This window comes from Suncus etruscus, chromosome 11 (assembly GCF_024139225.1).
Source record: "Suncus etruscus isolate mSunEtr1 chromosome 11, mSunEtr1.pri.cur, whole genome shotgun sequence".
Classification (NCBI taxonomy): domain Eukaryota; kingdom Metazoa; phylum Chordata; class Mammalia; order Eulipotyphla; family Soricidae; genus Suncus; species Suncus etruscus.
Window position 1 is genome coordinate 52,772,402 of NC_064858.1, and position 144,179 is coordinate 52,916,580.

Consider the following 144,179-nt stretch of genomic DNA (forward strand, 5'->3'; position numbering starts at 1 on the left):
CATTCCATATGGTCCCCCAAGCCAGGAGTTAGATTAGTTGTAGTTCGTTAGAGGTTGACTGTATACCTATTCACTCCAAACTGCTGTTTCTATCATTTCTGGTTTCTTTAAATTATAACAGATTGTGGCTGCATTGTGTTGCTCCCCCTCCCTTCCACTTTATTTGAGCACTTCTCATTATATGCTGGCATCTGCGGTATTTAGAGTTTCTACCCTTCTAACCCTTGTATTTGTTCATGGTGTACTATATGTAAATGTGGTATATATTCTAAATAGCTCAAAGAAGTGCTATCATTCTGTATTTATCCTTCTTCTAGATTACTTCATTCAACATAATATTTTCTAGATTCATCCATCTTGCTACAAAATCCATGACTGAATTGTTTCTAACTGCTATGTAGTATTTTATTGTGTATTAAGTACCACATTTTCATGAACCACTCATCTGTTGTAGGGCATCGAGGTTGGTTCCAAATCTTGGCTATTGTGTTGAGTGATGCGATAAACAGTGTATTGCATACATACATTGGGATGAATGTCCTTCCGTCTTGGGGATAGATAGACAGAAATGCGATTGCTGGGTCATATGGCAGCTCAATTCTGAATTTACTAAGCACACTTCGTACTGTTTTGCATAGGAGTTAGACCAGGAAGCATTCCCACCAGTAGTAGACGGGAGTTTCTTTCTTACCACATCCTCGCCAACAGAGATTGGTCCCTTTATTTTTGATGTGTGCCATCCTCACTGCTGTGTGGTACATTATTGTTTTCTTGATTTCGATTTCCCTAATGATGAGTGATGGTGAACATGTTTTCATGTGTCTCTTGGCCATATGTCACTCTTCCTTGGAAAAGTGTCTTCATTTCTTCTTTTCATTTTTCTATAGCTTTATTAGATTTTGTAAAACTCACCTTTCTGAGTGATTTGTATATCCTAGATATTAACCCTTTATCTAATGTGTTGAGTGTGAAATTATTTTTCCATTCTGTTAGGGGTATTTTAGTTTTAAGCAGTGTTTCTTTTGCCATACAGATACTTTTTAGTTTAATATAGTCCCATTTATCAAGATTTGATTCTATTACACTTGCCTTGCCATTGGCATTCCATCATCCAAGACGTTTTTGAGGTATAAGTCTTGAAGTGTTCTGCCTTTTTTTTCTCAATAAACTCATAGTTATAGGACTGGTTTCAAGTTCCTTAATTCATTTTGAGTTAACTTTTTTGTCGGGTGTGAGGTATGGATCAATCTTTAGTTTCTTTCAGGTGCCTATCCAGTTGTTCTAATACCATTTGTTGAAGAAACTGTCTTTGTTCTATTTCAGGTTTTTGGATGCTTTGTCAAGTATTATTTGACCGTATATTTGGGTTATATCTCTGGATATTTTGTTCTAACCCACTGGTCTGATACTCTGTCCTTGTTCCACTACCATGCTGTTTTGATGACTGTGGCTTTATAATAAAGCTGCAGGTTAGGTAAAGATGCCAAACAGTTTCAGTGTGGATTTGGCTAACCTAGGTCTTTTGTGGTTCCAGATGAACTTTATAATTGATTTATAATATAATATAATATAATATAATATAATATAATATAATATAATATAATATAATATAATATAATATAATATAATATAATATAATATAATATAATATAATATAATATAATAAATATAATATAATAATATAAATAAATGAATAATATAATAAATATAATGTAATTGATTTATAATATATTATAATTATATAATTTATAATTGATTGTTTTAATTCCTGTAAAGTGACTTCTGAATTTAGATAGGTAGAATAGTCTTTTTGATTATGTTGATTCTTTCTACCCATGAGCAGGGGGTGTTCTTCCATTTCCTTAGGTCCTCTTCAATTTCTTTCTGAAGCGTTTTGAAGTTTTAATGGTATATGTCTTTCACTTCTCTTGTAAGGTTGATTCCTAGATACTTGATAATTTTAGATACTATTTTAAATGGGATCGACTACTTAATGTCTTTCTCCTCTACTTTATTATTTGTATAGAGAAATGCTATTTACTTCTGTGTATTGATTTTGTAGCAAGCCACTTTGCTGTATTGGCTTATTCTTTCTACAAGTTTTACTATGGACTCTTTAGGCTTTTCTATGCATATCATCTGCAAAAAGAGATAGTTTGATTTCCTCTTTCCCTATTTAGATTCCTTGGACTCCCTTCTTTTGTCTGATTGCTATTTCTAGGACTAATAAAACTATGTTAAATAAGCATGGAGAAAATGGGCAGCTTTTCCTAGTTCCTGACCTTAGTTGAAATGATTTTAGTTTCTCACCATTAAGGATAACGTGGGCTGTAGGCTTTTTATAGATAACTGTAACTATCTTGAGGAGGTTCCTTAAGCCCTATTTTTCTGTGTGTTTTCAGCATGAATGGGTGTTGGATTTTGTCAAATGTCTTTTCTGTACTGATTGATATGATCATGTGGTTTTTGTCTTTCTTCTTGTTGATGTGATGTTTGATGTTGATTGATTTGCATACATTGAACCATCCTTGCATTCCTGGAATGAAATCCACTTAGTCCCACAGATTTTGACTATTTGTCTCTTCATTATCATTCATCTCAAGGAACCCTTTTATTTATTCCTCGATTTCCTCTTTGATCAAGTTGTTGTTAAGTAACATGTTGTTTATTCTCCTGGTGTTGAATTTTCTCCACAGTTTCTTTTTACAATCAATCTTGATCTCTGTTGCATAATGTTCTGATAGGGTGCTTCTAATAATCCTTATATATGTGATTTTGTGCAAGTTAGATTTATATCCTAAGGCATGGTCTATTCTAGAGAAGGTTCCATGTGCACTTGAGAAAAATGTGTATTCTGTTTTCTTGGGGTGGAGAGCCCTGTATAAGTCCATTAGTCCTATTTCCTCTAATCATTCATTTAGGGCTCTTATGTCTTTGCTAGTTTTCTGCCTGGTTGATCTGTCTAGTAGTTATAGTGGAGTATTGAAATCTCCTACTACTATCATATTTCCTTCCATATGTTTCTCTAGATTTGTGAGCAGATGCCTTTCATATTTTGCTGGCTCTACAGTAGTGCATAAATATTGATCAGAATTAGAACTTCTTGGTCTAATGTTCCCCTGATCAGTAAGTAGTGAGCCTCTTGGTTTCTGAGCACTTTCTTGAATTTGAATGCAATTTGGTCTGATATAAGAATGGCTATCCTGGCTTTTTTCCCCATTGACTTGAATAATTGATTTCCATCCTTTTATTCTAAGCCTGTATCTATCCTGTTCTTTTAGGTGTGTTTCTTGCAGGCAGGCAGCAGATATCTGGTTTTGCTTTTCTGATCCAACCCTCTACCCCAGTGTTTTTCAACCTTTTTTGTGCAAAGGCACACTTTTTTCATGAAAAAAAGTCACGAGTCACACCACCATTAGAAAATGTTAAAAATATTTAACTCTGTACCTTTTTGATTATATATAAAGTAATTCTCTTGCATTGGAATCAAATAAACACAAATAAATTATTTTATAATTATTATTATATTAAATTATATTATGAATTTAAATTATATGAAATTTATATAAAATTTTTGAAATATTATTTCATAATAAAGTATATAATTGTTCATATTTCTGTTCACTTACTCAGGTGAAAACTGGGTCTGTTTGGCTGAACACAAAACTAATATTCTGGCAGGAGTCGAAGAAAGTCACATATCTTTTAGTCAACAGCTCTCAGTCTCTCTTTAGTTTTTATAGCAAAAAGACTTGCAAAGCTCATCTCACACAGATAAGTAGTGAATAATGAGAGCAATATCAAAACAGCTTTGTTTGCCAGAATGGGGAACTCATTCGCAATATCCAACCAAAAACTGTACAAAGGTGGATCAGCAAATTTAGCTAGAAACCACGATTTTGTCTCAGTTCAGTTAGTTCCTCCTACTCCTGTAGGAGTAGTCATGTCCTTTCCACCAATTGATGCTGAGCTATAAGAGTGCCTAACCCAGTCAAGACATTCAGTGGTGGCTGAAGAGAAATAAAATGACAACTTCTCCTCGAGAGTTTTTAAATGCTTAACTATTATCTCACTCTGTGTGGCAGTGTGAACACCTTGACATTGCTTGGTGAGTCTGAACATTTCAAGATTGTCACTTTCCAAATGTTGATGCCAGAGATGCACCTTTGAACAGAATCCATTTATTTTATCTGTACCTGTAAGCATGTTTTTATTTCTGCCTTGCATTTGTATGTTCATTTCATTTAGATGATGAAAATATCTGCATGTATGCCAGCCTTGCATACCACTCATTTGCAAGCAGCTTTGTGTAATCTGACCTCTCATTTGTCAGAAACAATTTTTCCTCCTGCACCTCATACACTCGAATCAAGACCTTGCCACTTGACAACCACCAGACCTCCATATGAAACAGAAAGGTTTTATGCTTCACTCCCTCTCCTCAAACAAAACTGCAAACATGCAACTTTTTATGGGTCTTGACTTCACAAAATTTACCATGTACACAATGTCATGTAACACAGGAACTAGATGTGCTGTTAAAGTCTTGGCTATGAAGGCTTCACAGAGTGAAAAACAATGTGTAACAATCATATCTGGATTTCTTTCCTTCACTCTGCTTACAAAGCCTTTGGTGTGCCCAACCATGGCTCCAGCTCCATCAGTGCAGACACTTGTGCAGTTTTTCCACTTAAGTCCTCCTTGTTCAAGGTATTCTGATGTGACCGAAAAATTTTATTCTGTTGTGATTTCTGGCAATGCCTTGCAAAAAAAGAAGTTTTCTCTAATTGCATCACCATCCACAAAACACGCATTGGCCAAGAATTGAGCATGTCCACTGATATCAGTAGACTCTCAAGCTGCAATGCAAATTTCTCACTGATACGGATCTTTTCCAAAACCACACTTTTGATGTCTGCAGGCATATCATTACTAAGTCTGGAAATTGTGTTGTCTGAGAGAGAAACTTTGGCTATTTCCTTAGCTGCTTCATGGCCTAGCATCTCCTCTACAATAGCTTTTCAGGCGGGAAGTATTAATGTCTCTGCCACAGTGTGCGACTTGTTTGACTTGGTTGTAAGTTCAGCAACTTGATAGCTAGCTGTAAGAGTTCTTTCATTTACTTTTGTGGTATTTCCTCATGAAAGTTGCCTGTTTCTCCGTGTTTTCACACAGGTGAACAAAAAAGTACACATTTTTGTTTTGAAGCAAAGGGTGTTTATTTGGAGATGATGTTTAAGTTACTTGGGACCATAGCACTGTTAGATAGCTTTTCACCACACACCACACAGTGAAGTTGATTTCTTTGCATCTCCAGTAAAAGTAAATTCAAATGAAATATAGCTTTCGCTACATTGCCTTGTGCCAGAGAATTTGCTTGAGCTAACCATCTTTGCTTTCTTTTGATCCCCACTCATACTTCGGCTCTCATATGGCTCCAAATTTTGTTCAGAGTTCAGTTCTTTCCTTTTTAAAAACTTGTTTATCACTGTAATATCTGCTCCTGTCTCACAGTCACGCAGTACTTACTGCAACTGCACTTGTCTCTTCAGATAGCCGCTGTCTGTCACACTCAGCACTCTTCTGCACATGTCTCCATCCAGATCCATCACTCAGCACTCATTTGCTCATGTCTCCTCCAGATCCATCACTCAGCACTCTTCCGTGCTGCGTTCAAGATAATTCTGCAGAGTTCAGCTCCATTGGCACTCCTCTGCACATCGGCAATCTACTGTGATGTCTCTTCCTGTCAGTGTAACAGTGATACTGGAGCCATTTATAGTCTGTAACATTCTGAAGCCCCATGTTACAGATGAAATTGGAATTTTTCTGATGGCACACCAGACAATGTCTCATGGCACACTAGTGTGCCTTGGCACAATGGTTGAAAATTGCTGCTCTACTCTGTGACTTTTAATGGGGAAATTTAGCCCATTGACACTTAATATTATCAACAGAGAGGGTTGCTATGCTATTGTATTAAGTAGAGTGTTTGTTGTTACAATCGGGATTTGGATTGTGTAATATATCTTTGAGTAGCTCATTTAGAGATGGTTTAATTAGTGTGAGTTCTTTTTGGTCTAAGAATGTATTTAGTTCTCCTCCCATATAAATGAGAGTTTTGCCAATAGTGGACTCTAGTTTGAAAGCTTCTTTAATTCAGCAGTTTAAATATGTCATTCCACTGTCTTCTTGCTTGAATTGTTTCAAATGGGAGGTCTGGTTTGATTCTTATGTCCCTTCCTTTGTACTAGAGGGTTTTTCTCTCTCTTTTGCTTTAAAGAATTAATCTATCTCTCTCTCACATGCCAGATGGATTACTATATGTCTCGGTTCTAAAATCAACTTATACTGGAGTGCAAAAAGAAAGAGAAAGATAAGATAAAATAAAATAATATTGGAGACACCAACTTCAATCTCTAAACTAATATAAAGACGTCAAAAAATCGATCAATTGATAAATAAATTTGTGGAAAAATGATTGTTGGTGCTTTTTTTTTCCTCCCCCCCTGCATAGGCACAGTAACTATTGGGGATATTATAGAGGGAATTCCCTTGGCCTAGGAGATACAGGGTTTCTCCCCCCCCCTGAAGTGTACTGTCGTGAGATTAACTATAGGCTCCTTGCATGATCATTTACTCTCCCCTCGGTGTTTTCGTGGTGTATGGAAGACTTCTGCTTTGTCATGGATGGTAAAATCAGACCTCTGTATCTATAGATCTTGGTGACTGTGCAGCTCAAGGAGTGGAGCTTATGTGTAATTTTTACACATAAATAAAGCCTTTCTTTGTGGTTCTAGCAGTTCTGCTTCTTCAGTGTCATTTTAATCCATCTTCTGTAGTTGGTGGTCTTGGTCATTATGTTGCTCCTAGGATGGAGCCTGGGATAAAGTCTTTCATTATGTTTCCGGAAGACGTGTTCAATTGCGGTTGTCTCAGTCAGACCTCTGGAATTGGAACTCTTGTTTTTTGAGCAGATGGTAGACCAAAAGCTAGGCTAGAGCTTTTTGATGCTGTTGGTGATGGTGGTGGTCCCTGGATGTGTACTGTCCCATCCTGGTTGTAACATCCAGTCATCTGTATATAGCAATCTTGGATTTTGCACATATCAAAGAGTGACATGTTATCTGATTTTGTCTTATCGTTGGCTGATGAGGAAGGACAACTTGCTCTTAGATCTAGTTGTTCTCATTTCCTCATTGTCAGGTTATCAATTTAGCACTGGCACATGTTGATGTCAGAGCAGCATTATGCATGCCCTCGAGGGGATTGGGCTCCTGGAGCTGTTGTGGAGAACTCTGTCGTTTCTATATCTAGGGTCAGGAGTCAAGGCTGGATGGTCACTTTCTAGTTCCCTGGAGTCTAAGTTGTTTCCACATGACATACATTCAGGGTGGGAGATGTCCCTGTGTTGTAAACAAGTATGAGTTCTTATCCCTATTAGATAAGAGCTAGTTTTTACACATAAAATTTCCCCTTTGTTTAATATGTCTTTGCAGGAAGAAGTGGTGCTACATTATATTGCTGGTAGTTTTGGGGGTGGAGAGAGAAGAAAACAGACACCCGACAAAAACTAGGAATATATATGCTCACACATATCTAAAGATAAAAAGCGTTTCTTTAAAAAAATAAAATAAAAGACGTAATTAAAGGAGTAAATTGGGGCCAGGAGAGATAGCATGGAGACAAGGCATCTGTCCTTCCTGCAGAAAGATGGTGACTCAAATCCCAGCATCCCACATGGTCCCCATGCTAACAGGGTCGATCTCCGAGCATAGAGCCAGGAGCACCCTCCGAGTGCCTCCAGGAGTGACCCAAAAGAAACAAAAACAAATCAAATCAAATAACAAAAACTAAAACAAAACAAAACAAAACATTGTTATATCAGACTAAATACCATTCAACCTCAAGAAAGTGATCAGAGACAAAGAGGGTCACTACTTACTAATCAGTGGAACACTAGATCAAGAGGTACTAACCCTGATAAATATTTATGCACCTAATATAGAGTCAGCAAAATTTGTGAGGCACTTGCTCACTAACCTGGAGAAACACATGAAGGGAAATGTGATAATAGCAGGAGATCTCAATACTCTGATATCACCACTGGATAGATCCAGCAGACAGAACAATAGCAAAGAAATAAGAGCCCTAAATGAAAAATTAGAAGACCTAGGGCTAATAGACTTATATAGGGCCCTCCATCCCCAGAAAACAGAATACACATTCTTCTCAAATGCGCATGGAACCTTCTCCAGAATAGACCATGTCTTAGGATTCAAATCTAACCTATATAAGACCACAGATGTAAGGATCATTAGAAGCACCCTATCAGATCACTATGCAACAGAGGTCAAAATTGACTGTAAGAAGAAGCAATGGAGAAAAACTAATACCTGGAGATTAAACAACATGCTGCTCAACAACAGCTGGATCAAAGAGCAACTCAAGGAAGAAATAAGATTCCTTGAGACAAATGATAATGAAGAAACGACTTGTCAAAATTTGTGGGACACAGCAAAAGCAGTAATTAAGGGAAACTCATAGCAATACAGGCCTATGACAAGAAAGAGGAAAATGACAAAATCAATGGTTGAAAGGATCATCTCAAGGAATTGGAACAACAACAGCAGCAAAGAAATCCAACCACAACCAGAGGGCAAGAAATAGTAAAAACCAGAGCAGAGATAAACAACATAAAAACTCAGAAAACAGACACGTGGACGACCCGCAGCCGCCAGCCACCCTGCGCGCGACCTCCCCCTCATAGACTGCAGAGGCCAGCCGCGCCAACGGGGAGTAGGGAACCCCAGCGTCCATGGTGAGTGCACTGTTTTAGGGCGCTCACACGTGGACTACCCGCAGCCGCCAGCCACCCTGCGCGCGACCCCCCCCCATAGACTGCAGAGGCCAGCCGCGCCAACGGGGAATAGCGAACCCCGGCGTCCATGGTGAGTGCACTGTTTTAGGGCGCTCACACGCGGACGACCCGCGGCCGCCAGCCACCCTGCACGCGACCCCCCCCCTCATAGACTGCAGAGGCCAGCCGCGCCAACGGGGAGTAGGGAACCCCGGCGTCCATGGTGAGTGCACTGTTTTAGGGCGCTCACACGTGGACGACCCGCAGCCGCCAGCCACCCTGCGCGCGACCCCCCCCCCATAGACTGCAGAGGCCAGCTTGTTGGCACAGAGACCACACCACCCGTTGCCTCAACTTCCAGGCCCCAGAGTTCATCCCACCTGACCCGAGCGTAGACTGGGGAGGACATTCCCTAGTACCTAGTGGGCCGGAGTCACCTGCCCAGCTGGGACAGGTGGGACGAATAGACTAGGTGAGCTTGGGCCTGCCCCCTGGACCTTTAGGTAACCTAGAGCAACCTAGCCCCGAGCCCCAGAGTGGACCTGAGACCCCCCCCTAGGGCTGAGAGCAGCTACCGGGAGGGCTTGACTGGGGGAATTTCTTCCGCGGAAACTCGGAGGAGCAGAGCTTCATTGACCCCCAGATAAGGGAGGGAACAGAGAGTCAGGCTCAACAGCGCCAGCAACCAGTGTGGCCAGAAGCGGAACTACACCTGCTGACAGGAATAAAGAGGAAGACTGACTTCCAACTAGTAGAGGAGAGGAGAAAAAGGAGAGGAGAAACAGTGCCCCCCACCACTGTGGTCAGGAAAGGGCCAGTACTAGCTGCCAACAAAAGAGGAAAACAACTAACCAGGCCACATAAAGAGTACAGGAGGATCAAAACCTCAGCGAGTTCACCCAAAAGTCCCTCTAGAACCACCCTCAGGGAGGGAACCAACTCCCACACCACAGGGGATCAAAACAGGTGAAAATTAGAAGCACAGCACTCTAAAACACACCATTAAATACAAAGAAATATGCGTAAATCAAGGAAATCACTAATATCTGGAGATATGGTGACAAACTCTTGCAAGCTTCCAAGTCCACCAAAATACACAGATACACGCGATGAAGACCTAAAAGCAGCCATGAGGAAGGAAATGCAAGAATTAATAAAAGGAATTAGAGAAACCCTAGCTATCGAGTATAAGAAATCTATGGATGAACAAATCAGCCAAATTAAAGAAGAAATGTTAAAGAACATGAGAGATTCCATACAAAAAGAAGTGAAGGAATTAACAGACAAAGTAACAAGCCTTACAAGCAGAAACACAGAATTGGAGAAACACATTGAAGAACTCGAAGGAAAACTGCAAACAAAAAATGATCAAGAAACCAACAAAGAAATAAAAGGCAAAGCACTGGAAGGAAAGGTCCAGTATCTAATGAAAAAGGACAAAAGAAACAACCTAAGAATTGTGGGTATACCAGAAGGGGAGGAAGTAGGGAAAGGGGAAGAACAAGTAGTCAGAGAGATAATAGCGGAGAACTTCCCCACCCTCTGGAAGGATACTGCAATGCCAATACAGGAAATAAAAAGAGTTCCCAATAAGATAGACCCCAATAAACAAACACCAAGACACATGGTAATCCAATTGGCAAAAAACAAAGAGAAAGAAGAACTCCTTAAAGCAATAAGGAAGAAAAGAAACCTCAAGTACCAAGGTAGGGACATAAGAATCAAACCAGATCTCCCATTTGAAATAATTCAAGCAAGAAGACAATGGAATGACATATTTAAACGACTGAATGAAAGAAATTTCCAACCTAGGGTCCAATACCCAGCAAAACTTACATTCATATGGGAGGATAGACTAAAAACATTCTCAAACAAGAACGAATTTGAACTATTTGTGCAAACAAAACCGATCCTAAACGACTTACTCAAAGACGAATTACACAATCCAAACCCCCGATTGTAACAAAAACCACCCTACACAACACAACTACACAACAATCCTCTCTCTCAATAATCTCCCTAAATGTTAACGGACTAAACTCTCCAATTAAAAGACACATAGTAGAGAACTGGATTAGGAAAAATAAACCGGACTTCTGCTGTCTGCAAGAAACACACCTACAGATGCAGGATAAGCACAGGCTTAGAATAAAAGGATGGAAAGTGATTATTCAGGCCAATGGAAAACAAAAAAGAGCAGGGACAGCAATTCTTATATCAGACCAAATTGCATTCAACCTCAAGAAAGTGATCAGAGACAAAGAGGGTCACTACTTACTGATCAGGGGAACATTAGATCAAGAAACACTAACCCTGGTCAATATCTATGCACCTAATGTAGAGCCAGCAAAATATGTGAGGCAACTACTGGCAAACCTGGAGAAACACATGAAGGGAAATGTGATAATAGCAGGGGACCTCAATACTCCACTATCACCACTGGACAGATCCACCAAACAGAAAAATAGCAAAGAAATAAGAGCTCTGAATGAAAAATTAGAAGATTTAGGGCTAATAAACTTATATAGAGCCCTCCACCCCCAGAAAGCAGAATACACATTCTTCTCAAGCCCACATGGAACCTTCTCCAGAATAGACCATATATTAGGATACAAAGCCAACCTATATAAGACCACAAAGGTAAGGATCATTAGAAGTACCCTCTCAGATCACTATGCCACAGAGCTCAAAATTGAGGTCAAGAAGAAGCAATGGAGAAAAACTAATACCTGGAGATTAAACAACATGCTGCTCAACAACAGCTGGATCAAAGAACAACTCAAGGAAGAAATAAAAAGATTCCTTGAGACAAATGACAATGAAGAGACAACATGTCAAAATTTATGGGACACAGCAAAAGCAGTAATTAGGGGGAAACTCATAGCAATTCAGGCCTATGTCAAGAATCAGGAAAATAACAAAACCAACAGTTTAAAAGATCACCTCAAAGAATTGGAACATCAGCAACAGAGAAGTCCAACCACATCCAGAAGGCAAGAAATAATAAAAACCAGAGCAGAAATAAACAACATAGAAACCAAGAAAACAATACAAAAAATCAATGAGACCAGGAGTTGGTTTTTCGAAAAAATAAACAAGATAGACAAACCACTGGCAAAACTCACCAAAAAAAAAGAGAGAAAACACCCAAATCAATAGGATCACAAATGAAAGGGGAGAGATTACAACAGAACCCCAAGAAATACAACATATCATGAGATCATATTATGAACAACTATACTCAACTAGGCTAGAGAACCCAGTAGAAATCGATAGATTCTTGGAAAAACACCCTCTGCCAAGACTGGAAAAGGAAGATCTAGAAATCCTAAACAGACCAATCACCTCAGAGGAAATTGAAGATGTAATTAAAAAACTCCCTAAGAACAAAAGCCCAGGCCCAGATGGATTTACAGGTGAATTCTATCAAACATTTCAAGAAGAGTTACTACCACTTTTCCATAGGCTCTTCCAAACCATAGAAAAAACAGGAATCCTCCCCAACTCCTTTTATGAGGCTAATATCACACTCATTCCCAAAGAAGGCAAAGACACTACCAAAAAAGAAAACTACAGACCAATCTCACTAATGAACATAGATGCAAAGATACTCAATAAAATATTAGCAAACCGAATCCAGCACTTCATCAAAAAGATCATACATCACGATCAAGTGGGATTCATCCCAGGAATGCAAGGTTGGTTCAACATACGCAAATCAATCAACATTATACACCACATCAACAACATGAAAGACAAAAACCACATGATCATATCAATCGATGCAGAGAAGGCATTTGACAAAATCCAACATCCTTTCATGTTAAAGACACTCAGCAAAATAGGGTTAGAAGGAACCTTCCTCAAGATAGTTACAGCTATCTATGAAAAGCCTACAGCCAACATTATACTCAATGGTGAGAAACTAGAAGCATTCCCACTAAGATCAGGAACTAGGCAAGGCTGTCCACTCTCTCCACTCTTATTCAATATAACCTTAGAAGTCCTAGCAATAGCAATCCGACAAGAGAAGGAAATCAAAGGAATTCAAATTGGGAAAGAGGAACACAAGCTATCTCTCTTTGCCGACGATATGATGATATACATCGAAAAACCTAAAGAGTCCACAGTAAAACTCCTAGAAACAATTAACCAATACAGCAAAGTGGCTGGTTACAAAGTCAATACACAAAAGACAGTAGCGTTTCTATATACAAACAATGAAGTTGAGGAGAGAGAGATTAAAAATACAATTCCATTTAAGATAGTATCAAAAAATATCAAGTATCTAGGAATCAACCTTACAAGAGAAGTGAAAGACCTATACCAGGGAAACTTCAAAACACTCCAGAAAGAAATTGAAGATGATCTAAAGAAATGGAAGAACATCCCATGCTCATGGATAGGTAGAATTAACATAATCAAAATGACTATCCTACCCAAACTCCTATATAGATTTAATGCAATCCCTATCCAAATCCAGACACAATTCTTTAAAGAATTAGAACAAGCATTCACAAAATTCATCTGGAACCACAAAAGACCCAGGATAGCCAAACAAATACTGAAAAACAAGAAGTTGGGAGGCATCTCCTTACCTAACTTGAAACTATACTATAAAGACATAGTAATCAAAACAGCATGGTACTGGAACAGAGACAGGACATCAGACCAGTGGGTCAGAACAGAATTCCCAGACATAAACCCCCAGGTATATAGCCAACTAATATTTGATAAAAGAGGCAAGAATCTGAAATGGAACAAAGAAAGCCTATTCAACAAATGGTGTTGGTACAACTGGAAAACCACATGTACGAAAGTGAAAATCAACCCATACCTTACTCCTTATACAAAAATCAACTCAAAGTGGATCAAAGACCTTGAAATCAGACCCGAATCCATAAAGTTTATTGAGAATAAAATAGGCAGAACACTCAAAGACCTATATATCAAAAAGGTCTTTGAGAATGGAGCACTAATGGCAAGAACGTTAGCATCAAATATAAACAAATGGGACTACATCAAACTAAAAAGCTTCTGCATGGCAAAAGAAACCCTGCTTAACGCAAGAAGACAGCTAACAGAATGGGAAAAAATCTTTTCACTCGACATATCAGATAAAGGGCTGATATCTAGAACATACAAAGCACTCAGAAAGCTGAGCCCCCCAAAAGCAAACAAAGCTATAAAAAAATGGGGAGATGAAATGAATAGACACTTCTCTGAGGAAGACAGAAGGATGGCCAACAAACACATGAAAACATGCTCACCTTCACTCATCATCAGGGAGATCCAAATCAAGACAACAATGAGATACCACCTTACACCAGTGAGGATGGCCCACATCAAAAATAATGGAAACAACCTTTGTTGGCGGGGATGCGGTATGAAAGGAACTCTCATCCACTGCTGGTGGGAATGTCCCCTAGTCCAACACCTATGGAGGAAAGTCTGGAGAGTGCTCAAAGAACTCAGAATTGAGCTGCCATTTGACCCAGCAATTGCCCTCCTAGGCATATACCCACAAGATGGAAGGACATTCATTCCAAAATACGTATGCACCCCACTATTTATCGCAGCACTCAGTATAATAGCCAAATCTTGGAACCAACCTAGGTGTCCAACAACGGATGAATGGATCATTAAGATGTGGTACATATACACAATGGAATATTACATGGCAGTTAGAAATGATACAATCACAGACTTTGCAGCAACGTGGATGGACCTAGATCATGTTATGTTAAACGAAGTAAGCCAGAAGACAAAAGATAAACACAGAATGGTAGCACTATTCTGAAACACCTAGAACATATATTTTATACACAACTAATACCTAACAATCATATAACAGGGTTTAACAGGGTAGAAACTCCGATCACTGTAATAGTCAACATATACGTGGGAGCAGTGTCCAAAATACATGAAAAAGGAACAATGCAAACTCTTGACTGCACATTATACCACAAAGAAAACAGCAACAACAGAAACAGCAACATGGAGAGAACAGGTATGTAACCAGACTCCTACAACAAAGGCCCACAATAATCCCTTAGAGATCGTAAACAGGAACACAAGTATAGAACACCGCGGGAAATCACGTAATGCAATGGCAACATACCATAACACTACGTTTTAATCCCTTTACCTTACTATATTTTAAAAATAACCTCTCAGCTTTTCTTTCCACAGGCGCCCTTAGATACAAAGGGCGGACAAACTAAGATGGCAACTCGGGATACCACACGAGATACCATACCTTGCTTGCACTATGAGACGGCCACGAGAAAACTCTTTAACATTCACTTTATCTCTAGGTTAAACCTTCTTTTAGGAATCGAAGCACGTGACCAGTCAGACCACCAAAGCAGTACCTGCGATGTACAGACCTAAACTACAGGCTCTAGTCATCGAACACATTCAACCAAACCAGCATTCCCTTGCTATTCTCTCCTTTCTTCTATTTTTTTTTCTCTTTTCTTTTTCTCTTCTACTCTTCTCTTTACTTTTTTCCCTTTCTCTTCTCCCTTTCTACGGTATTTTGTCTTTTCTCTTCCTTCATACCCCTCCCATATATCTTCCCCTTTCTCCCCCCCGGAAATCCAACTATCCCTTCACCCCTCAATCCCATCCAGATCTCCCACCATATTAAAACTCTCCACCCTCAGTCCTTAATCTTTTAGGCATCAAGATCGACCTCCTACCCAATGAACCAGTACCCAGCACCCAGGCGAGGGGACACCCAACCGAACCCACACATCGTCTCCTGCAAGAAAAGACAGCCAACTCCCCTGTGGACACATGCTGCGAGACCCTCCCTACCAACTCCCCCTAACATGGACTGTTTCTTGAAACCGGACTTAGGTCCAATAGTATCCCCAATGCAAGAACTCTTCCAAGACCTCCCAGCTGCAAATTTTTACCAATCTGAAGGGGGGCAGGGGGTGTGATTGGAAGATGCCTGGGAACCCACACACCACAAGAAAAATCCAAAAGACAATGGGAAAACTGTACTTCCAACATAGGCATAAGACCTGTAATACACCAACTCTTTACCTGTTCTCTCCCAAATGCAAAGTAGTCTTTTGCACCACATTGGTCCTTTAAAAACTTCGCTAACTCATTTTAATTTTTTTATATTTTTTTAATTAACTTATTTATTTAAATGTTTGCCTTACATATACATTTGTGGGCACATACACTTTTATTTCCTTTTTTTTTTTTTTAATCGTCTTTGGGTATGTGACCTATCTCTGTTACTCACTCTGTCCACCCCAAATACTCCGACATATAATGGAGCACCACTTCCCCCTGCAAAGGCACACTAAATAAAGGGGAAATCTTACATAGTAAAAAAAAAAAAAAAAAAAAAAAAAAAAAAGAGCTCTTATCTACTAGAGATAGGAACTCATAGTTGTTTACAATACAGGGTTATCTCCTACCTTGAAAATATGTCATGTGGAATCAACTTAGACCTCAGGTGATTAGATACCATTCAACCAGCCTTGAACCCTGGATCCCAGACATAGAAACGGCACAGCTCCTCACAACAGCTGTAAGAAACAATCTCCATCTGGGACAGCCTTATTACTGCAGGGTCAACAACAAGGGCCAGCTCTAACATGATATCTCGACAATGAGGAAAATGTGAACAACTTGACCTTAGAGCAGTTTAGCCTACCTCACCAGCTAACGACAAGACAAAACCAGAAGACGTGGCACCCTTTGGTAGGTCCAAAAACCAAGATCGTGATTTACAGATGACTGGATACTAGAACCACGACCAGACTGTATACATATTGGGACCAATAAAAAAGCCCTAGTCTAGGGTTTGAACTAAGACCTGCACAATAAGCATGATCCCCAGTCCCAAAGGTCCGGCAGAGACAATTGTAACGGAAAGGGGCTTCTGGAAGAACAAAGAAAGACGCTATCCTAGATGCCTTCCTAGGTTCAGCGCAAAGACCAAGATCACCAACCACAGAAGATGGATTAAAATGGCACTGAGGTAACAGAACCTCCAGATTCACAAAGACTGACTTCACCATAAGTCCCACCTCAGGATATGTACAGATACTGGGACTGCTAAACACAGAGCTCTGACGGTATCACACTGGACAGAGCAGAAGCTTTCCACACACCAAAAAAAAAAAAAAAAAAAAAAACCACAACCTGGAGAGTAATGATCCTGAGCAAAGACTAGAGCTGATTCCATGACAGTATACTCCAAGGACGGAGAAACCCCATATCTTATAGGGCAAGTGAATTCCTTTTCGAATGACCCCAATATTTACTGTGCCAGGGCAGGAGGGAAAAAAAAATACAAAAAACACAAAACCTTGGTTATGTATATATATATATATATATATCTTACCTTCATTTATTATTGTTATTATTATTTTTATTTACCTAGCTATTTTGGTCGATTCCTCAGTTTGGATGTGATTATTGAAATTGTTGGCCCCAATTATTCTTTTTTTTTTTTCTTTCTTTTCTTTCTCTTCCTTTCTTTTCTTTCGTTATGTGCTACGCCATGTTTCTTATTTCAAGACCACGGCGTGTTTTTTGTTTGTTTGTGTTTGTTTTTAGTTTGTTTTGGTTTATTTTTTATCTGTTTTTTTGTGGTGCTTATCGTTATAGCTGGAGTCCTCACTGGATATTTGACACTTCTTTTGGTACTGGTGGAGTGTTTCAACTTCTTTTTCTCCTTCATTTCCCAAATCGATGATGAGAACCTCTAGAAGGATTCTGCCCATTTTCGGGGTATTAAACTCTTACCCCGGTTTATTTATTTTCTCTTTTTCAGGCAAAACCACGCAACTTGAACTAGCTACCCCTGCCCCTACTTAGAGGGGGAAATAAGGGAGGCATCAAGACCAAACTGATGCAAGACTACTAAGTAGTTGGTTAGAGACAGAGGGGACCACATATTCTAGCCGCCCTGGGGGTGAGGGAAGAGGAAATGGGAGGTAAGACAGAAACGGGGGAGTAGGGAGGACAATTTGGGGATGGGAATCCCCCCTGATTTTATGTAAATATGTACCTAAAATATTATTGTCAACAATATGTAAGCCACTATGATCAAAATAAAAATTATATTAAAAAAAAAAAAACAAAAAACTCAGAAAACAATACAAAAAATCAATGAGACCAGGAGTTGGTTTTTCAAAAAAAATAAACAAGATAGACAAACCACTGGCAAAACTCACCAAAAAAAGAGGGAAAACACCCAAATCAGTAGGATCACAAATGAAAGGGGAGAAATTACAACAGAACCCCAAGTAATACAACATATCATGAGATCATATTATAAACAACTATACTCAGTTAGGCTAGAGAACCTAGTAGAAATTGACAGATTCCTGAAAAACTGCCATCTTCCGAGACTAGAAAAGGTAGATCTATAAAGCCTAAACAGATCAATCACTTCAGAGGAAATTGAAGATGTAATTAAGAAACTTCCTAAGAACAAAAGCCCAGGCCCAGATAGATTTAAAGGTGAATTCTATCAAATATTTCGAAAAGACTTACTACCACTTTTCCACAGGCTCTTTCAAACCATCAAAAAACAAAACAAACAAACAAACAAAAAAAAAAACAGGAATCCTCCCCAACTCCTTTTATGAGGTTAATATTACACTCATTCCCAAAGATGGCAAAGACATCATCAAGAAAGAAAACTACAAACCAGTCTCACTAATAAACATAGATGCAAAGATACTCAACAAAATTTTAGCAAACCGAATCCAGCACTTCATCAAAAAGATCATACACCATGACCAAGTGGGTTCAACATACACAAATCAATCAACATCATACATCACATCAACAACAAGAAAGACAAAAACCACATGATCATATCAATTGATGCAGGGAAGGCATTTGACAAAATCCAACACCCTTTCATGTTGAAGACACTCAGCAAAATAGGGTTAGAAGGAACCTTCTTCAAGTTACAGCTATCTATAAAAAGCCCACAGCCAACATTATCCTTAATGGTGAAAAACTAGAAGCATTTCCACTAAGATCAGGAACTAGGCAAGGCTGTCCACTCTCTCCACTTCTATTCAATATAACCTTAGAAGTCCTTGCAATAGCAATCCGACAAGAGAAGGGAATCAAAGGAATCCAAATTGGGAAAGAGGAACTCAAACTATCTCTTTTTGCAAACAATATGATGATATACATCAAAAACCCTAAAGAGTCCACAGTAAAACTCCTAGTAACAATTAACCATTACTGAAAAGTGGCTGGATACAAGGTCAATACACGATACAAGGTCAATACACAAAAGACATAGTGTTTATCTATACAAATAATGAAGCTGAGGAGAGAGAGATTAAAAATATAATTCCATTTAAAATAGAATCAAAAAATATGAAGTACCTATGAATCAACCTTACAAGGGAAGTGAAGGACCTATGCCAGGGAAGTTTCAAAACAGTTCAGAAGAAAATTGAAGAGGATCTAAGGAAATGGAAAGACATCCCATGCTCATGGGTAGGTAGATTCAACATAATCAAAATGACTATCTTACCCAAACTTCTATATAGATTCAATGCAATCCCCATCCAAATCCAGGCATCATTCTTTCAAGACTTAGAACAATCAATCATAAAATTTATCTGGAACCACAAAAGACCCAGGATAGCCAAACAGATACTAAAAAACAAGAAGCTGGGTGGCATCTCTTTACCTAACCTGAAGCTATACTATAAAGCCATAGTGATCAAGACAGCATGGTACTGGAACAAAAACAGAGCCTCAGACCAGTGGGTTAGAACAGAATTTCCAGACATAAATCCCTAGATATACAGTCAACTAATATTTGACAATAGAGCCAAAAACTTGAAATGGAACAAAGAAAGTCTCTTTAATAAATGGTGTTGGTACAGCTGGAAAACCATCTGTAAGAAACTGAAAATTGACCCATACCTCACTCCTTATACAAAAGTCAACTCAAAATGGATTAAAGACCTTGAAATTAGATCAGAATCTATAAAGTTTATTGAGGAAAAAATAGGCAGAACACTCGAAGACCTATATAGTAAAGAATTCTTCGAGGATGGAACACCAATGGCAAGGATTTTAGCATCAAACATAAACAAATGGGATTACTCAAACTAAGAAGCTTCTGCATGGTGAAGGAAACCCAACTTAAAACAAGAAGACAGCTAACTGAATGGGAAACATTTTCACACTCAACACATCAGATAAAGGGCTGATAACCAGAATATACAAAGCACTCAGAAAGCTGTTCTTAGATCTTTTGTGTATTAGAACAAGTCACTCTGAAAGAAAAATTTAGATTTCAATAAATTCCTTAGATTGAAGCGCTTTCACTAAAATGTTTCCATTTCAAAAACACTTTCTACTATTATTTGTATTTGAGCAAACTTGTATATTGGGCAATTTTTTCCTAAAATGGCTTAAAACTTTTGCCTCATAAAGTGCATATCCGTTGAGTAGAAACTCCAATCTATTAAAAAAATACACTTTGACAATAGCAGCTTCAAAGATGCTTTCTTGTGCTATAGCTATATAAAAGTACATTTGTCTAGTTAGTCTGCTGTTGCTGAATGAGTACAGCATATGAATGTCATTGAGAATCAGATTATTTATTATATTTTCCATCTGTTTGATTCATTGGTAATGTGGTCTCTTCTAGGTGCAAAATACTTTATATTAATACATTCAAATAATATCTGCTATCATATACAAACACAGATGTCATTTTTGAAGCTTGAACTTGTTTAAGTTCACAATAATATAAAAATAAAAACATAAATTTCCAAATGACAGAAAAATTCTAGTAAGGATGAAAAGCCCACATTCAACTTCTATATATTATTCTCTTATTCAACAATAAAATACAATATTTCCACATTTTACTTCTCCTATGTAAAGTTCTTACCTTTTATTACTGTGATGTCAACAGTAATATTGTTCTTATTTTTTGTCAACTCATAATTAAAATGATCTTATTTATTGAGGAACAGACTCATAATCATATTGAAAGTTGTTTTAGTTTTTTTTTTGATAGTCTTAAAAATGGGAAAAACTAAAATATAGTACACAGGTAGTTCATCAGCTCTTTGTTTGCCTCATGATTGTCAAACTAGTAATTCACCAAATGCCCTACCACTGCACTATCACTCCGGCCCCGACCTTCACTTTTTTTTTTGTATAAATTTTATTGAAATTAGTGTGATTTACAATTTACAATTTAATACTTGGATTTCAGACATACAATGAATCAGGGCCAATTCTACCACCAGTATCCACCTCCTTTCACCAATGGTCCCCAAGTGCTTCCCTTTCAACCATCACCCCCATCCCCCAGCCTGCCAGTATAACAGATCCATTTTGATGGCTAAAGTCTGGTTTGCTTGATTCCGTTGTTATTGACTTTGGCTTGGATATTTAGTTCCGCTTTTTTTAACACTACCAATGAACCTGAGACTGCTTGGCCCCGGGCCCTCATCCTTTCATATTTGTGTTTCTCCTTTGCCACTCAGTTTCTTTCATTCTCCTCACTATACTCTGGGGCCAAGGATTTTCTAGATATCTCTTATTTAGACAATTGCAATTTTCATGCAGTTATTTTATTTATTTATTTATTTTTATTTTTGGGCCACACCGGTGAGTAACAGAGGTTACTCCTAGCTATGCACTCAAAAATCACTCCTGGTTTGGGGTGCAAAAAATTATCTTCCAGTTATTATTCAGTTAGCTGTTTTCTAATTTTAGCCCATGTTTTTTTTTTTTGGCATACAGAAACTTTTTAGTTTGATGTAGTCCCATTTATTCAGATTTAAATTTATAGCTTTTTCTATTGGCATACTATCATGGAAGACTTCTTTGTGATATAAGTTTTGGAGTGTTCAGCCTATATTTTCCTCAATGAACTTTATGAATTAAGGTCTAATCTCAAGGTCTTTAATACACTTGAATTGACTTCTGTGTAAGATGTGAGATAATGGATCAATATTTAATTTCTTATACCTGGTTATCCAATTGTTCCAACACCATTTGTTTAAGAGAATGTATTTTTCCATTATAAGTTCTTGGCTCCTTTGTCAAAGCTTAGTTGCCCATACACTTGTTGGTTTGTCACTGGATATACTATTCTGACCGATTGGTCTGAAAGTCTGTTTTGTTCCAATACCATGATATATTTTTTTTTTTTGGTTTTTGGGCCACACCCATTTGACGCTCAGGGATTACTCCTGGCTATGCACTCAGAAATCGCCCCTGGCTTGGGGGAGCCATATGGGACACCGGGGGATCGAACCGCGGTCCGTTCTACGCTAGCGCTTGCAAGGCAGACACCTTACCTTTAGCGCCACCTTCCCGGCCCCAATACCATGATATTTTGACCACTATAGCTTGTATTAGATCTTAAAACTAGGTAATAAGATGCCTCCCAGTTTCTTGTTTTTGAATATGGATTTGGCTATCCTTTGTCTGGTTTCACATAAATTTTATGATTGATTGTTCTAAGTCCTTGAAGAACGTTGTCTGTATTTGAGTAGGGATTGCATTGAATCTATCTAGTAGTTTAGATAAGATGGTCACTTTAGTGATATTGATTCTTCTAACCATGAGCATATTATGTTTTCCCATTTTCATAGGTCTTCTTTAATTTTTCTAAGTGTTTTGAAGTTTTCATGGTATAGGTCTCTTACCTGTATTGTTAGATTGATTCCCAGATACTTAATAGTTTTTGACAATATTTTAAATGAGGTAGACTTTTTGTGTCTATCTCCTCTGAATTTATATAAAGGAAAGTAACTGTCTTTTGTGTATTGACTTTGTAACCAGCCACTTTGCTGTATTGGTTTATTGTTTCAAGGAGCTTTTGTGTGGACTCTTTCAGGTATTTGACATATATAGTCATGTGTTCTGCAAATAGAGATAATTAGGCTTCTTATTTTTCAATTTGAATTCATTTGATTTCCTTCTCTTGTCTGATTGCTATTGCTAGGACTTTTATTATTATGTTGAATAAGAATGGAGATAGTAGATATCCTTGCCTAGTGCCTGATCTTAGTTTTATCTCATTTTCAAGAGTCACATAAAGCAGCAGAAAATGGAAGCTTATTAAAAGACTGTACCTCTTTTATCACAGTGTAATTTTTGCATTTTTATGCCCACAATGTTATTGCTTTTCCCCCTGGAAAAAATTTATAATAATGATGACAACAAACTTTTCTGTTTTATTTAACATTTCTATGCCAGTCATTGAATTAATAACTTTTTGTTGTATTATCTAACTGGTAAATTGTGGTATTGTATTTTAATAATCTTTTCTAACAAATAGAGAAGCTGCAAGCTGAGTTTTCACTGAAAGACAGAAGCTACAAGCTGAATCTTCACTGAAATCATACTCATATTCATTGGAAGTTAGAACTACAACCATGATTTGGATGAGATAAGAATGTATATTCCTACCCTGTTAAATGCCTATTCAATCTGCTAAATTGTGATTTTATCTTCTTAAGAAATACTATCAAGTTCAGAAAGATAGTTCAAATATTTGGATGCTCGTTTTGTATGAAGGAAACCTGGGTCCAATTCCACTGATCCCCTGAATAATGCAGGGATTGACCTCATAACTTCAAGTCTGAAAAAATATCTGAACATCATTCTGTATAATCAAAAAACCCACAAAAAATTAATGCTGAGAAATTTATTCAACCTAACTAAGATTTAATGATTTTCTTGCTTTTATGAGTCTTATCACTTATCATTACTACTTTAATACCACTTGATAAAGTTATAACTCCTATTATTGCTCAGAAATTTGGAGCTAAGCATTTTGGTTTTTTTTTTTTTTTTAGCATTTTGTAATTTAAGAAAAGATATATTCTAATTGTCTTCTGGGTTTACTATACAACTTCATAAAGAGTCATCAATTTTTCTTACATGACATTTATCATAGTAAAAGAGATTGTTTTACTTCTGAAAAATATGATTTACCTCAAATGCATATATGAAGAAATACTAAATGTCTCCAGACTCTTTGAGCTCTTCTTCAGTTTATTTGGGCTCATATAAGGAGGCACAAAAAAATTAAAACATTGTCTTCTACCCTGGCCAGGCACTGAAATAAACAGGCATACTCTCTTAGCCACCTCCTCAGTTTTCAGGATTCAAAACTACAATTTACACATATATTCTCATCTTTCCCACACTACAACATTCCTAAAGAGTACTGTCTAAGGTGTCTTAATTAACCCTTTAATATTAGAAAAACAATTTATATTTTATTATTTTAAGCTTTATTTAATAATTTAAAATTTAACAATTTAAAATGTCAGACATGAGTGAGATTGAAAATGCTATGCCAACAATATTTTGTTACTGACAATTTATTGCTCTGTATCACCCAGTTGATGTGTCTCCTGGTGAGCAAATTCTGTGCATTATCCATTGATTCTAGATCCAATGTTCTTTGTCCTATGTCACATTGCTACCTCTTATAACATGGTATCAGTCAGTTAAATCTCCACACTCCAAAAATCATTCCTCAACATAGATAACTATGAATAACATTTTCTACTTTCTATCAATTATCTTATGCATTTTGGCAGGGTGTGCTTTTAGACACTAGAATAAGGAATACCTATAGTGACTTTATAAAGGGGCTTCATACCATAGAAATTCTGTTAGATTATTTTTAGAAAAAAATACTTATGGCTATTGTTGAAACATATTTATTAAATTTTTATTCTTGCTAGGCATGGCAAAAACTACAGAAATATCTTCAAAAGAAACAACTAATAGTAGAATGAATTATGAGAAAAATCATGATTTATGAAAAGAATACTTAAAGAATTTAAGAGTCTTTAGGAGAAGGAAGAAGAGGAAGAAAAAAGGATGAGGTAAAAGGAAGATGCTGATATTGAAGAAGAAGAAGAAGAAGAAGAAGAAGAAGAAGAAGAAGAAGAAGAAGAAGAAGAAGAAGAAGAAGAAGAGGAGGAGGAGGAGGAGGAAAAGAGAAGGAGAAGAAAAAGAAGAAAAGGAGGAGGAGGAGAAGAAGAGGAGGAGGAGAAGAGGAGGAGGAGAGGAGGAGGAGAGGAGGAGAAGAGGAGAAGAGGAGGAAGAGGAGGAGGAGAAGAGGAGAAGAGGAGGAGGAGGAGAAGAGGAAGAGGAGAAGAGGAGGAGGAGAAGAGGAGGAGGAGAAGAGGAGGAGGAGAAGAGGAGGAGGAGAAGAGGAGGAGGAGAAGAGGAGAAGAGGAGGAGGAGAAGAGGAGGAGGAGGAGAGGAGGAGGAGAAGAGGAAGAGGAGAAGAGGAGGAGGAGGAGAGGAGGAGGAGAAGAGGAAGAGGAGAAGAGGAGGAGGAGCAGAAGAAAAAGAAGAAGAAAAGAAGAAGAAAAGAAGAAGGAAAAGAAGAGAAGAAGAAAAGAAGAGAAGAAGAAGAAGAAGAAGAAGAAGAAGAAGAAGAAGAAGAAGAAGAAGAAGAAGAAGAAGAAGAAGAAGAAGAAGAAGAAGAAGAAGAAGAGATTGCATTTGCTTTATAACTGCTAAGAAATTTTAAGGATTCATCTACCACATACAAATTTCCATCGTGTGGGCAACGAATCCTCTATTGTCAAAGGGATAAAATTTCATCTCATCTTTGAAAGTTTTCAATCTTGGACCATAATATAGTTAAAACAATTCTTTGAAAACAGACTTCTAAATCAGTGTCTTTACTAGCACAATGGGATAAAATCTCTTCTTTGAATTACTCAGATTGTGCCATGAGAAGCACAAAGTCAAGTCTTCATTGCTAACAAAATCTGAAGGCAAGGTTTTCCGGGAAGAAAGGAGGTGCTTCTGAAGCCAAGATCAATCAGTGATGTCAACCTTCCAGAAGTAACTTACATGACACAGGTATCAGATGTTTCTCTTTGAAGCCGTGTTTTTCCCTTGCCTGAGAAACTGACATTCAGCCACTTGATTTTTTTTTTTTAATTCTTGTAAAAGAAATGTAGACAAGGAGAATTTATGGCTTTGAGTCAACGAAATGCCTTTTTCATTACATCATTGTTAATTTCCTGCTCACCAATCTGCCAGCATTTTCTTTTCTTGTTGATGTCTTATAATTATTCTTAGGTTAATAGTGAGGATTGCTGTAATGCATATAAACCGCCGATTTTTTGAAATGAGAAATAAGCACTTCTTTCAAGATAGGAAAAGTTTCTTTCATTAACCACATACTTAAAGTGTCTTTTTTATTCCTATTTTTATCAGCCCTTGAACATAAAAATAAAAGCTACATTTTCATTCTCTAATCCCTAACTATAGACTAGAGAGTTACACATTGATAGGAAAGCAAGCTATGTACTTCAGCAAAGCTTCTTGCATATTCAAGAACTTGAGGAAAAATGTGGCAGAGAGATAGATATTTAGACTTTGTCGGTCTTATTTTAAAGTTTTCTTACTGAAAAATCCAAAATTAGTAAATCTGACCCATGCTGAGTGAATTCTATTTTAGTGGATAATAAGACAGGAAGGATTGAGCACTTGGAGATATTTCATTTACTAGAGATAATCCTAAATACAGAGTCCTTTCTGTTCATGTTTTTTATATAAAAGGTTCCTTTCCACAGAATATCTGCCATATTTGAAAATAAGACTAATAATAAGTCTTCTTTTATTACACTCTATAAAATTTACGTGATTTGTCTGGCAGTCTATCCATTTGGACTTCCAAAACAAAATATTTCTAACAGGGTTGTTTAAGCAACAGGAATTTAGTTTTATGCAGTTTGGGAGATTGGATGTCTAAGATCAGGGTTCAATGCTATTCAGATCAGTTGAGAGGTTTTTTTTCCTGCCTTGCAGAGAGAGCCTCTTTCTGGCCCTGTGCTCACTTGACCTTTCCTCAGTGAGTACCTGTGGGGAGGGGAGGGGAGGAAAGGAAGTTCTCTAGTGATTTTTTTCAAATCAAATTACCAGTTGTCTTTCCATTGGAAAGGCAATGGACACAATAAAAGAAATAATCATGATGCATTTTGCATTATTCTTTTTTTTTTAAAAATAATATCTTTATTTAAGCACCATGATTACAAACATGTTTATAGTTGGGTTTCAGTTCTATCAAGAGCACCCCCCCTTCACCAGTGCAATATTCCCACCACCAGTGCCCTCATCTTCCTTCCTGCACCTCCCTGCCTGTATTCAAGACAAGCATTCTCCTTCTCTCATTCATTAACATTGTCATAATAGCTATTAGTGTAGTTATTTCTCTAACTGCACTCCCACTTTTTGTGCTGAACTTTATATCGTGAGCCAGTTCTTCCAGCCTTCATCTCTATTATCTCTCGGCATTATTATAATAATGTCTTTTATTTTTCTTAAAACCCATAGATGAGACTATTCTGTGTCTATCTCTCTCCCATTCTGAGGAAATATTTTTTTCTCTGTATATCTGTCTCCTGTCCTGAACATCTGTGATCTGCTGTTTACTCAATGATGAGAAGCTTAGGCCCAGAGAAGTAGTACAAGGGTTAATGCCTTTTTCTAATATATTACAACTCTGGTTCAAGCCCTAACACTGAATATGGTCTTCTGCTCTTTGCTAGGGAAGGCTACTAAGTGCAGAGCCAGATATAGATCTTAAGCAATGCCAAGTGTGACCCTAACACCCTCTTTCACAAAAAAAAAAAAAAAAAAAAAAAGAATCTGCAGTCTTTTGATTACCATAGCAGCTTAAGAAAAGAGGACCCCATGAGGGAGAGTGTGCATAAAGTGACTGATAGCTTATAATGCTTTTATATATACCAATTTGAATCATCCTCACGTTTATAAGGCCCTACCATCATTTCACAGACAAGAAAATTAGCATCACAAAGGAAAAATCTTTGCCTAAGGATGATGGTAAGTAAACAGTGAATTCAGTACCCAACCCAGTCCTCTCTACCACAGGTTAAAAGAGCTTCCACAAACCCACATTTCTCTATCTCAGATCAGCATCACTTGGGATGCAAGACCAGCCAAATGTGACTTTTATAAAAACTGTTTCTGCCACAAATTTTACAACTACACTATAAAAAGTTTTCCGTTGTTTTATACTCAGATATTTTTAAACATAAATGCTAAAGGATGTTAATAACTGAAATTACATAAGGGAATGCATGCATACATAAATATAATTTTTTTTCTTTTATCATTTGCTTCTCTCAATATTATTGTTTTTATCCAGAGGGCTTATTTTATTTTTGTGAGCTCCATAGTTTCTCAGTCCCAGTTCTACCTCTGAGGAGCATGGTGACATTGAACAAAGTATTTATTAAGGTCATGCAGTATGAATGTGAAAAAATCTTTACTCCAGAAAAAATGATTCTGTGATGCAGCCAAAAAAACCTAATTTTCCTTTGTAAGCCTCAGTTTCTCAGCCATCTAACTACACAAAAGCAACAGCTAGAATAATTGCAAGCATTAAATAACTTAATTCACAGTAAGCCCTGAGAACACTTTCTACCATGAATTAAAACTTGCCTATCATGATTATTATGGTTACCATTTATTTTTCAGAGTTAAATAGTGCCTAGTTTCTACCCCAGAAAACATATAATATAGCAAGTGAACTGAAACAGACTTAAATAATGCTGATGCAAATAGATTCCCAAAAAAGTGATGGGAGATGAAAAAAGAGAGAATGAAAGTTTTTTTCCCTCCTACTGTTTTCTTCCTAGTAATTCCCAAATGTCATAACTCAAGACTTAGCAAAATCCTGAGTGAACGTGGGTGTGGTTTATTCCTCTGGGAAATAGAAATTTCAGTGCATAAGTATATGTCTGCAGAAATGCCAAGCATATGGTGTAAAAACACAAAATGAAGAAAAAGAAAAAAAAAAGTACAACAGACAGGATTGCATATAGTGCAGTAGTGATATAGTGATATGGTGTTGATATTCACAGCCTTGTCAGTCTGTTTGATAACAACATCGCTCAAACTTGTGACAATAACCCAACCATCGAATCCTAGAGTGAAGAAATTTAACATGGGATGGGCTTGTTTACATCTTCTTTTTTGGAAGATTTTCATTTAGTTGTTCCTTTAATTTGGTTTGTTTGTTTGTTTTCTTTTTTGCTGAGACATCCCAATTACTAGTGAGAAACTAAAATTGTCAAAAATAAGTGGACAGAATTTGGTCTAAGATGATCTCCCAAGAATTTCCCACCTGCCTAATGTGCACAATCAAGCACATATCACTTACCAGACATTGGCATATATTTTCTTTATTTATAAATTTCTTATGGACCAGGGCCTGTTGCAGATAATTCACCTAAGCCATTAGCTTTCACAACAAATCTATAATATGGGTAATTTCTTAGAATATCTTGAATTTTCAAATATTGAAAGTGAGAAATTAAGCAATTTCTCAAGGTTATAGGGACAGTAACTGAAAGTATAGATTAGAATCTTAAATATAATAAACCTAGTCATGCTCTGGCACTCATATTTAAGATTCTACTATCATGTTTACATATGGAGGTATAGGATGTGCTGATAATTTTCAAAATATCTATACACTAGGTAGATACAGTGTCTGTGAAGGCAGTTGGGGTCCCCTTGGGACCACCTGGCCTGTAGATTTTGAAAAAGCTAAATATAGTTGTGCATGATGAGATCTCTTCTATTGGGACACCTATAGATTTATATGGTTAATTTTTCTAAGAAAAGGAAATGCACAAAAACTGCATGCTTTCATTTTACCAGGTTTAAGATTCATGGTTTAAATTATAGCATTATGGGATGGGCAGGAGGAAGGAGCATCAGATAGACAATATGGCTTCTTGGAACAATTTAAATTAGACTTTTACATAATTTTCACTTCTCAAATTCATTTATTTCACAGTCAAATTGTAAAGCCAAATCCAGTTTGTGACAAATGGACAAATATTATAGTTTCTACTATTTTTTACACTTTTGTTAGACAAGGAAATTCATGCAAAACCTTCCATCCTCTGCCCTATAAAAATGTATCCAAATTCAACTTAGCAAATAAGATACAAGTAAAACTATATAATATACTAAAAACCATGCTCATATCCAGCAACCAGCGCATAGTAAGTATTCAGTAAATAGCTGACAATGACAGGCCCCCGAGCTCCAAAGATGAGTATAATTCCTTCCTGATATCCAATGGTTTTATAACCTAGTAAATCAAAAGACACAGCAATAATCAAAAAGTCATATGTTGGATTTGGAGAACAATGGAAAAAATCTATGTACTATAAATTATTGCTATTAGTGAAGCAAAAGTCCTTTAAAAAGAAAGTGAATTGTTTTTCTTTTTTAAAAATTATTATGTATTTTTATTTTGAGTATTTTATTTAACTAACATTGCATGATAGTATAAGTTCTGAATAGTCATCATTATAAACTTATATATGAATTTACTAGATTTTATAGAAGTTCAGTTCTGTCTTTCACAGGAAAATTAAATTATTTTGACCAATTTACCCAAAACTATCCCAGTGACTTCTGGTATTCACTAATTTGGTCTTATAGTCTAAAGTTGGTGTTTTTTTTTATTTTACTTGGAAACTAGTTTACATTCTATAAACACTATATATGAGTGAAGACAAAATGTTTACCTTCTCTATATCACATAATTAGGATTAATAGAAATACAATATAAAAATCCCTTCCTCACACCTATATTCATTTCAGTACTATTTACAATAGTCAGACTCTGGAAACAACCAAGATGCCCTTCAACAGATAAATTTTGCTAAAGAAACTGTGGTACATATCACAATGGAATATTATGCCGCTGTCAGGAGAGATGAAGTCATAAAATTTTCCTATACATAGATGTACATGGAATCTATTATGCTGAGTGAAATAAGTCAGAAAGAGAGAGATAAATACAGAATAGTCTCACTCATCTATGGGTTTTAAGAAAAATAAAAACATTCTTTGAATAATTTTCAGAGACAAAAGAGATGAGGGCTGGAAGTTCCAGCTCACTACATGAAGCTCACCACAGAGTGATGTGTGCAGTTAGAGAAGTAACTACATTGAGAACTATCATAACAATGTAAATGAATGAGGGAAGTAGAAAGTCTGTCTAGAATACAGATGGGGGTGGGGTGGGGAGGAGAGAGATTTGGGACATTGGTGATGGGAATGTTGCATTGGTGAAAGGGGGGTATTCTTTACATGACTGAAACCCAACCACAAGCATGCTTGTAATCAAGGTGTTTAAATAAAGATATTAATTAATCAAAAATAGCCTCTAGGAAAAATATATGACTTTAAATAACAGAATTTTATTTTTTCTAGAGCTAATAAGTGTTGCATTATGTGTAAAACTAATATAGGGTTTGTGATACCAGATCACAGTGGTAGGGCATCTGCCTTGCACGCAGCTGATCTAGGAAGGACAGGAGTTTGATCCCAGGCATCCCTTTGGTCCCCCAAGCCAGGAGCAATATATGAGTGCAGATCCAGAAAAAAAAAAAAACACTTATCATGAGGGTGTGGCCTAAAGAAACAAAAGCAAAAACAAGACAAAACAATAACCTTATATAGGGATGGAGCCAATTTGAATTCAATCCATGTATATATGGCATCCTGTATAGTCCTTGAGCCTACCAGGAGTGAATCCTGAGTGCAGAGACAGAAATATGCCCTGGACCAGTGGTCCTCAAACTATGGCCCGCGGGCCACATATTGTATTTGTATCTGTTTTGTTTCTTCATTGCAAAATAAGATATATGCAGTGTGCATAGGAATTCGTTCATAAGTTTTGTTTTTACTATAGTCAGACCCTCTAATGGCCTGAGGGACAGAAACTGGCCCCCTGTTTAAAAAGTTTGAGGACCCCTGAAGCCTGGACACTGCTAGGTCTGTCCAAAAAAACAACAATATAAATAAGATAAAAGGAATATATAATTTTGTTTAAAACCCAACAATGCCCAGGCGTATTCATAAAAGCAAAGCCAATGTTTTTCCTATTGATATTGCTTATCCTAAGGCACTAAAGTTTTATTAGATGTTTACTTACTATTTATTTAATTATACATGATTTATTTTTTTCTAGTAATAAGGAGCATTTTGGAGTTCTATACAATATTTAAACTTACCTCCAGACCAGAGATGTGACTTTAACTTTAGATTACATAAAATATACCCTATCCATGATAAACTGTAGGTCAAAAACAACTTATCACTTTAATTTTTTTAATTTGGATTCTGTTTTATCTTTGCATCCATAACTTATAAGAAAATATTTAACCTTAGTACAGTATTTTGGGGGGGGGTTTGGGCCACACCCGTTTGATGTTCAGGAGTTACTCCTGGTTAAGCACTCAGAAATTGCCCCTGGCTTGGGGGGACCATATGGGACGCCGGGGGATCGAACCGCGATCCTTCCTTGGCTAGCACTTGCAAGGCAGAGACACCTTACCTCTAGCGCCACCTCGCCCTCCCCAGTGCAGTATGTTTTAACGATTATGGAGGCACGATTTCTATCTGTAAGTCCAACCTTACCGAGGAGATTCAGACTTTTCCCAAGATATCCAGAGTAGTCTTTTCCAATCATCTTGATAAATTTAACCAAACTCAGTCACTACTTTGGAAGAAACTATTACCAATGTGGTGAAATTATTAAATTATTAAAATATAGGAGAAACATAGTGTAAGCAGAAAAAACATAGAGATAAGAATTTTTTAGCTCATCATTTTTGCTTTAAGCCATTTGAACTCAAGACAAACAGTAGCAATTATAGGCATTTGTATTCTTTTTATATATGCTATTTTAATTTTTGTCTTTTGTTTTATAATTTTCTCTGGTTAATTTTTCCTGACTCAGAAGGACACTCACATGGTGAAGACTCCCTCCCATGCACAAACATAAACATATCTAATAAAATTCACCTATTTTAAGTATTAACTTGAATACATTTTAAACTATTATACATGCCAAATATATACTATCACGAAAATACCAAAATAGAAGATAACACACCACCATACAAACAAGTCCTTAGTCTAGTCTTCAGTCTTAATCTTTCATAATCCCTGACTTGCTTTTATGAGTAATAGTTTGTAAAATTTCTAAATTTCAAATAAATAAAAACAATTTGTAATTTAGTATTTGGTTTCTGTCACATAGCCTTTAGAATAAACAACTAATTGTTTTCTAAAATTGACCTTCAAATGTGGCTTACCTATTCTTATGGTTTAGTGTCATCTAAGAGTAGATGTTTCTTATTTTAAAAAATACAAGTTATTAATTACTATTTTATAGTTTGTGCCTTAGTAAATTATTGCCTAAATAAAGACCACAAACACCTTTATTTTATTTGAAAGAAAATGGTTTTGCTTTTATGTTTATACTTATAATAAATATCTAGTTAATTTTCATATATGGTTCATACATTTAAAAAATCAGGATTGAGTTTAAAAGTCAGGTTTGACTAAAGTCAATGATAATAGAATCAAGAGGTCCAACCTACAACAAGGGACCTGTTACACTAGCAGTCCAGGAGGCTAAGGGTGGAAGTATGAGATGCATGCTTGGAACTATGGCAAAGAGAGAGGTCAACACTGGTGATGGGAATGGCCCCTATTAACTGTCACTATGTACCTGAAATACAACTGTGAAATACTTGTAATTATAAATAAATTAAATATAAATATAAATAAATTATAAAATAATTTTTTAAAAGTCAGGTTTGAGTTTAATTAATATATATGTAAATAAAAATAATTGTGGAATGATATAATATATATTCAATTATCTGGTCAGTTTTGTTAAACATCAATGTATTATATATCTATTTCTAGCTTTTAAACCAGTGCTAAGGCTATCTTAATTACTGTAGCTCTGTCTGGAATTCAAGTGATATGAGTCCAACTTATTCTTCTAACAAGGCACTTTATGTACTCCAAATCCTTTGCAATCCTATACAATTTTGGAACCAATTTCTCCAACTTTATAGAAAGCCTAGCTGGGTTTGATTGGGGTCATATTAAATAAATAAATCAATTTTAAGAGAAGTGACAAGCTAATAACACTGGCTCTCCAATATATGGCACAACTCTTTTTATTTTGAGATTTATCTCCTTTTAATAAAGTTGTATCGCTCTATGCCCTTTTACTTTCTTCTTTTACTTTTTATATTAAACAGTTTCTGATGTAGAAAATTTAAATATATTTAGACATTTTCATCTTTTTTATATAATGATCATGTTATAATTTTGTAAATGTTTTTGGTAACTGGATATCTTAAGTTTTAATAATATCTTTATGTGAGAGGGACATACCTGGCAATTCCTGGCTCTGCACTCAGGAATTACTCCAGGTAGTGACTTGAGGACTGTAAGATTGAACCTGCATCAGCTGTTTCAAGGCAAGTATCCTATACTTTATACTACTTTTCAGGATTCAGTATTAACACTTTCATGTTCAAAAACTATTGTTATATTATAATTTCACCGTTGAACAGATATGAACTGTCATTAAATTTTTAAATAACTTATATTCCTGATAATTTAATATAATCATATTAGTTTCATTACTAAAAATTTGTTTCATGTAGACTCTGATATTTGTTTTTAAGAATTGATCCATTATAAAAATAATAATATAATTATACATAATGAAAATAGTAATATCCAGAGACAATCAGGATCAGGAAGACCAGTCCATGATAGGAAGCTTGCCACAAGAGGAATGAGTGCAGTTAGAGTAGAAAAGGATCTACTATGACAATGATAATTGGAACTGATCACTCTGGACAAGAACTGGACACTAAAAGGGGATAAAGTGACATGCATGGCTCCTCTTCATTAACAATAGTTAATTGTTGAATTAAAAATTGTTGAAAAAAGAAAAGAAAGAGAGAAAGAGAGAGAAGTAAAATGCCTGCCCAAGAGGCAGGTTGGAGAGGGTGAGTGAGAGGGAAACTGGGAACATTGGGGCCAGGAAATTTGCACTGTACTGGAAATCAAAGATTCTAGAAGAAAGAGAGACAGGAAGGAGAAAGAGCATCAAGGAGGTTGAGAGGGAAACAGCAGACATTGGTGGCACTGTGCACTGGTTAAGATTGTTGTATATTGTATGACTGAGTGTAACTCAATCATGAGCAAATTTATCTGTAAAAAAAATGAACTATCAACAACCTTGTACCATGGTATTTAAATTTAATAAAATTAAATAAAAAACTAATTGATCCCTAACATGACATGTCACAGCATATCATAATCAAAATAAATTAATTGGGGTCCAGAGAGATAGCACAGTGGTAGAAAGTTTGCTTTGCACAGGGCTGACTCAGGACAAACCTGGGTTCAATTCCAGGCATCCCACATGGTCCCCTGAACCTGCCAGGAGCAATTTCTGAGAACAAAACCAAAAACCAAACAAAAAAAAAAAGAGAGATTAATTATTTCCATCTAAGTATCAATTTATATTGTGGTCTTTCAATGATTTCTTAAGGTAATATGTTATGATAATATTAAATATTTTTACATAGCTGATTAAAATTATGCTTTCTTAAATATTTGTCTCATAGAAACCAGTCTGATGTTTTCAAAATATATTATTCACAAAATATTTATGACTTTTTGTTTATATCTTTGATCAAAACTTTATTTTAAAATTTTTTTTGAACTTCCAAAACTTAAACTTTTTAAAAAATAAATCTCATAGGCTAGTCTAGGTTTTGGCCTACGATCTGTACAACAACCAAGATCTCTAATTCCAGAGTTATGACTGAGACAATTGCAACTGAACAGGTCTTCTGGAAACATAACAAAAGACTCTATCCCAGGCTCCATCCTAGGATCAGCGCAATGACCAAGACCACCAACTACAGAAGACGGATTAAAACGACTGAAGAAACAGAACTTCTAGAACCGCAAAGAAAGACTTCATCATAAGCTCCATTCCTTGACCTGCACAGATACCAAGATCTCTAGATACAGAGGTTTGATTTTATCACCCATGACGGAGCAGAAGCCTTACATACACCACAAAAGCACCAGGGGAGAGTAAATGAACATGCAAGGAGTCTATAGTTATTCCCATGACAGTATACTTCAAGGGTGGAGAAACCCTGTATCTCTTAGACCAAGAGAATTCAGTTTCTAATGTCTCCAATATTTACTGTGCCTATGCAGGAAAAAAAAAGACAAAAAAAAAAAAACAGCACAAAGTAATCTTTTTTATTTATTTATCTACTTATTTATTATTTTTTGTTTTGGTTTGGATATTGATGTTGTTTCCATTTTTTTCTTTTTGTGCTCTGTTATGTTTTTATTTCAGGACTGGGATTATTATGTGGTGCTTGTCTTTATTGCTGTAGTGCTCACTGGATTTTTTATTTGATATTTCCTTTTGTATTGTGGTGTTTTGCTTCCTTTTTCCCTTTCTTCTCTCAAGCTGATGTTGAGAACCTTTAGAAGGACTCCACCCATTTTTGGCTTATTTGATTTTTACCCTATTTTATTGCTTTTCTTTTCTTCAAACAAAACCACATAATTTGAACTATCTAGTTCCGCCTCTCAAATTGAGGGGAAAATAATGGACCAAATAGTTGTATGATCACTAAAGTAGTAAGCTAGACACAGAGCACCACTTACACTAGCAGCCCAGGGGGTGATGATGGGGGACATGGGATGCAAGATGGGAACGAGGTGGTGGTGGTGGGGGGAGGACAACTTTCGTGATGGGAATTCCCCTGATTCAATGTTAATATGTACTTAAAATATTACTGTAAAAATATGTAATCCACTTTGGTCAAATAAAAAACATTATTAAAAAATAAATCTCAGATCTCCCTTCACATTGTTAGGATAGTTCGCAGTGTAGTTATTTCTCTAACTGCACTCATCACTCCATGTGGTGAGCTTCATGTCATCAGCTGCACCTTCCAGCCCTCATCTCTCTTGTCTCTGAGAATTATTGCAAACATGTCTTTCATTTTTCTTAAAAACCATAGATGAGTGAAACTATTCTGTGTCTATTTCTCTCTGACTTATTTCACTCAGCATAGTAGATTCCATGTACATCCATGTATAGGAAAATTTCATGACTTCATCTCTACTGACGGCTGCATAGAAATCCATTGTGTATATGTACCACAGTTTCTTTAGCCACTCATCTGTTAAAGGGCATTTTGGTTGTTTCCAGAGTCTGGTTATTGTAAATAGCACTGCAATGAATATAGATGTGAGGAAGGAATTTTTGTATTGCATTTTTGTGTTCCTCGGGTATATCCCTAGGAGTGGTATAGCTGGATCACGTGGGAGCTCAATTTTCAGTTTGTGGAGGAATCTCCATATCGCTTTCCATAAAGGTTGTACTAGGTGGCATTCCCACCAGCAGTGAAAAAGAGTTCCTTTTTCTCCACATCCCCGCCAGCACTGCTTGTTTACCTTCTTTGTGATGTGTGCCAATCTTAGTGGCATGAGGTGGTACCTCATAGTTGTTTTGATTTGCATCTCCCTGACCATTAGTGATGTGGAGCATTTTTTCATGTGCCTTTTGGCCATTTGCATTTCTTCTTTTACAAAGTGTCTGTTCATTTCTTCTCTCCATTTTTTTGATGGGGTTAGATGTTTTTTTCTTATATAGTTCTGTCAGTACCTTGTATATTTTGGATATTAGTGCTTTATCTGATGGGTATTGCCTGAATAATTTCTCCCACTCAGTGGGTGACTTCTGTATTCTGGGCACTATCTCCTTTGAGGTGCAGAAGCTCCTCAGCTTAATATAGTCCCATCTGTTTATCTCTGCTTCCACTTGTTTGGAGAGTACTGTTTCCTCCTTAAAGATGGCTTTAGTCTCAATGTCATGGAGTGTTTTACCTACATGTTGTTCTATATACCTTATAGTTTCACATCTTTTATCAAGGTCTCTAATCCATTTGGATTACCTTCTTACATGGTGTTAGCTGGGGGTCTGAGTTCACTTTTTTGCAAGTTGCTAACCAGTTGTGTCAACACCACTTGTTGAAGAGGCTTTCTTTGCTCCATTTAGGATTTCAAAATCCATTTAGGATTCAAAAACTAGGTGGTTATATGTCTAGGGAACATTCTCTGAGTACTCAAGCCTATTCCACTGATCTGAGGGTCTGTCTTTATTCCAATATCATGCTGTTTTGATAACTGTTGCTTTGTAATACAGCTTAAAATTGGGAAAAAATGCCTCTCATATTCCTTTTCCCAAGGAGTGCTTTAGCTATTCGAGGGTGTTTATTGTATCTGGGAAATTGGAGTTGGGAATCTTGCACTGGTGAAGGGGGGTGTTCTTTACATGACTGTAATCATACAACTACAATCATATTTGTAATCACTGTGTTTAAATAAAGGTAATTTAGCAATAAAAACAATGAATAAATAAATAGATAAAAATAAGAAAGTTAAAGTATAAAATAAAAAATCTCAAACTTTTCTTTAATTCTGTTTACACTATATTTTATACAAATAATATCTGTCTTACTCTTAATGTTTATTTTGACAGAATAATTAACTGTATCCACTACACATAGATCCTCTTAGCTAATTTATATATTTTAATCTTTAAAAAGATCCTCAATGTGAAATGTGGATTTTTGATATACTCTCAATGTATGTATGATAGTAGTATTTCAATTTTTAAATTGCAATTTTAGCTGAATTAATTGTAGTTTATACAGAAAATAAATTACACATTTAAATCTAAATCTGTCTACAAACTTATTGTCTGTATCATTACTAAATATAATTTTCCATAAAAGGAACTTTCAGAGTTTAAGGTTCTATTTGTTGCTATGGTAATTAAATGCTAACTACAAAAATGACTCTTCTATATCCTTTCTAAAGTTATTTCACTGTAGGGCTGAAGCAATAGCATAGTAGATAGGGTGCTTGCCTTGCACACAATGAACCTGGGTTCTATCCCTTGTATCCCATATGGTACCTTAAGCACCCCAGGAGTGGTACTTGAGCACAGAGCCAGGAGTTTCCCCTGAGGCACTGCCAAATGTGGCCCCAAAACCAATAACTAACTAAATAAGTTATTTCACGGTAACAATGGTGGACTCTATGGTCAAGGAATAATGAAATCCATAGTATTCAGAACCAAATTATATTATCCCATCATTCACTGAATATCATGCCTTATTTATTCATATATAGTATACATTTTACATGAAATAAAAATCATACTAAGCACTATAACAAATCTTTTTCTTCTCATACTAGTTCCTGTAGAAAAATTCCAAAGAATTATCTCTAAAAAGTCAAGGTCGAAGATTTTGAACTGAATTTTTTTTTTTTTTTTTGGTTTTGGGACCACATCTGGTAATGATCAGGGGTTACTCCTGGCTGTGCGCTCAGATATCGCTCCTGGCTTGGGGGACTATATGGGATGCCAGGGGATCCAACTATGGTCTGTCCTAGGTTAGCGCAGGCAAGGCAGACGCCTTACCCCTTTTACTACTGCTTCGATCCCTGAGATAATATGAATGGTTTCTTATAGTTTCAAAACTCTATGAAATACAGTCCACTCAGATTTTCGGAGAATTTTTGTCAGAGAAAGAGCAACAGGAAAGCGCTTAAACACTGAATGCATGTTGTACAGAAAACATAAAGAAATGCTACAAGGCCAATGTCTCTTCTAGACATGATAGAGAATTTAAAATAGCAACAATCACTTAGATCTGCCTCTCCCACCCTGCTGCATCATGATATCATAGACCAATAAAAGAAAGCATATTTTAGAGACTCACCCAAGATTTCACATTTTTACATTTTGGTTCCCGATATTTGGAAGCAGTGTTTTTTTTTAATTCATTAGGCATATTCCTGAAATATTTAAACTAAAAAGAAAGCAAAGCAAACAATTGAAATTTTGAATGTCTGCAGATTTGCTGCTACCTAAGAGTAAGAGAAGACGAAAGTCATCTTGTTTGCTTTCACTTATCCTTATTACGAGAATAAATTCAATAAAAATATAAAGCCAAAGGACATTCCAATAGAATAAATAGATGTTTGTAATGTTACTTTTTCTGCTTTTAAAATAAGTTTCCCTATTTTTTCCCTATTTAGAGCTTTTTTCGGTAAGTCTGCTAGAAGAAATTCATATATTTTGACCTATCATTTAAAAAACTCAAACTTATAATGTAGGACCTTTTAAATTTATGACATGACTTTTATTTAAAAAAAAAAAGCAAGACCACCGAATAAATAGAAATAGTGGAAAACTGCAAATTCATTTTTACCTTAAGCATTTTAAACTTGAGAAAAAAATTGTTTGTTATGTCGACCTTTTACAGACCTATTTGCTTTGCAGGTTGGATTTGCAATTCTTCAACATCTACAGAAAGTACTAAAGGTTATGTGTATGAAGAAGCTATTTCTTTTTCCTGGCCCTTTGAAAGAGACATTCGAATTGTATGGTTCAGCACATTAGCACCCACTAAAGAAAATATTTTCAGTTTCATCAAGTAAATGTCTACTATGTATAATAAGAAGGTACCTTTAATTGAACATCTCAGACCAAAAAAATTCTGCTGGTGAGTTGCATTTATTTTTTCTAACTTTACAAAATTCTATAATTCCAATAGTCTTATCCCACTTTACAAATAATCACATTATGGATTCAAATATCTAGAAACGTGATAAAGATCATTCAGCTTGCAAGTTATATAGACCAAAATTTAAAACTGAGTAGTGTTATTTGGGGGAGGAGAGGACCACACAACTGTGTTTAGGGCTCACTCTAAGCTCTGTTCTTAAGGATTATTACTGCAAGTACTTAGAGTATCATATGGGGTGCTAGAAATTAAACCAGGTTAGCCACTTGCAAGGTAAGCACTTTACCATCTGCATCAAGTCTCTTCATGATTTACAGGATGTTTTTCCTAATAAATCCTATGTTGACAAACTGTTTTATAATAAAATATATAGCTATAAATAAAAACTTGATTGATATAGAATCTTTCTATACATAACTAATTCTTCCTATAAGTTTTTAGTAGTTTATTTCAGTCAGCAGAGCAAAGTAAAAGTAATTTTGGCTCTGAAATCTAGTAGACCTTGATTCAAAGCAGTTCCATAACTTACTGCTACTTGGTCTTAGAAATTCACCATATATTATATATATATAACATTAATGTATTGCTTTTAGTAGTTTAAATAAAATAAATCTCATAATAATGAGCATATTACCCTTAACTGTTAAATATTTTTAAATGTTAAATAAACTGTTAAGCTGTTAAATACTTTAAATTTTATTTGTTTTTTGTTTTTGCTTTTATTTGTTTGTTTTTGTTTTTGGGCAACACCTAGTGATGCTCAGGGGTTATTCCTGGCTATGAGCTCAGAAATCGCTCTTGGGTTGGGGGACCATATGGAATCCAACCTCAGTTCATCCTAGGTAGCACGTGCAAGGCAAGCACTCTACCGCCTGCGCCTCTGCTCCAGCCCCAAATATTTTAAATTTTAAATTCAATCCATTTCAATGCAAATAAATTTTAAGCTGTACCCAAATTTAATATCCAATGGTTATTGTCTTTTAATTTACAAAATATCATAATTATTGTATTTTTTAATATTTTATTTATCAGGAATTGCATAAACCACCTTTTTAGAGACTATTTGCCAGAGTTCTAAGAGGAGCAGATTATCCTGATATGTATGTCAGAATAAGGAATTCTTTAACATCAGACAAATAAGGCCACTTTTCTTTCTCAGATGTGCATGATTTCTATTATGTGAAAGCAGACTGAATGTAGGTCCACAAGATTTGGCATGAGGTCTAATAGTAAGTAACTGGAATTCAACATAATTTATCACAGTAATTTTTATAAATACCAAAATGGATGACTTTTTTCCTTTTGAATGCAAAGTAAATTGACTGTGTTATTAAGGATGGGTCAGTACTTTTCATAGGTCATTTGAACTGAACCAAAGAGATGTTAAAAGAAGTTGAAATACTGATGTCTGTAGCTACTAAAGTCTGACCAATACCCATAGATGTAATGGGATTAGGCAGCAGTTTCTTTGAATAGTGAACATAATTGCTTTTTTTAAAAGATTGTGGGGACTGTGTTTATGGCTCCAGGAAAAAGTGACAGTTGATTTAACCCAAAAAGTTCATGAGAGGGAAGTCTTGGCATAGCTGACAGGGTATGCCGGCAGAGACCCAAGTGCATCCTGTGGGGACAGCTGTCTGAGGAAGAATCTCTGGTCTCACCCAAATGGAAAACCTGTCCAATATACAATTTTCTTTTTATCTTTTGCCCACACTACACTTTCTGGCTGACCTGCATTATTGTGTTGGATGGAGTTCTTAATCTTCACAATTCTGTTCTTTTGTCATAATTGGGTTTTCTAATGGCAACATTCTCTTGAGTAGTCGTCAACTCATAGCTGCCAACTTTAGAAATTTAATGATTTGAGGAACTGAGCTCTATCTGCATTCTACTGAGCACTGGTGCATTTATACACTGTCTATGAAATCTGTAAATACACAGTGTTGCTCAGGCCAAGTTCTCTGCCTGAATGATGATGATGTATAACTCTTCCAAATGTTCTATAGTTTGTGGAAGACTTTTGCATACAGAGAAATGAGAGATTATTTTACTCTATATTTAATCTGTGAGGATACATGTCAAGTGACTCACTCAATTCTCATCATTACCTATAGGATAATCATCATTTACAGTTTTTCAGTTGATAAAACCAAGGTCCAAAATCAAGTTTCATTCAATAATTTGCTTATCCTGCAGAGCTAATAAGTGATTAATTCTGAGCTATAACCAGATGTTATTCATGTATGTCTGGACTATTAAATAAATGTCAAATTGGAGACATGTGAGAAATAAATAGAAAGTTGAAGTCCAGCTATATGTTTTAGACTTCAGCATTTATATTGCAGGTGAAAGAAAATTACTTAAAGCTGTGATCAAAGAAATTTACTGAGTCGGGCCGGGAAGGTGGCGCTAGAGGTAAGGTGTCTGCCTTACAAGTGCTAGCGTAGGACGGACCGCGGTTCGATCCCCCGGTGTCCCATATGGTCTCCCCAAGCCAGGGGCGATTTCTGAGCTCATAGCCAGGAGTAACCCCTGAGCGTCAAACGGGTGTGGCCCAAAAACCAAAAAAAAAAAAAAAAAAAAGAAATTTACTGAGTCTTTATGTTCACTCAACTCAACTTTGGTAATTTTTCTCTTTCTTTGTTTACTTATCCCCATCTGCTGTCCTTTCACTTACTCTACCCATACTCTGACAAATATTCTCATATTTAACTCTAGTTAGGAGATCAGAAAAAAAGAGGCTCCAAAGATTAACAAAGCTTGAGTAAAGTCAAAGAGGCCTTATTAAACCTCACATTTCTCCGCATTCACTCAGCACATAGCTCCATGTATCCACATAAACAGAGATGGTAATAGTACTTAATGCATAAATTCATATGGATTTCATCTTTCTTCACTGTAAGAAACATTTTTTAAAGTTTTACATTTTCTAGTGAAAATACTCAAAAAACTGTGAGGAAAATAGCAAAAACTAAGCAGTATAAATAACTACCACAAAACCAGATTTTAGTCATAGGACGCTAAATTGTATTGAACTCTTACAAATATTTTAAATAGATATTGACAGAACATCATTTTTACTTTGCTTCTCAGTATATCATAAAATTTAGGAACAAATACAAGTACACTTCAAGGAGAAACTAGGGCCTTTTTTCTTACTTGTTTTTGCTTTATCATAGCAAATAAACTTGATGAAAATTTCCCTTTTTGTATGTTTAATTTAGTGGTTCTAAATTTAGAAAAGCATTATTGTCACCAATAATATTCCAGAAAATGACTTACCTGCTAGTGAGTCAATAGCTACATAGGTTTGTGGTATCATGAGAGATCTTGACTGTCACATCTATTTATAAAACTTGATGGTTTTTAATTGTACTTCATTCCTGTTTCTAAGATAAATATGCTGTGCTAATCACTTCACTGCATGAAAAAATTATTTGTAAGTCAAGGGGTAAAGGAATGTTGGTAACATATACTTGAGATAAAAAAAATAAGACATGCATAGAGACGCGTTGAATTTTTTTTTAGTGTTGGTGAATGTAAAACAGCACTCGGGAGGCATGTGCACTGTTGTCATAAAAGGGGTCTTTAGCTTTTCCTGGCTGAAGTGTGTCCATTCTGACTCACTCTCTACAGTCTTACACAATGGATGTCCTTGATCCTTCAATTGTTCTTAACATATAGTGCACACTCAGTAAGCATACTGGATTATTGGACACGTTCATGAGATTGTTTGCACTCTTAACCTATAATCTCCTGAAGATAAAGAATGTACTTTGCATCCTCAAAGCCTTGCTTTCTGCCTGGGCCTTCACATGTACTCAGTAAATCTTTGTTAGAAGGTGATGACAAGACTTTGGATTCAGTCATCCTGAATTCAAATCCTGGATCTTTTATTCATGAACCTTATAACCTTATATAAATTATTAATCTCTCCTTGCTGAAATTTCCTCAGATATTAAATAAAATTATAGAAAACCATAAAATACCTATAATAATTACATATTAAAGTGTTATAACAGTAATGTTTGAAATATCAAAAGTGCCAATCACGAGTTGCTACAGCAATAAAAAAAAATCCCTATCTCAAGGGTTCAACAAAAGAAGGGGGCTCTCTCCAGTATATTAATCACATTAGAAACATTAGTCATATTAGTGACTGTTACAAAAGTAAAGAGTTCAAAATATAGCTACTTTTATTTTATGTCATTATCTTTAATACATGTATCCAAGATGCCATGGAAGACAGGATCATTTTAATTGGAAGATATCCCTAAAGGCTACTCTCAGTAATGACTCAGTCTTTCCAGAAATAGTGCAAGATCCTTCCGAGACATCAAGGGACAGAAAATTATAGTCCTCATTGTGTGTCACAACATAAAGTCAACCAAATTAGTGACTACTTTCCTCTTGCTGAAAAATGTTAATAGACACTCACCATGATGTATAAAATGCAAACTCTAAAATAATAAAACTACAAATAGATGTACATGATTGAGCACTTTATTTTCAATTGATTAAGTACCACCGGGTTTTTTGTTTTCATGGTGGTAGTTTTATTCAGGCACCATAATTTGTATTGCCATAAATGATAGCATTTTATGCACGCTGTTGTAACACCACACCCCTTATTATAGATGTTGTTCTCCATACTCACACCTTCCCCAAATTAAGCTCAGTTCTGCACATCAGATTCTGTTGTCTCTAGGGCATTTGCTATTTGCTGATTATGTTTCTTTATATCTCCATATGAAAGAGATCATGTGGTAGATGCATTTTGTAGATATCTTCACGTCTCCTTTGAACTTCACTCCTTATGATATATGGTTTTAATTTTAAATTTGTTTCTTTTGCATATATTTTTGGTGTAATCTTTTGTTCCCCACTCTGTTTTACCCCATGTGATTACTCATGCAAGATCTTTAAACTGGAGGTAACAAAAGTTTACTTTGGCAAGGTACTTGGCATAAATATAAATGATCATTGCATCAGGGGGTGAACCACAGTTGTTTGGAAAGCAGCGCCTGCTCCAGAGGACTGTGATAGGAATCAATCATACCAGTATTCCAAAATTTTCCATGCTCCTTCAATGTCTCAAGCAAAATCAGGCATAGAATTTAGATGAGAAATAGTCCTAATTTAAAATATCAATAATTATTTCCAATGTTTTTAAAACATAGGATAGGCAAACCATATGCTTGAACAGTAAAAGAGCCTCATTCATTCAAATAAGTGTGGAAGTAACATGGTATTTAAATAAATATATTCACTTTTTTGCAAGTAGCTGACCAGTTGTGCCAACATCACTTGTTGAAGAGGCTTTCCTTCCTCCATTTTTCATTTATTGCCCCTTTATCAAAGATTAATTGATAGTATGTCTGGGGAACATTCTCTAAATACTCAAGTCTATACCACTGATCTGAGGATCTGTCTTTATTCCAGTACCATGCTGTTTAAAGACTATAGCTTTGTAATACAATATAAAGTTGGGGAAAGTGATGCCCCATATTTCTTTTCCCAAGGACTGCTTTAGCTATTCGTGAATGATATTGTTCCAAGTTAATTTCAGGAGTGATGTCACTGGTATCCTTAAAGGGATTGCATTAAATCTGTACAATGCTTTCGGGAGTATTTCCTTTTTAATGATATTGATCCTCCCAATCCATAAGCAGAGTATGTGCCTCCATTTCCTTGTGTCCTCTTATTTCTTGAAGCAGGGTTTTGTAGTTTTCTTTGTATAGTTCCTTCACCTCTTTAGTTGATTCCAAGATATTTGAATTTTTATGACACTAATGTGAATTGGATTGTTTTTAATGTCCATTTCTTCTCTATCATTATTAGTGTATAAGAAGGCCATTAATTTTGCATGTTAATTTTTAGCCTGCCACTTTGCTATATGAATCTGTTGTTTTTAAAATATTTTTGTTAGAGTCTTTAGGGTTTTCTGATTAAAGTATCATGTCATCTGCAAACAGTGAGAGCTTGACTTCTTTTCCTATCTGGATACACTTGATATCTTTTTCATGCCTAATCACTATGGCAAGAACTTCTAAGACTATGTTAAATAGGAGTGGTGAAAGAGGGCAACCTTGTCTTGTAACAGATTTTAGAGGAAAGGCTTTTAGTTTATCTCCATTGGAAATAACATTTGCCATTGGCTTGTGGCAGATGCCCTTGATTATATTGAGAAAAATTTCTTGCATTTCCATTTTGATGATTGTTTTTATTGGGAATAGGTGTTGGACCTTATTGAATGATTTATCCATCTAACATTATGCACAAAGGTCCAATTCAAATGAATTAAAGATCTTGATATCTGACCCAAAGCCATAAGGTATATATAATTACATGTAGGTAAAACACTCCGTGACATTGAGATCAAAGACATCTTTAAGGAGAAAACAGCACTTTTCAACAAGTGGAAGCAGATATAACAGATGTGACTATATTAAGTTGAGAAGTGTCTGTACATCAAGGGAAATAGTCCCTAGGATACAAAACTCACCCACATAAAGGGAGAAATTATTTACTCAATACCAACAGACAAGGGGCTAATATCAAATATATATAAGATATGACAGAACTTAACAAGAAAATAAAGCATCTAACCCCATCAAAATATGGGGAGAAGAAATGAACAGACACATCCTCAAACAAGAAATACAAATGGCCAAAATGTTTCACATCACTAATCATCAGGGAAATGCAAATAAAAACAACAATGAGGTACCACCTCATACTACAGAGACTGACACACATCCCAAAGAACAAGAACAATCAATGCTGGTGGGCATGTGGGGAGAAAGGAACGCTTATTCATTGCCGTCGGGAATGCCATCTAGTCCAGCCTCTATGGAAAACAATATGGAGATTCCTTAAAAAAACTGAAAATTGGTATTTGCACAGGTCATAGGATGGAGTCTTTCTTTATGGTTCTGAAGTTCTGTTCCATCACAGTTGTTTTAATCAGTCTCCCGTAAAGGTGGTCTTGGTTTTTGTACTGATCTTAGGACAAAGCCTAGGATAGTCTTTCATTATGTTTCCAGAAGATCTGCTCAGTAGCAGTTGTCACAGTCAGACCTCTGGAATTAGAGATCTTGGTTGTTCTACAGATCATAGGCCAAAGCCTAGACTAGGGTCTTTTTAATTGGTCCCAGGATAAGTTCTGCCCAGTCATGGTTGTTACAGTCAGTATTCTGCAGTTAGCGGTCTTGGCTTTTGCATAGAACAAGGCGTGTCTTTTTATTTCATTTTATAGTTAGGTGGTAAGGTAAGACAACCTGCTTTTAGATCAAGTTGTTGCCATTTCCTCATTGTCAGGATGTCATATCAAAACTGGCACATGTTGGTATCAGAGCAGTATTAAGAATGTCCCAGTGGGAGTTTGGTTCCTGGTGTTGTTGTGGAGAACTGTGTCAGTTCTATGTCTGGGATCTAGGGTTTGGGGTTGGGCAGTAGCTGTCTAATGACCTGGAGTCTAAGTTGGGTCCACATGACATATGTTCAAGGTGAAAGGTACCCCTGTATTGTAAAATGTATGAGTTTTTATCCCTAGTAGATAAGAACTTGTTTCTATATGAAAATTTTCCCCTTTTGTAGTATGCTTAATGGTACTATATTACAATATATTGCTGGTGTATTTGGGGGTAAGAGTGTCAGGCTCCATTATCTCTGTGCCTTGGTTTTGACCTGAGCTATTATCCCAGTCAAAAATTTTTCTTGTAGGTTTTTGTACCAAGCTAAACCAAAGCAGGTGAAATTAAGGAAGAGAAGAAAACAAAAATAAGACAAAAATATATATATAAAGAATATATATATTTATACTCACATATATAAAAGAAAAAGATAGATAAAAACAAGTATAAAAAAGTAATTAAGGGAACAAAGTGATGCAGGAGACTACCTTACCTGTGGGAGATAAACAGGTTAAGAGGTAGTATTATATGATCTTAGGCTTATAAAGGAATTATAGACTTCCCCATTGTCTTTGAGATATTCTTGTGGGGGGTTGGAATCCAGGGCACTTTTTTCATCACACACCCTGGTCTTTTTGAGTTTGAGAAATGATTTGTGGCAGAAAGGGCTTGGGTAAAATTCTTGCACTTGGGATCATTCCAGAGCTGGGTCCGGTATCAAGCAACAGCCCACATTTGGGGAGGGGGAGTAAGAAGAAGGGCCACAGAGCATGAATCACAAGGGGTGTTGGTTGTAGTTTCTTGCCAGGGGAAAAATATGGGGCTGAGTGGGTGTCTCTTCACTTGGAAGCTGGATGATTGCTTATTGGGGCAGAAGGTAAGGTTAACCTAATGGGTTAAGAACTGAGTGTAGAGCGAGCCAGTGAGTGAGTAAGAAATGTCTGCATGTGGGGGTTTCCAGGCAGAGTGCTGATTGCTCTACCTGCAGAGTCTCCACCCGGCTGTGCTTCTTCTGAGGAAACTGAGGACCTGAAGGGAGCCCTGTCCTACTCTTCTCTGTCTTTCCTGAACTCTGGAAGCTCTCCTCAGAGCCCTGGGAAGCGAACTCCAAAAAAACTACTTTCAGAAGCTAGCCAGCGAGCCAGAGAGTAAGAAATGGCTGGATGTGGGGGTTCCAGGCAGAGTGCTGATTGCTCTACCTGCAGAGTCTCCACCCGGCTGTGCTCCTTCTGAGGAAACTGAGGACCTGAAGGGAGCTCTGTCCTACTCTTCTCTGTCTTTCCTGAACTCTGGAAGCTCACCTCACAGCCCTGGGAAGCGAACCCCCCAAAAACTGAAGCTACCCAGCAAGTGAGTGAGTAAGAAATGGCTGGATGTGGGGGTTTCCAGGCAGAGTGCTAATTGCTCTACCTGCAGAGTCTCCACCCGGCTGTGCTCCTTCTGAGGAAACTGAGGACATGAAGGGAGCCCTGTCCTACTCTTCTCTGTCTTTCCTGAACTCTGGAAGCTCACCTCAGAGCCCTGGGAAGCAAACCCCCCAAAAACTGAAGCTACCCAGCAACTCTCCTCAGAGTCTTGGGAAGCGACCCCAAAAATACAGCATTCTGAAGCTGCCAAGCAAGCAAGTGAAAAATACACCTGTCCAGTGGGGCCCGACTGTGAAAAACTGTGAGTGCTGCCTGTCTGTGTCTCTCTACTATCCTGCTGTGTGAACCTCTTGAGAGTGGGCTGAAAAGAGGCTCCAGAAGGCACTTAGCTCCACTTCATTACGCAGCCGTGCGCTCTTTCTAAAAAAAAAACACCATCACAAGAAGAAAAAAAAAAAACACACTAAGAACTGTGTTGGATCACAGAAGCAAGAACTTCTCTCCAGACTGTCTTCTCTGCAGCATGCTCGGGCCTAAGATTTCATCCTGTGTGAGGCTTCATCCACGGAGGACTCCCCTACCTTGGAGGCAAGCAGGCCCATCCAGAAAGGGCGGAGCCAGAGAAGTGTGTTGCCTGCATCATATAACCAATGAATACCACCAAAACACGTAGAAAAATCCACAATACAAGTGTGACAATGGGGAAACAACGCAGGCCAGCATCAGACATAGAGAATGAAGATGACAATTCTGATGACCAGTTAATGACCAACCAACTAATCAACCTCTCAGATAAGGACTTTAGAGTAGCAATATGGAAGATGCTCAAAGACCTCAAAAAAACCATGGATAGAGTGGAACAGAACACTAATAATAATCAAGAAAATATGAAGACAGAAATCACAAAACTCCAAACTGAAATAACATGTCAAATAACAGGCCTGAAAAAAATCAGTAAACGAAGTGAATGAAAAAATGGATAAGCTCTGGGACAGGGTATCAGAAGCTGAGAATAGACTTGGTGCTGTGGAAGATGAGATACATAACAATTCCATACAACAGGAGAGATTGGAAAAAAAACTTAAAGCAAATGAACAGACAATGGAAAAATTAGTCAAAGAATGGGAACAGATGAAAATAGAAGTCTATGATAAGATCAACAGAAACAACTTAAGAATGATTGGAGTCCCAGAGACCCAGGAAGAAAATTTCCAGAAGAATCAACGGTCAAGAACATCATTAAAGAGAAACTTCCAGAGCTAAAGAATATATGGGATTAAATCCTGCATGCTCGAAGAGTACCAACCAAAAGAGACCCAAGAAAAACCACCCCAAGACACATCCTAGTCACAATGACAAATCCCACAGATAGAGACAGAATTCTGAAAACAGCAAGATCAAAAGGGGAAATTACATTCAAGCAAGCATCCTTGAGATTTACAGCCGACCTGTCACCAGAAACACTCAATGCCAGAAAGCAGTGGTGGGATATTGTGACAAGACTGAATGATATGAATGCTTCACCTAGAATACTGTACCCAGCAAAACTCACTTTCCGGTTTGACGGAAGAATACATGGTTTCACAGACAAAAAACAGCTCAGAAACTTTATAGACTCAAAACCAGTCTTAAGAGAAAAACTGAAAGACCTAATTTAAAACAAGACTAACCAAAAGACACACCAAATTTCGATATAAAGATGGCATTAAATCCCAGGACAATTCTTTCTCTAAACGTCAATGGACTAAATGCACCAGTTAAGAGACACAGAGTGGCTAAATGGATCAAAAAACTCAATCCAACCTTCTGCTGCCTACAAGAAACGCACCTGAATAGTCAGAACAAGCATAGACTCAAAATAAAAGGCTGGAGAAAAATTATCCAAGCAAACAACACCCATAAAAAAGCTGGAGTGGCCATACTAATATCAGATAATGCAAACTTTATACTCAGGAAGGTTGTAAGGGACAAAGATGGACATTTTATATTAATCAAGGGGTATGTAGAGCAGGAAGAAATAACTCTCCTAAACATATATGCACCAAATGAGGGGCCAGCAAAATATGTAAAACAACTGTTGACAAATCTGAAAAACAATATCAATAACAACACAATAATTGTGGGGGACCTCAACAATGTTTTGTCAACATTGGATAGGTCAACCAGACTGAAACCCAACAAGAATATACTAGACCTGAGGAGAGAAATGGAAGAAAGAGGCCTAGTGGATATATATAGGACACTCCATCCCCAGAAACCTGGATACACATTCTTCTCCAATGTACATGGGACATTCTCCAGGATAGACTACATGCTGGCACAGAAAACATACCTCCATAAGATCAAGAGGACAGAAATTTTGCAGACTACCTTCGCTGACCACAAGGCTCTGAAATTAATTTGAATTCCAAAGAGACTCAGAAGAAAACCTTTAACACCTGGAAGTTAAACAACCTCATACTCAATAACCAGTGGGTCCGAGATGAAATCAAGGAGGAAATCAAAAGGTTCCTGGAAACAAATGACAATAAAGACACAAACTTTCAGAACTTATGGGACACAGCAAAAGCAGTACTGAGAGGAAAATTTATAGCTTTGCAAGCACACATCAGGAAGGAAGAAGGAGCTTACCTGAGTAGCTTAATGACACAGCTAATAAAACTAGAAAATGCTCAACAACAGGACCCAAAAATAGGAAGACAGAAGGAAATAACAAAGCTGAGAGCAGAAATCAACGAAGTGGAAACCCAAAAAACAGTCCGAAAGATCAACGAAAGCAGAAGTTGGTTCTTTGAAAAAATAAACAAGATTGATAGACCACTGGCAAACCTAACAAAGAAAGAGAGAGAGAGAGAAACTTGATACTTTGTATTAGGAATGAAAAAGGAGAGATCACTACTGATATGACAGAGATTCAAAGGGTAATCAGAAACTACTTTGAAAAACTCTATGCCACTAAAAATGAGAACCTGGAAGAAATGGATAAATTCTTGGACTCTTATAATCTTCCATGGTTGAAAGAAGAGGATGTAGCATATCTAAACACCCCCATCACCATTGAGGAAATAAAAATGGTAATCAAAAGTCTGCCCTAAAACAAAAGCCCAGGCCCAGATGGATTCACTAATGAATTCTTTCAAACTTTCCAAGAGGAACTACTACCAATCCTGGCAAGACTCTTTCATGAAATTGAACAAGTGGAAACACTCCCAAATAGGTTTTATGAAGCCAACATCACCTTGATACATAAACCAGACAGAGATGCTACGAAGAAAGAAAATTACAGACCAATATCGCTGATGAATGCAGATGCAAGGATCCTCAACAAAATCCTGGCAAATAGGATTCAATACCTCATTAAGAATATCATCCACTATGATCAAGTAGGTTTCATCCCAGGAATGCAAGGATGGTTTAACATCCGTAAGTCTATCAACATAATACACAACATCAACAACAAGAAAAATAAAAACCATATGATCATATCAATATATGCAGAGAAAGCATTTGATAAGTTCCAACACCCATTCTTGATCAAAACTCTCAGCAAGATGGGAATGGAAGGAACCTTTCTCAATATAGTGAAGGCCATCTACCACAAGCCAGTGGCAAATATTATCCTCAATGGAGAAAAACTAAAAGCCTTCCCTCTAAATTCTGGCACAAGACAAGGCTGTCCTCTCTCACCACTCCTATTCAACATAGCACTAGAAGTACTTGCTATCGCGATTAGGCAAGAAAAAGTTATCAAGGGAATCCAGATAGGAAAGGAAGAAGTCAAGCTCTCACTGTTTGCAGAAGACATGATGCTCTACTTAGAAAACCCTAAAGACTCTACCAAAAAGCTTCTAGAAACAATAGACTCATATAGCAAGGTGGCAGGCTACAAAATCAACACACAAAAATCAATGGCCTTTCTATACACCAATAGTAATAAGGAAGAAATGGACATTAAGAAAACAACCCCATTCACAATAGTGCCACACAAACTCAAATATCTTGGAATCAACTTGACTAAAAATGTGAAGGACCTATACAAAGAAAACTATAAAACTCTGCTCTTAGAAATAAGAGAGGACACGTGGAAATGGAAACACATACCCTGCTCATGGATTGGCAGGATTAACATCATCAAAATGGCAATACTCCCCAAGGCATTATACAAATTCAACGCTATCCCTCTAAAGATACCCATCACATTCTTCAAAGAAGTGGATCAGGCACTTTTGAAATTTGTTTGGAACAATAAACACCCTAGAATAGCTAAAGCAGTCATTGGGAAAAAGAATATGGGAGGAATTACTTTCCCCAACTTTAAACTTTACTACAAAGCAATAGTTATCAAAACAGCATGGTATTGGAATAAGGACAGACCCTCAGATCAGTGGAATAGGCTTGAATACTCAGAAAATGTTCCCCAGATATACAATCACCTAATTTTTGATAAAGAAGCAGGAAATCCTAAATGGAGCAAAGAAAGCCTTTTCAACAAGTGGTGTTGGCACAACTGGCTAGCCACTTGCAAAAAATTAAACTTAGACACCCAGCTAACATCATGTACGAAGGTAAAATCCAAATGGATTAAAGACCTCGATATCAGACCCCAAACCATAAGATATATAGAACAACACATAGGCAAAACTCTCCAGGACATTGAGACTACAGGCATCTTCAAGGAGGAAACTGCACTCTCCAAGAAGTGAAAGCAGAGATTAACAATGGGAATATATTAAGTTGAGAAGCTTCTGCACCTCAAAGGAAATAGTGCCCAGGATACAAGAGCCACCCACTGAGTGGGAGACACTATTCACCCAATACCCATCAGATAAGGGGCTAATCTCTAAAATATACAAGGCACTGACAGAAATTTACAAGAAAAAAACATCTAATCCCATCAAAAAATGGGGAGAAGAAATGAACAGACACTTTGACAAAGAAGAAATACAAATGGCCAAAAAACACATGAAGAAATGCTCCACATCACTAATCATCACGGAGATGCAAATCAAAACAATAATGAGATACCACCTCACACCACAGAGAATGGCACACATCACAAAGAATGAGAACAAACAGTGCTGGCGGGGATGTGGAGAGAAAGGAACCCTTATCCACTGCTGGTGGGAATGCCGTCTAGTTCAACCTTTATGGAAAGCAATATGGAGATTCCTCCAAAAACTGGAAATCGAGCTCCCATACGATCCAGCTATACCACTCCTAGGAATATACCCTAAGAACACAAAAATACAACACAAAAATCCCTTCCTTACACCTATATTCATTGCAGCACTATTTACCATAGCAAGACTCTGGAAACAACCAAGATGCCCTTCAACAGACGAATGGCTAAAGAAACTGTGGTACATATACACAATGGAATATTATGCAGCTGTCAGGAGAGATGAAGTCATGAAATTTTCCTATACATGGATGTACACAGAATCTATTATGCTGAGTGAAATAAGTCAGAGAGAGAGAGAAAAACGCAGAATGGTCTCACTCATCTATGGGTTTTAAGAAAAATGAAAGACATTCTTGCAATAATAAATTTCAGACACAAAAGAGAAAAGAGCTGGAAGTTCCAGCTCATCTCAGGAAGCTCACCACAAAGAGTGATGAGTTTAGTTAGAGAAATAACTACATTTTGAACTGTCCTAATATTGAGAATGTATGAGGGAAATGCAGAGCCTGTTTAGAGTACAGGCAGTGGTCGGGTGGGGAGGAGGGAGTTTTGGGACATGGGTGATGTGAATGTTGCACTGGTGATGGGTGGTATTCCTTTTATGACTGAAACCCAAACACAATCATGTATGTAATCAAGGTGTTTAAATTAAAAAAAAAAAGAAAATAAATTACTCTGCGTCCTCTGGGGAAAAAAAAAAGAACTGAGTGTAAAGAGCGTTAATAAGATAGGGTATCAGATTGGGAATGAGGGATGACGGAATAGTAGGATCTCTGAAGGGTGGAGGAGGGATCGTATATAGGAGGGGCTATATACACTATAGGCATGGATTGTTTACAATTTAGGTTTGGCTCTCATAGAGGAGTCCTCTCTTTATGAACTCATGCCCAAGGATTGATTTTATTATCATGACTGAGCAGAAAGTTTGTAGCCACCACAAAAGAACCTAGAGGAGAGTAAAAGAACAAGTACGGAGCCTGTAATTATATCCATGACAGTATACTTCATGGGCAGAGAAACCTTATATCTCTTAGAACAAGGGAATTCCCTTTTTAATCTCCCAATATTTACTATGCCTATGTAAAAAAAAAAAGCACAAATTAATTATTTTTATTTTGTTATTGTTGTTTTTTTCCGTTTTTTCTTTTTTTCTTTCTTTTTTGTGCTTTATTTTGTTTTTATTTCTGGACCATGGTTATTGTGTGGTTGGTGTCTTTATTGCTGTGGTGCTTTTACGGTGTTTTGTTTGATTTAATTTTTATATTGTTGTTATGTTTTTCTTCCCTTTTCCCTTTCTTCTCTTAAATCGACATGTATAACCTCTAGAAAGACTCCTCTTATTTTTTGTTTGATTTTTACCCCATTTTATTTTTTCTTCCTTCAAACAGAACCACATAACTTGAACCATGTTGTTCTGCTTCACAAATTGAGAGGGAAATAATGGAGGGTACCAAGACCAAACAATTGTACAAACATTAAGTAGAAACAAAACATGATCAGACTTAAACACCAATGACAACAGAATAAATACCCAATCTACACCAAGCTAGACAAGAGGGGACCACTTATACTAGCAGCCTGGGGGGGGGGGTTAAAGGAAGGAGATATGGGATGCATGCTGGAAACAGAGTGGAGGGAGGACAACATTGGTGGTGATTCAATAGCACTATGTACCTAAAATATTACAGTGAAAGATTTGAAATCCACTTTGGTCAAAATAAAAATTATTATAAAAAACCCTGGAAATTGAGGTCCCATATGATGCAGCTCTACCACTCATAGGGATATATTGTAGGAACACAAAAATATGCAATACGAAATCCCTTTCTCACACCTATATTAATTGCAGTGTTATTTACAATAGCCAGACTCTGGAAACAACCAAGATGCCCTTCAACAGATGAATGGCTAAAGGAAATGTGGTACATACACACAATAGAATATTATGCAGTCATCAGGAGAGATGAAGTCATGAAATGTTCCTATACATGGATGTACATAGAAGCATTTATGCTGAGTATAATAAGCCACAGGGAAAGAGAGAGATAATAATCTCACTGATCTATGGGTTTTAAGAAAAATAAAACATTATTGTTATAATCTTCAGAGATGAGGGCCAGAAAGACCGGCTTACAATATGAAGCTTACCACAAAGAGTGGTGAGAGTAGTTAGAAAAATAACTACACTAACAACTACCTTGACTAGGAGTAGAATGCCTGTATCGAATACAGGCAGAGGGTGGAGGAGGAGGAGGAGGGAGATAAGGGGCATTGTTGGTGGGAATGTTGTACTGGGGAAGGGGGGTGTTCTTAGTATGACTAAAACCAAATTACAATCATGTTTGTAAGAAAAGTTAAAAAAGGGGACCGGAGAGATAGCACAGCGGTGTTTGCCTTCCAAGCAGCAGATCCAGGACCAAAGGTGGTTGGTTCGAATCCCGGTGTCCCATATGGTCCCCCGTGCCTGCCAGGAGCTATTTCTGAGCAGACAGCCAGGAGTAACCCCTGAGCACCGCCGGGTGTGGCCCAAAAACCAAAAACCAAAAAAAAAAAAAAAGAAAAGAAAAGTTAAAAAAGGAATCCTCTTGTCATAAACAAAGCTTGATAGGGGAATTCCTTGCTCATATGAGGCTCTTTCTCTCAACCAAGATCGCCAGATCCCAGCTTCCACAAACTGTGAACACTTATACCTTTACCTGTCAAACAGCCTGTGCATCATTTTCTCAAGTTTAAAAAAAATGGATAAAAAAAGAAAGAAATATGTTAAGGTGATATTTTGACAGAGACTATGCATGTATGAGAATATTTTCAAGAAAAGAGTGTGAATGCACAACACAAGCAAGATAAAGCAAACAGGATGAGCTTCTGTCTGTCAACCCTTCTTCTGAGTGTACCCTCCCTAATAGTAGGATGAGCCATATTAATGAAGACATGGACCATTATCAGTCTACCTAAATATGAAATGTAGCTTGGTCATTTACCAGCCATTGGCCCAATCCTCCCTTTTGTAAATTGAAGATAATAACAGTGATAATTTGAATAGTATGCTGCACAGTTTCAATGAGTAAATATATATAATCCAACTAGAATATGTGAAGCAAATGTTAAATAATTGTTAGACCTATTCTTACTCCTTTTGACGTTGGCTTATGAGCTGAAATTGACTTTCAGGCTTTGAATTGCAATTTCTACTTTAAGCCATGGCAACTGAGACTCAAATCAGAATGCATTTCCTGTTTGATCAAAACAAGTACGTAAGTCCTGCTCTCTGGAAAATGTATCCACCTTTTATTCTTTTTTGCCAACACACTCTTTGCCCCTATTCTATTCTCACCTCTTGTCTGGTTCTTAATTTTTAAGACTCTAGGTCCATTTTTAACTGTTTTGCTCTTTGTGCTGAAAGCATTTTTTCTTGGTTGAACTCCATTTCCCCTAAATGAGACTTGTCCTCTCATCTTGTATTTTCACTTTCTCTAACCACCGCTATTAATCACAAACTTTGCCAAACTAAAATTTCCAATAAAAAAACTGAGGTAAGGTTTGGATAGGTTAAGCAATTATTTCAAAATGACATATTCAATAAAATGTGGATCTGGGATTGAAATAATTTCTATGTAGGATCATAGTGAAGGACCCCACACACACAAATTTTCCACATGTAACCATCTTTATTTTATTAAAACAAAAAATTTTCTTTTAAATGATTTTGAAATTATCTAGGAGAATAAAACACTCCAGTAGGAAGTCAGTCTAACCCCAGGCAGGATACCTCAATGGTTCTTTGCTATTCCCACCTTATTATTGTGGTATGAAGAAATCTCATGAAGTGAAAAACACTTTTTCCTAAATGACAGATGTTTATATATTCAAACATGAAAATTTAATCAATGTTTAAAATGCCTATAATTATTGTGTAAGAACTTGATGAAGCTCCAAGGAATTAAGAGTATACTCGTAAATAGTTGTTTTAAAAATGTTACTTAGGGGCCGGGGAGGTGGTGCTAGAGGTAAGGTGTTTGCCTTGCAAGCGCTAGAGTAGTATGCTAGAGCATAGCCAGGAGTAACTCCTGAGTGTCAAAAGGGTGTGGCCCAAAAACCAAAAAAAAAATGTTATTTAAAAAAAGAATTGTGATTTACAAAATTATTGATTGTTAAATATATTTTTCTTTTGGGTCACACCCGGCAGTGCTCAGGAATTAGTCCAGGCTCTGTGCTCAGAAATCGCTCCTGGCAGGCATGAGGGACCATATGCGATGCTGGGATTCGAACCACCATCGGTCTTGGATAGGCTGTGTGCAAGGCAAACACCATACCGCTATGCTATCTCTCTGGCCCATGATAGTTAAATTTTCTAATTAAATATTTTTATTTAAATCATTGTGACTTACAAACTTATTCATAGTTTTAGACATACAATGTTCCAGCGCTTTCCACCATCCTTCCACCAGTATTCCCAGAGTACATTCCATTCTTCCACCATTCCTACCCCAGTCTGCCCTCATAATAATGCATTCTTTTTAAGTTTGATTGTTAAAGTTTGGATCTTATGATTTCAGTGTTGTTGACTTCATAGTTTGGATATTTATTTCTCTCCTTCCTTAACAACGCCAATGCACCTGAGTACTCTTAAACTCTGTCTCCCATTATTTCATACCTACCTTTCTCCTTCTCTGCTCAATAACTGCATGGAAAAATGCAATGGTTTAATGAAGGTGTTTTAGAATACATTTGACTCCAGAGTATAGTGAGAAGGATAGTTTAGTTTTAACTATATATCTCAACAGCATTCCCACCACCAGGTGAACTCCCTCCACCAATGTTCCCATACTCCATCATCCTGCACCTCCTATCAATTCGTAATGTTCTAGTCACAAAATTAAGGTTTATTATATAAATCTGATAACTTGGCAGAGAAGGAAACTTTGTTTAAAAATATTTAAATTCTGAGGTCCCGAAGGGAGCCCTGTCCTGTGCTTCTCTGTCTTTTCTGTATTCTTAAGCTTTCCTCAGAGCCATGGAAAGTGAACTCAAAAAAAGCTGCATTCTGAAGCTACCCAGCGAGCGAATGAGTGAGTAAGAAATGCTTGACTGTGGGGACTGTCAGGTGGAGTGCTGATTGCTCTACCCTGCTGTGCTTCTTCTGAGAAAACAGAGGACCAGAAGAGAGCCCTGTCCTGTGCTTCTCTGTCTTTTCTGAATTTTTGAAGCTCTCCTCAGAGCCCTGGGAAGCGAACCCAAAAAAAACTGCATTATGAAGCTACCCAGCGAGTGAATGAGTGAGTAAGAAATGGCTGACTTTAGAAGCCCAGAAAGGGGAAGTCACTGAATTCTGCTGGAACTCAGATGCCAGCACCCCTATCTGCCTGTCTTCTGTGCTGTGCTCCATTTTTGGCCTGATTTCATCCTGTGTGTGACTCATCTGCAGATGGCTCGCCTTCCCTGGAGCCTTCCCTGGAGGTGAGCTTACACTCCCAGAAAGGGGAAGCTGCTGAACTCTGCTGGAACTCAGATGCCAGCACCCCTATATGCCTGTCTTCTGTGCTGTCCTTCATTTTCAGCCTGATTTCATCTTGTGTGTGGCTCATCATCGGCCTGCCTTCCCATGAGTCCTCCGTGGAGATGACTCGACAAACACAGAAAGGGAGGAGCCAGAGGAACATGGCCGCCAATCTCCTTTGCAACCTTGCACATAATTTAGCCAATGAATACAACCACAACACATAGAAAAACCCACAATACAAGTGTGACAATGAGGAAACAACGCAGGCCAGTGCCAGACATAAAGAATGATGATGGCAACTCTGATGACTTGAACATGAACAACCAACTAGTCAGTCTTTCAGATAAGGAGTTTAGAGTGGCAATATGGAAGATGTTCAAAGAACTCAAAGAAAGTATAAAAGAGAAAACTAATAATATTCAAGTGAATATGAAGATAGAAATCAGAAAACTCTAAACTGAAATTTCAGGTCAAATAACAGGTCTGAAAAACTTAGTAGATGAATTGAAGAAAAACATAGTTGAGCTTTCCCAAGGGTCAACAGCAGCTGAGGATAGAATTAGTACACTGGAAGATGAGATGAATAACAACTCCATACAGCAGAAGAAATTGGAAAAAAGCCTTAAAGCAAATAATCAAACAATGGAAAAATTACTCAAAGAATGGGAACAGAGAAAAATAGAAGTCCATGATAAGCTCAACAAAAACAACTTAAGAATCATTGGAGTCCCAGAGACCCAGGAAAAATATCTCCAGGAAAAATCAACGGTCAAGAACATCATTAAAGAGAAACTACCAGAGCTAAGGAATACACGGGATCAAATCCTGCATGCCCAAAGAGTACCAACTAAAAGAGACCCCAGAAAAAACACCCCTAGACATATCTTAGTCACAATAACGAATCCCATAGAGACAGAATTCTGAAAGCAGCAAGATCAAAAAGAGAAATTACATTCAAGGGAACATCCTTGAGATTTACTGCAGACCTGTCAATGGAAACACTCAAGGCCAGAAGGCAGTGGTGGGACATAATGACAAAACTCAATGAAATAAATGCTTCACCTAGAATACTGCACCCAGCAAAACTCACTTTCAGGTTTGAAGGAACAATACATGGTTTCACAGACAAACAACAGCTCAGAAACTTTACAGACTCAAAACCATTCTTAAAAGAAAGTTGCACCTTTGATGGGTGGTGTTCTTTACATGACTGAAACCCAAACACAATCATGTATGTAATCAAGGTGTTTAAATAAAATAAAAAAAGAAAATAAATAAATTTATATGGAAGAGGACATATTTATTATTTATTAATTTGTTTATTTTTAACAAAAGACAATAAGGCAACAGCATTAAGAAACATTTTGTAAAAACTTCCAGGATGAATTTGAGGTGTGGAAATGGATTAATGCTGTTATGTCTCTTGTCCCCTATGGACCTTAGACAAAAGTCTCCCCTGATTTATGTGTCCCTTCCTTCCAGTAAACTCACTACTCTTAAAAAAAGAAAAGAAAAGAAAAACTGAATGGCCTACTTTAAGACAAGACTGACCAACAGACACACCAAACATCGATATAAAGATGGCACTAACTCCCAGGACAATTCTTTCTCTCAATGTCAATGGACTAAATGTACCAGTTAAGAGACACAAAGTGGCTAAATGGATCAAAAAACTCAATTCAACCTTCTGCTGCCTACAAGAAACACACCTGAATAGTCAGAACAAACATAGACTCAAAATAAAAGGCTGGAGGAAAATCATCCAAGCAAACAACACCCATAAAAAGCTGGAGTGGCCATACTAATATCAGATGATGCAAACTTTATACTTAGGAAAGTTTTAAGGGACAAAGATGGGCAATTTGTATTAAACAAGGAATACATACAGCATGAAGAAATCACTCTCCTAAACATAGATGCACCGAATGAGGGGCCAGCAAAATATTTAATAAAATTGTTGACAAATCTGATAATTAATATCAATAACAACACAATAATGTGGGAGACCTCAACACGGCATTGTCAACACTTGGCAGGTCAACCAGACTGAAACCCAACAAAAATATACTAGACCTGAAAAGAGAAATGGAAGAAAGAGGCCTAGTAGATTTATACGGGACAATCCACTCCCGAAGGCCTGGATAAATGTTCTTCTCTAATGTACATGGGACATTCTCCAGGATAGATTATATACTAGCATATAAAACATAACTACATAATATGGAGAGAATAGAATTTTTGCAAGCTACCTTCGCTGACCCTGAAATTATATGTGAACTACAAAGGGACAAGAGAAGAAAAACTTTAATACCTGGAATTTAAACAGCCTAATATTGAATAACCAGTGGTGTCCGAGATGAAATCAAAGAGGGAAATCAAAACCTTCCTGAAAACAAATGATAATGGAGACAAAAACTATCAGAACCTATGGGACACAGTAAAAGCGGTACTGAGAGGAAAATTTATAGCTTTGCAAGCACACATCAGGAAAGAAGAAGGGGCATACCTGAATAGCTTAATGGCACAGATCATAGAATTAGAATGTACTCAACAAAAGTACCCAAAAATAGGGAGACAGAAGGAAATAACAAAGCTGAGAGCAGAAATCAATAAAGTGGAAACTCAAAATATAATCCAAAAAATCAATGAAAGCAGAAGTTGGTTCTTTGAAAAAATAAACAAGATTGATAGACCACTGGCAAAACTAACAAAGAGAGAGAAACTTGATAACTCGTATTAGGAATGAAAAAGGAGAGATCACTATTTACATGGTAGAGATCCAAAGGGTAATCAGAAACTACTTTGAGTAACTCTATGCCACTAAAAATCAAAACCTGGAAGAAATGGATACATTTTTGGATTCTTATAATCTTCCATGGTTGAATGAAGAGGATGTAGCACACCTAAACACAGCCATCACTATTGAGGAAATTAAGACAGTAATCAAATGTCTGTCCAAAAACAAAAGTCCAGGCCCAGATGGATTTACTAATGAATTCTTTCAAACCTTTCAAGAGGAACTTCTACCAATCCTGGCAAGACTCTTTCATGAAATTGAAAAGCAGGAACACTTCCAAATAGCTTTTATAAAGCCAACATCACTTTGATACCTAAACTAGACAGGAGATGCTACCAAAAAAGAAAATTACAGACCAATATCGCTGATGAATACAGATGAAAAGATCCTCAACAAAATCCTGGCAAATAGGATTCAGTCCTTCATTAAGAAGATTATCCACTACAATCAAGTAGGTTTCATTACAGGAATGCAAGGCTGATTTAAAATCCGTAAATCTATCTACATAATACACAACATCAACAACATGAAAATTAGAAATCACATGATCATATCAATCGACATGGAGAAAGCATTTGATAAGATCCATCACCCATTCTTGATCAAAACTCTCAGCAAGATGGAAATGGAAGGAATTTTTCTCAATATAGTTAAGGCCATCTACCACAAACCCAAGGCAAATATTGTCATTAATGGAGAAAAAATGAAAGCCTTTCCTCTAAATTCTGGCACAAGACAAGCTGTCCTCTCTCACTACTCCTTTCAATATAGCACTGGAAGTACTTGCTATAGCAATGAGGCAAGAAAAAGATATCCATGGAATCCATATAGGAAAGGAAGAAGTCAAGCTCTCGTTGTTTGCAGATGATATGATACTCTACCTAGAAAACCCTAAAGTCTCTATGAAAAAGCTTCTAGAAACAATAGACTCATATAGCAAGGTGGCAGACTAAAAAATTAACATACAAAAATCAATGGCCTTTCTATACACCAATAGTAATAAGGAAGAAATGGACATTAAGAAAACAACCCCATTCACATAGTGCCACACAAACTCAAATATCTTGGAATCAACCTTGGACTAAAAATGTGAAGGACCCTATAAAAAGAAAACTATAAAACTCTGCTCCAAGAAATAAGAGAGGACACGCGGAATGGAAGCACATACCCTGCTCATGGGATTGGCAGGATTAACATCATTTAAAATGGCAATACTCCCCAAAGCATTGTACAGATTTAATGTGATCCTTCTAAAGATACAATGACATTCTTCAAAGAAGCGGATCAGGACTTTTGAAATTCATTTGGGAACAATAAACACCCTAGAATAGCTAAAGCAATCATTGGAAAAGAATATGGGAGGAATTACTTTCCCCAACTTCAAACTGTACTACAAAGCAATAGTTATCAAACAGCATGGTATTGGAATAAATACAGGCCTCTCAGATCAGTGGAATAGGCTTTGAATACTCAGAGATGTTCCCCAGACATACAATCACCTAATTTTGATAAAGAGCAGAAATCCTAAATGGAGCAAAGAAAGCCTCTTCAACAAGTGGTATTGGCACAACTGGATAGCCACTTGCAAAAAATTGAACTTAGACCCCCAGCTAACATCATGTATAAAGGTTTAATAAAAATGGATGAAAGATCTCTATATCAGACCCGAAACCATAAGATATATAGAACAACATGTAGGTAAAAACTCCAGGACATTAAGACTAATGGTATCTTCAAAGAGGAAACTGCACTCTCACGCCAAGACAAGTGAAAGCAGAGATTAACAGATGGGAATATTTTAAACTGAGAAGCTCTGCACCTCAAAAGAATAGCGCCCAGGATACAAGAGCCACCCACTGAGTGGGAGAAACTATTCACCCAATATCCATCAAACAAGGGGCTAATCTCCAAAATATACAAGGCACTGACAGAACTTTACAAGAAAAAGAAAAAAAAAAAAAAACAAACATCTAATCCCATTAAAAAATGGGGAGAAGAAATGGACAAATACTTTGACAATGAAGAAATACAAATGGCCAAAAGACACATGAAAAAGTGCTCCACATCACTAATCATCAGGGAGATGCAAATGAAAACAACTATGAGCTACCACCTCACACCCCAGAGATTGCAGACATCACAAAGAATGAGAACAAGCAGTGTTGGCGGGGATGTGAAGAGAAAGGAACTCTTATCCAGTGCTGGTCGGAATGCCATCTAATTCAACCTTCATGGAAAGCAATATGGAGATTCCTCCAAAAACTGGAAATCGAGTTCCCATACGACCCAGCTATCACACTCCTGGGAATATACCCTAGGAACACAAAAATGCAATACAAAAATCCCTTTCTTACACCTATATTCATTGCAGCACTATTTACCATAGCAAGACTCTGGAAACAGCCTAGATACCCTTCAACAGAGGAATGGCTAAAGAAACTGTGGTACATATACACAATGGAATATTATGAAGCTGTCAGGAGAGATGAAGTAATGAAATTTTCCTATACATGGATGTACATGGAATCTCTTATGCTGAGTGAAATAAGTCAGAGAGAGAGAAAGACGCAGAATGGTCTCAGGCATCTATGGGTTTTAAGAAAAATGGAAGACATTCTTGCAATAATAACTTTCAGACACAAAAGAGAAAAGAGCTGGAAGTAACAGCTCACCTCATAAAGCTCACCACAAACAGGGATGAGTTTAGTTAGAGAAATAAATATGTTTTGAACTATCCTAATAATGAGAATGTATGAGGGAAATAGAAAGCCTGTCTAGAGTACAGGTGGGGGTTGGGTGGGGAGGAGGGAGATTTGGGACATTGGTGATAGGAATGTTTCACTGGTGATGGGTGGTGTTCTTTACATAACTGAAACCCAAACACAATCATGTATGTAATTAAGTTGTTTAAATAAAAAAATAAAATTTAGGCCCGGAGAAATAGCACAGCGGTGTTTGCCTTGCAAGCAGCCGATCCAGGACCAAAGGTGGTTGGTTCGAATCCCGGTGTCCCATATGGTCCCCTGTGCCTGCCAGGAGCTATTTCTGAGCAGACAGCCAGGAGTAACCCCTGAGCAATGCCGGGTGTGGCCCAAAAACCAAAAAAAAAATAAAATAAAAAATAAAATTTAAATTTTGTTAGACAAAACATGGGCTTACCAGTATGCCTCAGCTGCCAACGTTCCTGTTTATGGAATTGTGACTCAATAAACCATTGTATACAATATGTAATCCTATTCAATTTAATCCAATATATAAAATTATTTTCTATATATAACTATTTGCTATTCTACTGCTAAATTATACATAATATACATTTAAAACATAAAATGTTTCTTTTTAGAAATATAAATTCATTTTTCAAATATATGACTCTGAGAAGAAATAGTGTGTCAGTTTACATTATATTCATACTACTTCCTAGTTTACCTAATATACCAAACAAATTGATATATTTTTGTATACTTTATGAAAATCAAAAGTGTTTTAATAATAATATATATTTTAAAGTTTGGGAGACTTTGGTTCAAAAATGATTATTCACTTGTTAAATATCTCAACCTGTCAGATTGCAGATGGTGATTTAAATTTAGCATACTTCATCAGTTCAGACTGCCTTCCTCTATGTAATTCAGTCCCTTGTAGATAATTTGCAAACAATTAAGTAGCCTAGTAAGTACTATCCATTTTGAAACAGATAAGTAGTAACTAACTAAAAATAATAATTTATAAACAGGTCTCAGAAAAGTAGCTATCTTTGAAAATCTTGAAAGTTTCTTGTTTCCTCTTTGAACTGGGCCATGCTTGTGATGGAGGAGAATATCAGATGCTTAACATATTCAATAAATACTCCTTAGATGGGGGTTCTACTATTAGCTTCCTTTGAATTCTGTTTCTTCGAGCAATTAATAATTTGCATTACAAGTTTACATCAGAGCAAGACATTAGAGTTAAAACCAAAGACACATAGACATTTTGTTTCATAGGGAAGCTTGATTTCAGAACTACATTAGTCTTGCAAAATTTCAATAACTGTCATTCTCTATTAATTATTTATCTAATCTTTTTGTAGTGTATAATGATAAGGCAGTAACACATTAAAACTCATTTGAAGCCATATATTTTAAAATTATTTAGATGCCATGATAGACAATATTGTGGACAGTAGGGTTTCAGGCATACAATGGTCTTTAACTCCATTTCACACCAGTGACCACATCATTCTACCAATAAACCAGGTTCCCTCCTACACTCCAGTATGTTCTTGAAAGACACATTATTAAGTTTAATTATTGCATTTTTATATATGTATATATATACATATATACATACATGCATATCTCCCCTATATCACAGAGGAGCCCTAGTCCCCTGACCCCTGTCCTTATGTTCTTTCAGATCTCATCTTCTTGTTTTTCCCCTCCATTTTCTTCCTTTCATGACATTTTGGTTTTTAGAATCTGGAGCAGTATGGGGTCTGAATTCTAAACAGAACATTTTTTCAAGGATACTTAGGGCCCAGAGAGATAGCACAGTGGCGTTTGCCTTGCAAGCAGCCGATCCAGGACCAAAGGTGGTTGGTTCGAATCCCAGTGTCCCATATGGTATCCCCGTGCCTGCCAGGAACTATTTCTGAGCAGACAGCCAGGAGTAACCTCTGAGTACCACCAGGTGTGGCCCAAAAAATCAAAAAGAAAAAAAAGGATACTTACTTAGGTCAAGAGTCACTGAAAATAAAAATTTTTTAATGTTTTTTTTATCCCTTAGTTCTGCTAGGCTCTCTGTGATGAACTAATAAGTAAAGGGAACAATTACAACTGTGGAATCAGAGCTAAAAGATCATGTCTTTCAGTTTATCCAAATGTGAAAACTAAAGTGTCACTAGAATGGCAGGAATACAGAGGCAAAAAAATATAAAAATATAAAGTAATGCAGGAGCATATGGCTTTAAATTCAGCCTCCTGATTGGGCATACAATTTGAATCAATAGTTAAATATATAACAACAGAGATTCTATGAACATAGAATTCCTGTCACTTCAGTAAAAATGTTACAGCTCAATCAACTTTCATGACTTACTTATATAATTAACTGTCTACTTAAAATAAGACTTGGTTCAGCAATCTAGTTTTGGGTGTTTCTCCAAAGAAAATGCAATTACTATATTGAAGAGATATCTGTATCCCATTTTTAATGCAGCATTATTAAGAATAGCCAAGATATGAGAGCAACATAAGTGCTTGATAAAAAATAGATAAGGTAAAAGATAGATAGACATATATAATTATATATAAATTCCATATATATGTTTTATATATATATGTATATATATACACACAATGAAATGTGCAAGTATACCTTCAAATATACAGGTGTGTGTATATATATACAGACACAATGGAATACTAAGATGAAATATTTAAAGATATATAAAAGTAAAATACTATTCAGTTATAAAAATAGAAGAAAAGCTGCCATTTGCCACAGCCTGGATTAGTTATGAAGTCATTATACTAAGTTAAGTCAAACAGAAAGAATAGTATAAATTTTATAAATTAAAATGTATTTTCTAAAAAGTGCTCACTCATAGAAACAAAATGTTAAAGATAATAGTTGGTACTAAAGGTATACAAGTCGAGAAGTAGGGTGCTGATCAAGTATTAGAAACTTTCAATTTAAGATGAACAAGTTAGGAAAGCCAATCATTATAAAACATTCTACTTTTGAAATTTTCTAAGATAGTAGAACTTAGTTTGTTCTCACACTACGAAAAAGAACATCATGAAATTATCTATGTATTAATTAATATTATGATGACAATATAATATATGTAAAGTTACCACATTGTGTATAATAAATTTATAGTATTATTTACTAAATTATATCAAAATAAAGCTTGAGAAGAGCAAATAGGGTTGGGCTTGAGTAACAATAGGGAAAATTACAGTGGGTTTCAAAAGTACCTTTGGATGTTATCTTTGTAAAACCAAAATTAATCAAGTCAAATATGTGCTCTCAATAAATCTTTATTGAACTTTTATTGTGTGCTCTCAATAAATCTTTATTGAACTTTTATTGTGTGCAGGGTAATACTAGCCTAGGGACGATGGTACAATTGTGAATTAAAAGAAGTTGACACTACATAGTTCTTTAGCTCACAGGCAGTTCTTGGGAAAGTTAGAAGACAGTACATTGATTGCAATATGGAGGAAGAGATAAATTCCAAGGTAGGGAAGCCTGGTTGCACTGAGGGGCAGTTAATTTTTTTTTTACAAGATTATGAAATTGACAGGGAATATTTGTTGATTGCTAGCCTTTAAATCTTGAGGCTAACTAGAGATCTTGAATCTTTTGAATCCTAAAACAAAGTCTCATCTCATGCATGCTTCTTCCTAAGATAAAACAATGTCTCATCTCATACATGCTTCTTCAAGAGGGTTACAGAGTAATGAATTGTGGCAAATGGATATTATACATGTTGACTTTTTCCAAAGAAACCCTATCTTCATAGAGTGGTAGATACATATTCACATTTTATATGGGGAATTTCAATAACTTTAGAATGATCTAAAGTAGTTTGCACCTTCATGCTTCAGCGCTTTTTTGTTATGGGTGTTCCCCAATCTGTAAAGACAGACAATGGCCCACAATACACCAAAATTTTTTTCAATCATTTTGTAAGTAATGGCAAATCACTGACATCCCATATAATCCACAAGGACAAGCTATAGTTGAATTAGCTCACAGAACTCTCAAAGCTCAACTAATAAAATATAAAAAGAGGCATGCCATCCATGAACATTTTATTCTTAATTTTAATTTCACTAGCTTTCTTAAATGTACTCCTAAAGAGAGCCCTATATAGCTCCAGAAAACACTTTGAAGAAAATTTTCAGCTACAAAAACAATTAATTCACCTATATGGGTACAATAGATAAAAGTGGTTTGATGGTAATCTCATTCAAGGAAAAAGATATGCTTGTTTCTAAAAGTGGCAACCCTACCAATAAACTTTGGTCCCACTATGCCTTGCAAGACTCTTACAAATGAAAAAACTCAAGACACAAATTTATGATAAGTGTGTAAACCTTCCCTCAGAACCAACACATATTTCTCAAAAAAAATGTGAGCAGGAAAGAAACTGTGAACTCAACAGGTAACCAGGATAATAAACTGACACCACACTATGAGGAAGAGCCTATTGGGAATAAAAATGACCAGTTCCAGAATCTCAATGCTATAAATAAGGGAACTGAACCTGCTCTCATTGGACTTCATAATACAGGAAATGCTTGTTACATGAACTCAGTGCTACAATACCTGTCTAATGTTCCTACTTTGATGATTACTTTTACCAGAACTATTGTAAGAAGGGCTTTATCAGGTCAAATTCTTTTGAACATAAAGGCAAGTTGGCAGAAAAGTGTGATAAGATTATAAAAACTTATGGGCAGATCAGCAAAGTTATATCACCCAAAAGTCTCTAAAATGACAATTGGAAATATAATCAGTTTTGAAGAGATATGCAACAGGATCCACATTAACTACTACTATTCTTTTTTCATTTTTTTCTTTTTATAAAAACAAAACACCCTTCACCAGTGCAACATTTCTGTCACCAATGTCCTAAGTGTCCCTCCTTTCACCCCACCCTTGCCTATGATCTCAACAGACTTTATACTTCCCTCATCCATTCACATTTTGTTATGATGGTTCTCAGTGTAATTATTTCTCTAACTGCACTCATCACTCTTCGTGATGAGCTTCATGTCTTGAGCTTCACTCTTTTGTCTCTGAAAATTATTGCAAACATGTCTTTTATTTTTCTTAAAACCCATAAATGAGTGAGACTATTCTGTGTATATCTCTCTCCTTATGACTTATTTCATTCAGCATAATAGATTCCATATACATCCATGTATAGAAAAAAATTCATGACTTCATTTCTTCTGATGGCTACATAATATTCCATTGTATATATGTACCACAGTTTCTTTAGCCATTCATCTATTTAGGGTAATCTAGGTAGTTTCCAGAGTCTGACTTTTGTAAACAGCCCTGCAATTAATATGGGTGTGAGGAAGGGATTTTTGTATTGTATTTTTGTGTTCCTAGGGTATATCCCTAGGAGTGGTAAAGCTAGATCGTATGGGAGCTCTATTTTCAGCTTTTGGAGGAATCTCCATATGGCTTTCCATAAAGGTTGGACTAGATGGCATTCCCACCTGCAGTGAATAAGTGTTCCTTTCTCTCCACACCCCCACCAGCACTCCTTGTTCTCATTCTTTGGGATGTGCAACAATTTTTGTGGTGAGAGATTGTACCTCATAGTTGTTTTTATTTGCATCTCCCTAATTATTAGTAATGTGCAGCATTTTTTTCATGTGCCTTTTAGCCATTTAACCTGAAAGAAATGGATAAATTCTTGGACTCTTATAATTGTCCACAGTTGAAAAAGAAGGATGTAGCATATCTAAACACCCCCATCACAATTGAGGATATTAAAACAGTAATCAAATGTCTTCCCAAAAGCAAAAGCCCAGGACCAGATGGATTCACGGATGAATTCTTTCAAACCTTTCAAGAGGAACTATTAACAATCTTGGCCAGGCTCTTTCATGAAATTGAAAAAAAGGGAACATTTCCAAACAGCTTCTATAAAGTCAATATCACCTTGATATCAAAACCAGACAGAGATGCTACCAAAAAAAAAAAAAAAGAAAATGACAGACCAATATCCCTGATGAACACGGATGCAAAGATCCTCAATAAAAAACTGGCAAATAGAATTCAATGCCTCATCAAGAAGATTGTTCACTATGATCACGTAGGTTTCATTCCAGGAATGCAAGGATGCTTTAACATCCATAAATCCATCAACATAATACACAACATCAAGAACAAAAAAATAAAAATCACGTGATCATATCAATTGACTAAGAGATAGGTCCAACACCCATTCTTGATAAAAAACCTCTCAACAAGATGGGATGAAAGTAACCTTCTCAATCTATTCAAGGTCATCTACCACAAGCCAATGGCAAATATTATCCTCAATAGAAAAAAACTAAAAGCCTTCCCTCTAAATTCTGGTACAAGATAAAGTTGTCCCCTCTCACCACTCCTCGTCAACATAGTACTGGAAGTACTTGCTATATCGATTAGGCAAGAAAAATATTTCAAAGGAATCCAGATAGGAAAGGAAGAAGTCAAGCTCTCACTGTTTGCAGATGATATAATACCCTACTTAGAAAACCGTAAAGACTCTACCAAAAAGCTTCAAGAAACAATGCGTATAGCAATGTGACAGGCTATAAAATTAACACACAGAAATCAATAGCCTTTTTACACACCAATAATGATAGGCAAGACATTAAGAAAACAACCCCATTCACATTAATGTCCCAGAAACTCAAATATCTTGGAGTCAACTTGACCAAAGACGTGAAGGACTTATAGAAAGAAAATTATAAAACCCTGCTCCAAGAAATAAGAGAAAACACACAGAATGGAAACACATACCCTGTTCTTGAATTTGCAGGATTAACATCATTAAAATGTCAATACTCCCAAAGGATAGTATAGATTTAATGCGACCCCTCTAATGATACTCAGGATATTCTTCAAAGAAGTGAATCAAACACTTCTGAAATTCATTTGGAACAATAAACACCCACGAATAGCTAAAGCAATTCTTGGAGAAAGGCATATGGAAGGCATTACTTTCCCTGACTTTAAACTGTATTACAAAGCAATAGTTATCGAAACAGCATGGTATTGGAATAAAAACAGACCCTCAGATCAGTGGAATAGGGTTCGTTACTCAGAGAATGTTCCCTAGACATACAGTATCCTAATTTTTGATAAAGGAGCAAGAAATCCTAAATGGAGAAAGGAAAACCTCTTCAATAAGTGGTGTTGGCACAAATGGCTAGCCACTTGCAAAAAATTGAACTTAGACCCCCCCCAGCTAACATCATGTATGAAGGTAAAATCCAATGGATTAAAGACCTTGATATCAGACCTGAAACCATAAGGTATATATAACATTTCATTCCAGGAATGCAAGGATGCTTTAACATCCATAAATCCATCAACATAGTGTAATACACAATAGTAGGTAATACACTCCGTGACATTAAGATTAAAGGCACCTTTAAGGAGGAAACAGCACTTTCCAAACAAGTGGAAGCAGAAATAAATAGATGGGACTATATTAGCTGAGAAGCTTCTGCACCTCAAAGGAAATAGTGCCCAGAATACAGGAGCTACCCACTGAGTGGGAGAAAATATTCACCCAAAACCAATCAGATAAGGGGCTAATATCCAAAATGTACAAGACACAGAACTATACAAGGAAAAACATCTAACCCCATCAAAAATGGGGAGAAGAAATGAACTGACACATCTACAAAAAAAATAACAGAACTACTTCTGTTCTTGATGGAGGGTCTTCATTAGGACTTGAACAAAGCTGATATGCAGAATAGACGTATAGAGGAAAGTAGAAATCATGTTGTTGACTCAGAAGCTGTAAGACAAGCTTGGTAGAGGCAAAGCAATTTAATGAGTTTATCATTGCTACACTTTTCCAAGACCAGCTTAAATCTACAATTTAATGCCTCATCTTCCACCAAGAACCCCAAATATCAGAGATCTTTGTTTATCTTTGCCTTTGACATCTACAGCTAAATACAGGTTGCAAGATTGTCTTAAAGTGGGTTTTAAAGAAGAAGAACTAAAAGACAATAATAGAGTTTATTGCAACCACTATGACCCACAGAAGGATTCCTTAAAAAGCACATACATTTGGAAACTACCACTTGTGCACTTAATACATTTGAAATGCTTCTACAATGGCAAGAAAATAAATTGCAGACCTATGTGGATTTTTCTTAAAAAAAAAAAAAAAAAAACAACCTTAAACTATCACAGTACACTATAAACTGGGACATAGGTGTGTTTCCTGAACTACCATAATCATGGGCTTGTTGCTGAGAGAGAGAGAGAGAGAGAGAGAGAGAGAGAGAGAGAGAGAGAGAGAGAGAGAGAGAGAGAGAGAGAGAGAGAGAGAGAGACAGAAAGAAAGAAAGACAGACAGAAAGAGAGAAAGAAAGAAAGAAAGAAAGAAAAGAAAGAAGAAAGAAAGAAAAAGAAAGAAAGAAAGAAAGAAAGAAAGAAAGAAAGAAAGAAAGAAAGAAAGAAAGAAAGAAAGAAAGAAGAAAAAAAGAAAGAAAGAAAAAAAGAAAGAAAGAAAGAAAAAAAGAGAGAGAGAATTGAAGTAAATGAAAAACAAAGATCCCTACCCTCATGTAACTTTTGCTTCTTAATATACCTCAATTTTAACAATCCACTGGTTGACTTTGAGCTCATGAATTAAGTTTGGAATAAATTCTAGCAGCAGTTTCAGTTAAGTAAGGTTCCAGAATCAAGCCAATTCTCCAGAATTTTATGAGCCATGTAATGAACTTTTCTGTTTAATAAGCAAGATTTTGTTTCTAGTGCTTTCAACTAAAAAATAAATCAGCACATATAAAAAGTTATCCAGGGAAAATAAATTCTAAACTGAGATTAGATAAAATAATGAGGGATGATTGGCTAGAAAAAGAAAAAATAAAAATACTTTATTTTTAAATTGAAAGGAAAATATGGTTCAGAGAAGAGGGAAACTGAGCATTATATATTTTAATACATAAAAAAAGGTCTAGGCAGAGGCAGCATAGGAGGTGAGATATAGGGCTGAGATGAGCTGACACCTGGCCATTCCAATCTCACAGACCAAGTTGAGAAAACATTTAGTTACAAGATTGACTTAGTGAATGAAGCACACTGAAGCTAGAGTTCTCATTGCCAAAATTTGAGAGTCTGGAATTGCCTTGACCATCTTGCCAATTCTCTATTCCTACTTTTCCCCTCCAGGATTATCCCAAACTTTCCAATAAAGATTGAATCTCATCATCCTTGTCTCCAAAATAAACAATAAGAAAGGGAAAACTCATAGCAGGAAGTCTATCATGCACAGCTTTCTAAAATGGATCAGAAAAATTTAACAATTTTATCCAACAAACATGTTCAGTAAATGGTCATTTAACCCAAACCAACTTTATAAGAAAAACTTAGGAGCAAGTCATGTTTTATTCATATTTACTTAATATATCCAATTCTTTTATTTTCCAAGAGCCATGCATGTTGGTTCCAGACAAAGTGACAGAACCCGAGTCAATCTTCGGGTGGTTTTAATGTTAGACTCCAGCAATACTAGCCTTAAATGAACAATAATCATTTGGCACTTAGAGACATTATAATGGTGTCTTCTCAAGATATTACAGAGATGTCAAAATTGGTGTTAATTAAGCCACATCCAAATGAGAGCTACTGATAGTATGCTCATGGTAACATGTTAATAGATACTGATTTAAGAATGGTTCTAAGAATAGATAACATTTGGAAAACTATCAAAGCAGGACATATAAGCTGCTCATACATTTTATGTGTATATGATATTGCCAATATGGATAAAAATATATAGTGTGTTCAAATCTTTTTACTACTCTATTGTCTATAACAATGTAAAAGACCCTGGAATTTATTTTTATCAATTTTTCTTTTTACTGAGACCTAAAGTCATGTAAAGTCAACTTTCAGGACAGTTTTACTATAAAGGGGTGAACAAGTAAAATATAATCTAGGACAAGTCAATTGTCTTGTTTGATGCTTATTTTTAATTAGCAAAAAATCTAATTAAAACCTATCTAATATTTTTCTTTTCTTTGGGGCACTTATTTCTTTGTTCCTTTACCTAGCTTCTTGCCTATGGCAATGGTTTCCAGCTGTTTAGGGAAGAAAGTTTCTTCATAAAATTTACCTGGAAAATATGCATTTTCAGGATCAAATAATATTTTTTTATTTTAAGCTGGGTATCATACACTTTGCAATTATAAAGTCAGGACCTTGATGGGGTCACAGAAGTTTCTTAATGAGATCATCGGCTTTAAGAAGTAGATGTTATGAATCAAAAATAGACTAGTTCAGGGGACCAAAGATAAATTATGAATCAATGTTAGGTAAAAAGTTAAGAGAGAAATCTGGGGTACTACAAATTCTGTGAATATACAGCTTCGAAAAATATTTTTTCATGATGTTGGCTGTACCATTAGAAGGAAATAGATCAGATATTTCTTGTCATCTAAGGCCATCAGACCCCCAATAATTGTAAATCTATTTCATAGTCTTTCACTTTTGCCTATACAATTGCTTCTCAGGCTTTAAATGGCATCATATTGTTCAAAACTATCAATGTTTTACAGTTAGTAACTCAAGTATTTCTGTCATGTTTCCATGAGGCGGATACAGTTTTACCTGGAGACCAAACTCTGAAGTATTACGGTGAAAGTTACCTGAGGACCACTTTCCTGTGAATAAAATATTTTATCTTTTGACTTCATTTTTTTACACATGTAGAATTCTACAAAGTGTGCATTTGGGTCATAAAGACACTGGTGGACACAAGTACAGTTAAGTCACACATTATGTAGAGCCTGAAACAATTTACTCAGAGTAAACCCAGTTGTTCTCATGCACAGAGAAGGGCAAGATTTTCTCATAGAGCTGTTGTGTAAAATAGAATCAAGCTCTCAACAGATTCTGACAGAATCAATTAATTAAAACTCTATTAATTAAAACCAATTAAATTAATTATCAAAACTCAATTAATACATATCTTAATGGGTATTGTTTCATAAATTAAAAAAACAATTTGACAATATCCTGCTGCTATGCTCCAAATAATGAATGAAGAGAATCTGCTGTTTTTAAGTAGCACTTATTAAAAAATCTAGTGGGCAAATATTATAATAATATATGTCTAGATCCCCCACCCCCAGCACACAAAGCAAGATTTAGAACCCATTTCAAAATCTTAGAGGTTATTTCTCTTTTAATTTTTACCCCTGATTCAATGTCACTATGTACCTAAAATATTACTGTGAAAGATTTTTAATCCACTGTGGTAAAAATAAAAATAAAAATTTCTCAAAAAAATTAGACTTAAACACAAAAAATTTTTTAAAAGATTCTTATTTTGAGAGGGAATATTTTTTTCCAGTGTATTTGCATTTATATGATTCCAGCAGCAATAGGAGTTAAAATTTGGAGGCCTCTGGCAACGTGTGTGGGGTGGGGTGTGTGTGTGTGTGTGTGTGTGTGTGTGTGTGTGTGTGTGTGTACCCACTGTAGATAAGTAAGCATGTCTCTATTCCTTTGGAAGTTTCTCATAATCTTTCTCCTGATTTATTTTTCCCTTCCTTACAGGACTTAATAATAACCCCTTGCTATGTGAAGACAAGGAATACCATTCTTTTTTTTTTTTTTTTTTTTTTTTTTGGTTTTTGGGCCACACCCGTTTGATGCTCAAGGGTTACTCCTGGCTATGTGCTCAGAAATCGCCCCTGGCTTGGGGGGACCATATGGGACGCCGGGGGATCGAACCGAGGTCCTTCCTTGGCTAGCGCTTGCAAGGCAGACACCTTACCTCCAGCGCCACCTACCCGGCCCGGAATACCATTCTTACTCAGCTCTTTGTGTTTGACAAATTTGCAATCATTGCATGATTATATGAAATGATTGCATGATTTCTTGATTGTATGTAATAATTCTGTTTTTCTCTTGTAAAACATGATTTTTATGGAGGATCATATCTGCTACATTCACCATGTAGACTCTGGAAAAGAAATTAGAATGTAGAAAGCCCAAAGTAAATATTTGATGAGGTTACCAAAGAAAAAAATTCTAAATTTCTAACAACTTTGAATATATGAGAAAATTAATTGAATTTTCTTGTGAATCTGCATTAAGAATATTAAGAAATATGTGTATTTGGTAAGTTAAAAATAAGCTGCAACTTATCCACCATGTTTTTGATGATCGCATCTTTGAATTTACCATAATGAGAAGAACTTTATTCATCTAGTTTAAAAGGTCAAGCCAAGAGACCTTAGTAAGGATTTTTTTTTTTATTTGAAGAAAAATAGGGCTTTGGAGTTTACACACTTTATGTCAAATAGTAATAAGATACTATGTAGGATCTTCTTTTTTTACTGAATTATTTTATTAGTGTGTTTTAATATTTTTTAATCATAGTGGCTTACATATCATTCATAGTTATATTCCAGGTACATATTAACATTGAATCAGGGGAATTCCCATCACTGAATTGTCCTCCCTCCACCTCCATTCCCACCCTGCCTCCCATATCCTCCACCCTCACCCCCGGGCAGCTAGAATGAGTGGTCCCCTCTGTGTCTAATTTATTATTTAGTGATCTTATAATTGTTTGGTCTTGGTATCTCCATTACTTCCCCTCTAATTGGGAGGCGGGACTAGATAGTTCAAGTTATGTGGTTTCGTTTGAGGAAGAGAAAAGTAATAAAACGGGGTAAAAATCAACCTTGCTGACAATGGGCAGAGTCCTTCTGAATCTAGAGGCTCTCATCCTCGGTTTGAGAGATGAAGGGGAAAAAAGAAGTTGAAACACCACAACAGTTCAAAAAGAAGTATCAAATAAGATCTCCAGTGAACACTGCAGCAATAAAGATATGCACCACATACTTGCCATGGTCTTTCTTTGTGATTTTAGAAGTTCTGTTTCCTCAGTGTCATTTTAATCTGTCTTCTGTGTTTGGTGGTCTTGGCCCTTGTGCTGAACCTCGGATGGATCCTGGGATATCGTCTTTCGTTAGATTTCCAGAAGACCCATTCAGTTGCAATTGCCTCAGTCAGGTCTCTGGAATTAGAGATCTTGCAAAAATTCATTTAGCTGAATTATTTTTTCCCTTGAAAATACTAACCTCTTGCTTACTTTGCTTGGTATATGCCTTCTAATATGTATATAAATGTAAATGTAATTCTAGGCCTTGGCTTTTCTTTTTTTTATTTAAATTGCCTCTCTACCTCTCCACAAATTGCATATTTGAAGTTCCATTTGTGGTCAAAATGCAATTGTTTAATTGTGCAATATGTAATTTGTAATATAATTATGCTGGCCAAATTATTTCCTGGGCTGCTCAATTACTATGATTACATTTGTTAAGTTTACAAGCCACATGCTGTTATTATCCTTTCCCTCTGGCTGGTAAATAGTTTTATTTTGCTTTTAGTACTTGGGTTCAGGGCTTAGAGTAAATATCAAAAGGGGTGAAATTTGATATCCAGTTTTCTATCATTATTTATATTGGTGAGGATGGGAGCTAAAGCTGAAAACCCACAAAGACTTTTACTGTTAGGTGTTTAATCCATGCTTAACAGTGACTGATGATAGTCTACGTCAAATTTACCTTCTAGAACATTCCATCCTCTCTAGGAAAAATGGCCAACATTTATAGGATGATTTCTATATGCATATTTTAAAATTTTACAGATATCTACATGTTTACTTTTTAAAAAATTTTATTTTATTGAAACAATCGTGAAGTACAAAGTCCTTCATAGTTGAATTTCAGATATACAAGGAGTCAGTGAGATCTCCCTCCATCAATGAACTCAGAGCGTATTGTATCCTACCATCCTTGGCCCTCTGGCTTGCCAGTGTAACAGGCCCCTTTAAGTTTAGATTGTTAAAGTTTAGGTCCTTTGATTCTATTATTGTTGGCTTCAACTTGGATATTTAGTTCTGTTCTTATGCAGAACCAATGCATCTGAGACCACCTGGCCCCTAGACCTTAGTCTTTCTTTATTCCCTTCCTCTTAGTTTTATAAGAAAAAAAAGTAAAAACAAAAACAAAAAAGCACAAAACCTTACCACACTAGCCCTCCTTCCCTTTTTTCTTTCCCTCTTTTTCTCTGTTGTTGTTGTTGTTTAGTAGTTGTTTATTGTGGCTGTTGTGTGTTTTGTTGTTATTTCTTTCTTTTTTACCCCTTTCTTCTTTTAAATTGATATTGATAGCTCCTAGATGAACTCCTTCCAGCTCTTTTTTCACCAACAGAACCGCAGAACTTGAATCATCTTGTTCTGCTTCATAAATTAAGGGGAGGAGAGGAGGAGTGGATGGTACCAGTAGCAAACAGTCACATGAACACTGAGCAGAAATAAATAATAATCAGGCCTAAATTCCAAACCCAAAACGACAACAGAATCAAGATTTACAAGTTATAAACAAAGGGGACCTATAACACTAGCAGTCTAGAAGGCAAAAAGGGAAGGTATGGGATGCATGCTGGGAACAGGGGCAGAATGAGGACAACACTGGTGGTGAGAATTGCTCTAATTTCCTGTTACTAAGTACCTTAAAAATAACTTTGAAAAGACTTGTAATTCACATTGGTCACAATAAAAAAAAATGTGAGAATATGTGGTAAAATAAAATAAAGTAATTTGTGTCCCAAGGTTCTAGAAAAAAGGCAGGAACCCCGATATAAAAGATTAGAGATTAAAAAATACAATAAACAATTTTAAAAAGGTGTGTGTGTGTGTGTGTGTGTGTGTGTGTGTGTGTGTGTGTCTCATAGGTTTTTTTTTTCCCTAGGCACAGCAAAATAGGGGAAAATAGAAATGAAAAACCTTTGGCCTAAAAACAGGGAGACTGTACCAGTGAAACATCCTGGAATAAGACCAACTACAGGCTCTGAATTACTTACTAAGTCATCTAAGTTATCTTAGTTATCTAACCCCAAAGTCTTTTTCTGTAGTCCCAGTAAAGGCACTTCACAATCATGGTGTTTGCAGGTCAGGTTTCTGTAGTTAGAGATCCTGGTTTTTGTAAGGATCCTTTGTTTAAGTCAGGGTGACAGAAAGCTTCTCTGTTTTTGTCTCAACATTAGGTAGGTGGCAATGAAGATAACCCTTCCCTAAAAGTTTTTAATGCATTTGTGAAAGATCTATTGGTTGTATATGCAAATATTTATGTCACTACTATGCTATTTTGGAACATATTTGTGACTATGTCAATATCATACTAATTCAAAGCTATGTTTTTTTCTTTACAATCTATGTTGAAACCAGGATGTGTGATGTCTCTAGTTTACTTCTTTCTCAACATTCCTTTAAATGTTTGTGGTCTTTTGTTGTTTTATAAAAAAAATTTAGGATAGGTTTATATCTAGTTTCATAAAAATATCTTAAGAATTTTGATACGATGGGCATTTCTTTGGATACCATGGACTTTTAGCCATATTAATTTTTCTGATCCAGGAACTTTGATTAGTAATTAAGGGATTGCCTGGGGGGAGGAGAGAGGGAGACGCAGCAAGGAGAGAGATGGGACACAGGAAGGGTGCTTGCTTGCAGGGCAGCTGATGGAGGCTGCCTAATAAAGCTTAGCTTAGAGGCCATGTGAGTACTATGAACATACCGATTAGGGCCTTGTAATAAATCTGGATTTCTCCTGAAACGTCAACTGACTGCCTGTGGATCATTTCTTCGCCGTCACCCTGCAGCTACAGACCCGCCGGCTGAAAGGGCTGCAGGCGCCCGGCTGAGTCAAGAAAGGCTTCACCATAGTCCGCAACATTAGGACTTTATTATTAATAATTAATACAACAATGTATATCCTTCTATATTTTGTTAGTTGAAAATTTATGTTTTTTCATCAGGGTGTAGAATTTTTCAAAGATTTTTCTAAAATAATAATAGAATTTTGTAACAGTTGAACTGTTAATATAATGTATCACATGTATAATTTGCATATCTTCCATCCTAGGGATAAATCCCTTATGATCACAGTGTAAGATGCTTTCAATGTGTCATTGAATTCAATTTGCATGTATATTTGTTGAGGATTTTTGTATCTGTATTTATCAGGGAACCTGGTTTGTGATAATTTTCTTCTGTTTTCTTTGACTTTGATGGGACACATCCCCCATCCCAAGGAAATGGACATGAAGAAGTTGCTGAGATCTTGTATCCAGCATAACTCATGGCTTCAGGGAACTAGAGAGATAATACAGAAGGTAAGGCAATTGCTTTTACACATATTTGAGCTAGGTTCAATTCTCAGCATTCTATATTGTCCCTTGACCTCACCAGAAATGATTACTGAGTGAATAACCTTTGAATAAAACTAGATTAGCCTGTCTGCTTGGAGTCTGTAAATAGATATTATAATGAGGTAGCTCAAAATAATAAAGAACACCCCCATTCACCAGTGCAACATTCCCATCACCAATGTCCCAAATCTCCCTCCTCCCTAACCCATCTCCCGCCGGTACTTGAGACAGGCTTTCTACTTCCCTCATTCATTTGCATTGTTATAATAGTTCTCAATGTAGTTATTTCTCTAACTGCACTCATCACTCTTTGTGTTGAGCTTCATTTTGTGAGCTGGACCTTCCAGCCCTCTTAGCTTTTGTCTCTGAAAATTATTGCAAAAATGTCTTTTATTTTTTCTTAAAACCCATAGATGAATGAGAGTATTTTAGAGTTTATATCTCTCTGACTTATTTCACTCAGCATAATAGATTCCATGTACATCCATGATTGGGAAAATTTTATGACTTCATCTCTTCTGACGGCTGCATAATATTCTATTGTGTATATGTACCACAGCTTCTTTAGCATTCATCTGTTGAAGGGCATCTTGGTTGTTTCCAGAGTCTGGCTATTGTAAATAGTGCCGCATGAAAATAGGTGTGAGGAAGGAATTTTTGTATTGTATTTTTGTGTTCCTAGGACCTAGGGTATATCCCTAGGAGTGGTATAGCTGGATCATATGGGAGTTCAATTTCCAGTTTTTGGAGGAATCTCCGTATCGCTTTTCATAAAGGTTGGACTAGACGGCATTCCCACCAGCAGTGAATGAGTTCCTTTCTCTCCACATCCCCACCAGCACTGCTTGTTATCATTCTTTGTGATATGCAGCAATCTCTGTGTCATGAGATGGTACCTCATAGTTGCTTTGATTTGCATCTCTCTGATGATTAATGATGTGGAGCAGTTTTTCATGTGCCTTTTGGCCATTTGTATTTCTTCTTTGACAAAGTGTATGTTCATTTCTTTTCCCCATTTTTTGATGGGATTTGATGTTTGTTTTTCTTGTAAAGTTCTGTTATTGTCTTCTATATTTTGTATATTCGCCCCTATCTGATGGGTATTGGGTGAATAGTTTCTCCTTCTCAGTGGGTGGCTCTTGTATCCTGGGCACTATTTCTTTTGAGGTTCAGAAGCTTCTCGGCTTAATATATTCCACTTGTTTGGAGAGTGCTTTTTATCCTTAAAGATGCTTTTAGTCTGAATGTCATGGAGTGTTTTACCTACATGTTGTTATATATACTTAATGGTTTCAGGTCTGATATCAAGGTCTTTAATCCAGTTGAATTTTACCTTTGTACATGTCTACCAACCTACTTAAATTCATATTCCATTATTCTCTCTTTAGCTTTCTCATCCTCTACACAAAGACAACTACACATAAAATCATATAATCTTGTTTTCTATCTTAATGTTACAGATTCCTCCTTCTGGATACAAGAAAAGTGGGGGAGAAAAAGGTTATGTGGATAAATTGTTCCCAAATGCAGCTAAAGATAGCTCTGAACAGGTGGATCTCAGTTACTGCAGTTTTGCAATTCAGAACATAATTTCTTTCCTATTTTCTTTAAGACCAGCCAACTGATAGTTTTTACCCCCTTTAAATCAGCCTAAAATTCCTGCCAGTTTTAACTTCTGGGGAAAATCAAGTGTATCATTCCCCTGTTAAGAATCTTCCTTTATTTTCTAAGCCCATCAAGGAACTCCTACTATTCCCAATAACCAAAGTCCACCAGAAGGTACAGCAGTAGAAGACGCTGTATCTCTCCAAAATTTAGGAGCCTACAAAAATATACAAAGAAATTGAGTAAATGTGTTCTCCTGAGTATGACTTATATAGCACTCATGGACAAGAATCAACATGTTTTACAGTTTCTGTCACAGTTATTTAGGATATTGGCTTGGAGAAATTTGTCTACCAATACTAGCATTTAATAAATTCTCTGATTTAGAGGTAGTATGTAGGAGACAAATGATTATATTATATTTACACTTTGCCGTTTCTCCTCCTTTGTAATCAGAAATGGCATTACCAGCAATAACTGCTCTCTTCAGGTGCAATAGTGAGTCTAGAAATTTGAAGTCAACAATTTCTTACCCATAAAGAGGGACCCTTGACCTATAATGTTCTATGGTGATAGAGCCCAGTAATATCCTTGTGCATTGTACTGTGACTCTTTGAGAGTCACAGGTAGCCACAGAGCATTGGCATTGCAGCTTGTGAAATTGAAAAAGGTGGTTTCAATTTTGTATCATATTAACTTATATTTGAATATTAATATGCAAGTAATGCCACCACATGAAACAGCACAGTTCGTGATCTACCAGGCTCCTCTTTGCTAGTCTTGAGTCTCTTCTTTGTGTATTTCTGTGGGATGTTGTAATTACTTACTTAAATCTCTGTAACAAGATGCTACAGACTGGATGACATAAAACAAAAGAAATCTTTTCATCTCTTATTATAGGAGCAAGGACAAAATGAAGTTTTTGGTGCTCTCTCTTCTGCAGATTCTGAGGGATAATCAATTCTACACTTCTTTCCTAGCTTCCAATAGTCAGTCATTCTAGACAGTTATTGACTTAATTTGTCTCACATGTTTTCAAATTAATTTCTTTAATGTCTCTCTCTGAGTCTATGTCTCAAGTATTCCTCTTCTTTTTCTTAAAAAAATGCACTGGTATTGGATTTATGGTCTATCCAAAATCCACAATGTTCTCATTTGAAGGTGCTTAATTCAATTACATCTGCAAAGACCTATTTCTAAATAAGGCCATTTTGGGGTATTACTCTGCTGGTATTATCACTATAATAGCTGCTGCCTGCAGTTTGTGTATTCACCATATTCACGTTCCTGCTGACCCTGAGACAAGTGGCATTGCTCGAGAAAGAAATAGACTGAGTCAGGAGAGAATATGCAAACAGGGCCATGGGATTGAGCAGCCTCTAGGATTTAGCTGTCTTATTCAAGCTTGCTGGTTTCTAGCTTGCTGTTGTTCTTACGCTTTTCTTGTTCCCTTTTGCTGTTATACCTTTGCTTCTCCCCTGAGATGCTTTTATTAGCCAGAATTTAACATATATCACCTGAGAAGCAGTGTTAACATAATTAAGGGTACTTGTGCTAATTAATTCAGAAAGGGTGATAGAAAAAGCAAAAAGTGATTTTACATGTCTCTATAATTTTACATATGACAATAGACCATGGCCATAGATACTTGAAATTGAACATGTTTTTCCACAAATAAGACCACTCCTAGGATTCTTGTATAAAGCTAAACAACCTCTTTAAAGTGCAATTTGAATGCTTGTTTCATGATATCCAAAGCTACACACATACCACTTTCCCATGCCCCAACCTTTATTCATGTACATTCTTCGCACTTTACGCAATTTTACTTGTTTATGTTAAGTTATAACAGTTAATTATTCATTTCTTGTTGTGGTAACACTGGTTTTTACCAATTTCTTCTGTGTTTTAGGGTAACAACATGACCACCCTGCACCTATGAACAAAATACCAACATGCCTCCACCAAATTAGGAACATTGGATTCCCAATATAATGGGTTGCATAACATTGTTTCTTAAATTAAAGCATTGGGACAGTAAACTCAGTGAATTAAAAGAGCATTCAAAGAGACTTTTTTTTCTCCATACTGCCCTTCTAGATATTTTCAGTCAGAAAAATATTAGCTATCCAGATAGCATTCAACTATGATTTAACCATCTGCAGTTGTGATTTCTTCATGTCTCAGGTATATGAGATAATATGGATGCTTGCCAATAATTATGTGGAATGGGTCAGCTAAAGAAAATAGTAGAACACATGGCTCCAAGAAAGGAGGAACTCCAGCCACATTCCCAAAGTCTTTAGGGTTGAGCAATTTGTGGGGGTGAGATCAGGCATAACACTGTCAAACCATTGGAATGGTTTAAACAGGCCAGTTGGTTGTGTTATTTGTAACAACTCTAAATTTAGCAAGCTGGCACAATTTTAGACTGAGATTTCTCACAAGAACTTGGCAAACATTCCATGTTTCCTTTGCTGCAATATGCAGAACTGATATTTCTCACAAAATAGCTCACATATTTTAGTGTAATCATTTTAGTAGTTACACTGTTAACTTTAATTTTATTTTAAAGCAGAGAGAAAAATTATTGATAGCATGTTATTGGAAGCTGGTAGGGGTAGAGGTATTTTAATTTGATGTCCTGAAAAGCTAAATCTCATTAAGACTGCCTTCACAGGTCTCTCAACCCCACATCTTCCCTTTCACCCATCAGTGAATCATAATCAATTCCTTTTCAATAGTGTAAAAGAAGTACTCCACTAGTCTTTTCTCAAAATTTACACCTGTGCCACTTAAAAATTTCACCTCGATAACATAAGGGCATCTAAATATCAGCTTTGGGTAAGCCAGGAAAGAGACCAGTGAATTTATAGGTTTTTTCCCTGTAATTTTCTATAATTTAAATATTTAACTAGTTTTAATTGATATATAATATAGTCAACTCAAGTATAACTCTACAGTATTAAAGCACAGATTATATTACAAAATGAGTAACTTTTTAAAAATGTTTATGTTTAAAGATAAAAATATAGTGCCTCTTAACTTCCATTTTCTTGACTCAAACTCAAGATTTAACAGTTTCACCTCTTTCACCTCTTACTTCTGCCCTGATACTATTATTCTTGAGTTATTTTTTGGTTTTTGGTTTTGGTTTGGGGTCACACTCGGCATCGCTCAGGTGTTACTCCTGGCTCTATACCCAGAAATCACTCCTGGCAGGCTCGGGGGATCATATGAGATGCCGGGATTCAAACCACCATCCTTTTGCTTACCACTCTGCTATCTCTCTGGCCCCGTATTATTGAGTTATTATAAAATTTAGCTCTCGGGGCCGGGAAGGTGGCGCTAGAGGTAAGGTGTCTGCCTTACAAGCGCGCCAAGGAACGGACCGACGGCGGTTCGATCCCCCGGCGTCCCATATGGTCCCCCCAAGCCAGGGGCGATTTCTGAGCACATAGCCAGGAGTAACCCCTGAGAGTCAAACGGGTGTGGCCCAAAAACCAAAAAAAAAAAAAAAAAATTTAGCTCTCATTTTTTGAAGCTCAGAACTATAAAAAAGACTTTGTTCTAAAAATAAAATCACACAATTGGTAAGTGTTAAGGCATGTATTTCAATTCATGGTTGTTTGACATCGGAATTTGCATTAACATATTGGAATTTGCCACTGGTAGGTTTGGCACTATAGTGGTGGTGACAAAACTTAAGAATTATTAGATGTTATAAGGTTTAATTACAGTCTTTTCTGTTCTTCCTTCCTCCTTTGTAATGTCCTCTCTTGAGGACCTTTGAGTATATATACTATATTCCCCTAAATATCAAAGGTAGGAGTTCTCACTACAATTTTTGCAAACAAAATTATCCACAAACCCACCAGTTTAAAGCAACCACTTTATTAAGCTCACAAGTTCTGTACCAGAAATTCAAACATAGCACAGAAGCATGGCTAGTTTCTATTTCATAATGTTTAAGACCTTGGTAGGAAAAGCTCAGATGCTTTAAGGGCAAGTTAATGGCCAGGAGAAAAAAAACTGTCTTATAGTACATCTATGTGTTCAAGTTAACTTACTAACAAGGATCTCCACAAATGTTCTGTCAACTGGTATTTAGTTGGGATTCTTGGTGGGAGTACCTGTTCATGGACTCTTCAAATAGTCTGTCTAGAGGTAACTGAACTTCTGTCATGGAGACTCAACTCTTCAAGTGCGAAGACAGAAATATGAATGTCAACTGTTGATTGAATATGTGTCAATGAACTTGCCAGCCTGTGTTAAAATCAGAGCAATAGTAGAGCAGGGAGGGTGCTTGCCTTGAACAAGGCCAATGCCAGTTTAAGCCCACATTCTCTATGGCTCTCACCCCAGCACTGCCAAAAATAATTCCTGAGTTGCAAAGTCATTGGTAATCCCTTAAGCGCCATGGGTGTGCTCTGAAAATAAAACAAAAACCATAACAATAAATAATTCCATCAATATGGCTGTAAAAATTGACTGCTTCAGTGAGAGGCTGACCACCTGTTCCTGGAATTCAAGTACTATAAGTGATATCTATGTGGATGCTTCCCTCACTTAAAAAATGATGGTGTTTGTAACAAGAAAGAAAGAAAGAAAGAAAGAAAGAAAAAGAAAGAAAGAGAAAGAAAGAAAGAAAGAAAGAAGAAAGAAAGAAGAAGAAAAAGAAAGAAAGAAAGAAAGAAGAGAAAGAAAGAAAGAAAGAAAGAAAGAAGAGAGGAGACAAAGAAGAAGAAAGAAAGAAAGAAAGAAAGAAAGAAAGAAAGAAAGAAAGAAAGAAAGAAAGAAAGAAAGAAAGAAAGAAAGAAAGAAAGAGAGAGAGAGAGAAAGAAAGAAAGAAGAAAGAAAGAAAGAAGAAAGAAGAAAGAAAGAAAGAAAGAAAGAGAAAGAAAGAAGAAAGAAAGAAAGAAAGAAAGAAAGAAAGAAAGAAGAAAGAAAGAAGAAAAAGAAAGAAAGAAAGAAAGAAAGAAAAAGAAAGAAAGAAAGAGAGAGAGAGAGAGAGAAGGAAGGAAGGAAGGAAGGAAGGAAGGAAGGAAGGAAGGAAGGAAGGAAGGAAGGAAGGAAGGAAGGAAGGAAGGAAGGAAGGAAGGAAGGAAAGCATAGACTTTAGAAAAGGACTGTGAAGGTGTTTTTAGAGATAAAGTAGGAGGGGCGGAGGAGTATGTATAGCAACAGCATGCCTGGATAGAAGATGTCTTAGCCAGATGGTAGTTATTATTGGACATAATCAGGTATAATCACAATCTGTTTCTTCCTGACTTCTCAAAAACCCTTCTCAAAATAGGAGGATTTTTTTCTCTCTCACACAATAGTAGAGAATTAATGATCTATCAAGGCAGTGGTCTCTAATATAATGCCATGCTTACCTCTAATTCCTGTGACATTTGGAGAATGAATAAAAGGCCTGCAATAGACTCAGTGCTCTTTTAGAAAAACCAGAGTTCCAGTTAGGCCAAGAGACATAAAAAGTTTTTGATGTCTGCAGAGTTATTAATTATGTAATTCTACAAAGTATCCAGAGTAAATTGAGTTGGGGGAGAAATATAAAAGAATAAGTTATATAAAATAATATTTAGCAATGATATGGTTGCAACTAAAACACAAATAATAAACCAAAAGTATATTTATACTTTTGTTTATGCAAATTTATAATTTTCATGGGTATAAACGTCTCTTCTTATGGTTCAATATCTGTCCCAGCTCTTAGTGTCAAACCACCGTCCTTCTGCATGCAACGCAAATGCCCTCCCTCCATGCTATCTCTCCGGCCCTCTCACTTACAATTTTTTAATGAAAAAATTATCTTTCTCTGACACCTTCATCTTACTTTCTTTAAGTCTTATTTTCCTCTTTCATCCCTATATTTAGATAATTGACATAGGAAAAAAGAGCAATGACTTAAATCAATTGATTTATCCTTTGTCTGGAAGCATTGCTACCTAAACAAAACAATCACACCATCAAGAAGATAAAGGTACTGAGAAGACCAGAAACATCAATCACGCTGAAGAATAGATTTTCCTGTAATGTAGAGATGGAAATGTCTCGTAGCAGACTTGGAATGACTTTGGTTTATCCAAGGAAAAGTATAGTAGTGTCAACCGAGTAGTATCACAGGAAATTTGGTGGGAAAGTTATATAGTAATCTACCAAGCACAGTGAGCCCAAGCAATCATTTCAAACTGACTGATGTTAATCTAAGTTTTGATCATTCAATTATCCTTTGTGTTATAACAAGAGATATGAAGTAAATTTATTTGTGGCTGCACAGGGGCTGTGGGTAGTGGGTGGAAAATTGGTGATACTAGTGAAGGGAAGGTCACAATGGTGGATGGACTGGTGTTTCAACATTTAATGCCTGAAATTACTGCATTATGAGCAATTTGGTAAATCGCAATGTTATAATAAAAACCCTTTATTTTTATTTTATTTTATTTTTGGTTTTTGGGCCATACCTGATGACGATCAAGGGTTACTCCTGGCTATGCTCTCAGAGATCGCTCCTGGCTTGGGGAACCATGTGGACACCGGAGAGATCCAACCGAGGTCTGTCCTGGGTCAGCCGAGTGCAAGACAAATGCCCTACTGCTGTGCCATCGCTCCAGCCACCAAACTATTTATTTTTAGAAGCAAAAGAGAAGAGTAGAAGTCTCTAATCCCCAAGGTTAGGAAATTCATAAGGATAATGTTCTAATCTTCTACACACAACATTTATCATATTCACAGTTTTCTGTTTAATTTTATAGACATTTCTCCAAGTTTTATCTTCCAACTTGATTATTGTCACACAGATAGAAGGTACCTTGTTTGTTTAGTCTTCATAGTATACATAGTCAATTTATTTAAGGATAAAAGCAATGCTTAGCAGTCATCTAAACTGTGTGGAGATAAATATAGCAGACAAGAAACAAAAAGAAAGAAGAGAGATTGAGAGAAAGCGCAAGAGAGAAGAAAAATGTCCCAAGGTCAGGCATGGGGAAGGGTGGAGGGAAACTGCAGACACTGATGGTGGGAAATGCGCACTTGTGAAGGATGTTCTACATTGCATGAATAAAACTCAATCAGAAATAACTCTGTATCTGTAAAGCAAACTAACAAAAAATCAAATGTATTATGAACAACCTTGTAACCACCGTGTTTGAATAAAGTAATTTACCAAAAAAAACGTACTGAAAAAATTTGAAGGTAATCATTGTTTGTATATTTATTGAGCACCCCACTATGTGCTTTCTATTGCAGAATCAGAGAAAAACAAAAAAGTCTGTTAGTATAGACAACTCTTAAACAATACAGCTGGCCCATGGACCCCCAACTTGTGTGTTTGGACAGGAATAATTGTGCTATCTCTATTATGTTCAAGAGAAATGTATTCAGACAATGGTCTGGGCACATTGGGAAAGGATTTTATCTTCTTTCAGTAGTTTAAGTTTTAAACAGTAGATAACAAAGAAGGCTAATGATAGAGAAAAATGAGAGGAGACAGGGTATACAGAATGCTTCCTTAGGGTGGTAAAGAGAATGCTAAATATAATTATCATTTGTAATTAGCTCTTCTGTAATTGTACAAAGGTTGTTTTGCTATGAATTCATAATTTGTAAATTTTTCTGGTTTTAGTTATCTAGTTTCCTAAAGGATTAAAATAGAAATGATCAGAGTAGATATTTGTTATATGAGAAGATATATGTGCTTTTAGATTTAAGTGAGAGTATTTGAGATTTTTTTTTCTTTTTTTACTTTCTTTCTTTCTTTTTTTTGTTTGTTTTTGTTTGTTTGTTTGTTTTTGGGCCACACCTGGTGACGCTCAGGAGTTACTCCTGACTATGTGCTCAGAAGTCGCTCCTGGTTTGGGGGACCATATGGGACACCGGGGGATCAAACCGCGGTCCATCCAAGGCTAGCGCAGGCAAGGCAGGCACCTTACCTCTAGCGGCCGGCCCCGAGTATTTGAGATTTAATCATAGAAGTTCTAAAAAAAAAGCATTTTAAACAGAGACAATTGCATAACATGACAATGTCTAATGAGAAATCTTAAATATTATTATCTCCAAATATCCTCACTTATATAATCTTGTCACACCATGATTCAATTATGCTTTAGCATCACAAAAAAAATAAGACACCATCTCTCACAGCAGATCATTCAAGGTGATATTCTACCTTACTAAAGAACTAATTTTTCTATTGGATCAAAGGGATAATACAAAAAGTAATGTAAGCCTTCAATAAGCTGACCTGGGTTCAGTCCCTACCATCCCTAGACTGAATACACCAGGGATAATCCCTGAGCTCAAAGTCAGGAGTAAATGCTGAGCATTAAAAGATCTGGCCCAAAACAAAACAAACAAAAGAGAAGTAATTTTTTAATTAAATGTATGACTATAAAGTTCCCACCTGTTTTATCTCATCAACTTGAGAGCATGTATAATCTTTCTCATAACAGTTCTTTAGCTCTTCACTTTAGGAAAGTATTAATATTATCATTTCTAATTATTTTTATTATGGTTATTTTGATATTTATAGTTCCTTGATGTCTCAATATGTGGTGTTTAGAAGTCCTATATAGGAATATAAAAGATTTGGTTCTTCTGCATTTGTAAAATATGTGTAGTTGATGTAGGCACAAGTTGTAGCATTGTTAAACTGCAATAACATTTTGTCTCATGTCTTCCTTTTAAACTAACCAAAATAAACCTTATATGTGCTATGGAAAACATCATGGATATTTCTAAAACATTAAGTATATAACTACCATATGATCCAATAACTCTATTTCCAGATATCTAGCCAAAAACAAAAAACACTCATTTTAAAAATACATGTGCATAACTCTATTCATTGAAAGACTTTATACAGTACTTAGTATTTGAAAAGAAGCCAATGACAAATAAATGGCTAAAGCATATTTAAATCATATACATAGTAAAATTTTATTAAATTATAAAAAATATTGCTTTTGTAACAACATGGAAGAAACAAGAACAGATTATAATAAGCAAAGTAAGTCAGAAATATAGAGATACTAGATTATATCACTGATATATGAAATAGGAAGAACAAACAAAATTTAAAGAAAACAAATCCTTAATCTCCATCCAAAAACTGTACTTACAAAAAACACTGGTGGTTGGGAGATCCAAGAAGAAAGGGAACCAAGTAGAGAGTGATAAAAGGTACTTTGGTGGCAGGTGTGGCATGGTATCACATAATTTTAAGAGATGTAAAACTCTACCTAAAAAATTTATAATGTAAACCAACATTACTTTAATAGGAAAAAAAGATAAGTTAATTAAAATAAGAATAAATAATAGGCAAATTGAAAAGCTCAAATTGTTCACAAAGTTATGTATTGCATATTTCTATGGTCAAATTAAGCTTCAAATATTGACTTAATTCAAAGTAATACGATCGTCTGTCTGTCCAATATATTAATCGAATAATCAATTCAACCCAGTTTTACTTCTTCACTTTGAGTTGGCTTTAAGATGGAAACTTGGAGTCAGAAAAGAGATAGCTTACGGCTTATGAATAGTGATGGAATGGAGATTGGTTTCTTACCTGTTATTCTCGTTCTAGTAAATTTATGACTATGTCAGAGCTAGAGGGATATTATTAAAAAAACTGGTTTTCACTATAATCTAGCTTTACATTTTCTGGGATTTTACAATTATATAATGCTTATGTTTCCTACTGAAAGTGTTTGTTAAAAATTCCACCACTGAGACTATTTTCCTAAAAATCTCTTGATCCTAACATTGATATGCCAACCTTCACATCAGTATCAGTAATTATTGTTTGAGGTATTTTATTAACCTTTTTCTAATCCAGTATTCTTCTTTATATTCTTGTTGCTGAGATCTTTTCTCTTTACCAGATTGACAGATTGAACAGATCCCAAAGTCTCTTTTTTCTGTGAATCCCATTTCTGTGACACAGTTTATTTTCAACAATCTTTAATGAAAATGATCTAGATCACAATCTTTGTCTCAGGAATATGTCAGGCAAAATACATGCCCCCTCACACACAGTCATCAAATTATAATGAACACAAACTCTTTAAACGTCATAGAAGTTTCCTTCAACAGGCTACAAATAAATATGGGCCTTTATTTAAAATTTTTTATCTATCCCAAATTTTTTCTTTCCACATTCTGAATCTACTTGTAGCTATTTCCTTTGTGTATCTATAGACAATGACTTAGTTAATGCTCATTTTGGCCTCTAGCTTTTATAGTGTTAGAAACTACAATGAAATGATGACAAGAAGAGTCACATTATAACCAGCTATGACATACAGTAAACATGCAATGTGATATCTTATTAGTCACTATTCAACTGGCTTTGAATTTATTCTTCATTATCACTCCTCTGGCAAGTTGCAAGTATTCTCCAAAACTTGTTCTTCATTCATCTTTAGAAAAGAAATGTTAGGGGCTGGAGCAATAGCACAGTGGGTAGACATTTACCTTACATGTAACTGACCCAAGTGTGATCCTTAGCATCCCATAAGGCCTCTGAGCTTGCCAGAAGTGATTCCTGAGAAGAGGAATAACTTCTGAGTACCATTGGGTGTGGTCCAAAATTAAAAAGAAAATGAAGCTTTAGTGTTGGAGCAGAGGGTATATTTTCTAGTTTATTTTGCAATTATGTATAGCCCTGATAATAAGTTCTCACTCATAAGGTGTAAATAGAAGTGAATATTGTCCCTGTCATAGCATGTGATTAAAAGAAAAATCACAAGACTCAATCCCACCTACGGTGGTGTGAACTACTCCACACTCCCAGTGGTGAGTAACCTTTTTTTTTTTTCAACTGAGCCAAATCTTGCCAAAACCAAGATTGAACTTTATTTTGAGAGCCACACAGGGCGTGCACTGACAGAGACTACGAGCAGAGTCCTGACTCCTGGAGCAGCCGCCCGGCACACAGAACAGCCGCGTTAAAAAGTGTGAAGAGCCGCATGTGGCTCACAAGCCGCAGATTGCCAACAACTGCTCTAGATCATTTATTGCAACTAAAATCTTGGATAAACTACATAAAGCAGGGGCGGGGAAAATATATAAAGCAATGATAAAAGTAGTAACAAAACTACTTAAATAGTGAACAGGAGGCCTGAACTCCAAAGTAGCTGAGTTTTAATGTTTCTTTGGTGTGTATACTTTTGTCTCTGATATATATTGACATTGACCATAGAGCAACCAAAAATTAACTATAAATTGTAAAACATAACAGCAGCTCAGACTTTGCTCAGTTCTGAGAATATAGAAAATATGTATGTGTTAAAATGCACATGACAGTGCACAATCTTAAAAATTTTTAAAGTTGCTATCATGCTGAATAGATAATAGAGGGATTAATGATGGTTGAATTATCTATACCAAATGTCCCATGGAGCATCAGCAGGTACATCCATGGAGGTCCCTAAGCATCACTGTATATGACTTTGGAGGCTACTACACACATTTAAGATGACTTGGATAAACTTTAATAGCACAGCACTCTTGCATTGCACAGCTGGCTAGGTTTGACAAGAATTGCTACAAGGGTTCCACAGTGCATCCTGAACACTGTATGGGAGACAAAGATACTGCAAATTATTCTCCTAGGATATTCTCTTTCTTTATCTTATAAGCCTTGCCCATTTTTCTTTTACCAACCCAAGAGGATGGCAGAAATATACATGGAGAGCATAGATATCCTGAGTGATTAAAATGTCATCCATGGGCCTACCATTCATAACACTAGCACCTCTGGTTTATTTATCAAACCCATAATCTAGACTTGTCTAAATTATGCTGGAACCAGATTCTTCTGTTTATTGTACTTTCCATTTAATTCCATGTTAATTAAGGAAATGAATCATATTTTGATTAAAAAAGGAGAGACCCACAAGTTACTGCTGATGTCTAATAAGAAAAACATAGACAAAACATAAAGAACTGATCTAAAAAATTGTTAAGTAGAATTTCTATGTAGGTTGAATATAAGCATACACTTATGTTTGATAAAAGTCAGTTTGATTTTAATTTTCAAACAAATTATTAATCCAAATAAATATTTCAGGTCTTATTTTTCTTAGTTTATTAACAGGAAAATTATAGAAAATGTTTATTAAACTGTGAAAGTACAATTATATTGTCTCTCAAATTTCTGTGGAAATCTTGTTTCAATAAGGCTTATAAGATATTAATTTAGTATTGATGCTTCTCTAAACTCCAGAAATCAAACTTCTATATGACCTTGAAATTCCACTTCTTGACAAATATGTAAGGACCCCAAATCTCTACTCAAAAAGGTCATTTGCAATTCTGTTCATTGCAATACTATTTACAATAGCAAAGTAGTGTGTATGTATGTGGTGTGTGTGTACACATATATATAAGAATACTACTGAGCTATAAAAAAGACAAAAATTATAGTTTTTGTATAATTAATTAGACACACACACCTTTCTATGTGAATGGATTTGAACAGTGTTATGCTGAGTGAATTTAATCAGAAAAGAAATAGATACTGAATGGTCTCTTACGTAGGTGGGATATATAAAGACATAGTAAAAAAATAATGAAATGTCAGGGCCAACAGAAACTCATAACTGGTCTTCAGTACATGTATTATTGTGGGGAAAAGGTATGGGGAAGAGGAGACATGGAGACAATGATTGAGCGAAACAGACACTGTGGAGGGTATAATTTTAGAATTTAGTAAGCTCAGAAATCGCTTTTGGCAGGCTCAGGGGACCATATGGGATGCCAGGATTTGAATCACTGACCTTCTGCATGCAAGTCCTTACCTCCATGCTATCTCTCCGGCTCCAATTCATTATATTTTTAATATAGAAATAAATGTGCAAAGTTCTTTGAAATGAAGTATATTAATGAGAAGTTAAATATGATCACATATACACAAGCTAAACTATCAAGTCAACAAAGGCATAACTGGGGTAGATTTTTTTGCTCTCACAAAAACTACTTCACTTCATCAATTCACCAAGGCATGAAAGAACATTCTTGATAGCCACCATTCTCTCTAGGGAGAAGAAGATGTTCATGCAGTCAATCCTTTCTCTCCCACAGTGTTATGAGTAGTGTGTAGTTCAGAGCTAGACTATCAATTTTTTTATATTCACTGTGACTATGACACTGCTTAGTACAGTAGAAATCTGTTCAGCAAAATTTTCCCAGTGATCATATAGTAAGTGGACAACATTTTTAGATGATCAAAGTCCTATATTTTCTCAATAACACTTGAGTTTGGGCAATGCCCTACCGTAGTAACAATATTGTCTGTACAGAAAACTCATGTGCTCCTGTATAAGTTCTATGTTTGAAGATATTCTTCCAAAAATATCAAAGAGCTCTGTGTAGTATTCTGTTCAAGTAAAACAACAACAAGTTCACCTTAAAGTCTTCATCCTCACTCTAACCCAAAGAATAGAAAACAAAAAATAGAATAATTACATCAATTTTATGAATCACAGATCAAAAAGCATCTTTATTTCTCCCTTCTACAACTTGCTCACTAATATTGATGGCTTTTATTTAAAAAAGTGTTATAGGGTCTGAAGAGATAGCACAGCGGCGTTTGCCTTGCAAGCAGCCGATCCAGGACCAAAGGTGGTTGGTTCGAATTCCGGTGCCCCATATGGTCCCCTGTGCCTGCCAGGAGCTACTTCTGAGCAGACAACCAGGAGTAACCCCTGAGCAATGCTGGGTGTGGCCCAAAAACAAAAAAAAAAGTGTTATAAAGGATATGCTCAACAAGACCCTATCTTGTGCTTGGTTGCTGAATCTCCTAGAAGAGCATGAGTGTGGGAACCAGGAAAAGACAGGAATCAAACTTGCCCTGGAAGGCAGAAAAGGAGCATGCTGGAAATGCCATATTGGAGCCTAGGTCCCTGCACTTCCAGGGAGAGATTGAGTGTGGTAATCAGGGAACAGACTAGAAACAAACTTTCCCGGGAAGGCAGGAGGGAGAGCCCAGGAGATATCATCTCAGTGCCTGTCTCCCTGCACCTCCGGGAAATGTGTGAATGGGAACCAGGAAACAGATGGGAGAAATCTGACCTTACCGGGGTATGCAATAAAGGAAACTGAGGCCAAGCCATCACTGTGCCTCAGCCACTGCAAAGCTGTACATACACACCCTGATCATAACCTCACTACCCTACAAATCCTGCTGACAATTAAGACTATACCAGATAATAAAGAGGCATATTAGGCCCAATTTTCTTCTCCTTTAAAAAATATATAGCCCCAAAATCCAACTAACTAAACTCTAACACCTCTACCATATGATTAATGCATGCACTCCAAGAAAATAAACTCTAAAATAGGTCTACCTCCAACCACTTCCCACACAACCAAACCGACCACTTAAAAAAAAAACAAGTCATAATTTACAACACCCTAACCCACTTGTGCAAAGAACAATGGGTAAACTAAGGAAGAAACCAGCAGCTGGGAATATAGAAAGAAGTCCTAGTAGATTACCAAAAATTTCATAGATGAGGACCTAAAATCAGCATTTAATGTCCTAGCAATGGAATTCAATAAAACACTAACAAAATTAAGAAGTCCATAAATGAACAATACATCAAAATCAAAGAAGAACTCTATCAGAAAATGAGAGTCCATAAAAATGGAACTGAAGCAACTAAAAAACAGGCTAGCAAATCACAATAACAGAATTAACACACATAGACAATCACATGAATGAACTTGAGGACAAAATACAAACCAGCAAAAACAAATTAGTCAACAAAGAAATGAGAGACAAAATATTGGAAGATAATATGAAATACTTAATTAACAAAGAAAAAAGAAATAATCTATGAATTGTACAAATACCAGAAGGAGAGGAAAAAGGGATAGAGAAAAAACAAGTAGTGAGGGAAATAATAGCATAAAATTTTCTCACCCTCTGGAAAGAGGCACCTGTATAAATCCAGGAGGCAAAAAGAGTTCCCAATAAAATAGACCCTAGTAGACCAACACCAAGACATATAGTAATCCTAGTGCATAAAAAAAAAACAAAGAAAAGATTAATTGATTAAAGCATAAAGAGAGAAAAATGACCTCAAGTACAAAGGAAGACATAAGAATCAAGCCAAATTTTCCATTTGAAATGATTTAAGAAAGAAGACAGTGGAATGCCATATTTAAACAACTGAATAAAAGAAATTCCAACCTAGAGTCCACTACCCAGAAAAATACTCATTCATATAAGAGGGAAGACTAAAAACATTCTCAGACAAAAGAAGAACTTTCACTATTTGCCCTAACCAAACCATCTCTAAAAAAACTACTCAGAGATGAATTACAAAATCCAAACATCCAATTGTAACAACAATAACCCTACACAACACAATGACACAACAACCATCTTTGTCAATCTTCTTAAATGTCAACAGATTAAACTTCCCCATTAAAAGACACGGAATAGAAGGTTGGATCAAAAAGAAAAAAAAAAAAAACCAGATATCTGCTGCATGCAATAAACACACCTAAAAGAATAGGATAGACATAGCCTTAGAATAAAAGAATGGAAATCAATTATTCAGGCAAATGAAAAACAAAACGTAATGCTGAAACAACCATTCTTATGTCAGATCATATCGTATTCAACCTTAAGAAAGTACTCAGAAAGAAAAAAAAAACATAAAAAAACAAACAAACAAAAAAATAAGTGCTCAGAGGAGCAGGAGCAGTGCCTTAGGCTGTAAGGAGTCAATCAAATTTAAAATAATATCTAAAAATATCAAGTACCTAAGAAATAAACTGACAAGAAAAGTGAAGGATATATACTATGAAAACTTCAAAACACTTCAGAAATAAATTGAAGAGAACCTAAGAAAATGGAAGAACATCCATTACTCATGGGTAAGAAGAATCAACATCATCAAAAGGATTATTTTACCTAAATTACTATATAGATTCAATGAAATCTCTATCCAAATTCAGACATCAATTTTAAGGAATTAGAACAATCAATTATAAAGTTTGTATGAAACCACAAAAAAATCTAGGTTGGCTATATCCATACTAAAATCAATAAACTGAATGGCATTTCTTTATCTAACCTGAAGCTTTACTATAAAGCCATAATAAAACAGCATGTTGCTGGAACAAAGAGAAAGTCTCAGACCAATGTGTCAGAATAAAATATCAAGCAACATATGCCCAAATATATGGGAAACTATGGGAATCAAGAACTTGAAACAGAACAAAGACCATTTCTTCAACAAATGGTGTTGGCACAACTGGATAACCAACTGAATGAAACTAAAGATGGACCCATATCTCACACCTTACACAAAAGCCAGCTCAACGTGGAATAAAGACCTTTAAATAAGACCCAAATCTATAAATATCATTGAGGAAAAAAAAATAGGTGAACACTTCAAGACTTAGACCTCAAAAAATGATTATAGAATGCCAATGGCAATCTATAGCATCAAAAAATAAATGGACTACATTGAACTAAAAAGTTCTGTATGACAAAAGAAACATTGATTGAAACTAGATACAGTTAATGGAATGGGAAAAAATTTTCATACTCAACACATTAAAGGATTGATATCTAGGATATACAAAGCACTCAGAAAGATTAACTCCACAAAACCTAATAAAGCCATAGAAAAAAATGGGGAGAAGAATTCAATAGACTCTTCTCTAATAAAGACCAACAGGTGGCCAAAAGACATATGAAAACATGTTCACCATCACTCATCATTAAGGAAATACAAAGCAAGACAACAATGAGGTAACACCTTACACTACTGAGGATGGCACACATCAAAAATAACTGTATTGATCTCTGTTGGTGGGGATGTTGTAAAACAGAAACTCTCATTCACTGCTGGTGGGATGCTGCCTGGTCTAACCCTTATGGAAAACAGTATGGAGGGTACTCAATAAACTCAAAACTGAGCTGCCATATGACCCAGTAATTGCTCTCATGGGAATCTATCACCAAAACAGAAGGACATTTATCCCAAAATATGTGTGCAATACACTATTTATCTCAGCATTCAGCACAATAGACAAGATCTGAAATCAATGTAGATGCCAAACCATAGATGAGTAGATCATGAAGATGTGGTACTTATACACAATGGAGTACTACATAGAAGTTAGAAACAATAAATCGATGCCTGCTCAGTGGTTCCCGACTGTGAGAAACTGTGAGTGTTTCCTGTGCGTGTTTTTTCACTGTCCTGTCTCCTGAACCTCTTGGAGTGGGCCAAAAAGGGCCCAGAAAAATAGCTCTCCCAGAGGCTCATCCAAGGGCCGGAATGCCAAGGAACTGTGTCCGACCATGAAAATCAGCTACCCGCAGTATTCTGCAGAAAGGCAGGTCTCCTGTTTGTGATGTCAGGCTGGGAAAATCTACACCTGCTCAGTGATTCCCGACTGTGAGAAACTGTGAGTGTTGCCTGTGTGTGCTTTTCCACTGTCCTGTCTCCTGAACCTCTTGGGAGTGGGCAGAAAAGGGCCCAGAAAAATAGTTCTCCCAGAGGCTCCAGAAGAGCATGCTTCACTTCGTGGGCATGTGCTCTTTCTAACCAATGAACCCCATCACAACACGCAGAAAAAAAAAATCACACTACAAGTGTGACAATGGGGAAAACTTGCACAGAGAATAAAGACGATAGCTCAGATGACCTAAAAAATTACAACCATCTAATTAACGTCTCGGATAAGGAGTTTAGAATATCATTATGGAAGATGTTTGTAGAACTCAAAGAAAGTATAGATTGATCTGAACAGAACACAAAGACAGAAATCAAAAAACTCCAAACTGAAATAACAGATCTAAAAAACATGGTAGCTCAACTAAAAAACTTAGTGGATGGCCTCTGCAGCACGGTAAAAGCAGCTGAGGACATACATGGAATCTATTATGCTGAGTGAAATAAATCAGGGGGGTAGAGAGAGACATAGAGAGAGAAAGAAAGAGAGACGCAGAATAGTCTCACTCATCTATGGGCTTTAAGAAAAATAAATGTCATTTTTGCAACAATCCTCAGAGACAGAAGAGGGCTGGAACTTACAGTTTACTCCATGAAGCTCAGCACAAAGAGTGGTGAGTGCAGTTATAGAAATAACTACACTGAGAACTACCATAATCATATGAATGAATGAGGTAACTGGAAAGCCTGTCTAGAGTACAGGTGGGGTTGGGGTGGGATGGAGGGAGATTTGAGACAATGGTGGTGGGAATGTTGCACTGGTGAAGGGGGGTGTTCTTTACATGACTCAAACCTAATCACAATTATATTTGTAATCAAATGTTTAAATAAAGAAAAAAAACTCCAGCTTCTTTGTCCACAGAGGTTTGTGGTGATATAGGGTGGACACCCTAATTATACAATTTGGTGCTCAACCTTACCATCCTTTTGATAAATCTTCTACTAGGAACTAAAGAATATGACCATTGAGACCACTTAAATAGACAACTGCACACCACAGATGTATGATACAGGTCCAACTCACTGAGTGTTTTCTTGCAAATTACTATTATCTTTTTCCCTCTTTTAAATCTTTCTTCTCTTTTTCCTTTTTCTTCTTCTTCCATCCTCTTCTTTATCCTTCATTTCAAACTATGTTACTATGATATTATAAAGCCCATGCTGTCAGTTTCTTTTTTAGGAAAGGAAACTCAATGCACAAGACACCAGGAATGGTACTACATAGGGTAGACACCTCTTATAGTGCTCAATATTATATTGCTTATTACTCTAGATGTGAAAATTATTATTATCCTAATATGTCCCAGCCACAGTCTAACCCTGAAAGCTTTATTTAGCAAAGTTCATCTCTGTCAATAATAAAGTGCCTAGAAATTGGAAAAATTTTCTACTCAAAGGCACTGGCCTAATTTTTCTTTCTTTTTCTTATTCTTTCTTTCTTCCTCCCTTCCTTCCTTTCTTTCTTTCTTTCTTTCTTTCTTTCTTTCTTTCTTTCTTTCTTTCTTTCTTTCTTTCTCTCTCTCTCTCTTTCTTTCTTTCTGTTTATTTCTTTCTTTCTTTCTCTCTCTTTCTTTATTTCTGTCTCTCTGTAGTTATTTATTTCTTTCTTTCTCTCTCTCTCTTTCTTTCTTTCTTTCTTTTTTTTCTTTCTTTCTTCACCTTTCCTTCCTAACTCCCTTCTTTCCTTCCTTCCTTTCTTTTTATCTGTCTTCCTTCCTTCTTCCTTCCTTCCTTCTTCCTTCCTTCCTTCTTCCTTCTTTCTTTCTTTCTTTTTCTTTCTTTCTTTCTTTCTTTCTTTCTTTCTTTCTTTCTTTCTTTTTCTTTCTTTCTTTTCTTTCTTTCTTTCTTTCTTTCTTTCTTTTTCTTTCTTTTTTCCTCTCCTCATTTTCCTTTTTCTTCTTTTTTCCTCTTCTTTACCTCCAAATCTATATTTTAGCTATTATCTATCTTTCATTAATGCAGTTATTTCTTAAGTACTCAGTCAGACCCATCTTATGAGGGTCATACCTCCAACAACAACTTACGAAAAGATCTCAAATGTCTGTCTATAAGTGGGCATGAGATTTTATAGAGTGGACTCTTTTTGTCTGCCCAACCTTTACAATCCATGCCTAAAGTGTAGTATAGCCACTTTTCATATATTATACACCCTTTCTCCTTCAGAACTCCTTATAACCTTTTATTCCTCTAATTCTGATTCATTATCCTTCCTATTTGACCCTCCTTTACTCTCAGTTTTTAACTCCATTATGTACCAAAAACGACCATCAGCCCCAATAAGCTACCACCCAGTTCCCAGGAGTGAAAGGACAACCCTCTCAGTCCCACATCTCAGGCCCCTGCAAGAAACTGAAACCACCACACCTGAAAACTCATTCTCTGTGTCATTTCTCACAGCACACCCCTAAATGTGGACTGTTGCATGTTACTAGATACAGCCCTAGAAGGAGCCCCAGCTCAAGAACATTACCTGATCCCTTATTGTTGCAAACAACTTCTCAATCCCAACAAGACCACGGTGTGGGATGAAAATGGGCCTGGATCTTTCCCCCCTGCAAGGAATATCTCAAAAGACTTAATGGGGATATCTCTGTTTTCTTTGTATGTTTAATACTTCAATAATTATGTCTCTTAATGTATTTATTTCCAAATGTAAAAGTAGCCTCCTCTACCTCGCTTATATTCTTTATTAATTTTTTATTTGCTTATTTTTAAAAATTTTATATATTTTTATAATATATATAATTTTGTTTGTTTGGGTTCTGCCTTGGTATAAATTATAGAAGAAAAAGGTCTTGCTTTGGGACAAGAATTCAGGTCAAAACCAGGACACAGTGATTTTATAGTCTCATGTCTTACCCCCCAAATGCAAGAACAATATATTATGCCACCATTCTCTTTGCACCCATGTCATACTAAAAACCAGGGGATATCTTTATGTATAGAAACAAGTTCTTATCTCAGAGGGATATGAACCCATAAACTTTGTAATACAGGGTTGCCTTACACCCTGAACATGTGTCATAAGAACTCGACTTAGACTCAATATGATCAGACAGGGACCATCCAACCCTGAACCCCAGAACCCAACCATAGAACCAAACAGTTCCCACCAAAAGGCAACAGGAACCAATCTCCTCCATGGGAGTTCCTAATATCACTTTGGCACCAATCTGTGCAGGTTTATACAACATCCTGATGACGAAGAAAAAGCAACGACTTGGGCTGGGAGAGATAGCATGGAGGTAAGGCATTTGACTTTAAATGCAGGAGGGACGGTGGTTTGAATCCAGGCATCCCCATATGGTTCCCCCCGAGCCTGCCAGGTCAATTTCTGGCGTAGAGCCAGGAGTAACTCCTGAGCGCTGCTGGGTTGTGAAGCCCTTCCCCCGCAAAAGCAACAACTTGATCTCAGAGCAGGATGCCCTAAGTCCATCATCTAATGGTAAGATGAAGTCAGAAGACACTCTCTCCTTGATATGCACAAAAATCAAGAACACTAAATACAGAAGACTAACCTTGACAACCGCAACTGCACAGAACTTTTCCTGGGTCCAATAAGAAAGTCCCTAGCCTAGGCTTCAGTCTAGGATTTGAACAAAAACCAAGATCTCTAATTTCAAAGGTCTGAAATGACTGAGCAGAAATTCTGGGATCATAAATAAAGATTATATCCTAGGCTTCATCCTAGAATCTGTGCAAAAAATTAAGATCACTAATTACAGAAAACTGACAACAACAACCATGATGGAGAAGAACTTCTAGAACCATAAAGACTCTATTTTAGACTTCATCCTATAATCTATGCAAATACCAAAATCTCTAATTACAGAGGACTGATTTTGTCAGCCACAACTGAGCAGAACGTTTCCTGGCAACATAAAATACCATGGGGTTCGATAATGAGCATGTCGGAGCCTGTAGTTGTTCCCATTTCAGTTTGCTTCAAAAGGTGAAGAAATCCTGTATCTCTTAGGCCAAGGGAATTCCTTTCAAATTTGGCCCAATACTTACTGTGTCTATGCAAAAAACAAAATAACAAAACCTCACCCACACCAGCCTCCTTCCTTTTTTAGCTTTTTGTGTTGTGTTTAGTTATTTATTGTGGTTGTTGTGTATTTTATCATTGCTTCTTCTTCTTCTTAATTTTTTTTCTCATTTCTCTTTTTTTCTTCTTTAAAATTGATATTGATAGCTCCTGGAATAGATTCCTCCCAGCTTTTTTTTTTTCTAACAGAACTACAGAACTTGATCATCTTGTTCTGCCTCATAAATAAAAGGGAAAAAAAGAGAAAGTGGATGTTAATGATCAGGCCTAAATACCAAACCCAAAATCAATGACAACAGAATCAAGATCTACAACAAGTTATATACAAAGGGGGACTAATTACATTAGCAGTCCAGGGAGCAATAGGGGAGGAAGTATGGAGGAACCATCCCATGACAAGGGCAAAGGGAGGTCAACACTGGTGGTGTGGAGAATTGCTCTAATTCATTGTCACTATGCACCTTAAATATAACTGTGAAAGACCTTGTAATTCACACTGATCTCAATAAAAATTATTAAAAATTAATATGAAAAGGAAGTACAAGGGTCCTGGATTGGAATGCAAGAATGGAGAATTTACAGATAAGAAGAGTAAAAGTGATAAGGAAATCACATACAAGGTCAGTTGCTTAGAACATAAAGAAAGAGCAGAATGTCAAGGAAAACATTGAGGCTCTTAACTTGCAACCTGAACTTTGAAGAAAAAAAATAAATTACTACTGGATATGAAATACAAAACCAGGAGGACAATAAGGGTGTTGAGAAGGAGAACAAAATAAATATAAGAGGAGAAGGCCAGTTTGATGTGTATGAGCAAGAGATAGAAAGGTACTAGAGGAGGCATCAATTCTCATGAGAAGTAGTTACAGGCCAAATATCTTGTGCCTCCAACTTTAGATGTTAATATCTGAACCCCTGATAGTAGGGCATAAGAAGAATGTGATTAAGTACTTACTCTTTTCAAGATAAAGCATAGTTTTCATGCCCCCTTTTATAATGTAAGGACACAGAGAAAAATAAGTCACCCTGTGATGCAGCAAGATGGTTCTCATTAGACACAGGACTTGCCCCTTGATTTTAGATGTCTTCACTTCCATAACTGAAGAAAATGCATGTATTTTGTTACAACTCCTCTGCCTATAATGGGTTCTCTGACAACAATCCTAATGGACTAAAACAGTTGAAGATTTACTTTGATGCTCATGACTGGTAAAAACATTGGTGTGTCATAAACGATGGCCCCTCATTCATAAATTAAAGAGATCTTTTTGACTATGAAATCAAGGAAGCAACATAGTCAAGAGAAGAGCCAAGGCTACAAATAAAATGCAACTGCTGTCCTCTAGGCAAGAAAGAGGGGAGGCTTGTCTAAGGATGTAAAGATAGACAGAGGTGAATGCATTCATTTTCTGTTTCAGAAGTTGGACCAGAGTAACTTGCTGATGAATTGGATGTGAGGAAAAGAGAAGAGATGTGAACAATGATTCCTAAGCTTTAAACCAGGGTCACTAGGCCAAGCTGCTATTACAAAGAGTGGAAAAACAACTCAGAGAAGATTAGTTTGGAGAACAGTAAAACCTGCAATTTCATTTTAGACTTAATTTGGAAATACCTATAAAATACAAGTGAAAATAGTTAGTAGGAAATTAGCTATAATAAATAGACAGCTGACACTTCTGGGGCAAGGATCTTAGCACTTTAAGGTATTATATCAACAGAAACTGTATTAACATGCTTGGAACTTGGTGACTTCACCAAAGGAGAAACAACAGAAAAGAAAGAAACTCCAAGGAATCCTGGAATACCCCAAATTTAGAGGTCAGTTAACTGCTTTTCCCCAGACCTCCAGATAAAAGTTTTGGTACTTACTGACTTTTACGTAATTCCAATTCCAAATCTTATTTGCTGATAATATCTGCACAAACATCTATTTTCCTCTTATTTCTTGGTTCGATTTTCTAAAGTCTCCAGCATTCATGGGAGGAATTCACATAAATGACAATGTAATATAAGCCTTTCTGGTTAAAGAAATGATGTCTCCAAGTATGCTTTCCCAATCATAGATTGCTAATTATCTCTATTGAAACTGCCCCACCTATCAAATGTTTTCAGTGTGAGACCTACTTTCACTTAAGTGGGTTCTCCATCATATGCTAACTACATGCTTCAAGTTTTTCATCTCAGTTGGCTTTTCTGTGGGGAAAAACCCAGTCACCTTCATAACCAAATGATCCTCCTAGGATAGGTTTTCATCTCCTTCTAAAATATGCTCTATAGTAAGTAATCATTCAATAGCATGGGTAGCATTAATATATAGGGAATCTGTCCTTCACTTGGAAGAGGTGAGGAAGTTGTGAATTCCCCTGTCAAAGAAAAACTATAAACGATAGCAGAAGAAAACCTGTATAAAGATTCTAATAAATTTCATCATATTTACCAATTTAACTTAAAAAATGATTTTCTAAGAGATACTGGATTTAATGGGGGTTTAGTAGTAAGCTTGGGTCCATGTCAGCAGCTTTTGAAAAAGCAAGTATAAATGTTTCTTATTGCAAAATGTTCTGCAGTTGCTCTTATACTGAAAAAAAAATCTCTACTACAAATTACAAGATGCTGCATTCCTGGGACCAATTTAGCATCATTTTTGGAGGGGTAGAGGTTGTTGATTATATTCAGTGCTCAGGTGATACCAATGGCTCTGTGCCAGGGATTCTATGAAATGCCAGTGATCACACCAGGTCAACAGCATACAAGCAATCATATTAGCCCTGTACTTTCTCCCAGCTCCTTAATATGTTTTATAAAACCATGACAAATAATGAAATTCATGTGCCTAAATTGTAGGGTGAATGATCATTTCCCCTATTTTTATTGTTTTGGGAGATCAGACTTGCCTTTTGTTTATAATCTACTTCAAGAAACTTAAAAGGAGCTTTGATTTTAGACCATATATATAAATTGTATGGGAAGTTTTCCTTTTAGAGATGATGAATGGGCAATATTTTTCTTTTATGTCTCAAATACTGAACAGAATTCTTCTGAAAAATTTTAAATACTGATCCTTATTAATTACAACTGAAAGCTTAAAGAGGTTTTAAATAAGAGGGAACTAAAAGATCATGTTGGTGGCAATACTCCAGTGTATTATTTATTTTATTGTGCTCCCTTGAATACATGTGAATTCTTTGTCTCTCTGACTCTAATATTGTCTGTTTCTTTTTCCTCATTTCTCTATCTCTTTTTTCTCTTCCTCTCTCTCTCTAATTTTTACTCTTCCTCTCCATTTTTCTCCCTTTTACTTTCTCTGATAGCATCATTTCTGACCTCTTCTATGGGATTTTCCTACTTGCCCCATGCCCAGACATCTAGGACCATACACAACTGGAAATTATACAACAATGTCTTTGGTGCATTATGGAGATTAGTCAGGAAAATAAAGTCTCATCTAATTCTCTGGATTCTTTTGTAAAATATTGAATTTATGATTTAAAACTAGAATCTGAAATAAATCTAAGATATAGATATTTAAGTAAAATTTTTAATCTTTAGGGGTTCCTTTTCCAATAAAATTAAGCTCATAATATACTGCCAGTTTGATAAATGAATGCAAATATGCTGATAAATTACATTTTTAAGACTACAGAAATAAACTACTGTGTTGTCTTTAGTTGAGAAAACAGTTTCTAATTTTAAAAATACCTAATTATTATTTATAACAAATTGTAAATTAAGTTTGTGTTATGTTCCTTAATCTAAATATTCAACAAGTTTTTATTTTTAGGTGGCAATATAACATGCAGAGGTAACATTTGGGAGAAGCACCTGACCCTTCTAGGTTAAGAATTTTAATACCTTAACAAAATGAAAATTGTTTACAAATCTATAATGATATGTTGACATAGTAGTAAGTTGGAAGAAAGGCAAAAGCCTCTATTTTGAAGATAATCTAAAATTTGAGTATCTAGGGAAAGGAGGCCAAGTGGATGAATATGTCTTTTCAGTATTCCTTAAACTTATCAGGACTTAGCAGCTATAGCACATACCAAATCTATTCTCACATGAATGAAGAGAAGCTAGGTTTTACCAAAGCAGAAGAAAACCTGTATAAAGATTCTAATAAATTTCATCATATTTACAAATTTAACTTGAAAAATGATTTCCTGATGGTCTGCCTTATGATTTCTAGAACCCACCAGTCACTTTTCCCTTTTATTAAAAAGTGATAAACATAAAAATAGTTCTTCTAACCCATTATAAATCTCATAAAAATATTAATAGCATTACTGCAGATTTACATGAAAGAGGAAGATAATTATTCTGACCCAGGAGAACTTCTATTTCCTGCCCAAGATTAAACTCTACCAAGATTAAAATTCTTTTATGTTGGCTTCCTTTGTGTTTACTTGCAATTATTTCATCATTTGACACTATTTTGTACCAATGGATGTCTTCCTCACTGAACTACCTCAGGAATTTGGCAACTATGTTTGTCTGATCCATTTTTGAGGTGAAACTAAAAAACATGGAATTAAATTCTCAATTAATTCCTATGATGAGACTGGGATAGTGCTCGGGTAAGGTTCTTACCTTGCCAAAAGCCAGTCTGTGTTCAATACCTAGTATCCCATGTGGTCCCCTCAGCACCAACAGGAGTAATTCCTAAGTGCAGACCCAGGAACAAAACTTGAGTATTGTGGGGTATGACCCAAAACTGATGAAATAAAAAGACCTGTCCAATAGGGTTGATAATAGAAGGAAACATGTTATTTAATAAACTTTCTGAAAAAGTTAGCAATTAAGACTAGAGTCACATACAACATTGGAAACCTCTTAAATGCTTAGTCTAAACAATTAAGAGCACAGACCCTGCTGTTTGTCTGAGTTTAAAACCTGTTGTATCTATCTCCTGTATGAGAGCATATTATTCTCATTTTAAGGCTAATTTGCCTCATTAGGTCCAAAGTCAGAGCTAACTGAAGTAATTTCTAAGAAAGGTTTAGCAACACATTTTGCTCTTGGTGGGTCAACAAATTAATCCCTAGCCTGGAACTAAGCATACCCCTTACAAGAAACTATAGCACAGATTTCATATCCCTACCTTTGTAGAAAAAGAAGCTAGTATCCTGCCCTTGATTGTTTAGCAGTGAATCGTGATATTAAACCAGAGAGTGCCCATTGCCATGGTGGGTTTTGTATTTGATTCATAGAAAGTGGCAAGCCAAGGACTAACTGAGTTAGATTCACTGAAGAGACATAACAGATGCTAAAGGTGTTGACAGTGATGTATGGCTAACACAGTGTGGGACTAGACCCCCAGGTTGAAAAGTACCATCTAACATTGACAACAGTTCACTGGCATATAGATGAAGTGGGCATTCATGGAGGTCCATCTCATCTGTTGCAGTAGTCAAAGGGAACATCTTCACCCAGCCACAGAAGATACTTCCAATGAACTTCGCCACCCTTACCATAGTCTCTAAAACTGTCTAGAAAACAATCCTACTACCAACCACAATGACAATTAACTGGTAAATCACATAAGGAATCAATAATATGGATTGGATTAAACAAAAAGAGGAGTATAAATGTCTGAAAGACAGTAAACCTCTCACTCAATTAATAAAAAGCTGGAGTGAGGGGGCAAGTAAATTTTAAAACTATTTACATTCAGTGGAATTATTGAGCAAGAAAGCTCCTAATTCAAATTAAACTGGCATGGTATATTTCTGAATTGTGGTTATTGTTATCTTTTCTCCACTTGACTCCTCAAATGTTAGCATTATGCCAAGCTCAAGAAATAAGTGCTGAGTAACTTTTACTCATTTCTAATGTGTAGGCCTACCTCTGTGTCATCAGAATTAACATAATATTTCTTAGAGTTGGAGAAACAGCTTTTCAGAAATAGGTGTTTACTCTGAATACATGTTGATTAAACAGCTACAAGAAAATGAATTCACAATAAGATAGTATAAATTGAATTATGTATGCAATTTTAAAAACAAATAGGTATCCCCATAAATGTTTCTATCATCCTGTCACCTTGTCTGCCAGTTAGTTTATGTAATATTACAGCAACTACATATAATGACTAGGAGTATAGTAGCTTCAATTATAACTATGAAAATGGGAATGAGTTTGGTAAATTCACCCCAATATTCATCCTATTAGTAAGTAGAGGATCCAAGATATAAATAATTAAAAAAGTAATCCTCTCTCAAGCCAGTGGCCTAAGATGAAGGAAGTGACCTTCCTCATAGTAAAAGGAAGATTTGATGAATGTGTACATAGCACAAAGTCCCTTTATTCCTGAATCTAGTCAATAGACAATGATACCTCTGAGCTATTTCTTCAAATAATCTAAACAAACTAACTGGTCCTCTTGGCATTACCTTTTTATGAACAGTGTAACTGGTTGGGAGCAGTACACCAGGTTGAATTAAGCTTTCTTTCCATTAATAAAACATTACTAAGATTTTATAATGTTTTAACTATAAAGATAGCAATGGGTAAAATATGCTTTGCCTGCATCATGATATTTAAATTCTAAACAAATGCAAAAAATATGTCATGTATTGGTAAGTGTATTTTTCTGAATATGGTATAAAATAGGTGGCATATTCAAGTGATTTAATTTTATAAAATAATCACTGACAAAGGTCAATATTGAGTAGGAAAAAATAAGCAACAATAGATAATTAAATGCTTGAAACCTGAATGAAGAAAATGTTTCTAAGTGTGTCAAATATTGCACATGGTCAAGAAGGATGATAACTTAGAAATAACCACTAAATTAAGGAATATTATAATTACTAATGGTCTTAAAATAGCTAGTAAAAATGAGCAAATGTGTTGCCAAAGTGTTGTGGGTCTGACTAGAGTAATGGGCATTAGTGAGCAAAAGAAGATGTGATTTTTAGTCATGGAAGGTAACATTGACCTCAGACAGGAGCCAGAACTGTCATCTGTAGGTTTAGAAAATCAGAAGGATGAGTACAGGTAGAGTTTTACAGGAAACTTAAATGATGAAACCATGTGCCCAATATTTTCTAAATGTATCTTTTTTAGTACAGTAACAAACAAGACAAGGGAGAAAGTGAAAACATAGAAGTGTTGTTTATGAACTGAGAAAAGACAGTGTGAAGCATCCTCCAACTTTTTTTTCCCAATCCTGACATTTTTATTAATAATTTTTATTCCAACTTTTATGTGTATACAACACCCAGAGTAAATTTATTAAAATGCAAGTTCTAACTCAGAAATCTAGAGGGGAGTTAAAATCAGGTCTCAGACAATTCAGATATAATTGACCCATGAAACAGACTTTGAGTAGCAGGTCTTAAGGAGAGATATCTTCATCTCTGCACTCTTAAATGTTGGCCCAGATAAATATTTTTTGTGGAGGGCTTTCTAGAGCTCTATCTAGAGCACTCAATAGAGAGTTATTGAGACACTCTCCTTACTTCTACTTATAATATACCAATAGCATACCTTTTCTAGTTGTAACAACTTAAAATGTCATCAGATATTGTTAAGTATCACCTGGGGGTTCTAAGTCAGTCTTGGTTAAGGACCAAGTAAATAACTTAGTAATAATAAATAACTTGGTTAAGGACCAAGTAAATAACCGAGTAAATAACTTTGTAAATGGCAAGATCATAGGTGCAATAGTAAGGTCACACTTAGTTCTTACGAATACATGTTCTCTTTAATCACAGACAGCTATGTAGGTACAGACATGGATAAGTAGAGAGCAGGATTCAATCAGGATTGAGTACTCTCTAATGAATGCAAAAAATTAGAAATGGTACAGGGAGTTGAGTATATCTAGGAAGAATTTTAGGTCAGGCAAAAGGGTGATTTATGTTACTAAGAATACTATACTACAAAGGTGTGTAGGATAGTAAAAGGATATTGATAAAATGAATATAAATCCAAGTAATCAAAGAACTATTAGAACTATTAAAAAGAGAGAAGAACAAGAATGACAATACAGCCAAATATAAATGACAAATAAAGTTATTAGGTAGACACACCTATTAATAATATAATATCTAGGCATGACCATGGTGAATGAGGTATATTGAAATACAATTACCAAAGAAGAGGTAAAACACAAAACATATAAATATTAAAACCTCCAAGAATTTTTCAGGAGGAATTAAAGCAAGTAAAAAGGAATGATTAGTTGAAATATTCAGGGAATAAATTAAGTGTTATTGGAGTCTACTGATAATAAAAAGGGAGAATTGGTGATACAGAAGGTGATAAGAAGGTGAAAGTATAGTGTTTCTAGAAAGGAGGGTCTGGGGTAGCAATGAGGGGATAAAGAACCCCAATGTCACACTTCCAATCTAAAGTGAAAAGCATCTGAGGACAGGCAGTTCAGTAGTGGAATGTGTTCTTTGCATGTGGGAGACTTCAGGTTTTGTTCCCTTATATGTGACTATAACAAAGTGAAAACATTAAAAAAAAAAAACACTCAGAAGAGAATTAGTTGCCAGAACTAGAGATTGAAGAGAATATTCATGGGGTGGAGGTGGGAATGAAAAGCACAAAAGACAGATTTTGAAAATTGAGGATATGAAAGAACATGAGACTAAAAACCCATGGAGAAAGGAAGTAACTTGGAAGGTTTAATTTCTCATAAGACCCAAAGTAAAGAAAGATAAAGAAGGTAGTAAATTATTTAAAGTTGGCATTTTGGAGAGTTAAATAGTGTGTCCTAATAAAGTAAATGAGGGCACCTCTTTTCCTTTTGGTTGAAGTTTATGAACAAGTTGATTCTGATGATTTCTTTGGTCCACTGTGGTGGAGAGGATGTGAGCATTGGGAAATGGTATGATTGCATCCAAACACAAATTGGTCCCTACAACCCTAAATTTACCATTTAACAAATGCATAGAGGAGGCTAGTATAGGGATTTTATTTTTCTGAGCATCCAAGAACAAGATGCCAGCCTCACCTACAAATGAGGAATACATATAGCTATTCCCTTTATTTTTAACTGTTTTCAACATAAAAATACAAAATAATCATAAAATTGCCTTCCAAACATTTAAGTAAAGTATTGATGTACTCACATGGGTCACATATTCTAGAGGAAAACAAAAAAACCAACATTTAGTGAGTGTTACTGTCTACTTCAATATATTGGGTGGGTGGGGGGGGTTACAGGAGGCAATGCAGCCCTTTAGTGGCCAAAGTCTCCAGTTAGTTTAAATAGAAGAGTGAACTAGAAAAATGTATGAGCCAGTCTCTGGTTTGGATACTTGCTTCTAGTTAAGTAAGCACAATCAGATACAATCAGAATTATAAAATTATACACAACTTGAGTCTCCCATAAAGACTGGAATTATTCCAATCCTAAAGTCTTACTCATATTTAAGAAACATTCTTGTTGGGGTCAGAGCGACAGCACAGAGGTAGGTCATTTGCCTTGCATGCAACCCACCTGACACCTACCCCACGTTCGATGCCCTGCATTCCATATGGTACCCTGAGCCTGCGAGGAGTAACCTCTGAGTGATTTCTGAGTGCAGAGCCATGAGTCATTCCCTAAGCAGGTGTGGCCCAGAAAACAAAATAACAAAAACCTCACTCTAGTTTTGGACATCACCACAACGTATTATCTCCAACCTCACCACTATTGCACACTGTTGCAATCTCTTGCCAATTCAATGTACAGAGTTAAAAATTTAATAATAAAAATAATAGTTAAAAATTTAATAATAAAAAATAATAATAATTGGGGAGTGGAGATAACCAAACTAGTTAAAACCTTGTAGACTATACTAACGTTTATATTTATCTAAGAGTAATGAAATTATTTGAACTATTTTAGATTGAGAGATTCTGGGAACAGAGATAACATCAATGTCAAATATGCATTTAAGAAATATTCTGTGGGACCGAAGAAATAGTACAGGGGGTAGGGCACTTGTACCAATCAGGATTCAACCTATAGCACCCTATATGATTTAAGAATCCTTGGGTTAAAGGGGGTCACAGTTAAGAATCCAGGCATGGAAGAAGGCAACAGATAAAAATCCATGAAGAAAAGGACGTAACAGAAATCCCCAGAGCCTGCCAGGAGTGGTCCGTGAGCAAGCTAGGAGTAAGACATGAGCACCCTAGGTATGATCACCAAACAAACAACAATAAAAATACCTCTCTGGCTGCAATGGATATATATGATTTCTAAAGGGAAAGGGGCCAAAATTGATTTGTTGGTATAAATTATAAAGTAATCACAGCGGTAAATTAAGTCATAGGACTAGGATTTACTAAGGGGGCAGAGGTGATGAAAAAGGCAAGAAAATATTCAACTGTTATTAGGGAGTAAACTCATCAGAACTTGAAAGTGTTTTTAGAAGAGTGGGACAGGTTTAAACAAGAGTTGAAAGTTTTAAGGATGATACTTGATTTGAAAAGTGTGATATTCATAGAGACAACCACACTGAAAAACACCTAAGCTGAGAGTAGAGAGGAAACAAATTGTAAATTTGTGGAGAGAATGTTGTCATTGCTTTGATTTATACAGAAATTTTGAGATTCTGAGAAGCTAATTCACTCCACTGATCAGTAGTGTGGGCATGGGCACTTCTATTAGTGCTACTAGTTAGTGGCATGCTCTGGAGTCATCCTTTATTTAGTTATGTGAAATCTGCTTGTGGCTATTATTTTTAATTTCTTCTGGTATTTTTTTGCTTGTTGAATGGTAGGTGGTTTTTGGACAAACTCATTTTTTTTCTTCCTTAAATAGAAACTCCTTCCAAATTGCCATTAATCCCTTGTGAAAACGGTGCTGAGACCAAAGAGTTTGAGCAGTTTCTTCAGCTTAGTTTTACAGAACGTCACGCTATATCTTCAACTCAGTCAGCGGGAATTTCAGTGGCTGAGTTTTCCTATACCCCGAGGTTGTACAAGCAGATGACATTCACTCAACTATAGAGCCCAGGTGGCTTTGTTTTTTATGTTTTATACTATTTTTTAATTTTGTTTTTTTTCCTATATAAAATCTTTATTTAAGTACCATGATTACAAGCATGATTATAGTTAGCTTTCAGTCATAAACAGAATATCCCCTTTACCAGTGGAACATAACCACCACCAATGCTTTAAGTTCTTGATTTGTGCCTTTATACAAGTATCCTCACTGAGTTTATGAGCCTCCTGTATCTCAATATGATTACTTTTCTTTTTGCTTAAATTCAGTTCTAAGTTGCTTGAAAATGAAGAACTCTTGAATTATGCCTTTAAAATTTTACATTTTATGTTTACTTTTGAGACCCAATTGAAATAATTTTTAAATTGAATCACCAAGAGATACACAGCTACAACAAAGTTACTCATGATTGAGTTTCACTCATAAATGTTTCAACATCCATCCCTTCACAGTGCATATTGCCTGCCCTAGTTCCCCTCCTGCCCCAGGAGTCTGCCTCTATGACAAAACTTTTTCTTCTCAATTTCTCTCTCCACCTTTCTCTCAGATCTTCCTCTCCCTTTGCTTTTTCTCTCCCTCTCCTTTATCCCCTGACTCCCTTCTTGCCCCTATCTTTGTATATGTAGATAGATATATAGAGGTATATCTCTATATATTGTTATAGATATCTATATATTGAGCTATCTGTATATATCTACATATAGATATATCTATCTATATATCAATCTATATATCCCTCTTCTCTCTTTGTCTCCCATTCTCTTTCTCCCTTTCACTCTCTCTCCTTTTAGGCACTGTAATCCCTAATATTCTTAAGTTTTCTTAATTAATTAAAGTTCTTAATTAATTAAAATTAATTTAAATTAAATCTTAATCAATTTTCTTTATTTCCCCTTTTCTATTGCAAGCTTTTCTTTGTATTTATTAGCATGTTTTCACATTTAGACTTTCTATTTTCCCTTCACTACCTCTGCTTCCTTTTTACATCTGTATATTTATGAACTAAGGATGCAATATTGATAATTCTAATAAATACACCAACTTCACTAATTCAAAGGTGCAAAACTTCTGACAAGTTGAAAGATGCTAAACTTAGAAAATGAAATTTGGCATAAGAAAATGTCTTAGCTTAACTTTTAAAATAAAGCATAGAAGAAGAGCAAGCAATGATTTAACAGAAAAAGTTTATATTTAAATTTTTTCCTTTTTTTTCCTTTGTATTTTGGGCCACACCTATTGGTACTCAGAGGTTAGTCCTGGCAGACTCAGGGGACCAGTTAGGATGCCGGGAATCGAGTATGGGTCCATCTGGGTCGTCCACATGCAAGGCAAATGCTCTACCACTGTACTATGGCTCTGGCCCTTTAAAAATGTACTTAAGTAGGATTAGTAGATTAAATGTGTGGGTATAGTTATCTTTATTCATTGATGAATTATTTAGTGATTATTTATGTAAATATTTAATAATTAGGAAAGTTTTACCTTAAATCCACATTTAACTGGGTTTTATATATTATGTGTAAATATGGAAGCATTAACTTTGATGTTCTAAATAGTGGAACACTCACATAGCCTTTAAGTCATTGGTATTCTGGAAAGCAAATCAGTTTTGCTGTACTTGAATGGAAGAATGATGATTACTCAGTAGAACACATGCTGACTGCTGTGTTTTTTTTTTCAGGACCTTTACTTTTGGAGAGAACACAAAACTACATATTTTAAAAATTATTGAATTTGAGAAAGGAAAACAAAGTTTATGAAGCCAAAAAATTCTCTCCACATATCAAAGACCCCAAGTACTATATTTTCTTCTAAATCTGGTTCTTATTCAATTCTATCAACAGGCTTCTGTTCTTAAGTCTTTCTTTCCATTGGGATATATTTTTGTTGCTTACAACCAATGATCTCAAAAGATGCAATGTTTATATTGTTTAGCTGAATTGTTGCTATTTTGTCAATATCTTAAGGACTAAAAGAGAAAATCTAGAACTTGAGGATAAAACAGGTATTTAAGTCAACATGGAAAACCGTTGTCAGACATTTGTGTGGTCTCATTTATTTAATATTTCGCTGTTCATTTATCCACTCTTCTCAAAGGGGACTAAGAAAAAGTCCTCCAATGCATCTGGATCCCCAGAGCCAGTCCACAAAATCTGGTGGACCAAAGCTAGCCTGCAGCAGAGAATAACTTTCTAAAACTCTGAATGAGTACTTAACAATCTTTTTTTTTTTTTTTTTTGACCTGGCCTCCCTTTGAAGATATTTCTCTTCTGTGGCCCACTATCCTACTGACCAATCCCATATCATCTCATGATTGGAAAAAAAAGAGTGATCAGATTACCTCTGGATCATAAAGAACTTTGATTTAAGGAGAGAATATAATTTGAAAATATTCATTAAGATGCTGCATGACGGGCCCGGAGAGATAGCACAGCGGCGTTTGCCTTGCAAGCAGCTGATCCAGGACCAAAGGTGGTTGGTTCGAATCCCTGTGTCCCATATGGTCCCCTGTGCCTGCCAGGAGCTATTTCTGAGCAGACAGCCAGGAGTAACCCCTGAGCACCGCTGGGTGTGCCCCCCCCCCAAAAAAAAGATGCTGCATGACCAATACATTTTGTCAGGAACAAAATTCCTGAATTAAGTGGAAAAGTCAACAAACATAACTTGGATGACTTTGAACAGATAATATATTAAATACAAATACAACATAAAAAGTTTAAGCAAATATTGTAGTTGCATATGGGAACCAAGTCCACTGCATCTTTATATCATAAACTTATATGTGTTCCAGAAAAAAACTGGTAGAACCTAAGATCTAAACATTGAAGTCAGTCACTACTATTCATTTAACACTTAGTTTCAAAGTTTTGGGAACTCTACTAAGTACTTATAATGTACTGTCTGATTTAATCTTCTCCATGACCATATTAAAATGCAGATTTACTCCAATATCAGTTTCAGCACAGAACAAAAACTTTTCTCAGTCATAATGTCACAAGGGAAAGAAGAAAAATCACCACTAACTTATATGGAAAAAACTTATCCTCCCAGGTTTTCCAAACAACCTAACAAATCACATCAAATAATAAATCACATCAAATAAATATACAACTTGTATAAAGTAGTTCCCAGGGAAGGAGCCTACTTTACAGACTCTACTGCTTTGGGACTCCGGCTACTGGTATTAAGGCTTACTGCAAAACAAATTCTGTATGTTGCTATTTTTTCTTTTCACCTTTTGTTGTAAACGTGACATGAAGCCTCTTCTGTTATCTTTTTTAAATTGTTTTCTTTGATTTTGAGCCATAAATAGCAGTGCACAGGCCTATATTAGGCTCTGTACTCAGGGATCATTTTTTTTGAAGCTCAAAGGACCATATGTGTTGCCCAGCACTGAACCTGAGGTCAGCTGTACACAAGTCTAGCACCACTATACCGTTGCTCCAACCCTCTTTAGATATCTTTTGGTTAGCAAAAACAGGTACTAGTGTACGTACTAGTTTTTGAGGTACAAATGCTTCATTAAAGCAAAACAGCATAACTCAAACTTTCAAAAAGGCAGGGTTTCCTATACTCTTAAGTGATTCCATTGTGCAGATGAGGAAATGAAACATAGAGTGGACAATCAATTTACTCAAAGTCACATGGCTAGAACCTAGGGACATAAAATTTCTATACCGATCATCAGATTACTATCCACTTTTGAACACCCAACTACCCTGCTTTTAAGATCTTGAGATTAATTTTCAGTGCATAGCATTCTCACTGCATTCTCATTTCCAGCATCCATTTATCATCAGCTCAATTTAAGCTTTTCTAGATCCTTCTAACATAGCACCAATTCAAATATATTTAGCTGTTCACAATGACTCTCAGCTTACTGATTTCTCTTTAACTGGCTGGCTCCCCTTAATTAGCATTTTTTGAAAAGTTATTTAACATTCCTCCATAAACATATTTTAAGGTGTCCATTCAGAGATGAAAGGAAAGGCCGTTTTCTGGCCAGAATCAAGTGATTCCACCAGTCTGGGCATATTTTGTGCTTCCTTTAATGGACCAGCCATCTCTTTTGACAGTTGCATAATATTCCATTATGTGTATGTACCACATAAAATTTTCTTATACGTGGATGTACATGGAATCTATTATGCTGAGTGAAATAAGTCAGAGGGAGAGAGACACAGGAGAGTCTCACTCATCTATGGATTTAAAAAAATTAACTTCATAAACTCCATTCCCTGAGCTGCACAGCCACCAAGATCTCTAGAAACAGAGGTCTGATTTTACCATCCAAGACAAGCAGAAGTCTTCCACACACCACGAAAGCAGTAGGGGAGAGTAAATGATCATGCAAGGAGTCTAGAGTTAATCCCATGACAGTATACTTCAGGGGTGGTGAAACCCTGTATCTCCTAGGTCAAGGGAATTCCCTCTACAATATCCCCAATATTTACTGTGTCTATGCAGGGGGATAAAGAAAAAAAAAGCACAAAACAATCATTTTTCCACATGTTTATCGATTGATCAATTTTTTGACGTCTTTATTTTGGTGTGGAGACTACGGTTGATGTCTCCAATATTATTTTATTTTATTTTGTCTTGTCTTTCTCTTTCTTTTTGCACTTGAGCATGATTTGATTTCAGAACCGAGACTATTGTGTGGTGCCTGTCTTTATTGCTGTAGTGCTCACCGGTTATTTAATTCGATATTTTTTTCTGTATTATTATGGTATCTCAATTACCTTTTTCATGTCCTCTCTCAAACTGAGGTTGGAAGCCTCTGGAGGGACTCTGCCCATTTTCAGCGTATTTGACTTTTGACTTCTTCTTTTTTTCCCCTCTTATTTTGTACCCCAATCTATTGCTTTTCTTTCCTTCAAACAAAACCACATACCTCGGTTTTTCTAGCTCTGCCTCTTAAATAGAGGGGGAAACAAGGGAGGGTTCCAGGACCAAACAGATATGTGATCACTAATAGTAAGCCAGGCAAAGAGAGGTCCACCTACTCTAGCAGCCTGGGGGGTGATGGTGGGGTATATGGGTTGTAGAAAGGGAACTGGAATGGGGGGAGAACATAGTTGGCGATGGGTATTCCCCTGATTCAATGTTAATATGTACCTAAAATACTACTGTGAAAAATATGTAAGCCATTATGGAAAAAAATTGTTTTTAATCAGAAACTTTCTTTGACTTACATGTATTATTATTATATCAATTATATTATATGTTATGTTATGTTACTAAGAGTATCATGATAAAATATATTTTATTATATGTAACACTAGAATTGTGTCAAATATATAAAATTATAAAATATAAAAAAAAGAAAAATTAAGGACATTATTGTAATAATGACCAGAGTCAATTGAGATAGGGTCGGAAGGACTGGCTCACAATATGAAGCTCACCACAAAGATTAGTGGTACTGTTAGAGAAATAACTATACTAACAACTATCATGACAATCTTAATGAGTGAGAGAAGTAGAATTCCTGTCTCAAATACAGGCAAGGGTTGGAAAGGAAGGAGGGGGTCATTGGTGGTGGGAATGTTGCACTTGTGAAGGGAGGGTTCTGTTTATGACTGAAACCCAACTACAATCATGCTTGTAATCATGGTACTTAAATAAAGATTAATAATAATAATAATAATAATAATAATAATAATAATAGCTCAGCCAATTATTGGGTAAGTGGGAAAAGCTGAAAGGAAATGAAAGGCTTGATTTGGCTGAATGAGGATGGAACTTTTTCCCAGATTGCAAGCCTGGAGAGGGAGATGAACACCGTGAAAAGCAACAACAACACCTGCTAATTGTCCTTGTATGTACGTATGGTGACCTCCTTTCTGCCTGTCACGGGGCTTCAGACAGGTAAGCAGGAAACTGCGTGAGCAGCCTCACCTAATCTAATTTTGGGCATGACCAGGAAAACCACCAGCTGGGGCTTGTGGGGCTGTGTCATCAGCTACTGTAGGACTCAGCCACATCTTTGACTCTTGGCTACTGGATGCTCCTCCAGCATTCATGCTTTGTCTCCAGGTGAGAAAGCAGATTCCTGAAGGCATGGCTTTGAGGATCTTACTCAGTTGTGGGAGAAAGGAGGCAGAGGCAGATTGGTCCCCACTCCCACAGGTGAGCCCCTTGATCCCGGTGAACCCACAACAACCCACCTATCCCATTACTCAGGACTACTAATCATTTGTAAGTGCCTCCGTTCTCTCCTCCAGAAGTACTCTCAAATACTGTGTGTCTAGTGTCACCTGCAAAGCCCTGAAACGTGGATCGTTTCTTCATATTTCATACAGGACAGTCTAAGTTCAGCACTCCATAAATATAAAATGGTAAATAGCAAATTTCCCCCATACCGATGCCATTTCATTTTCTTCAGCACAACAGCTCCTTTTATATCCCCATCGAAAGCCCAGAGAGGGAAATTTCTTCGTTGCTCCGACAGCGACAAAATGTGATCACATTTTTTCCCTACAGCTAATGTGTTCTTATGTATAAAATTTAAATTTGAAAGTCTGAGCAGATGGTCTATAAAGTTCTTGTTTTCCCTCTGAATTTAATTTCTTCCTGCTTATAGAGGGATTTTTCTTTTTTTGTGAGGGGAGGTAATCACTTGAAAAGGAACAATAAAATAATTCTATAAATTTTAATCATCATTATTAATGATGATGATTCTCTCCCAAAGATATCCTAGAGGAAAGATTGGACACTTCACATTGGGGCTGTAAATTTACCTGCCCCTGCTGTGGTGGCAAACATTAATCAATACTGCAAAACCTTGGTCTGCTCTATCTAGGCGCCTCATCATTCTTACTTGAACTAGGCAATTCACCTTATCTTGAAAAACCAAAGGTCAGGAAAGAAAATGATGGGAACAAATTTGTTTTATACAGGAGTACAAAAAATATTGAGTCTCTTTTAGACAATCTTATTTTCAAGTGCTTTCATTTCATTTCATTCAGAGTCACTAATGAGCTAATTATCCTTTTACTAAAGGAGGCCCCAAGGACTTCAACTTGGCAATGCTAGTTGATAGTCAGTTTAGGTGATACAAAACAAAATCAGGCCATTTTTTACATTACTCTAAAATTCAGATTTTTCCATAATTTGGTTCACCTTTTCAGTATTGCAGGCATTAGGATTGATTCTATATGGTTTCTTGTTTACACAAAAATATATTTCTGGTAAAACAGGCATAAAATGGCAATGTTTTTACTTTGTTTTTCTTTAGTCTTTACTACACTTGAAAGTACCTATCTATAGGACACTTAGCAAGTCAATTTGTACCAATAATATCTTGTAAACTGAACTCATTGGCATCAGTCTGCCTTTAAAATCTATGAGGTCTGAGGCATAAGAATAGAAATGAAAGTTTGCTTATTCTATGTTCAAAACATTTAGAGACATTATCATTAAGGCCAAACAGGTAGTACTGGTTAAAGCAAGCCTGATTCAATTTCTTATATTATATGTTATCCTGAGTACTGCTGGCATAGTACTGGTACCTCTATTATGGAACAATTAATTCCTGCCACCAGTGATGGGAGCTCTTTGAGCTCTTGCCTTGAAAAGCCACCTGGATTTCATGCTTCCTGTGCAGATTTTCCACCTTTAATAACACTTATTATTAAATAACTATATTAAAAGGTGTTTAAAATATTGACACAAGCTAAGTAAAGCATAGTCTGTCTATTGTGAACATAGATACAAATATAGCCCTATCAGAACCTGAAATATTAAAAGCAACATTAAATTTAGACCACTTGAGTCACCTTGAGCTCTACCAGAATGTGGGCACAGGGAACATGAGAGGATACTTGCATCCCTTTCCCAATCCCAAACTGGGATTTTCCCACCTGCATCTCTTTCCCAGTCCCAGCTCAATTCTGTGCAGTGAAGCCATCATGTTATTGCAATGTGTCCTCTAACACACACATACACACACACACACACACACACACAGAATACTGCCCTAGTTTGGGCAATAGTATAGTTTTATAACACTTGCTTTACACACAGCTGACCCAGGTTCTATCCCTAACACAATATACAGTTTCCCAAGTCCACCAGTAGTGATCCCTGAATACAGAGCCAGGAGTAAGCCCTGAGCACTGCCAGGTGTGCCCCTCTCCTCAAAAAAGACAATGTATTCCCACCTCACAGTTCAAAGCTCTACTTCTACCTCCAACTAGCCCTCCCTGAACAGCTGTCTGCTGGCCACCTTCCAGGCCAGAAGAGAGACTCTCACTACAACCATCTCCTGGGATAATAGAAATGTGCTTCTTCCTTTGGAGAGGCCTTCTCAAGTCTAGAAGTAAGCATTAGGAACATTGGTATAGGATATTTCAGGGCCATCAATATGAAGAAGAGAGTCTAGTAAATGTGAAGCAGGGAAGAATTTAGTAGAATCTTCTCTTTCATGACATGGCCGGAGTAACCCATTGGGACCATATAATGTGGAATTTTTGTTCCAATAGTCAATACAGCCACAGAAGAGCCAGTAAGAAGAAGGCTGCCTGTTGTCATAGCATTATAAGTCAGATAAAGCAGTGTTTGTTTAAGCAAAGCATTTAGAGATCTTTGATATGTAGCATTAGCAAGAGAACCTACTAAGTAATCCAACAAAGGCAAATAATGTATGGAGCTCAGTGTGTATCTTTAAGGAGCTCCAGACTAAGTTGGAAAAATCAGATCACATACACAAAATAAATTTACCACAAAAATGAAATCCTATGAACCAAAGAAGAGGGAGAAGTCAAGACAGTGTTTTATTCTTCTCAAAAGCAGTTAGGGACTAAGATGTCCTTTTTAATCATGTAAGTCAAATGTTGAGCTCCCTCCCAGAATCCATCTATGTACTCCATTAAAAAAAAAGATGAGCAACATATGATAGAACACTTTGGAAATTAACGGGTTAAGATTTTGGCTTATATCCCTTTGTAAATCTGATGCCAGCAGGATTAGAAGTAGAAAGATTTAGCTCCCAGACCAGCACATTGTATGCCAACCCATATGCCCACATCAATGTCTATTTAAAAGTGAAGCCAATAAGACTAGCTACATCTTCACCTGTCCTACTGATTGCTCATAGCAGGAGAGAACAGAAAGCCCACACGTTGGTCTGGAAGAGTGAGTCTCTGAAATATCTAATCGTGTGTCTGCTTGAAGGCACACAGCCAACCAAGCCATCAATCTGGCAGTCCTTTAACACTGACCCTGTATATATTTGCTAGGCCATTTGCGCCATCTGCCATGTAAATGTCAGTTAAGGAAAGAGCATAGAGTGATGGGAATACTAGGGTTAAATGCCATTTAGCAGGACTGCACTAGTTGCAATGGCAATTGCCCACTGGAGAACAAAGAGCTAGAAGAGCCAAGGGCAATAGAGAACAGAGGTGTAACAGACCAAGGCTTCCAGCTTGCTTTCTTTTCACTCCAAGGTTATTTCATATCGCACTTTCAAAATGTTGGCCTTTCTACTGATAAAGGTTCTCTCTGATAATTAACTATCTTGATTAGGAAGTTCACGAGTCAACTCTGTTTTTTGATATATTCTATAAAATTATAGACAGATATGAAAATATCAAGTTTATATAAAATATAGTGTACACATTTTTTAAAAGCTCAGAGTTCCATCTCCAGGACATAACTATTCTTCCCTTCTGAATTTCACCTTTTGGTTTTGATCCATGTTAGAGACACTCAGAAATTGCTTTAGCCTTTACCGTAAATACTAGGTAAATATTACTGTAGATATTAGCTACTACTATATTTCTCATACATTTTCATAAACACTAAAATATCGATATCATCTTTTAATTTTATATATTCCAAAAACAAGATTCAGAGAATTTTTTTAAAGATTAATTGGGTCCGAGAGATAACACAGCATTTATTTGCCTTGCATGTGACCAACCCAGAAGGGACCCATTTCAATTCCTGACATCTCATATGGTCCCCCAGCCTGCCAGGAGCAATTTCTGAGTCCAGAGCACTGCTGGTTGTGAGCCAAAAATCAATCAATCAATTAATCAATAAATAAAGTTTAAAAAAATTAAAAATTGAGGGCCTATCTAAAAAAGAAATGTTTCAAATTTCGATCAGTTTAGTCTTTGACAAATACTCACTTCTCTCTTGTAGTCATACATCTTGTATATATGTACACTTATTTAGACAAAATTAAAATTAAAGAATATATTATTTTGTGTGTAACTTCATTCCATTTTAGGATATTATAAATATTTTGTTATATAGTCTTCATATTTAATATGTTTAACAACTAGTAAACCATCTATTTATACTAATACATTAAGCCTTGTATTTACATTATCTATTTTTTCTCTGCATTTTTTTACTCTCATTTATCTCCTTTTTCAGAGTTAATAGTACAATGAACAGGCTGAAATGTAAATGAATATATGTGTATTTTCTCTTATTGTGTTTCTTTATAATACATTCTAAATAAACTAACTGGCCTGATCATTTTTTAATTAATATATTTTATTTTGACCAAAGTGGATTACAAATCACGCACAGTAGTATTTTAGGTACATAGTGACATTGAATCAGGGGCATTCCCACAACCAATGTTGTCCTCCCTCCACCCTTGTTTTCAGCATGCATCTCATATTGCCCCTCCTTTGACCCCGGGCTGCTTGTATAAGTGGTCTCTTCTGTGTCTAGCTTAATGTAGATTGGGTATCGATTCTGTTGTAGGTGGCTTTGAATTTGGTGTTTAAGTCTGATCATTTTTTATTTCTACTCAGTGTTCATACGACTGTTTGGCCTTATCATTTTTATGGCGCTCAGTTCATATTGTCATATTGATGTTACAAAGTTGAAATGATAAGCATGAGTATTTCAAATTATAACCACCACACCATCACTGGGTGCTTTTTTAAACTGTTTTTTGATCTATTATTATATTTTGGTAGATTTAGAGTCCATACTTAGCAATGCTCGGGGGTTATTCCTAGGTTTGCATCTAGGAATCACTCCTGGTGGTATGCAAGATATGATATGGGTGTCAGAAATTGAACCTGACAATGTTCCCCAGACATAATGTGAATATGTTACCCACTGTACTATATCTGACCACCAATTAATTGTATTTTATATGGTACCTCCAGCTTTCTTTGGTTTGCATGTTGCCTATTTCTCTTTTGTCTTGCAGGTCCTTTCTCCTAGCACAACTAACCTGGAATTAAAATGCTCGGTATTAATATGTATGCACTCTGTGTAGAGGAACTATTACCCTTTTGCCTAATTTTCTTTATTCCTGAGGAAATGTCTAGAAATGAAATACTAACTTGACATATAAAATGCCAGTGACAAATTCTTCTCCAGCATGATGCCTAAAACTGAATATAATCAAAAGGTAGCGATATGAGCAAGTTATTTGGAGACTTATAGGTAAATATCAAGAGAAACAGCTGAAAAGGCTTTTAAAGAAGCTGCCTCTGAGGAGAGCGAAGCAAAACGGCAGGCAGCTGCTCTTTCTCATAACAATTTGACTCTTTACAACTGATAAAAATATAAAATGGAATTTTTTAATTCTTTTTGACAAATGAATTGAGAATAAACATGATGCTCAGCACCCCTGCTTGAGAAAATCTTCCAATTAAGTTTTCTTCTCTCAAAAATTAATTTGTTTTGTGTCTCCTTCCCATTCCTCACAGCCACAGATGCTAGAAGGAAGGGGCAAAATATGACCAGACTGTATTCAAGGTTGCTTTCAGAGCTTAGTCTTTCTAATTCCAGCTTCTCATTATTTCTCCTGTAAATGTACTTTGCACTGACTTAATTAGAGTCCCTCCATTGTGGTGGGAATTTATAACAGGAGGGGTCCTCTCTACAGGGAAAAATGTTGCTTATTAACAAAAGAGAAATGGCTTCCTAAATTAATTTTGTTTTGAGAACACAGAATTCAAATACCTGTGGCAGAGATCTGTCATTTTATTCTCCTTTAGGAGCAGATATAAGTCAACTGAGGTGAATCATTCCTTTGAAAACCTAGCTAATTTCTTGGTGCATATCACCTGAGTTGCATTCTTGCTCTCCAATTTGTTTTTTTTTTTAGTATAAGACCTTGGGAAAGTTAGTTAACCTTTCATTGTCTCAATTTTAAAATGGAGATAAAATAAAAATAAAAATAGGGAGGGGAAATAAAAATAATACCTACTTCATTTTATTTTTTGTTATAATTTCCTTTGGAGTGTTTAGGTGCTACACTAGATTGTGCTCAGGGTTAACTGTTGGCTCTGAGCTTCAGGATTACTCCTGGGAGGACTCTAGGGAGCATCTGTTTTGCTAAAAATGGAACTTAGATCAGCCATGTGGAACGCAGTTGTCTACTCATTGTACTATCTCTTTGCCCCAAGTCTTTATTATAATTTCATTAGTCAATATGGTTAAAGGTCTTAGAACAATAGCTGACATACAAGAACACCTAATAAATGTTTTTTTATTTTCACAGCCTTTTTATTATCCTCTTTTTATTGGAGAGGGGGTTGGGTAACACTTGTCTTTGTTCAAGGATTACTCCTGGCTCTTTACCCAGGGATCATTCCTAGCAGGTTCTTGGACCATATAGATGTTAGGAATAAAACCCAGATCAGTAACAAATGCCCTACCAACTGTGCTATCACTCTGTCCCTATTATCCTCATTTGAAGGTTTTTTTCCCCTGTGTATACGAATCTTTGTCCATCATCATGCAGCATGGAATCATGACACATTGAAATCAAATTAGAATCAAGCATCTCTACATACTAACTTTGATTACTACTGACAAGTTGTGCTATTTTGAGAGAAGCATTGTTCTTCTCATTTATACATTAGATCCTGATAATTAGAGAAAAAGCTAAATCAAAACATAAAATAAAGCCATGACAATCTAACTAGTACATAAGATTGACCAGGCATATACAAGAAGACAATGTATCTGAACTCTGTTTTCATTTAACAGGATATGCTGCACAAAGGGAGAATGGGATTAGGATCATAAGAAAACATAGAGTAGTTAACTGAGATGGTTGGACTGGACCATCTTCTCTTGTACAAATGGTACTAATTTCAGGTGATTGAAGAAAGGTCAGTGGAAGTAAATAGGATTGTTGAGTATATGTAAGATACAATTATTACTGGCAGGTGGTGTGTTCATAGATAAAGCTGTGCTCAAAGCTCAAGTTACTGCCATCACTGAAACCAGTGAACAGAAATAGGAGTCACATATATCATCTACTTTTTTCCTTTTGGACCACATCCAGTGGTGCTCAGGGGCTGCACCTGGCTCTGTGCTCAGTAATTACTCCTGGCAGCTTCAGGGGACCATATGGAAATCGGAGAACCAAACCCGGATAGGCTGCATGCAAGGAACATGCTCTATATGTTGTGCTATCGCTCTGACCCCAAGTTAACCCATCTTAAAAAGATTCCTTAACTTACTCTGGAAGCAGATTAAACCAGTCTGCATAGGAGAAAAGTAGAGGGTCCTGTGTGAAACTAGACCAGTGCTTCTCAATTATTTTCTGTCATGCCTCCCTAGAAAGAAGAAAACATTTTTCATGACCCCCACCACTGTAAATAGTATCTTTATTTAAAAAAATTTAACCTGCAAAACAAAAATATATAAAATAATTTGAGCTGATTTTTTAATCAGAGGTGATGTCTGGATTAATGGCTACAATGAGCACGTTTTGCAACGCATAGCTTTTCAAAGCGGAGTTTGAAGCAGGACACAGCAATTCTCAGCTCCAGAGACATACAGGACACGGGGCTTAGCTTGTTATGAAAGTGTTCACCGAGGTCAAACACGCCCTTTATGGAGCGTCGTGCCCCCCTAGAGAGCGCACCCCACTATTTGAGAAGCACTGAACTAAACTAAGCAAACAGAAACAAATTAGAGAAGAAAGTCATTAAAAATAAGTTATCTCAGTTCTTATAGTAGTATCTTAAAAGAAAAAAGTGAGGAAAATATGTACTTCCAGTAATGGAGGGAAATGAGACTATTGATATAGATAAAAGAACAGAAGTAAATTTTGCTTGTGGAGTGGCTTAAGAGCCCTGATGCTGATGGGGGCTATTTTTCTAATTTACTTTGAATTAGTGAGTGGATAAAAGGTCACAGTGACAGTGGTGATGTGGCAAGCACTGAAGCAAAGAAGGCAGTCACAGTCTGTTCCCTGCATTTTTATTTTTAATCTTTTTATATAATAGGCCTCTTCTTTAGATTATACTCTTTGATGGCCATTTTATCAATTAATGTCCATGATAATAATTTTCCTGAGATTTTCTCATTGTCAATTCACCTCTAGTTTTCATGGCATTGTTATTTCCTGAATGTGCTTGTTAAAAATATAAAGTCAAAAAGAATTACGCTATTATGTTGAGAATGTCAACATAAAGTTTGGCATTCTCACTAGGTTTCATTCCAGCCAAGATTGAAGTTATTATAATTTGGGAGAAGGATACCAGTTCTTTTTTTTTTTTTAGTTTTCTTTTTTTTTTTAATAAATCTTTATTTAAGCACCGTGATTACAAGCATGTTTGTAGTTGGGTTTCAGTCATAAACAGAATACCCTCTTTTACCAGTGCAACATTCCCACCACCAATGTCCCCCCACCTCCCCCACCCCTGCCTGTATTTGAGACAGGCATTCTACTTCTCTCATTCTTTAACATTGTCATGCTAGTTGTTAGTGTAGTTATTTCTCTAACAGCATTCACCACTCTTTGTGGTGAGCTTCAAATTGTGAGTTGGTTCATTCCAGCCCATCCAGTCCTTAACTCTGTTGTCTCTGGGCCTTATTACAATAATGTCTTAATTTTTCTTTTTCATAAGGTGAACTTAGAGTCCTTTTCATTCACAAATAGAACTTGATTTATTAAGTCCCTGCTTTGTATCTCCAGAGTTGATCAAAGCTCATTTTCAATCTGTATTGTTCTAATGTTTTATAAACATCTTTTTGAGAGTTTACAAGAGTAATCTGAAATTATATCCAAAGTCTTACACCCATAGATGAGTGAGAATATTTTGTGTCCATATTCCTCCCTCTGACTTATTTCACTCAACATAGTAGATTTCATGTATAGGAAATTTTCATGATTTCATCTCTCCTGCATAGTATTCCATTGTGTATATGTACCACAGTTTCGCTAGACATTCATCTGTTGAAGGACATCTTGGTTTTTTCCAGAGTCTGGCTATTGTAAAAAGCACTGCAATGAATATAGGTGTGAGGAAGGCATTTTTGAATTGTATTTCTGTGTTCTTAGGATATATTCCTAAGAGTGGAAAAGTTGGATCATATGGGAGTTCAATTTCCAGTTTTTTGAGGAATCTTCATATTATTTTTCAAGAGTTCTTTCTCTCCATATCCCCACCAGCACTGATTGTTGTGTTTCTTTGTGATGTGCGCCAGTCTCTGTGGTGTGACATGGTACCTCATTGTACTTTTGATTTGCACCACCCTGGTGATTTGTGATGTGAAAGATTTTTCATGTGTCTTTTGGCCATTTGTATTTCTTCTTTGAAGAAGTGTCTGTTCATTTCTTCTCCCCATTTTATGATGTGGCTATATGTTTTTTCTTATTAAGTTATGTCAGTACCTTGTATATTTTCGATATTAGCCCCTTGTCTGTTGTAAATAGTTTCTCCCATTCTGTGGGTGGCTTTTGTATCTTAGGCACTATTTCCTTTGAGGTGCAGAAGATTCTCAACTTAATATAGTTCCATCTGTTTATCTCTGCTTCCACTTGTTTGGAGAGTGCTTTTTTCTCCATGAAGATGCCTTTAGTCTTAATGTCATGGAATGTTTTACCTATGTGTTGTTCTATATACCTTATGGTTTCAGGCCTGATATCAAGGTCCTTAATTTATTTAGATTTGACCTTTCTGTATGGTGCTAGATTGGGGATCTGTGTTCAATTTTTTGCAAGTGGCCAACCAGTTATGCCAATACCACTTGTTGAAGAGGCTTTCCTTGCTCCATTTAGGATTCCTTGCCCATTTATCAAAGATTAGGTGATTGTATATCTTGGTAATATTCTCTGAAAACTAAGTCTGTTCCACTGATCTGAGGATCTGTATTTCAATATTATACTGTTTTGATAACTATTGCTTTGTAATACTGTTTAAAATTGGGGAAAATAATGCCTCCCATATTCCTTTTCCCAAGGATTTCTTTAACTATTCATGGGTGTTTATTGTTCCAATAAAGGAGTGTTTGATCCACGTTTTTGAAGAATGTCATAGGTATCTTTAGAGGAATTGCATTAAATCTTTTCAATGCTTTGGGGGAGTATTGCCATTTTTTTCTAATTCTCACTTTTATTTGAGTTATAATAAATATCACTTCTTAAAATTTTGAAAAATTAATCTTCATTTTTATACAGTATTTCAAAGTTGCTAAAGAAATTTGTCTAATATCTCATATTACAATGAAAAACAAAGAAAACACAGTTAAAAGAAAGATTTGTCTATACTTTTATCAGTAGTATACCATAAGCAGTTAATTTTTCATCTTAAAATTATATCTGCAACCATAAACAATAGCATTTTGTACACCTCTGAGAAATTTTACTAGCTATTATACACAATGCTTCCATTTTCTTAAGAATATAATATACTCGGGCTGAAGAGATAGCATGGAAGAGATAGCATGGAAGTGGGGAGTTTGCCTTGCATGAAGAAGGAGGGTGGTAGGAATCCCAGCTTTCCCGGCTCCTGAGCCTGCCAGGAGTGATTTCTGAGCATAGAGCCAGAAATAATCCCTGAGTGTGTGTGTATTTTATTTTTAATTAAATATAATTTTAATTTTAATCATAGTGGCATTCATATCATTGAAAATAATATTTTAGGTACATATTAACATAAAAATAGGGGAATTCCCATCACCAAATTGTCCTCCCTCCACCTCCGTTTCCGTCCTTCTTCCCATAATCTCTTCCCTTATTCCCAGGGCTGCTAGAATAAGTGGTCCCCTCTGTGCCTAGCTTACTACTTATTGCTCTTACACCTATTTGGTCTTGGTACTTCCCTTATTCCACCCCCCCCCAATTGGGAGGCGGGACTAGATAGTTCAAGTTATGTGGTTTTGTTTGAAGAAGAGAAAAGTAATAACCTGAGGAAAAAAAAGAAAGAAAAAAAGAATCAGATACTCCGGAAATGGGCAGAGTCCTTCTAGAGGCTTTCATCCTTGGTTTGAGAGATGAAGGGGAGAAAGAAGGTGAAACACCACAACAGTACATAAAGAACTGTCAAATAAAATATCCAGTGAGCATTCGAAAACAAAACAAAACAAAACAAAAGGGTAAGCACCATATAAAAGACATGGTATTGAGATAAAAAAAAATGTGGCAGAGCACATAAGAAAAGAAAAATAAATAAATATAAATGGAGACATACACTTCAATAGCCAAACCACAACAATGAAATCAACAAAAAATAGATAAGTAAATAATAATAATAAATTGTTTTGTGCTTTTTTCTTCCCTCCTGCAGATGCACAATAAAGATTGGGTCATTCGAAAAGGAATTTCCTTTGCCTAAGAGATACAGGGTTTCTTCACCCTTGAAGTATATTGTCATGGGATTAACTGTAGATTCCTTTCAGGTTCATTTATTCTCCCCTTGGTGCTTTTGTGGTGTATGGAAGATTTCTGCTCCGTCCTGGGTGATAATATCAGACCTCTGTATCTAGAGGTCTCGGTGTCTGCATGAGTCAAAGAGTTGAACTTACGATTATGTCTTTCTTTGTGGGTCTAGAAGTTCTGTTCCCTCAGTGTCATTTTAATCCATCTTCTATGGTTGGCGGTCCTGGTCTTTGTGCTGAACCTAGGATGGACCTGGGATAGCGTCTTCCATTATGTTTCCACAGGTCCCCTTCTGTTGCAATAGTCTCAGACAGACCTCTGGAACTAGGAATCATAGTTGTTATGCAGGTTGTAGCTCACACCCTAGACTAGGGCATTTTTATTGGTCCCAGGATACATACAGCCTGGCCATGGTTCTGTCAGCCAGTCATCTGTAAATTGCGATCTTGGCATTTGGACAGACCAAAGGGTGACAAGTCTTCTAATTTTGTCTTATAGTTAGCTGGTGAGGTAGGATAACTTCTCTTAGGTCAAATTGTTTCCATTTTTCTCATTGTCATGGTATCATATTTGGGTTGGCACTTGTTGGTGTCCGAGCACTGTTAAGGATATCCCGGTTGGGATTTGTTTCCTATGGCTGTTGTGAAGAAGTGTAATTATCATTTACATAATCTACTATTTTGGTCAAATTATATAACTTTTCTGGGATATTTCTTGTATGTTAATGTGGATAATATATTCACCTCATAAAGTTTTCATAAGTATCAAATGATTGGTTATATATACTCAAGCATGATAGATGCATGATATGTTTTGCAATGACAGTTATGTCAGTCTTCCTTAATTTTTTTATACATTGGCATCATATTAGAACACTTTTAATTCCATACATAACTTTTTGTATATTTGCTCCACTTCTTTCTACCATTACTAGGTAGTAGACACTCAATAAGATGACCCCCCTCTGCAGTAAAACATTCCTCCTGAAATCTGTATCTTTGAGTTAATTCCTTCTCTTAGGTGAGAACTATGATTTGCTTCTATCAAAAAGGTATAGCAAATGTGACGAGTTATATTTATATGATTATGGCTCATTACATGATTCTCTTTTGGAAAATTTGTCTACACACTGTACCTACAGCACAATAGACTTAGAAGTTGTGTTGGAGAAGACCAAATGGCAAGAAACAATGGCCAACATCTGGAACTGTGGCAGCTCCTGAGAATTGCAGGTGGGCCTTCAAGCCCAGGGGTGCACTTCACCTAATAATCCAAAAAATATATAGTATTCCCAGTCATATAACCATAAAAATACAAATTTTCAACAACCTGAAAGGGCTTAGAAACATTCATCTTCCATCAGTCCTCCATATGTAAATACAGTGAACCAAAATCTTCAGCATTGTCTTCTATGTTCTTAAAACAGAGTTCCCTGATAACACATGCCTATATTGTTAGATATTACAGAAACTTACAGTTAAACTTTATTCTTTAATTATAAAGTGTGTTGTCATTTGTTTTGTAGAAATAGAAAGCAATGCACCACCAGTCTTTTTATTTACTCAACTCCTACTCAATTGGCTCTGTCACAACTACTCAACCTCTGTTACTTTTCTTGTGAAGTTTCCCCTTACATCCCCGGGCATGGATGAGCCTGCCCTCATGATATCCTCCCTTAGTCCCTTTTGATAAATCATAACAGAACATTTTTACTGCTTTGCTCTGGTTTATTAAGCCTTAAGTCTGTTTGTATAGAAACTCTATTTTACTTACCTTTAAATTGAGCTTCTGAAATGTAACATCAATTTCATAGGAGAGGGAGAGGGTGAAAAAGAAGAGAATCAAACAATGTGGGCAAAAGCAGGATACATAAATCTTCAATGCACATTTGTTGATAAGTGAATGAATAAGTAGAATTTTAATTAGTTCTTCTCTAGTCCATTAAATTCTGCAGTCTTTCATTTCACTCTGATAGACATCTCAAGGATTGAGGCTATCGTTAGAATAGAAGAATTATCTAAGTTAGATGGCAAGTAAAAGTATGAAAATAAAATTGTGAAAATAGAATTAACTTAGGTAAAATATCTATTTACTTTTATTGTTAAAATAAAGCCTGACAGAATAAGGTAAAAGTACGGATTCAAAATTAATTAGGGTAATTATGCTCAGTATGACAATTACTGGAAATACATACTAAAATAGAGGAATTAATAGGAAGCATGTATAAAATTTATCCAACTTAGCAAATATGTCTTTTTATTTTATCTGACAGAGGTAAAACTACAGAGGTAAAAATTCTATTTCTCAAACTTTTTATGATAAAACGTAAAAGTATTTAATTTCATGGAAGAAAACCAAAAACACTTAAAGTGCTATTTGCTAGTGTAAGACTTTTTTTGTCATTTGGGGTGCCTGCTTAGTTCATGAGAAAATTCTAGTTGATTTTTATAGTCCTATCATACAGAGTTAGTATTTATTCTGCGTTTTATGTTGCACTTGAAAAGAAACAAAAACAGAAGAGTTTCTTTTAAGTTAATGCTAAACCTGGCCAAAACATAATGCAAGAATTCGATTCTTTATGGCAGCAGATGTGAACTACTTCAGGCAAGTAAATAATGCACAACCCAGCCATTAGGTATATTTCTGGATGGGCACCTCTTGCTAATATTTGAGAATGACAGTTACCGTGTTGTATTATATGAGTTGCTTAGAGAAATAAGTTAAAGATTTTCTTCTAACTAAAAGGCTATTTCACATTGCACATGTGCCCAATAACTTCTTAGGTAACCCACTGTGTTTTCTAGAGAGATACTCCAAGTATCACACATAAAATGCCCTGTGTTTGGCACACGGTGAGGATGCATTAGTACTAATCAAACATAACTAAACTGTTTCTTTAGTGTTCTTCCTTGTCTTTGGGAGCAGATGTTTGTTATTTGTGTTGCAAGTCAGCCCCTGAAGAGGTTGACTGATGAAGGGATGGAGGATGAGGCCTTTCTCCTCCAGCTCGGACCACGCGTCTGTTACCCTGTTCAGTCGGCGGTTCTGAGGTGAATGCGGCAGGGAAGAAAGCCAACAGGCAGTCAGGCTTCCGAAGAAAACAGCTCTTTATTCCATGAAAAGGCCGAAACCAAAAGGCCTAATAGGCCACAGGAAAAAAGCCCCTCGCCTTCCACAGACCCTTGCTTTTATGCCCCAGAATCAGGTACCACCCAATGGTGGAATCAGGTACCACCCAATGGTGGGAGCAGAATCAGGACCCTAGGGTGGGAGCAGGATGCCAGGTCACACCCTAGGGTAGCGCACAATCACTGATCAAGGTAGGGTCAGTAACATAATAATCCCATTAAAATGTTTACATACGCAACAATTTGTTCTTAAAAATGTTATCTAAATTTAACTTTTCAGTTTCTCAAATTTTTAACATTTAAAGATATGACTAGAAGCATAAGAAAAACATATATGTATATTGTGTATTGTGTATATATATATGTATATAGTGTTTTATTATGGGCTTCAGATTCAAGAAGGAAAAAGAAAGGCCATTGAGCTAGAGGGAAGAAAAACTGACAATTGGCTGCTTTTATCAGCCAATCAGAAGCCAATGAGCAGTGTTGTTCCAAGTTTTGAGTAGTCTGGGGTTCTTCCATTTTGGGCTTCCCTGCAACTGCCATAAGAGTATAAAGATTGTACTGTTTCCTACCATTTTTCTAACATATTTTTACAAACCTGTTGGTGTAGTGTAGAAACATATCCATTCTTTTCCAATCCTCGAAGAATTAAGAACTACAAAATCAGTCTCATACAAATAAAACCAAGATTTCTACATGGTTGAGTTCATTTTTAAATTCTGAAAATGTTCACTTGTATTCTTTGACTTTTGGCTCTTTTAAAAAAAACACCAACAGACTCTGTTTCACTTAGGCTTCTTCTCTGATAAAGACCCTGATGATTATTGCAGCCCCTCCCCATTATTCAGAATACAAATTATTGTTTCAAAGTAATTTATTTAATCACATCTCTCAAATACAAAGTTCCTAGCAATTTACATAATCAAAAATTTTAAAGATTATCACATGAGTTTCTTGGTTATCCTGTCACAAGAGTAACCACAAAGGTGGTGATAACCACAAAAATATGAACCATGAATATGGTTAAGCTTAACTGATATGATATTCAAAATTAAATAAGACAAACATTTTAGTTCAAGACCAAATCCTTGACTAACAAATGTCATTTCAGCACAAATGAGGCTATGTTATGTTTGGTTTTTTCAAATAAAAATTCTCAATCAAACTTTTTCCCTTCAAGCTTAAAAGAATTATGCCTGAACTTCTCATGGACAAAGCTTTTCTTTAGCCACAGTATATCATAGTTAATAAACACTGTATTTAATTATTTCAGATATGAAAGAATATGGTGGGATTAGTAATACCCTGGCTTTTGATATAAGGATTATCTCCTTATTATCTCTGAGGGCCTCTAATGGCCTGAGTATATGAATCTATTTCTAATCATGCTTAACAAATCAGAGGGAATTTACCCACCTTTATCAACACCAAACATGTCCTACATAATGCTTTCTCTAACTGGCTTCATTTTATTTTTCAAGTTCATCCTTAATCTAAAATAAAATCAACTCCTGGATTTTACATTATGTGGCTTATACATATCAGGGTGTATTGTTGCTAGTGAGTAAGTGAAAATTAGACATTAAAAGATTGTGGGCTAACCTGAACATGAGTCATACCTCCTGGTTTCTTTAGCACCTGTTTTCAATAAAGACCAAGTTTCATTAAGTGTCTGATCTAAGATAGGTCAGAGTTGCCAGCTGGGTGCCCTTTGCCTTCTTCCCTCATAGTATAGCCATTAAAGTTTGTCTCACCAGTCTTGTGCTCCATCAGAACATCTCTCTAGCAGAAGTTTATGTTTCCCTATTTAATTAGATCCTGGCTTGATGTATCACTATGGCTACCCAAAGATGCTCATACACAGTAGTTTTCTTTTGGTACCTCTTCTTTTGGTTTGGTACCACCTTCTGAGCAGGTGTGATCAAGAAGCAAACATGCAGTGCCAATGATTCCTTTCAAGGCCAGGATTTAATCCTACTACTGAAAAATGCACTCACAGCCTTCAGCAGGCTCCCACAAACTCAACATTCTATTTTTTATTGTATTTAAACAGTTGTAATCAACAGAATCCTTTATAGTTGAATTTGAGATCTACAATGTGTCAAGGCCCTTCCCGCCAGTGTCACCACCCCCCACCAATAGCCCCAGAGTGCATTCTATTCTATACCACCACCCTTTGTCCCCTGGCCTGACAGTATATCTATATCTAAACTATAAGTTTATATAGTTAAAGTTTAGGTCCCTTGATACTATTATTGTTGAATTTGACTTGGATATTTAGTTCTGTCCGTATTTATTTCCCAGCAAATGCATCTTTGATCTTTTTATTCCTTTTTTTTTTTTTTTTTGCAGAAAGATATCAGCAGAAGAACTTTATTTTGATTAGGACCATGTAGAAGAATCTATAATGTTTTTGAAAAATTTCTTTTTTTATTAATAATTTTTATTTTGACCAAAGTGGATTACAAATCATTCCCAGTAGTATTTTAGGTATATAGTGACATTGAATCAGGGGCATTCCCACCACCAATGTTGTCCTCCCTCCACCCCTGTTCTCAACATGCATCCCATATCGACCCTCTTTTGCCCCCCAGGCTGCTAGTATAAGTGGTCCCTTCTGTGTCTAGCTTGTTGTAGATTGGGTATTGATTCTGTTAGTTGGCTTTGAATTTGGTGTTTAAGTCTGATCATTTTTTATTTCTACTCAATGTTCATATGACTGTTTGGTCTTGGTGCCCTTCATTATTTTCCCCTCAATTTGTGAGGCAGAACAAGATGGTTCAAGTTATGTGGTTCTGGAAAAATGCAGGAATATGTGGTAAAATAAAGTAATTTGTGTCCCCTAAGTTTCTATGAAAAAGATGGGAGCCCAAATTTAAAAGATAAGAGATTTTAAAAACCTAATTTTAAAAAAAAGGTGTGTGTAGCAAGTTTTTTGTTTTGTTTTGTTTGTTTGTTTGTTTGCATAGGCACAGAGAAATATGGGGAAAATAGAAAAGAAAAACCTTTGGCCTAAAAACAGGGAGACCTCACCCATAAACTCAACATTCTTTGGCATGCGAGCTCATGGTGAGTGTCTAGGCAACTTTTTATTGGGCTCCATGCCCTCCAAACAGATGGGCATGAATGTAGGCAGGCAAGAGACCATTTATTTATATCAAATGTATTTGCTGAGGGCAGGGTTCCCAGCTGGGAACATCAAAACAGCTCTTTGTACTGGCCGTCTGCAGCTCTGATGGAGGTGATGCAGCCTCTCAAATTCAACTGGATTAATTTTGAAAAATAAGAACAATGTTTCTATGGACACCGAGGGACATTTTTGGCTCCCTTCAATAGTTCAGAGCACAGAACAGGATGGGCCTAAGTAATTTTAATAAAATCTCCCATCCCTGTTTGGATTTTGTGGGAAAGAGCCAGGAAAGCTATCCAAATCAGGCCAAATTTAGGTGAACAGAATTAGCCCCACATGGAGGCAAGCTTTGTGGATCCTTTTTACACACAGTGGCAGGAGCTTCCAAAGAAAATTGAACTGAAAGTCACCCAGACTTGAAAGCTGGGAAAGTCATTCTGGTTGAATAGATGACTGGACTGTTTTTCTAGGTATCCATTAACCTTAATGCTGCTCCCCTGTAAATGACCAATGATGAGCTGAGAGTGCAAGTAAAATGAGGACTGACTTCGAGGAGAGCTTCATTTGGCTTTATAAGTAAATAGATACAAAAATATCAAGGATTATTATCTGCATTGCACATCTGAACATTCAATTGCTCATATTAGCTACAAAAGGCATTGCTTAAACAAGTGTCTAATATTGTCTTATACTATTTACACAAAATATTTCAATTTTCACAATAAGTCTATGGAGATATGTCCCTTTGTAAGTACTATACCTATGAGTAAGTCAAAGTTTAGAGGGTCTAACCCAAAATGACACAGCTAGTATTATACTATAATAACCAGAACACAAACTCAGCACTGCCTGACAAGGAGCCCTCAGCTATACCTCACTTCCTCTAGAAATACTGAAATCTGCCAATTCGTTTGGTAAGTGACTTGCCTAAATTGTCAATTCTTCTTTTAATAATGCTTGAGGCCAATGTTTCTCAAACTTGAATATGCCTACAAATCATCTGAGAGAATTTACTAATAAGCAGATTCTTGTTCAGCAGACCTAGTTCATCTGAATCTATGGCAAATCTATGGGATTCAATAGTATTCTGTGTTTCTAACATGCCCTGGGGATTGGCATCCGGCTACACAGAAAAGCAACCAGGTTTCAGAATAGGGCATTAGCTCTCAACCTTGCCCACATATGGAAGTAATGGGCACTGTTTCAATGTTCATGCCCACATTATATCCCTTAGGGATTCTGATTTAATTGCTTGACAACCATTGGGTTAGTGATTTTTTTTCTTACCAGCATTTCTCATTTACTTGGGACAGGCATACTGAATTTTAAAAGATGCCCTTGGCCATGTGCCTTGCAGACAGAAAATAAGGTAATGAATGAAGATGTAGTGTTGGAGGGCTTATGTACTTCCAGGTCAGTTTTTCTACAGAATGCTGATTATTTATATCAATCCTGAAGGCAGGTGATCTGTTACTCAAACCGTGATCTTTAACATGAACAGCTAGGAGCAAGAGCAGTCTGGAATCAGCAACACCACTACAATTGTTTAAAAGTTGTGTGATGAGATGTAGGTTGACGGAGGCAACTAAAATTATAATCAGAAGCACCATCTTTCCATGGACTAGGCTTTGTTGATTGTCATTTTTTAGTTGAGAGGTTCTGAATAGGAAAACCTAGAGTTGTTCACATCTTTGCAATATCAACCTTTAATCAATTACACATAACAAGCAATAGTATGGATCAGGTGTTCAATGATTGCATTTATTAGAGCGAAGCAATTGATTCTATGTTGGCAGATATGTGGCCAAGGCTTTTCAGAATTTCCAGCTAAGTGTGATCAAATCAAAAGGACTACAATTATTAAATCCGAATCAATATTTTCTTCTGGTAGAGCAAAGCACTCAGATAGGAGAAAAGGATCTCCTCTTTTCAGAAGATCTTGGCCTCATGTATTATTGATGCAAAGATGATCAGATAAGAACTAGAACTTGGCAAGCTGTCAAATAAAAAAATACAGAGTGAATAAAAAATTTATAAAACAGTATTGAGTTATTACAATTTTATTATAGACACCATTAATCACTTTTACTGAAATAAACCTCTTATAGGACTGACTGTACAGCTGGGATATTAGGGTACAAGGTCTTAGGACTCAACCTCATTTGGGGAGAAGAATAGCACAAAATTAAAAATTAAGTGATAAGATCAAATGATTCATTTATAGTTCACTCACAAATTGGACTAAAACAATAAAAATTTTAAAATAATTGAAGTTTTTCCCTTGGGCAATGTTTTGCTGACTTCCTTGAAAAATTACTGGCATTAGATTCAATGTAGGATGAATTTATTTATAGAATTTGTAAACTTAGTTTGTGCATGTGCCAAGAACACACATTACACAAGACATTGGGAGGAAAAATGACTGGGCAAGATGTTTTGTCACTTATGGATTTTTTTATTAAAAAATTCCAATTCTATATTTTGAGTAGCTATCTCATCTTATAAAGGAGCATTCTTTTTAGGACTGAAGCCTTCACAGTTTCAGAGATATATTCCAGAATAGAGAGGTGGCTATCCCCATCACTATCCCTAAATATTCAGAAAGCAATTTGCAATCAAAGTTAGAGAATCTTGACATAAAACATCCCTTACATTCCCAAATCAGTTTGCCTATTTAAGATCATACAAATAACTATAATTATAAAGTCACATATATAGAAACATGGGAAGCATTAGAAAATGATATGACCCATGTTTGACAGTACAACCTGTTTTTTTTTTTTGTTCTTAGTTTTTGCACAAACCTGGGGGATTTAATAAAGAAATTTGTTAGAGCTGAACACAATTCTAAAGTATGTATCCAGTGCAAATAAGTTTTAGCTCTAGGTTTTCCTGTGTTATGGTTGAGTCTGAAACTTTGGCATCATTATAGTTATAGGAATGCTGAAGAGCTTTGTCTTCAAGGAACAGAAATTAATAGATGAATCAAGAGACAGAAGGAATCTGGGGCATACCTCAGTGGTAGAGCACATGCATGAGGCTCTTGGTTCTATCCCTAGTGCCATAAAAATAAAACACACAAGAAATCACACTAACTCTACCAACTTCCATTTTCCCCATATCTAAATTAAGGAGTAGAAAGGAGAAATGTATTTGCTTAAACAGAACCAGAACCAAACTCCCAGGATTGACTTCAGAGCTACCAATAAAAATAAGTGTGATCAACTCATATTCAACTTTGATAGGCAAAAATTCACCCGAATAACAATTTTACCAATTAGACTTCATATTGCATGTGGAACTCTTCACTTAAAATGCCGATGCCAGAAGAACTGAAGAGTCATCAATGCCTCTGCATAAATAACACAAGAAAAAAAAACCTGCATTTTTTGCTGTGACCTATGAATTATGTCAAATCATTATTTTCTTACTTAATGTTTTATTAATGTCACTGATGCTGTTTTTAAGACTATAGAGAAAAATGCAAATGCAAGGAGGATTTTTAATTTTCCACCTACAACCAACTTTAAAGGTTCCTATGACAGTTGCATTTGTCTTGAGTAATTGGTTACATGCTCTGTTGTATCTATTTTCCCAGGATTAGGGGCTACATATTTAGCATTGGTCTTGCCAGTCAGTAGGTTAGAGAACTCAACACCAATGTGAAGAGAACTGGTGAACCAGTGGGCTGCAACATCTCAAGTGAGAGCAAACTCGCAGCTTGTAATAGACCTGTTGTGTGTTGCGTGCCTTCATATTGTACTAGTCAAGAAAGCAGAAACCACACTAAGTATATTACACAGAAGGGATTTAGTACAAGGATTTGTCAATGTGGGTATCGAATGGTGTCCTTCTGGACCAAGTATAAATGGAAATCTCCAGGGTAAAATGCTTTCAAACTTACAAGAGTAAGTACGCAAAAGTTTGGTCAGTTTAGCCAAACATTCTTATTCAAATTGCGTGACAGCCATTTGAATCGTCTGGTATGCTTTTTGGGGAAGTGTAAAATCATTTCGTATTGTCAGTTGCAGCACAGAGTGGTTGAAAATTGCTCAGGCAATTACTGTGTTTCATCAATTGGGTGAGTTTGGTCATAAGGAGCCTTTTGGGTTTGCAATGACTCGGCTATGTCATTACGCTCTGTAGCTAATCCTGGTACAAATTGTTGATCTGTGAATCTTTTCTTTTGCTTCCCAGAAGACACATCAATAGTTTGAAAAACTACTGTTAGCTTTAAAATGTTTCTTTCAGACCAAAGTGACAGTACAGCACATAGAGCTCTTGCCTTGCACATAGCCAAACTAGATTTGATCCCTTGCAATCAATATGATCTCTGAGTCCAGAGCCAGTAGTAAGCTCTGAGCACTGCTAAATGTGGCCCAAAAAACAAAAATAAAAAAGTAAAATAAAATTTAAAAATTGTTTCTTGTGGGGTATAACAATGCTGGAATTCAGGAGTGGGTGCAAAGGAGGAATGGAGCAGAGGAAATTTCTCACCAGCAAAATTAAGTAAACTAACAGTGATGAGTACTACTGATATGGCCTCCCAATCACCTCTCACCTTGATCCTCTTTTCTAGCTATATGAAATGTTTCACAATTTAC